This window comes from Camellia sinensis, chromosome 5 (genome assembly GCF_055761805.1).
Source record: "Camellia sinensis isolate YWXY chromosome 5, ASM5576180v1, whole genome shotgun sequence".
Classification (NCBI taxonomy): Eukaryota; Viridiplantae; Streptophyta; class Magnoliopsida; order Ericales; family Theaceae; genus Camellia; species Camellia sinensis.
The window spans coordinates 7,285,154-7,393,197 of NC_138965.1; the positions used below are offsets into that span (position 1 = coordinate 7,285,154).

At 38.8% G+C, this 108,044-nt stretch overlaps 1 protein-coding gene and 1 pseudogene across 1 annotated transcript; one reads left to right on the plus strand and one right to left on the minus strand.

Moving 5' to 3' along the window:
* The first annotated feature begins 29,192 nt into the window (after positions 1-29,192).
* LOC114267340 (ankyrin repeat domain-containing protein 2B) lies at positions 29,193-79,274 on the plus strand. Its single transcript, XM_082868138.1, has 9 exons — positions 29,193-29,436; positions 30,599-30,700; positions 49,964-50,109; positions 51,400-51,612; positions 51,747-51,895; positions 73,539-73,707; positions 76,380-76,472; positions 78,666-78,805; positions 78,883-79,274. Exons 2-9 carry the CDS (start codon positions 30,631-30,633, stop codon positions 78,980-78,982), a joined length of 1,080 nt encoding a protein of 359 aa, XP_082724264.1. The 5' UTR covers positions 29,193-29,436; positions 30,599-30,630; the 3' UTR covers positions 78,983-79,274.
* A 2,055-nt stretch (positions 79,275-81,329) lies between these two features.
* LOC114316150 (enolase 2 pseudogene) lies at positions 81,330-83,034 on the minus strand (annotated as a pseudogene).
* Positions 83,035-108,044: the final 25,010 nt, after the last annotated feature.

Sequence of the window (108,044 nt, forward strand, 5' to 3'; positions counted from 1 at the left end):
GTTAGTTCTCACAAGTCCTATTTCTCATGGCAAAGCTATCCGTGTGAGCCACACGGTCGTTCGGGGGCTGTTTCGAATGTTCGCCCCCGAAACGCCCTTTTTCAACTAAGTTTAGGGCGTATTCAGCTCTAACTCTCAACCTACGGGTCCAGATTACATTCCATCAGTTGTCACAAGTCCTATTTCTCATGGGGGAACTGTCTGTGTGAGCCACATGGTGGTTCGGGGGCAGTTTTGAATTTTCGCCCCCGAAACGGCCTTTTTCTACTAAGTTTAGGGCTTATTCAGCTCTAACATGCAACCTACGGGTCCAAATTGCGTTCCGTCAGTTCTCACAAGTCGTATTTTTCATGGGGAAGCTATCCGTTAGAGTCACACAGTCGTTTGGAGGTTGTTTTGAATTTTTGCACCCGAAAAGCTCTTTTTTGAGTAAATTTAAGGCGTATTCGGCTCTAACTCCCAACCTATGGGTCCGGATTACATTCTGTCAATTGTCACAAGTCCTATTTCTCACGAGGGAACTTTCCATGAGAGTCAAATAGTGGATCGGGCGCTGCTTTGACTTTTCGCCTTCGAAACGCCCTTTTCGACTTAGTTTAGGACGTATTCAGCTCTGACTCCCAACCTACGGGTCCGGATTACATTTCGTAAGTTGTCATAAGTCCTATTTGTCATGGGGGAACTGTCCGAGTGAGTCACACAGTGGTTCGGGGGCTGTTTTGAATTTTCACCCCCGAAATGCCCTTTTTCGACTAAGTTTAGGGCGTCTTTGGCTCTAACTCCCAACCTATGGGTCCGAATTACGTTCCGTTAGTTCTCACAAGTTCTATTTGTCATGGTGGAGCTATCCGTGTGAGCCACACGATCATTCGGGGGCTGTTTTGAATTTTTGCCCCCAAAACGCTCTTTTTCGAGTAAGTTTTAGGCGTATTCGGCTCTAACTCCCAACCTATGGGTCCGGATTACATTTCGTCAGTTCTCACAAGTCCTATTTCTCATGGAGGAACTTTTTGTGGGAGTCACGTGGTGGATCGGGGGGCTGCTTTGACTTTTTGCCTTCGAAACGCCCCTTTTCGACTAAGTTTAGAGCATATTCAGCTCTAACTCCCAACCTACAGATCTGGATTACATTCCGTCAGTTGTCACAAGTCGTATTTGTCATGGGGAAACTGTCCTTGTGAGTGACATGGTGGTTCAGGGGTTGTTTAGAATTTTCGACCCCAAACGCCATTTTTCAACTAAGTTTAGGGCATGTTCGGCTCTAACTCCCAACTTACGGGTCCCAATTACGTTCCGTCAGTTCTCACAAGTCCTATTTCTCATGGCAAAGCTATCCATGTGAGCCACACGGTCGTTCAGGGGCTGTTTTGAATTTTCGCCCCCTAAAACGTCTTTTTTCGACTAAGTTTAGGGCGTATTCGGCTCTAACTCCCAACCTACGGGTTCGGATTACATTCCGTCAGTTGTCACAAGTCCCATTTGTCATAGGGGAACTGTCTATGCGAGCCACATGGTGGTTCAGGGGCTATTTTGAATTTTCGCCCCCAAAACGCCCTTTTTCCAATAAGTTTAGGGCGTATTTGGCTCTAACTCCAAACCTACTGGTCTGAATTACGTTCCGTCAGTTCTCGCAAGTCCTATTTGTCATGGGGAAGCTATCTGTAAGAGTCACATGGTCGTTCGGAGGCTGTTTTGAATTTTTACCCCCGAAAGCTCTTTTTCGAGTAAGTTTAAGGCGTATTCGGCTCTAACTCCCAACCTACGGGTCCGGATTACATTCGGTCAATTGTCACAAGTCCTATTTCTCATGAGGGAACTTTCCGTGAGAGTTACACAGTGGATCGGGGGCTGCTTTGACTTTTCGACTTCAAAACGCCCTTTTCGACTAAGTTTAGGACGTATTCGGCTCTGACTCCTAACCTACGGGTCCGGATTACATTCCGTAAGTTATCACAAGTCCTATTTGTCATGGGGGAACTGTCCGAGTGAGTCACACAGTGGTTCGAGGGCTGTTTAGAATTTTCGCCCCCGAAACGTCCTTTTTCGACTAAGTTTAGGGCGTATTTGGCTCTAACTCCCAACTTACGGGTCTGAATTACGTTCTGTCAGTTCTCATAAGTCCTATTTCTCATGGCAAAGCTATCCGTGTGAGCCACACAATTGTTCGGGGGCTGTTTTGAATTTTCACCCTAGAAACGCCATTTTTCGACAAAGTTTAGGGTGTATTCGGCTTTAACTCCCAACCTACGAGTCCGGATTACATTCTGTCAGTTGTCACAAGTCCTATTTGTCATGACGGAACTATCCGTGTGAGACACAAGGTGGTTCGGGGGCTTTTTTTGAATTTTCGCCCCCGAAACGCCCTTTTTCTACTAAGTTTAGGGCGTATTCAGCTCTAACTCCCAACCTACGGATCCGAATTACATTCCATCAGTTCTCACAAGTCCTATTTGTCATGGGGAAGTTATCCGTAAAAGTCACACGGTCGTTCGGAGGCTTTTTTGAATTTTTGCCTCCGAAAAGCTCTTTTTTCGAGTAAGTTTAAGGCGTATTCGGCTCTAACTCACTCCCTACGGCTCCGAATTACGTTCCATCAGTTGTCACAAGTCTTATTTGTCATGGAGAAGCTATCCCTAAGAGTCACACAGTAGATCAGGGGCTGCTTTGACTTTTTGCCCTCGAAACGACCATTTTCGACTAAGTTTAGGGCGTATTCGGTTCTAACTCCCAACCTATGGGTCCGGATTACATTCCATCAGTTGTCAGAAGTCCTATTTGTCATGGGGGAACTATCCATGTAAGTCACACGGTGGTTCAGGGGCTGTTTTGAATTTTCGCCCCCGAAATGCCCTTTTTCGACTAAGTTTAGGGCGTATTCGGCTCTAACTCCCAACCTACGAGTCCGAATAATGTTCCGTCAGTTCTTGCAAGGTCTATTTGTCATGGTGGAGCTTTCCGTGTGAGCCACACGAGCATTCGGGGGCTGTTATCAATTTTCGCCCCCGAAACACTCTTTTTCGAGCAAGTTTAAAGCGTATTCGGCTCTAACTCCCAACCTACGGGTCCGGATTACATCCCGTCAGTTGTCACAAGTCCTATTTCTCATGGGGGAACTTTCTGTGAGAGTCACATGGTGGATCGGGATGCTGCTTTGACTTTTCACCTTCGAAACACCCATTTTTTACTAAGTTTAGGGTGTATTTAGCTCTACCTCCCAACCTACGGATCTGGATTAAATTCCTTCCATTGTCACAAGTCCTATTTGTCATGGGGAAACTATCTGTATGAGTGACATGGGGGTTCGGGGGTTGTTTAGAATTTTCAACCCCAAACGCCCTTTTTCAACTAAGTTTAGGGCGTATTCGGCTCTAACTCCCAACCTATGGGTCCGAATTACGTTCCGTGAGTTCTCATAAGTCCTATTTCTCATGGCAAAGCTATCCGTGTGAGCCACACGGTCGTACAGGGGCTGTTTTGAATTTTCGCCCCTGAAACATCCTTTTTCGACTAAGTTTAGAACGTATTCGGCTCTAACTCCCAACCTACGAGTCTGGATTACATTCCATCAGTTGTCACAAGTCCTATTTGTCATGGGGGAACTGTCTGTGCGAGCCACACGGTGGTTCGGGGGCTGTTTTGAATTTTCGCCCCCGAAACGTCTTTTTTCTACTAAGTTTAGGGCGTATTCAGCTCTAACTCCAAACCTACTGGTCCGAATTACATTCCGTCAGTTCTGACAAGTCCTATTTGTCATGGGAAAGCTATCCATGAGAGTCACACTATCGTTCGGAGGCTATTTTGAATTTTCACCCCTAAAAATCTCTTTTTCGAGTAAGTTTAAGGCGTATTCAGCTCTAACTCCCAACCTACGGGTCCGGATTACATTCCGTCAATTGTCACAAGTCCTATTTCTCATGAGGGAACTTTCCATGAGAGTCGCACAGTGGATCGGGGGCTACTTTGACTTTTCGCCTTCGAAACGCCCTTTTCGACTAAGTTTAGGACGTATTCGGCTCTACTCCCAACCTACGGGTCCGGATTACATTCCGTAAGTTATCACAAGTCCTATTTGTCATGGAGGAACTGTCCGAGTGAGTCACACAGTGGTTCGAGGGCTGTTTAGAATTTTTGCCCCCGAAACGCCCTTTTTCGACTAAGTTTAGGGCTTATTCGGTTCTAACTCCCAACCTACGGGTCCGGATTACATTCCATTAGTTGTCACAAGTCCTATTTGTCATGGGGGAACTATCCGTGTGAGCCACACGATGGTTCGGGGGCTGTTTTGAATTTTCGCCCCCCGAAGCGCCTTTTTCTACACATTTAGGGTGTATTCGGCTCTAACTCCCAACCTACGGGTGTGAATTACGTTCCGTCAGTTCTTACAAGTCCTATTTGTCATGGGGAAGCTATCCGTGAGAGTCACAAAGTCGTTCAGAGGCTGTTTTGAATTTTCGCCCTCGAAAAGTTCTTTTTTGAGTAAGTTTAAGGCGTATTCTGCTCAAACTCTCAATTTACGGGTCTGGATTACATTCCGTCAGTTGTCACAAGTCCTAATTGCCATAGGAGAACTATCTGTGTGAGCCACACGTGGTTCGGGGGCTATTTTGAATTTTCACCCCCGAAACGCCCTTTTCTACTAAGTTTTGGGCGTATTCGGCTCTAACTCCCAACCTACGGGTCTGAATTACGTTCCATCAATTCTCACAAGTCCTATTTGTCATGGGGAAGCTATCCGGTAGATTCAGACAGTCGTTCAGAGGCTGTTTTGAATTTTTGCCCCCAAAAAGCTCTTTTTCGAGTAAGTTTAAAGCGTATTCGGCTCTAACTCTCTCCCTACGGGTCTGAATTACGTTCTGTCAGTTGTCACAAGTCTTATTTGTCACGAAGAAGCTATCCATGAGTGTCACACCATGGATCGGGGGCTGCTTTGACTTTTCACCTTTGAAACGCCCATTTTCGACTAAGTTTAGGGCATATTCGGCTCTAACTCCCAACCTACGGGTCCAGATTACATTCCGTCAGTTGTCACAAGTCCTATTTGTCATGGAGGAACTGTCCGTGTGAGTCATATAGTGGTTTGGGGGCTGTTTAGAATTTTCGCCCCCGAAACACCCTTTTTCGACTAAGTTTAGGGTGTATTCGGCTCTAACTCCCAACCTACGGGTCCAAATTACGTTCCCTCAGTTCTCACAAGTCCTATTTCTCATAGCGAAGCTATCCGTGTGAGCCACACGGTCGTTCGGGGGCTGTTTTGAATTTTTACCTCTGAAACGCCCTTTTTCGACTAAGTTTAGGACGTATTCGGCTCTAACTCCCAACCTACGGTCCGGATTATATTCCGTCAGTTGTCACAAGTCCTATTTGTCATGGGGGAACTGTCTGTGTGAGCCACACCGTGGTTCGTGGGCTGTTTTGAATTTTCACCCCCCAAAAGCCCTTTTTCGACTAAGTTTAGGGCGTATTCGGTTCTTACTCCCAACCTATAGGTCCAAATTACATTCCACCAGTTGTCACAAGTCCTATTTGTCATGGGGAAACTGTCCGTGAGAGCCACACAGTAGTTTAGGGGCTGTTTTGAGTTTTCTCCCACGGAAAGCCCTTTTTCGACTAAGTTCAGGACGTATTCGGCTGTAACTATGGTAAAGCAATAAACATTCCTAGTGGGCTGATTGAGTGCCAAATGAGAAGTTAATGCATGTGGAATCTGATTCAGAAGTGACATTACACCACTTTTCATGAGTACAATCGTGATTACAAAAGTGAGATTACATTTGAGCTTCCATTGTGCAATACCGGACAGAAATTGGAGAGGCAAATAAGATTAAAAAATCATCCAAGTTTCAAAGAAAGTAAGGGAGTTTTCCAATTTTCATTTATAAATTAAATAATATTTGAAGGAAAAGATGAGAAGTATCAAAGAATATGATAGTTTCCCAATTTTCATTTGCCAGTCAAATGAGGGACAACTGCATGGGCAAATTTTGTATTATTAGTAGCAATGACAATGTTCTGCATGAATCCATTATCTTAAAACATATATTTACATAAGAGTATGGTAGATTGTAGAATAAATATATAGGATATGACTAGAGGACAAGAGAACATACTCAATGTATCTGTTAGACAGTTCACAACCACCAACAAGACCAGGTCCTCCAATTTTTGGGTGCTGAAATGAAATAAAAAATCAGACCGCATGGCATGAAATATCATAACTAAATCTAAAGAGTTTTTAACAAGTACCTCAATAATAACAATTCAGAGTAAAACAAAATATAGGTAGTGTAGTATTCACTATAACTAAAAGAGGAACATAAGTGCAAATAATAAGTATATATTTTACTGTTTATAAGCAATAAAATAATTGACCACATGATTGCACACTTTGTTACTTGCATATTTGGATTTAATTTTAGCATTAATTCACTTCTATACTATAAGATTCAATGAGTGAAATTAATTTAGATTTAATACGCTTTGAAATTTCTTAACATTTTAATGCATGGAACTTCTGTGGAAGCTATACTTATTCCCCCCAAAACTGTTTGGTGGTCAAGAAAGAGCAGAGATTTTTTTAAAAAAATTTCTTGATTGGCAACAAAACAAAATTATTGATAAATCAAAAAGTTAAACAGGGACACAAAGTCCGCCAAAAGCAACATGAACAACAACAAAATACATTACATATTACTAGACTTTGTAATCTCTAGAGATCAAAAATAAAGGAATCCTGAAAACCAAAGCCCACGAGAAAGCAAAGTATCAAAGTTTCTCCCCCAAATCACACAAAACACAATCACAAATGTGGTTATACATTTACAGGTGTTTATATTATACTCTTTTTTTTTTTTTTTTTTTTTACATTTTCTAAACTTTCACAAGATTACTTCAAGGTATTCCTAAATTTTGTTACAACTAGAACTATTCCACACTAAGTTCTTACTTATCTGATGACCTATACTTCTACATAGCAGTTACTTTTTGTTTTTCAATTTTTTTTTCCTTGGATAAGGTACGTGTTCAAGCATAAAGATAGAACAATAGCATTTATGTCTGAAATCTGAAGTAGATGAAACCTTTACAATAAATAACTTTTTTTTTTTTAAATGTAGTTAAATTGGGATGAATCAAACCATCTGGAAAATGAAACAGTATATGAAACTTAATACTTGTTGTCCAACCTGTACTGCCAATGAAAGAAACTTATAGGTATCCAAAGCATATCGGGCCAGTGCTTCATTCTCACCTGGGTTGATTGTACACGTGAAAATTTGAAGGATTCATGTGAACTGTACTCTTCCTTCCCAATGTCAGGTGGAAGGATAGATATAAAATAATAAGATAATCACTGAAATCATTATGGAATAAAATGAGACCACATAACTATAACAAAAACATATATAATTACTCAAAGGCGTGGAACCAAGTGCCAAGATCATGAACAAGAAGGGGGAGAGAGAACAAGAAAGTAAAAGGGTGGGAGAAAAACCACATTTAAATGTACTCTTCTGTATTGTATATTAATGTATAAGAAAACATGCATATAGCCCTGTAGGCGCGCCCTTGGGTTTCATGCTACAGTTCGGACTCAAATGTCACGGTTCTTAATCTGATCTCACAATGTGCAATGTGAGATTGATAAATCACCAAAGAGTCCAAATCCGGCAAATCGTTTTGAAAAACTGATTTTTGTAAAGAAGTGCCAAACATGGACTGCTTTGCCAAATACAGAGTCGCCACCTAAATATTTTATTTTGGGAGAATTTAGGAAACCCTGACTCGTGCCTAAGGCCACGTGTCCATCATCACCAAAGTTGCCTCGGCTCGGGAACTTGGGTACAATTAGGGAATGTCATTTAATGAGCACCCTCGCTCGCCCAATCAAAGATCGGCCTGTACTAAGCATGATATCTTGTTTTTGAAAACACATGTGCTCATATTCTGGTTAATTAGCTAATCTTACTACGTGATGTGCACAGCAAAACAAGTATAGACTAGATCGCCTAATTTAGAACCAAGCATCGCATATCCGTTTATTTGGAAAATGGTTTGAAGTTTGCTACTCATAAGTAGGCTAAAATGCAGATTTCAATGAATTGTCCCAATTCAAGTAATCCAACCTTCACCCACAAGCATTCAGGCAGTTAATCACGTAAGCAAATAACCTCATGGCAAGCATGCTTTCATGGCAACATTAACACACATGCAGTATGCTAAAGCGTAAACACTCACAGTGTACTCCGAGCCAAAACAAAGAACTAGTTAGAAATCAATGCATGGTCCTAATTCATGTTAAAATGGCTAATGCAACACATGCAAAAATGCAATTAAGTTAGGCTCGGCTATCCTAAGAATGTCATGTGAGATGCAACTTGGTACATGTATTCAAATTAGAATTGAAATATAATGCAGTTAGCATGATGCGCCGAGCCGGTGCATGCAATTCAGATGAATGGATGCAAACATGCAAGCATAAGGTATGCTAAATGAAATATGTCGTAAAACTAACCATCGTAAGCGGTTAAGTAAAAAAGAGAAAGAAATGGGGATTGGAAGACATGCATCACACACACACACGCATGCTTATTACAATGATACGCCCTCTTGAGGGAGAGACCGAAAAAGGAGCTAACTAGCTAATCTAAGCTAATTAAACTAATTATTACACAACAAATTAATTAACTAATTATTACAAAACGAATCGAATAGCTAACGCATTAACTAATTAAAGTACAAGCCAAGGCATAAACTAGCTATCTAAGCATGGCAGCTAAGGAAAGCAGTAAATCAAGAGGTTCTCAAAGGGAGAAGACTAGATGCATGCTCGATCATCTCGTTCGGAAATCCAATGCGATGCCCCGATTTGCCTCTGTTTTCATTTGTTTTCAGAAACTTGCACCAAGCTCCAGAAAGATGAAAATCCACCTTGGGCATCCAGTGGGAGGGTGGTCGACCACTTTTGGTCTCTCCAGACCCCTGCCGACCACTTTTTGTTGTTGAAAACCAAGAAAAGCGGTCGGCCAGCTACTTTTTCTGGCTGGCCGGCCAGTTGTTGCTGCTGAACTGCAATTTGCTACAATAGAGAGCAAGAAAGGGCGTAGCAATGTATTTGCAAGATATATGTGTGCACAACCACCCTCCCTATCATGTGATAAACTCAAGGGGGTATGGTTCTCGACTCTCGGGCCACCAATTGCGCATTTCCATGCGTGATGGCCGAGAGGCGAAGTTGCACGATTCAATATGAAATGAATGCACAAGTAAACACATAAAGCCTAAAACTCTATCATGTATGATCAAGAGCGTCGGCGACCGGGAATTAAGGCACGTTTCATCACTTGAAGTATGAAACATCCCTCTTTTCCCGTGTTTGGACTAACGCATATTCCAAACACAATGCAACACATAACATGGCATGCTCAATGCAAACAATAACTTAGCATACTCAATGCAATGTGACATGATCAACTTAACAAAGCTAATGACATGCGAATGATGCTAATGCATGCATGCACAATGCAATACAATAAGGGCAACTTATCAATTTTAGAAACATGCATACTCAATGCGAAGAACAACTTGGCATACACAATGCAAATAACCGCATGGCATGCACAATGCAATGTAAGATGACATACTCAATGCAATATACATGGCATGATCAATGGACTTAAACCAAAAAGGGGGTAGACTTCAGCCATGCCCAAATTAGTGGCCATTGGTGATGAAATGAAGGCACATAAAGCAGGGCATGCATGTACAATGCATTGGCCATCAAAGAGGCCAAAAAGCACAACTCTCAAGAGTGCTCAATGAGTGATAGGAGTGAAAGTGTAACAACACTAAGTGCACTGAAATGAAGCAAGAAATGATGCCAAATCATTCAAACAACATAAGTAAAGCATGCTAGGGTCCTAAGGCATGAAAGCTAGCAAAGAGCAACACAAAGAAGGCATGTAATACATGGCACAAATGCATGAACTAAGCATGGATAGAGCTCAAGTAGGTCACAACAAGGACCAAAACATGCTGAGACGAGGGCTCGAAGGCCTAGGCATGCAAGCATACAAGCTAAGCCATAATGCATAACCCTTAAAAGCATTTAAAGCATGAATGAAGTGGGAACATAAGCATTCTATAAGCGCTGAAATGTCATGTTAAGTGATGCCAAATCATGTACACAACACAAATGAAGCATGCAATGGTGCTCAAAGCTTGAGGCAAGCAAGAGCATTTGTACTACAAGTATACAAAACATGAAGCATGTGACCAAGGCAACCCAAAACAATCCTAGTACATGTTAGAATGAGTCTAAAACATGCATGGAAGTAAGCCAAAATATGCTAGCAAAAAGGGCATGATGCATGATATATACAAGGCAAATAAGGCGGATTATACTACATATATTAAGACCAAGCATGGAATGACTTAAGAAATAAAAATTAGAGTTATATCATGGCAAAATAATCCCAAATAAACACTGAAATGGTGGCTCGCAAGCAAAGACATGAAGGCATACGCAATGGTTCATGTTAAGACATAAAGGGGGAAACACTCCAACGCATTGAATGAGTGATAAATGCAAGTGCATGGCCATGAAACATGGACTGAAATCACATAACAAGTGATGCCAAATCATTCAAATAAGCCAAGTAAAGTATGCTAGTGGACTTGGTGTACAAAGCTAACAAGCTAGATTGAACTATAGCTATACAAAGCAAGTCATGCATGGCCAAAACAACCAAAATCAGAGCTAAAGCATGTTAAAACATGGACAAAAGCTTCATGAAGTTAAGCCAAAAGCATGCTAGAATGACATGTCACAACATGATGCATGTTAGGCTATTTCATGGAAATGCACTACAAGTGCATGGAGCATGCAAAGGCTAACCAAACCAAACCTAAACAGAGGTATGACATGGTAAAACAAGCCCAAGAACATGCTAAAATGGACACAACATAGGCTAGAAATACATGCTACTTCATGAAGCATACAAAGCTAGTGTGTGTGATTTACACTACAAGTGTATTAACCATGCATGGAGTGACCAAGACAAGTAAAAACAGTGGTATGCCTCAGCAAAATAACCACAAATACATGCTAAGACATGGTCAACATACACTTAACAAAGGTGCTCAAACATGAGACATATTAAGGCATGTAAAGAAGACACAAGGAGAGGGGATGACCCTCTCCTTTTTAGGACCTTAAAACACCATAAGTGGTGAGAAGGCCAATACAAGGTGGTCCCAAAACTCACAAAAAAAGCTCAAAAGCAAGGCCAAACAAGGCCTAAGAGGGGGTAAACAACCCCAAACACAAAAGTGATTTTAAACAAACTTTTTAAGCATGTAAAAACAGAACTTTTATTAGTTATGAGATAAGCTTAAAACAGCATGCAAGATAGGCTAAAAGCTTAAGCAAGAAAGGGAGATTTAAAGGTCAAAAGCTCACCCTTGAAGACCCTCTTTATAAATGCAACTCCAACAGGTTTTTCAAGCTCAAGGCAACCCAAGAACACCAAAATCAGCCCCTAAGCACTTCAGTAGCAAAAGGATGGTGTTTGAGTGTGTGTTTGTGTGTTAAAGTAAGACAAATCTACACTTTAAGGCACAAAAATGAAGCAAACAAAGCAATATAGATACAATACTATATCTATCCTCTTCCCTCAGATTTTTTGAACCTAGAGGAGGGAGAAGGAGCTTCCCTCTTATAGAAGAGGAAAGGCAAAGCTTCTAGGAGAAGCCAAGCACCAAAGCAATCCCTCCATACACGTGTATGGAGGATGAGTCTATCTCCAAAAAGGTGCCAAAAAGCAGCCAACCACTTGAAGTGGTCGGCCTGCTAGTTTAAGTGGTCGGCCAACCACTTTAGGTGGTCAAATAGAGCAAAAATTGCTCGGCCATAGGTGGGAGAGGTCAACACACTAAATGCAAGGTGGTGGTGTGGTGGTCGACCAGAAAAGATGGTCCAAAGACCAAGAAAGGCAGTTATCTGACGAGAAAACTAGCTGGAAAAAGGAAAAGTGGTCGGCCAGGAGAAATACTGGTCTCCCACCCTTGTACCACCTTCCAAATAAGGAAACAAGGTTTGTACCAAAAACAAACCAAAGCGGATGCAAGACGAGAAATCGAGAGGCAAAGCACGCGGTCGAAAGTCCCGAAAACTAGCTGACGAGCACCAAAAGTGGTATGCAACCACAAAAGTGGTCTCCCGAACCACAATGTTCCTCTAGGCAGAGGCAACAAGGTGTGGTTCAAAAACCACGCCAAATGGAGAATGTTAAGCGGTCCCGAGACAAGGCGCGCGGCCAAAGGCTCCAAAAATCGGAAACTAGTCTCCAAACGGAAAAAGTGGCCTACGACCACGAAAAGTAGTCTACGACCACTGAGAGATGGTCTACAAGACCACTCCCTCCCTCCAGGAAAGAGAAACAAAGTTCGGTCCACAAACTGAGCCGAAGCACAAAGAGTTCAGAGGTCCGGAGGCAAGGCTCTCAGCCAAAACTCTAAAACCTCAGAACGAGCACAACATGGACCATTACCGAGCACTCAATCGATGACGTCTGAGTCTTAAGGTCAGTCAAAAATGGGGTGTCTACAAGCCCACAGTCAAAGTGCAAGCAGGAAGCTTGTCTGAGGGAAACAAGGCACAACATGTTTATGGAAATAAATTGAAATGATTATAACCACCTACCAAATACTATTCATGTAATGTTGAGATGGTCATAAATACATTGTTTACATTGTTTTGTAGCTCAGAAAACCAAAAACTTCTTACCTAATGCATGATTCCTTGTTTGCTACACATCCTGCTTTGCAGTTCACAAGTCCAATGTCAAGCTTCCCAAAACAACATATAGAAGACAAAACTTAATTCACACTTGGAAAGATGATTTAGATTGAAGAAAATCAATTGAATCATCAAGCCTCAACCCTGGTCAACCAAGATTATCAACTAGCTTATGAGTTGGTCAACCAGACCTTAGAAAAAGAAGGTATAGTGAAGAAAAGAGGACATCATATTGATCAAAGAGTTTGTCAACCCAATGACAAATTCACCTTTGGCACTTAATATCAAGGAACACCCCTCCCCTCTCTTCTTCTCTTCATGCATTTTACCACTCCTAAACCAACAATCTAATCTCACCACCTTTAAAAATAGTCCCTTCTTTCTATTCAAATGCCTTACCTACCTTTCAAATATTCCTAACCTACAACCAAGATATTTACCCTACCTCTCATTGGAATAAGAGGTTGAATAGAAGGGTAACTGATGATTATCAAGTAAGATATTTGTATGACATATAATAAACTGGTAGAAGTATAATTTCAAATGTGTCCCAAGCATGTTGTGTCCAGATAGGGGAAACCAAAAAATTAAGGGCTAACCCATCACCTCATCTGAGCAATCAAGAAATAAAAAATAAATATGGATCTACCCTACCCTCCAACCAACTATACATAACTACAAGAAGACGATTTTGTAACCAAGAAACAGTATGAGACACCTCTAAGAAGGAATGACAAAAAAGGAGTTACAACTTGCAAATCAACATTTGAGAGAAATTAAAACATATATAAAATAACTACTATGCATTGAACAAGTCTTTGTGATGTCATAAAAATACACCAAAAAAACAGAAAGTGATACCCAACATCAACTTTTAAAATTGTCCAAACGCGAACTAAATGGATTATTCTCATCAAAATGAAACAACCAAACTCATCAAGTATAGTTTAGTTGCATTTGTTGCATCTTTTTTAAACTCATCAAGTATATTATAACTATTTTTGCAAAGACGTGATAGAAAGAACAATGTCAAATTGGAAAATACATAAAGCATACTTGGGACATTGTGAAGTTAAGTTTTCATTTTACTTGAGCCTTACTTAACATCTACATTATGCAATGCAGCCAAGATGATATGGGACTTGCAAGAAGTCAATGTTGATTAATATATTTTAATTTATTAATAATCATTAGGACCCACAGAAATACTATTGCTAAATTTTCATTTTATTAGGACTTTAAGAGGCTTACTTGAGAATTTTAGTGGTTATTACGTTCGATAGAGTTAGTTTTAATGTGTTTGGTAGACTTAATTTTAATGTGGTTTTTATGTGAGAAATAAGTATTATCATTTAACAAAGGTAAATCATAAACAGACCAGAACAATCCAGTTCCAATACCGAGTATGATAGTTCAAACAAAGAAACCAAAAGGCCAACTGAAATAGAATCCACAAAGTTGTTTCTTCATTATCAACAAAAACAACTACATCTCTATACAAGTAAAAAAAAAAATTATTTAACTAAAGCTCAAGATAAAGAAACATTTAATTGAAGCTCAAGATTATTTTTTCTTTCTACTTGTATTTACAAGAAGCACTTAATTTATTTGTAAGCAAGTCAATGCCCAAATCGGCTTCTGAAACTTCACTTTGTTAAAATCTTTAGCGTATGATTCCTCTAAAAAGCATGATCTGCGAAGCAAATAAATTTCCTTTCTATAATAAGTGGAAATGTTCACTTAACACATTCAGAATTCTACAATCCTCCTTCTACTCCTCCTTTATAACCCGCATTCCATACAATTAAAACATGAAAAGTAAAACATGTTGTTGGACTCCAAAGTCAACATTTTCATTAATAGAGAACAAGAACAGCATTTTTATTGCCATGTCTCACAATAAATTATCAAACTCTTGATATAGACTTAGTCCTACATCAAAATTAAATTTTCTCAAAAAGTCTTGAAAAAGAGCAAAAATGTCACTATCTGGTAGGTGGCTAATTGTTTATAAGCTATTCGATAGATCAATATGCTAAGATAAATTTTAGGAGACAAACCTGGGATCCCTATTTACTTCGTTTGCTGGTCATACAATTGTACTTGGTTGAAAAGGGCTATGTTGTACTCTTTCTTCCCCATATGTGAAGACGGGCCATGCAGTAATCAGACAATTATGTTCTGACATGAAAATAGATACAACTATGGATTAAGATACGATACTATCAACTGTTGCAATAGCGACGGGTAGTCGGTTCTTAAACTTTCAAACACATTATGGATCAGTCTATGGATAGAGGAGTGAGTTAGTAACGCTCTATATGTTTGGGCGAAAAACATTTTTTGAAAAATATTTTCCGTGTTTTTTGGTGTTTGGTACAATAAAAAAAAAATGAAAGTTAACATAAAATGTTTTTCGTGGTCAACAAAAAACAAGCTTATTTAGGCAAAAATTATTTTTCAATTTTGAAAGAAAGGAAAACATTTTTTTTGAACTAAAGTCTTACCAATGCCACCACACTACCACCACTACTACCTCCACCCCCACCAAGACACACCAACAACACCTCTGCCACACGATGGTTCTCTATAATATATTTTTTTAAATGTTTGGGTATTGAACCAACAAACCAGTCGTCAAAACCTCTCTATGACATTTTTACATACACTTGGTGAGCATAAATCAAAAAGATTAGTTTGATCACCAACACAAGAAAACAGACCAAACCTTTCTCACAAACATTGGCACATGAGGCATGAATGAATGACATATCTCTCTTGCAACCCACTGAAAGTTGCATATATATATATATATATATATATATATTCTTGATTTCATTAATTAATCCAGCCGAAAGGGGGTCATAGGGAGGGAAATAGGGGGTTTTGCAGAGGGGTTTGGGAAGAGGGTTTCACCTGGTGGTAAGAGAGTTGCAGAGAGGGGGAAAGGAAGGGGAAGAAGAGATAGATTGAGAAGGATATATCTATTACTTCAAAATAATTCACCACATCAATTTTTTTATAATTATTTCGGTAAAACTTTATTTTTAAACTACTAAAATACAACAAAGGTTAAAAATAAATTATTTAGGCCCTTCATTTTTTAAACAAAAATTTGGGTCTTCTATGAGACCGAGGTCGACAGACCAGAGAGAGAGAGAGAGACGGGCAGACCGAGAGTAAGAGAGCACCTGGGAGGATGCAGTGGTGGTTGTCGTGATTTGTGGCGGCGGCAACAGCGGTGGCGAATGGCAAGCTGCGAGCTGCAGTGGTCTGCGCTGAGGTGAGGTTGGGTGAGGTTTGGTGCTAACAAAATCTGTGTGTGAGAGAGAGCACCAAATGTGTAAAATTAAACAGGCGCCAACATTTATTCATTTCCCTCTATTTCATTCAACCTTTAGCGACAAAACTAATAATTTGTCGGCAAATAGTGGCAAATGTTATTAACAGCGACCAACCCATTAGTCGCCAAAAGTGAATATTGGCCGACTAACTTCCTAGTAGCCAAAGACTAACAGTAAATGTCTGTTTTGGGTTGGAAACAAAATACATAAATAATTACTAACAAATCGCGACTAAATATTTTAGTCGCTAATTATTTTTTAATCCCTCCAAAATTTGAAATCTCCCTCCAAATATTTTAGTTTTTGCGACTAAAATATTCTTTTGTCGCTAAAAATATACTTTTGGCGACCAAACTTTTGGTCGCCAAAGATAAAAAATAATATTTTTCTTTTCATTCGGTTACTAAACAATTTTAGTAGCAAAAACTAACTATACGGCTATTAAAATATTCTTTTGTCACTGAAAATATACTTTTGGCGACCAAACTTTATAAAAAATATATATATATTTTTTTTTCATTCAGCTACTAAACAATTTTAGTAGCCAAAACTATCTATACAGCTACTAAATTTTATTTACTCACCAATTGTGATATTTTTAGCGACGAAATTTTTTTTAGTCGCCCATAATCAATATTTCCCAACTAAAAAAAATTAGTATCTAAATATTTGACTTTTGCCGACTAATATTATTTTTAGTCGCGAATTCCACAACTTTTGGTGACTAAATTTTTTTAGTTGCCAAAAATTGTCGCCAAAAGTGAATTTTGTTGTAGTGTAAGGTCAATGAAAAGAATAAGTCAAAAACCCCCAAAAAGTAGAGCCCAAACCAGCCTAAAAATCTAAAAATTACACATAGATGTCGACCCTTCGGGCAGAGGTGTCGACACTTCAGGAAGAAAAGCAATGTGTGCAACGGGCAATGTGTCGACACCTCCTAGACTGATATCGACACTAAATTTCAGCAAGTAACCTCCAGATTCAACAACATACAAGGGTCGACCCTTTCCAAACTGGTGTCGACCCTTAAGGCCAACAACAAAAGGCAAGTGTCGACACCACCAAGATTAATGTCGACTCCAGAACAAGATTTCCATGTTCCAAACAACTTTTCAACGTAAACAAGCATGAAGGAACAATCCCAACGCGTTCAAATCAAATTGTACTCTTCCAAAACCAAAATATAATGACTCTAAAGACTCCCAAAATGAAAATAAGGGAATTAAATACACTCTCCAATGGATTAAAGGATGCAAGTGTTATATAAATAACCTTTTTGTTTGATTGTGATAGTAGTATTAACAATTGTTAACACCAGAAAAGTCTAAACATGATGATTTAAATAGTGGTGTCATTCCATTTAATTGGAAGTAGATTGAGGAAACTTTTTTTTGTTGGTTATTATTTTGTTAATAATCAATTGAAAGTTATTTTAAAGTAACTCTAAGTTTTGTGACATAAATTGTCATCAATCATTATTTTACTTGTGTAGTAGAATTTGTTTAACCATGAACCATAATATTAATGTGAGAGTTTATCTCTTAAATTAGAAGAGATAATTCAATTTACTTTTGTCACACATATTTTTGTGACAATGACACTTGTTCGTAAATGAGTCATGTTGTTTGTGCTAATTTATGTATTATCATAAATGTGGGGGGAGATAAGTAGAATTGTCGGCTAATCATGATTCATGAAAAGTTACTCATAGAAACTCGAATAAAAAATACTCAAAATTAAGAGTTTGAATATTAATTTGGACGTACAAGTATTTCTCTTTGTTTGCATTGTAAGAATTTATACAGTCAAATGAGATTTTTGAATTATTTGGTTCTGAGGCAAAATCTTTATGAAAATATGATTTTAACAAAGCATTAATTCTGACTTTTGTAGTCATAATTATTCTGGGTTTTCTATTTCATACACTTTGATTTAGAAATTTGTTATTCAAGCACACTATAGTCAATAAGTAATGAATGTTATATTCTAATTTACATCAGAATTATGAGGGTGTATTGATATTTTTGTATGGTAATGTCTTAATAAGAAAATTAATTTTTCTTAGAATACTTAAAATGTGGGGGTGCTTGGAGGATTTTACCAAAGTAATGGTTCCGATAGTAGGTCCATAAAGAATCTCAATTCTTTCTATAGGACTGTAGACGTCCCCGAACGCCCTGGGAGGATAAGTCTCGTTTTGTTCATATTGGGCTCACTACAGTTCAGGACTCTCAAATTGTCACGGTTCTTAATCTGAACCAAAGAGTCCAAATCCGGCAAATCGTTTTGAGAAAACAGATCTTTTTGAAAGAAGTGCCAAACATGGACTGCTTTGCCAGATACAGAGTCGCCACATAAATGTTTTATTTTGGGGAAATTTAGGAAACCCTGACTCGTTTGCCTAAGGCCACGTGTCCGTCATCACCAAAGTTGCCTCGGCTCGGAAACTTGGGTACGATCAGGGAAGGTCACTTCGTGAGCACCCCCGCTCGCCCGATCAAAGATCGGCCTCTACTAACCATGATATCTATTTTTGAAAACATTATATGTTCTTATTCCGGTTATTAGCCTAGATTACTATGTGATACGTACAGCATACAAGTATAGACTGGATCGCCTGAATTTGAACAAAACGTTTCATGTTTGTTTATTTGAAAATGGTTTGATGGTGCTACCCGCAAGTAGGCTAAGACGTGAATTTGCCACCCTCAGGTGGGCTTAGAAAACATGATTTTGCCACTATCTAGTGGGCTTAAAAAAAACTTACAGTCAACAAATTGTTCCAATCTAAGTAACCCAATCTTCACCCACAGGCATTCAGACAGATATATCACATAAGCAATTAGCCTCATGGTAAGCATGCTATCATGGCAGTCACTCACACGCATGCAAGGATGCTAAAGCATAAAACTTACCGAGTACTCCAAACCAAAACAGAAGCTAATTAGAAATCCATGCATGATCCTAATTATACAGAAATGCCTAATGCAACACATGCAAAAGTACAACTATAGCAGGCTCGGCTATTCTAGACATGGCATATGAAATGCTACAGCTAACATGTATTCAACTTGGAATTAAAAATACAATGCAGTTAGTATGATGCGCCGAGCCCGGTGCATGCAAAACAGATGAATGAATGCAAACATGCTATCATACTGTATGCTAATTGAAACATGCCCTAATCTAACCATCATAAGCGGGTAAATAAAAGGGAGAAAGACGTGGGGTTGGAAGACATACATCACACACACGCACACTTATTACAACATTGTCCTCGCTCGGAGGGTCCGAATAAATAATATACAGTCCCAAATAATTACAGTCCAAATATGTACAAAACCCTAATTAATTAACAAATTAAATTAGGAAAGCGATAAATTGGCATGCGAGCCAGGGACTGCCTCAAATCTGCTCCGGATGACGAATGATGCATGCTCGGGTTGCCTTGTGCAGAGAATCCCTTGCGATGCCCCGGTTTGCCTCTGTTTGCAATTATTCTTGGGATGCGTGACAAGCTCCGGAAGGCTGCTGATTTCTGATTTGCTGCAACAGAGAGCAACAAAGGAGCATGGCAAAGTATTTTCACATATGTATGCATGACTACTCTTCAGGGAGTGTAGTCCTCGATCCTCGTGCCACCAATCACGCATATCGATGCATGATGGCCGAGGAGTCGAATTGCATGACTCAATATGAAATGAATGCACATATAAACACAACAAGACCTAAACTCCATCATGGATAATCCGGAGTGTCGGTGACTGAGAATTGAGACGCGTTCCGTCACTCGAAGTACGAAACGTCCATCGTTTCCCGTGCTCAGGCTAACTCCTATCCCAAGCGCAATGCAATAAGCATGACATGCATGAATGCAACTAATATACAACCTAGCATGCACAATGCTATGGAATGGCATACACGATGCACGAGGTAACATGGCATACACAATGCGCTAACATGCAACCTAGCATACACAATGTTATAAAATGAAATAGCATACACAATGCACAATGGACTTACACCAACATGAGTGGACCTCAGCCACACTCACATCAGTATCCATGAGATGAAAAATGAGACACTCGAAATGCGTGCACACATGCACACAAACCGAGGACCGATCCTAAGGCACAAATGCCACTCTAACAAGGCATGGCAAGGCACGAAATATGGCATACAAACATGAAAGTTTTAGCACTGAAATGTGATGCAAAATGATCCCGAAACATGGAAACATGGCACCCGATGCATGGAATGGCCCCGAAACACAAAACTAGGCATACGCATTGGCCTATAGCTATACAAAGCATGCATTATTTTATTATGAAGCATGAAGACAGATGCAAGACAGTCCCAAAATATGCATATTTCCAGTTTTTAACAAGTCCCAAAAATGAACGCAAATAGGGCTAATCTATCATGCAAAAATGGCCCCAAAAAAGAGATTAAATACAAAGGGACAGAAGCTGGCCTCAAATGGCAAAGAGCCCTTCAACAAAGTTGAAGAGGGGCTCAAAAAATGGCACTTTAAATTTTACATCAAGCCACAAAAATAATCACAAATAAGACCAAACTATCATGCAAGAAAAGGGCCTAAAAGAGGGGTAAAGAGACAAGTGATTGCTTCTGGCCTCAAATAGAGGAGAGCCCTTCAACAATGTTGAATAGGGGCTCAAAAAAAGGTTTTTTACAGTTTATGTCAAGAACCAAAACAGCTCACAAATAGGCCTAAAATACTATGCAAAAATAAGGCCTAAAAGAGAGATAAAAAAGCAAGTGATAGCAGAAGGCCTCAAACAGAGGAGATCCCTTCAACAATGTTGAAGAGAGGCTCAAAACAAGACATTTTACAGTTTATGGAAAAGTCCAAAACAACTCAAAAATAGGCCTAAAATACTATGCAAAAATAAGGCCTAAAAGAGAGTTAAAGAGGCAAGTGATAACTGCTGGCCTCAAACAGAGAAAGACCCTTTATCAAACATGAAAAGGGGCTCAAAATATGACTATTTACAGCTTGGGTCGGAGCCCAAAAATGCTAGCAAGTATGGCTTAGATACAAAGCAAAATAAGGCGCAAAAGAGGGAAAATGGGACTCACCCTTGTAGACCAATGCTTCAACAACTTTTGGGCCAAGTTTGGGAGTTCTTCACCTCTGGAAAGCAACCTCAAGTTGCTGGAATAGAGGATGGAGGCCTTGTGCTATGAGGTGTAGGGTAAATGGTGTAGGACTAAGGGTGTTTTGAGGGTTAGGATAGAGAGAGAGAGGGATTGAATGCAAGAGCCTTAAACCAATTTTTGTAACCCTTAAAAATGCAGCTGACGGGTTGGTTATATAGGCAAAGGGATGGAGGAAAATGGGGGAAAAGGAAATTCAAATTTTCCCCCAAAAGGGCACCCCTCCGGATACAGGGTCTGGGGGGAAACAAAATACACAGCTGGAAGGAACCAGGTGAGAGGGTCACGGCCGGCCAGGTTCAGAAGGTTCAGGGGGCTGGCCAACCACCTCCCATGGCTGGCCGACCAAGGGTCAAAGGGGGCAAGCACAATTGCTGGTCAGCCACCTCATATTGGTGGCCTCCCATGTGTGTACAACACAACTATGGGGTTGAAACCCAGAAAAAGTGAACCAGGAGAGAGAAAAGACCATTTTTTAGAGGGGGTCAAAAGGGTCAGGCACAATTACTGGTCGGCCACCAAATATTGGTGGCCTCCCAGGTGTGTACAACACAAATATTGGGTTTAGGGTTCAAGAAAGTGGTCCCGGGGTGGTCAACATTGGCTTTCAAGTGAGGAAAACGGGCGTCGGAGAGCAATGAAGGAAAAAAAGCTGGATTTTGGAACAATTGCTGGCCTCCCACCCTCCTACAAGCTTCCTAACTATGAAAATAAGGTCTCCACCAAAAATGAACCAAAACGGATGCAAAACGGAGATTCGGGGACCGAAATGCTCGGCCTGGGGCCCCGAAAATGGGCTGTTAAGCACCAGAGGTGGCGTTCGACCACGAAGTTGGTCTCTCGGGCCACAGTGTCCCCCAAAAGGGAGTAAATAAGGTGTGTACCAAAAACCGGAGCAAATGGAGATGGTTAGGCAGTCCTGAACCGAGGCACATGGCCGTCGGCTCCGAAAAAACTGAAAACCGGGCTCCAAATGGGAAAAATGGCCTACGACCACAAAACGTAGCCTACGGCCACTGAGAGATGATCTACGAGACCTCTCCCTCCCTTCGAGAAGAGAAAACAGAGAAAACAGAGCCTGGTTCGCAAACCGAGGCAAGGCACGAAAGAGTCCAGAAGTCCGGAGACAAGGCTCGCAGCCGAGACTCTGAAACTTCTGAACGAGCACAATATGCAATATCACCGAGCGCTCAACTGGTGACGTCTGAGTCTTAAGGTCGGTCAAAAATGGGGTGTCTACAAGGACAAAGTTAGAGTAGAAGCAAAAATGATTTCATTAACTTCTAAGGAACACCTCTATGTTTATTATTTAAATTTGAAAATGGGAGTGACATAGAGTAACAGTATGTCTTGATGTAATCAAAGAGGTAATACCGTAGGACATTTGCTTTCAATTGTGAATATTGTCTAAGGATAATATAGTAGAGCCACGAACTACTCAATGATATATAACTGAGAAGGTCAAACGAAAAATAGCGACCGTTAAACAAAAGGTTTGACCAGAGAGCAAATGAGGGAAAGTTCATTGAGGGGAATATGATTAGAGCCTATTAATTTCGAGTCGCCATAATGGCAACCCAACCTAGTTGATTGGAGATCCCAAGATATAGGTTCAAAGGGACAATCGAATTATGAATGACTTACCAGAAATCACTAAGGCAGTCTATCTCCTATCCATTTCTATGATGAGAGTCATATCTGCAACATGTGTTATATGTAGGAGACTTAGGATAAGCTATGCATTTAATGATCATTTATATCTTGAAAAACCTAGAGGGGTATCTTTCAAGAGGAGTATTTAAGAGACTCGAAATAAGGATCACCTATATGAGTGTGAATGGTGTAGACACCCCATTTTTGACCGTATCAAGACTTGGACGTCATCGTTTGAACACTCGATGATCATCTATGCTCGTGTTCGTTTTGAGTTCCCGAAGGTCTCGGCTGCGCACCTTGCCTTAGGATCTCTCAAATTGTCTGTTTTGTGCTTGGTTGTGGACCAAGGACTTGTGGTTTTTCTTCTGAGGGAAGATGGTGGCTTGTTGGCCATCCCCTCAACCCATCGGCTAAGGCATTGTGCCATTGGCCTTGTTTTCTTGCCATCGGCTATAAATGTTGGCCGAACGGCACTTTTTTTGGTCAATCGATACTCTTTTTGGTCAATCGGCCATGTTTTTGAGCCGAGACCTTTCCATCTGCTTTTTGCAAATATTTTGTGCCAATTGTGACAACTGGTGAGCACAATTCTTATCCTTCACACACGTGTATGGAAGGATTTGTTTCAAGACTCAAGCTTGTTGAACAAGCTTGAGAATTGAAATTCTATAAGAATAGAGCCTCCCTTGCCTTTCCAGAGGTTCTAAAAATCTGAGATACAAGTTCTATATCTCTCTCTATATATTTTACCTCTTTCTCTCCATTTGCCTTTGTTTATGCTCAAAAGTGTAAATCCTTCACACTATTGCACACAAACACCTACTAGAACACCATCCTTTTATTGCTGAGGTACTGAGGAGTTGGTTTTAGTGTTCTTGGACTGGTTTTGGTCAAAAAAGAGTGTTGGAGTTGTGTTCTTCAAGGGTGAGATTCTAGCTTTTAATCCTCTATTTTGGCTTAAGCTTTTAGACCCACTTGCATATTGTTTTAAGCTTAACTCTAAACTATAAAAAGTTCTAATTTTTCATGCTTGTGAAGTTTGTTTAAGGTCAATTTTTGGTTGGGGGTGGTCTACCCCCTCTTAGGCCTTGTTTGGCCTAGTTTTGAGCCATCCCTTTTGGCTCTTGTGCTAACCTTTGCATGACCTTTCTACCACTGAAATTCAGAGGATTTTTAGTGGTGGAAAGGTGGTTTTGGAGTCTTGAATAGGAGAGGGGCACCCCCCTCTCCTTGTGTCTCATATGCTAGTATAAATGACTCATAATAGTGGCATGTTTGCTTAGCATGTTTTGGTTCCATTTCAGTAACTTTTTGGTGTTATTTTAGCATGCTATACCTCTATCTAAGGTTGTTTTGATAGCCTCTTACATGCATCATGCAATTGTAGTGTAATCCTCTCTATTGCCTTAACATGCATCTTGCATTTGGATCATCATTCTTGCATGTTTTGGCTCAACTCAAAGAAGCTTTTAGTTATATTTTACCATGCTTGAGCTCTATTTCATGTTGTTTTAGTCATGCATGCACTGTTTTGTATAGCCTTGGTTCAATCTAGCTTGTTAGCTTTGAGTGTCTAAGTCATTAACATGCATTGCTTGGACCATTTTCATGATTTGGCATCATTTCATATGAGATTTCAGTCCATATAGTGTGGCCATGCATTCACATTTGTCACATTTTTCATGCATTGGGAGGTTTGTGTTTTATACCTTAAGAGTGGGCCATTGTGCATGCCATCATATTTAGGCTTTTGGGATGCCATCTAAGTGGATTTTTGGGCTTATTTTGACATGCCATAACTCTGATTTTCATTGGTTAAGTCATGCCATGTTTGGTTTTGATAGGTGTAGTGCAATCCCCTTTGTTGGCCTTACTTGCATCATGCCTTATGCCTTTTATGTTGACTTGTTTTGGCTTTGGTCTATGCATGTTTTAGACTCACTTTGGTATGCTTTAGGACTGTTTTGGTTTGCTTAGGCCATTTGCTTCATGTTTTGCATAGCCTTAGTGCAAGTTCCTTTGCTAACCTTGAGCTTCGAGCCTCTTAACATGCCATACTTGCATTGTTTGGTTGATTTGACATCATTCCATGCTTAATTGCAGGGCCTATAGTATTGTCACTTGTCCACACTTTTCACTCTTTAAGTGCTCTCAAGAGTTGGTGTCTTCATGCCTTAATTCTTGGGCCAATTGGCATGCATGCTTGTCTTGCATTTCATGTCATCAATTCATCACTTTGGCCACTGCTTTGGATATGGCTGAGGTCTACTCATTTTGGTTTAAGTCCATCTTTGCATGTTGTTGCATGCTTGTCTCATTACATGTTGTTGCATGCTTGCTAGTTTGCATCTTGTTGCATGCTAGTCCATCTTTGCATGTTGTCATATGCTTGTTGTTGGCATTGTTGTTGCATGCTTATTACATTACATGTTTGCATTTTGCATGCTTGGTACATTGCATGTTTGCATGTCTAGGTTGCATTGCATTTTGCATACTTGTTACATTGCATTTGGCATGCTCATGTTGCATTGCATAGTATCTCCATGTTGCATGCATTGCATTGTTTTTGGTTTGGGTGTTAAACCAAACACGAGGAACGAAGAACGTTTCATACTTGAAGTGATGAAACGTGCCTCAATCCTCGGTCGCCGACACTCTTGATCCAACATGATAGAGCATGAGGCATTCTTTTTTTTTTTGTGTGTATTCATTCCATATTGATTTGTGCAATTCGGCTTCTTTGGCTATCATGCATCGAAATGCGTGATTGATGGCTCGAGAGTTAAACACTACACTTCTTTGAGTCTCAAACATAATAAGGGGTGTAGTTGCACAACATTTTCTTGCAAATGTATTGTCATGCCCTTGTTTGTCCTCTGCTGCAGCAAAAGGAGCAGTTTACAGGAAGAGATGGCCGATCGGCTGACAATTTTTGACCGATGGACTCATAAGTGGTCGATAACCCATTTCCCTTGGCCGATGGCCATACCATTTGGCCGATGGCCTCTCAGAGTGTCCACGGGGTGGTTCAGAGGCATCACAGAAGCTGGAATAGTTTTCAGAGGAGCATAAGTGTGCAAACAGAGGCAACATGGGGCATGGCAACAGATTTCCGGGTGGACGCGACCAAGCATGCATCTCTCTATCGCCTGCGAGGCCATTTCAATATTCATGATTAGTTCATGTCATTTAATCATTTATTTGATTTTGTAATATTCATTTAGCTTAGTGTAGCTTTTTGTTTCAATTTGGATTGTAATAATTAATTAGCTTGTTAGTTAATTAGTTTTGTTATTGAAATAATTAGTCTAATTAAATTATTAGATTAGTTGCTTAGCTTGGTGTAGCTAGCTTAGCGTATTCATTCGGACCCTCCGTCGAGAGGGCAAATTTTGTAATAAGCGCGCGTGTGTGTGATGCATGCCTTCCAACCCCCATTTCTTTCTCCATTTTACTTAACCGCTTACGATGGTTAGTTCTAGGTCATGTTTCAATTAGTATCCCTATGCTCGCATGTTTGCATCCATTTTTTCGTATTGCATGCACCAGGCTCGGCGCATCATACTAACCGCATAGTATTTCAATTTCTACTTGAATATATAATTATCAAGTTGCATCTCATATGCCATTTTAGAATAGCCGAGCCTATTTCTAGTCGCATTTTGCATGTGTTGCATTGGCCATGTTAACATAGGTAGGATCATGCATTGATTACTAACTAGCTATTGTTTTGGTTCGGAGTACTAGGTAAGCCCTTATGCTTTAGCATCTTGTATGCGTGTGAGTGATTGCCATGATAGCACGCTTGTTATGAGGCTAACTACTTATATGATATAACTGCCTGAATGCCTATGGGTGAAGGTTAGATTACTTGAATTGGAACAATTCATCGAAATGTAAGTTTTAAGCCCAATTGAGAGTAGCAAAATCATGTTTTCTAAGCCCACTTGAGGGTGGCAAATCCACGTCTTAGCCTACTTGCGAGTAGCATCTTCAAACCATTTTCAAACAAATATGAGATGTTTTGTTCCAAATTAGGCGATCTAGTCTATACTTGTGTGTTGTGCGCATCACATAGTAATTCTAACTAATAAACCAGAATAAGAACACTGTTTTCAAAAATAAGATATCATGTTAGTAAAGGCCAATCTTTGATCGGGCGAGTGGGGGTGCTCATTGCATGACCTTCCCCTCTTGTACCCAAGTTCCCGAGCCGAGGCAACTTTGGTGATGACGGACACGTGGCCTTAGGCACGAGTCAGGGTTTCCTAAATTTCCCAAAATAAAATATTTAAATGGCTACTCTGCATCTGGCAAAGCAGCCCATGTTTGGCACTTCTTTATAAAAATCTGTTTTCCAAAACGATTTGCCGGATTTGGACTCTTTGGTGATTTATCGGTCTTGCATTGCACTTTGCGAGATTAGATTCAGAACCGTGACATTGAGTCTGAACTGTAGTATGCTAATGAACAAAATGAATTTTCGCGCCATTTCGCCGCGGAGCGGGGACGTTCGGGCACGTCTACAAAGGGTTGCTTCTATGAGAATTGATAAGGCTAAACCCTAAAACCCTAAACTCTAAACCCTAAACTCTAAATCCTAAACCCCAAAGCTCTAAACCCTAAACCATATGCCCTAAACCCCAAATCGTAAATCATAAATCCTAAACCCTAAACCCTAATCCTAAACCCTAAACCCTAAACCCTAAACTTAAGGTTCACAGTTTACAATTAACATACAACTACTTTTAAAAAACTAAACTCTTACCAATGTGAACAATCACACTACAAAGTGAAAATATAAAACAAAAGTAAAAATCAACTATTTTGATTGTTCAATGATAACAAAAATAATTGTTCAACCACTAAACATAGCAACAAAAACAACAAACGTATAACTAACCTTCTAAAAAATAAAATTCATGTCAAAATACAATGTGAATGTTCATAACTTATAATTAACATACAACTAGCCTTAAAAAAAACTAAATGCATATCAATGTGAACATTCACACTGTAACTTGAAAACACAAAATAAAATTAAAAAAATAAAAATAAACTATTTCAATTATTTAATGGCGATAAAAATGATTGTTTAACCAACAAGTATAGTAACAAACAAACACACAATAAATCATCAAACAATATATAAAAAATTATCAAATAGTTCATATATATTGATGCACCTTTTTTTAAAAAAATCTGTATATAATCAACTCCGGTATAATACCGGCGAATAAACTACACAATATCGATGACTATATAAACCGATGAAGATACTACGGTTTATGTATAAAAATAGCAAAAAAATGATTGTTCATCGTCGGTTTACTATTATTTCTATTGCGAGTTCATCATCTCTATCATTGGTTTACGTGTACAACTAATATTTTCTGCCAAATGTTCTTCCATGACATGACCTTATTGTAAAATAATGGTGAATGAAGATCTTTAATCCAATGAATCCCTCACATTGAGGCAAAAAAAAAAAAAAAATACTAAAAATAATAATATTATATATTTATATACTGTATTTTATATATATCATAAATGATATATGTCGAATAATAATTTTCTCTCTCCTAAATATATTATAATAAAAGTTTATAAAGGTAAAATAGTCAACATAATACTTCTAATATAGAGAGAAAAAAAAAAGAAGACTAACTGGCATATAAGTGAAACATAAAAATACTTTGTCGATTTATTGAAGTTATAAGTCCTTTAAATGGAAGTGACGAGTAAATATCTTTTTTTGAATCCACTTAATCATGATATACTTAAAAAGAATAAAATTTGTACAAAAATTTTAAAAAAAAATTATTAAATACAACAAAATAAGAAAGTGTACTATTTTTTTATATTTTTTTATATTTTTTCGTATTTAATGAATTTTTTTAAAAAAAAATCACAAATATTATATTATACTTTTTAAATGTGTCCGGATTAGAAGTATTCAAAAAATTAAAAACAATGTGTAAAATATAAAAACAAAAATTCACTTAAAATAAAAAACACTAAAAAAAAAAAACTTGATTTAAAAAAATAGCAATAGTACGAACCCAAACTTAATTACTTAGAAATTATTTAGAATTATCAACTTGTTCAGATTTATTCTACCAACAAATTTTACACTGCACAAATTTAATTTTCACTACATAATCACATATCCAGACAAATCTGAAATAACAAAAACATTTTTTTTTTTTAATTTATTCTTCTTTTTTATTTTTTATTTCAGCTAGCTGAAGGCTTTAATTGGAGTGGAGGTAAGTCTTGAGACGTGGCTTGCCACGTCAATTTCGGTGATGGAATCGGTGATTGGCATCGCTGTTAGTAGCACTACTGAAATAGCAACTGAAGTGCAGAGAGGGTTAATACAGCACCACCACTCTCTTGATCGGATTCCCCCAAAAGGGAGAGGCAGTTCGAAAGCAAACCCTCGCGACCCTCTTCCTTCAATAGGTGCGGCTTCTCTTCAATTCGTCCTGACAACACATATATATCTGCATATCTGGACTATATACTATTATGTGTATTCTTTGCGTTTTCATGATTCTGATTCTCAATTGATTCGTATCCCTCACATTTTTGTATTTTCAGGGTTTATTTTTCGTATTCCGTTATGATTAGATCGTTATAGTGCCTTCGATGTTACTGGATTTGATCCATTTCATTTATTTATTATTATTATTTTTTTTTTTTGTGATTCAATACTGGATTTGATCGATGGATGTGAGGTTTTGGAGGATTTCCCCCTCCCCCCTTTTTGTTGTTGTTGTTGTTGCGTGGGTTTAGCTTTATCGCTCTTCTTTGATTCTTGATTTCTTGATTGGTTGCTAAGAAAGCGCATTCAAGGAGGGGGAAAAAAGTATATTGTGTGTGTGTGTGTGTGTGTGTGTGTGTTTTTTTTTTTTTTGTCATGGTTCCAATCGTGTTGGGACTTTTTATTAGTAATTAAAATAAGTTTACTTTCTATTTTGCCAAAATTTGTTCGGACTTTTTTCAGTCTCTGAACAGATTGCAATGACAACCTATTTAATTTAGAAGAGAAAAACGTAACCTGAAAACTGTTTTTGCTTCTGTTTTTGGTCCTTGTCCCAATCATGTTGGGTCTGTTTATTAGTGGTAATTAAAATAAGTTCATTTTTTATTTTTCCAAATTTGTTTCCCTTGACCTTTCTCTGTCACTTAACAAGATTGCAATGGTAGCCTAGAGGTGGTATTTTTATTGTTACCTCGCACCATCCTCTGCTATAGAGAGATGATTATGTGTTGCACATTAGAGGACATAATGATCAAAAAAATTATATTCTTTTCTTTTTAGGGGTGGTTTGTTGTATTTTTTTTAATAATAATTAAATAAATTAAAACAGAATGATCGGCACCCTCTCTCTATTTTATGGTTTTTACGAATCAAGATGATACAGACTATTTGTTGTTCAATTACCATCTTATTTTTATTAGTGAAATGGATACCCCCAATTTCACTCAATGTTATACATGCTTTTTTTTTTGGGGGGTCTGAAACTTGACTTTTCTTCTAATGGTCCTCCACGACAATTGGGAGCCTTTAATTTTCCCCTACAATTGTATTTGATTTTTTTATTATTTATTTTTTTGGCAGTGAGAGTCTTGTCCTTGTGAAAAGAGTTTGTCATGGCTTCAAAGAGGATTCATAAGGAGTTAAAGGACCTGCAGAAGGATCCTCCTGCATCTTGCAGTGCAGGTTTGTTCCATTGTTATTTCGCAACATTTAACTTCTATGTTGTATTGTTCGCACTTTAATTTCTTCTTTGCTAAGGGTGGAAGTAACCATTGATTTCCATTGCTAAAGGCTTGGGATTTGGGGTTTTAGGATTGGTGGTTAGGGTTGTTGGGTTAGGTTTAGGATTTTTAGGGGTTAAGGGTTTTTAAAGGTTCAGGATTTAGCATTTGTGTGCCGGTAACAAGTCCATCAACATATATCAGTTGTTGAAAAAGGATAGAAGCCGAGGCAACTTCATACACAATGGAAAGCAACATTCAGTCGTTAGTAAAACCATGAAAGAAAAGATTTTTTTCCCAACATTTAATGAATTCACTTCCCATTGTATGGCCCTCTGTAGTGCTAACTCACGAAAATGGACAAATTTCTACCTCGAGGGTGGTGAATAGGCCAAAATCTTAGTTAATTTATAGCCGATTATAAATCAAAATTCCAACCCAGGTAATCAAACTTTAGCAACTATTCAATCTCAAATCAATAACGCCATTGATTCACTCTCTTTACAAAATTCCGGTTAGGATTGCCTAGAAAATTGCGAAGTTAATGAGGGCTTTCTTTGAGAAGGATGCGAAGAGGGGTTTAGGATCCACTTAATTAAGTGGGAGGTTGTTGCTCTTCTTAGAAATAAAGGGGGCCTTGCCATTGAGAATACTGTTGCAAGGAACATTGCTCTCTTGAGCAAGTGGTTATGGAGATTTCTAATCGAAAGTGAATCACTATGGCATTCTATTATTAAGAGCAAGTATGGTGTTCAGGCCAATGGTAGAGACTCTATTGTGGTTAGCTGTCACAAGGCTAATTTTCAGTTTATAAAAATTTTCTTGCAATGGCACTAAGTCCTAACACTTTGTCTCAGCTAATGTATGCAACTCACACATATAGATTAAATTTCGTCAAGCATAGAAGATAAGCAACACAAAAATTAATGAAAAATCCAACATTTATTATTACACCAACAATTACAAAGGGAAGCCGAATGCCAAACTCTCTAACGCTTGATGAATTCGAGTTTGCATGGCCATGCCTATATATAGGCTACAATCAGAACATTTGAAATTCAAACAGGCTACAAAACATAAGGGACACATGCCACCTGGCATGGTAGTTGACACCCCCAACTGCCAAGGGGTTAACATAGATTTGAAACAAGCTTACATAAATAACTGTCACCATCTACTCCATTATTTCAGTCTACTTTGTTCCTTGCCAGCATGTCTGGTTTCATGCATAACCGCCCACAACTGCCCTTATATTTTAGGAAGCCTTTGTCTTGCTTTAGACAATTCGAATTTCTCAAGCCACTAGCCAGACAGAGCCCGGAGTGTCATATGTTGGCCTTGCTCAAGTCTAACTACCTTACTAACCAGCCAAGTTGTGCACCACGCCTTGCTGTCTAGCCCAGTCAAGTTGTATGATTTTGTTAAACCCCCAAGTATGCGGCAGCCTAGCATTAAGGTCATATTAATGCCTTGCACGTGCCATGCAGTCGATACTTTGGCCAAGGGTTGAGTTTGCCGCCGAACGACACAGCTGATTGCCCACCTTGTTTTGGCATGCCTCCCTCATGCTGTGGTCCAAACCTGACATAGGTGGAAGGTGTCACCAAGTGTCAGGCCGCCAGCTCCCAAATATCAAGGTGTTAACAGACCACCCCCACCAGAAGAAGCCAACGTCCTCGTTGGTAGAGTCTTAAAGTACTCTTCGACTTGTTTTTCAAGCTGCAATAATATTACATATTTTTCCCAACTGGCATCAGATTCTGGGAAACCCTTCCACTTCACTAAGTAATGAGTTCTTCGATTTTTTTTACTCTGCCCCTCGGTCTTGTGATCAAGAATTCGTTCTATCTCAGTCAAACTGCTTTCTGATCACTGGAGGTGCCCTCCGAGCCTACGTCCTTGTCAAGTTAGTCTGATCCCCATGAAAAGGTTTAGAAAACTGACATGGAAATTTAGGTGGATTTTCAACCGATCAAGCAACACCGGCCTGTATGCAACATTTCCCACATGTTTTAAGATTTTGAAGGGGCCATCATATTTCGAAATTAGACCATGGTGCATTGCCTTGCTGCATATCTTCTTCCAAATTTAAGGAGTAAGCTTCAATAGCACATTGTCTCACACTTTGAACTCTAAGGGTCTTCTCTCTTTGTCAGCATACTTTTTCATTCTTTTGCTTGCTTTAGCCAAACTGTCTTGTGCTTCCTCCAGCAACTGCTGTATAGCTTTTGCAAAGCGGTATGCTGCTGGACATCTACCACCAGAGCCTGTTTTAGCCACTTCATGAGGGGATAGGGGCTGTTGCCCCATGGCTAATTCAAACGGACTCATTTTGGTTGCAGATGATCTATGCAAATTGTAGCGAAATTGTGCACTATCCAACAATTTGACCCAATTCTTTTGACTTGCGGTCATGTAATGTCAGTGATACTCCTCAAGCAACCCATTCAGCCTCTTGGTCTGGCCATCTGTCTGAGGGTGATTTGCTGTGGAGAACTTTAATTCTGAACCCAACAAATTAAGGAGCAGTCTAAAACCTTCTCGTAAATCAGGTATTCCTATCACTAATTATGTCCTCAGGTAAGCTAAAGTATTTTACAACATGCTTGTAAAATAAATCAGCAGCAATATCAACGGGACAAGCATGAGAAGCAGGAATGAATATCGTATACTTAGAAAAATGGTCAACAACTACCATGATGGAACACATCCCATTGATATTAGGAAACCCGGAGATGAAGTCCATGGACACTGAAACCCAATGCTTCTCAGGGACCGGCAATGGTTGCAACAACCCAGCCACCTTCTTCCTTTCTATCTTGTCTAGTTGGCACACCATGCAAGTCTTGACATAGGCCTCCACATCATCTTCCATTTTCGGCTAAACATATGAACGAGACGAGTGCCATCATGCATTGTTGTCCCGGATGACCAGGCCACTGCGGATCATGCGTCTCTCTAAGAAGTTCCAATCTCAGTCCCTCAACACTAGGAACGTGTAGTCTGTCTCCTTTGCCATGAAGAAGACCATCTTCAAGCCAATACCGACGAACAATATCATCATTTACTTGTTGCACCAACCATTGATACTTTGAATCAATTGCAGCACTATCCTTGACCCTTTGCAGCAATTGTGTTTCAGGCCTCGTTTGTGAACAGGCTAATTTAGTAACTTTTTGGCTATTTGGCTAAAATATGAGCTACAAAAACTAGTATGTTTGGGATGACTTTTTGACTTTTTACGAAAAGATGTGCAAAAAGTAGAGAGAAAAGAGAATCTTTGACTTTTTGGTGTGGGTTGTTGGCTTTTTGGTTTTTTTAATAACTTTTTAACTTTTTGACTAAAAAAGTCACTTGCCAAACAAGGCCTCAGTATTGGAAATAGCATCCACATATTCAACTATCTATTTCCGGCTTAAGGCATCGGCGACTAGTTTGTGTTGTCCAGGCTTGTGTCGCCGCTTAAAGTCATATTCTTCAAGGAATTCCTGCCAATGAGCCTGCCTCGGCGATAACTATTTTTGAGTTTTGAAAAATGTATTGGCCACATTATTAGTAAGAACCAAAAATCTAGTTCCCAATAGATAAACCCTCTAAGTGAGATAGCAATGTACCACCGCTGTCATTTCCTTCTCATGGGCCTAATAATTCTTCTCAACAACATTCAATTTTCTGCTTTCAAAGGCCACAGGGTGTCCTTGCACTAATAGCCCTCCAAGCGCTTTGTCTGAGGCATCTGTTTGCACTTCAAAAGGCAACGCAAAATTTGGCAGTCGCAAGATCGATTTACTTGCTACCGCACCTTGCAATTTGTTAAAGGCCTCTTGACAACTAACGGACCAATGTCATTTGTGATCTTTCTTCAGCAAATCAATGAGGGGAGCAGCCTTCTTTGAATACCCCTTGATAAACTTTCTGTAGTAATTTGCCAAACCCAAGAGGGATCGCAACTCTGCAACATTGGTGGGTAGAGACCATTCCATAATAGCCTGCACCTTCTTTCCATCCATTTTGACGTGGCCTCGGCAAATAATATGCCCAAGAAACTTGATTTCTTTTTTAGCAAACTCACAATTCTTCTTTACATAGAGTTTATTTTCTCGCAGTCGAGAGAACACTTTTTAAAGATGGGTCAAATGGTCTTGTAATGTTTCACTATAGATTGCAATATTATCCAAGTAAGCAACTATAAACCGATCAACATAATCATTAAAGACATCATTCATTAAATTACAAAATGTCGCAGGAACATTGGTAAGGCCAAAAGGCATAACTAAAAATTCAAAAGAACCATAGCTAGTTATACAAGTGGTCTTTGCCTTGTCCCCTTCCGCAACCCAAACTTGCCAGTAACTCGAGCGAAGGTCCAACTTTGTGAAGACAGTGGCCTTGCTAAGACGGTCGAACAGATAAGCCACCAAAGGGAGAGAGTACTTATTTTTGATTGTCACTTTGTTTAGGGCCCGATAATCCACACACATCCGCAATGATCCATCTTGCTTCTTTTGGAACAGGATTGGGGCACCGTATGGGGCTTTGGAGGGCTGGACTAAACCAGTTTCCAACAATTCCGACAACTGCCTCCAGCAAGTTCCAACGGTGACATTCAGTAGGGTGCCTTTGCAGGAACCTTAGCACCAGGCACCAATTCGATTTTGTGATCAGTGGCACGCCGATGAGGGAGAGATTTAGGTGACTCTGGAGGCATTGCATCATTGATGCACTCCATGAAGATATTAGCCACTGCATCCAACACTTCAATAGTAAAGTCAGGCTTGATTTCAATCCATGCTGCAAGGAATGTCTCCTCACCCTTCCTTAGCCCATTAAGCACTTGCACGGCCAACAACATCTCATCCTTCTTCTTTGCCCCATTTTTCTTGTCTGGTCGAGTAGATCTCGACACAAAACATGGTTGATTCTCATCTGAAATCAACAACCCACCCAAATATGACATCAATGCCACTTTTGCAGCCACAAAAAAGTCATTCCGAAGAATAACATCAAAGTTATCTAGTGGGATTGCCATCAGGTTCAATTGTCCAGTCTATTCACCCACTGTTACCTTTACATCCCGAGCCATCTCATGCACCAGTTGGGCTGCAAAATTCATGGTCTTGATTCTGCTTGGATTCTAGACAATTTTCAACTTTAGGGACTACACTACCCTTTCAGACACAAAGTTATGGGTGGCACCAGTGTCAACCATTGCAAACACTTCAATACCATCCATCAACACCTTTATGTACATCAAACCAAATAAGGGGGTTCTCTCTGCACGAATTACATTCAGCAATTGCAAGGGGTTGACTCAAGTAGGGCCATCTGAGTCAAATCTCGCCTTATCATCTTCAGCAACTATGGCACTTAACTTCTTCCGTTTCGGACTGTCTTTAGCTCAGTGAGGTCTATCACAAATGAAGCAACCGGAGTTAGATTTTGTTCCATTACTTCGTGATTCCTCGCCTTTCTGTTTGGACTTATAGCCCTCTTTCCCTTTCTTGTAGCCCTTCTTCCACTTATTGTCTCCCTTTTTCTCCTTCCCTTTTTGTTTGGAAGATTTGGATTCAGAAGTGGATGCATGACTCAATTTGTAGTCAAGTAAACCATCTGCAGTAGTTACAGCAGAAGACAAATCTTTTACCCCCAACCTACAAAGTTCCAGTTGTGCCTAGTTCTGAAGGCCCAACATGAAGTTGAAAAACTTGTTTTCCGCAGACATGTTTTTGATGTCCAACATTAACGAACTGAATTGCTTCACATATTCTCTTACTGATCCACTGTCTTAATCGCTTCAAAGCGTCTCTTGCAACCCAAGACGAGTTGCAAGGAAGGAACTGCTCCTTTAATTCCTTCTTTAACAATTCCCACGTCTCGATCACTGGACGAGAATAATCCTCCATCCTTGTGCGCCACCAAAGTTTTGCATTCCCAGAGAGATACATGCTTGTGATCGTGACTTTCTACTCTTTAGGAACATGGGCAGCCTTGAAATATTTCTCCATATCCCACAAAAAGTTATCAAGTTCTTTGGCATTACGAGCACCGCCAAATGCCTTAGGGTTAGGGATTTTTACTTGCGAAGGGACATCACCACGACCAAAATGCCCATAGACAGCCTTCTTGAGGATAGACAATTCGTCTTCCACGTTCTGCAACTTGTCCTTCTAGGCATCAGTCATGGCAGCCATGTCTTCCAAAGCTCCCTTGAACCAATTTGCCGTTGAGGCCTCGAGGGCAAGGAACTTAGAAGCCACAACATCCAATCAATCCATCAAAGAGCGACTTTCATCATTTGGCGCCCCCACCAGATTTTCCAACCGAGTCACTCGTTCTTTCAAAGCATCCATACCAGACACCATTTATGAGCAACCATGCTCTGATACCTATTGTCACATGGCCAATTTTTAGTCTATAAAAATTTTCCTACAATGGCATTAAGTCCTAACACTTAGTCTCAGCCAATTTATGTAACTTACACACAGATTAAATTTTGCCAAGCATACAAGATAAGCAACACAATAGTTACGAGAAAATCCAACCTTTATTATTGCACCAACAATTACAAAGGAAAGTCAAATGCTAAACTCTCAAACACTTGATGAATTCGAGTTTGCATGGCCATGCCTATATATAGGCTACGATCAGAACATTTGAAATTCAAACAAGCTACAAAACATAAGGGACACATGTCATCTGGCATTTCAGTTGACACCCCCACTGCCAAGGGGTTAATACAGATTTGAAACAAGACTATAGAAATAACTATCACCAACTGCCCCATTATTTCAGCCTTCCTTGTTCTTTGCCAGCATGTTTGATTCTGTGCATAACCGCCCACAATTGCCCCTCTATGTTAGGAAGCCTTTGTCTTCCTTTATACAATTCGAATTTCTCAAGCCACCAGCCAAGCAAAACCCGGAGTGCCATATGTTGGCCTTGCTTAAGCCTAATTGCCTTGCTAACCAGCCAAGTTGTGCACCACGCCTTGTTGTTTAGCCAAGTCAAGCCGTTTGATTTTGTTAAACCCCCAAGTATGTTGCAGCCTAGCATTAAGGTCATATTAATGCCTTGCACGTGCCATGCTACCCATAATTTGGCTAAGGGTTGAGTGCCGCCACCGAACGACACATCTGATTGCCCACCTTCTTGTTTTGGCATGCCTCCTGCATGCCGTGGTCCAGGCCTAGCATAGATGCAAGGTGCCACCAAGTGTCAGGCCGCCAACTCCCAAATATCAAGGTGCTAACATTAGTAGAGGCAATTGTCGATCACCATGGAGGTCCATTTCTCGTTTACTCACACTTGTGTCTACATTTTTTTCTTTGAAAGTGGGTAATGGGAAAGTGTACGGTTTTAGGAGGATTAGTGGGTGGGGTAGAGCCTTTCTGCTTCTTTACAAATTGGTCCGATCTCGGAATGTTTCTAGAACATGCCGCCAATATCATGGAATTTCAATTTTCTTAGGAATCTAAGCGATAAGGAGTCTCTTTAGTTAGCTTCTTTGCTGCCATTGCATGATAGGGTTTCTTTGGTTCCTCTCAATAGCGACGAGAGGGTATGGAACATCATTTCTTCGGGGGCTTTCTCATGTAAATCTTTGTCTGATAGGATTATTGATGTACCCTCCATTCCTTTTTTTCTACTTAATAAAAAAATTTGGAAAGTGGTTGTTCTTCATAAAGTGAAGTTTTTCATGTGGTCTCATGGAAACATTATGACTAATGATCTTTTCCAAAGAAGGCCCAATTATTTTCTCAGTCCTGAATGGTGCATGATGTGTAGGCTAGGAAGCATGGGTGCGGATGTGGGTACAGATACGGGTACGGTACAATACGGGTACTTCGATACGACAAATTTTAAAAAAAAGTAGGGTACGGGTATGGTTGTGGTACACCAATTTTTTTATTTTAAATTTATAGCTACACATCCAACATAGAAATTAAAGTTCAATAACATAATTAAAAGGAGAAATTACCTAAAAAAAAAAAAAATCATTCTTCAACAATACCAATACTATAGTAAATCGACGAGCTATTTTAATGTCATTACATAGAAAAAATTAGAAAAGAGAGTTTCATGCCAAAAACAAGCTAAACAAAAATAAAAGATAACCCTAATGAAACTAGAAAACTTAGAACATCAACTTTCAATTCCATCAACTTCATCATTAAACAATATGGCTTCCATCTCCAGCTCATCAAATGAAAGATTTGCAATTCTTAATAAACCAGAGCCCTCCAATGAATCAAAAGCATCTCCACCAATATCGCATAACTTGTTCTCTCCTTCTGTGTATTGTTGACGACTCCTTGATAGAAGGCGAATATTAGAATGCACAAGCCAAATCCTCACAATGTTGTGGAGTCATTTTATTTCTTCGCATGGAGTGAATGAAAGAGTATGTGCTCCAATTCCTTTCACAACATGAAGAGGAACAAGGTTGGCCAAGTAATTTCACTGTTAATGATTGGAGCATAGGCAGTGGCGGAGCTAGAAATTTAATATAGGGGGTACCTATTAATTATAATCTCAAAATTTTCTTCCCTAACCAATAACAGTAACATAATAATAATTTTTTGAGCTAATATTAAACATTAAAAATTAATATTCTTTACAAGAAGTTTTTAATTTTAAACTTTTACAATTGACCTCGACGAGTTTTCATCTTTTGAAATCTTTCCATGATAGTATCATTGTCAATGCCATCACAAATATCTCTCTCAATGTAGACAACCAAGCTATCATTCATCCATTCATCACCCATTCGGTTCTGCAACCGATTCTTCACAATATTCATAGCTTAAAATACCCTCTCAACAGTAGCAGTTGCAACATGTAAGATTAATGCTAAAGTCAAGAGCAAATACACCAATGGATATACTTTGTCTCTTCCAGTCTCCACCATTTTCTTAGCAAGATTGGCAATTCCATTTAACATTGAGAATTCACTATTGGATAGCATGTCGATAATATATGTATCAAGTTGATCATTAAGTACCATGAGCTCCACTGAAGAAAATTCTTTGGGATAAAATTCAGCAAGATGAATTAACTTTTTCCTGTCCAAACTGGAGAAATAGTTAGATGGATTCAAACATGCCACACAAAGTAATAACGCAGTGTTCGACTCAGTGAAAAGAGCATTTAGTTCTTGAATTTGCATATCCAAAATAGTGTAGAATAACTCAGCGCGATAGTGATGTTAGTTTGTAATTTCTTGAGCATTGCGCCTTTTTCTCCCTCGAGCTACAAACATATCATCCATTTGGGGAACATCAATTTCATGCTTTTCACAAAAAGACAAAATATCATCAAGTGCAAAGGTCCACCCACTCTCCCTCATCTTTTGGAGCCGTACTTTAGAAATTTGAACTAAATTTATGGCATTAACAATATCTTGATCTTTCTTTTGTAGTGCTTGCGATAACTCACTTGTAATAGCCAATATCGTTTTCATCAAATAAACGTTTAATACAAACTCAAATGATTGAATTGAGTCCAACAATACATTTGCTTCTACTCGTTGTTCTAAATTTGAACCATTCTCCGAAATCATTTCAAGCAGATCAATCACTATTGAAAACATACTAGCGAAGCTGACTGAAGTACCATAGTGTGAACCCCAACGTGTATCACCAGCACGTTTAAGATTAGTTTCTTGATTTAAGCCTTGCCCACTAGATAGCTCTCCAGTATTAAGTGCTTCGGCAATTTTTGTAGTTTGCTTCTCCCTAACAATATCTCGACATTTACATGATGCTCCAACAACATTCGCCACATTAGAAACAAAAGTGAAAAGTAAAGCAATTGATTATGATTATTTGCCACGGCTACGAGTGTCAATTGCAATTGATGAGCAAAACAATGAACATAATACGCACAAGGATTCTCTTTTAGTATAAGTATTTTAAGACCATTGAACTCACCGTGTATATTACTAGCCCTATCATATCCTTGACCCAGCAATCTAGAAATACTCAATCCAAGTCAGGAGAATAAATTTTCCACAGCTTGCTTGAGTGAGAGAGCATTCGTATTAGCAACATGCTCAATACCCAAAAAGCGCTCAATCACTTGGCCTTTTTTGTCAACATATCGTATTACAACTGTCATTTGCTTCTTGATTGATATGTCACGGGCTTTATCAATCAAAGTAGAAAAAATGCATCACCAAGATCTCTAATAATCACATTGATAGTTTCAAATGCGGCCACATTTACAATGTCTTTGTGAATATTTGGAGATGTCAACTTGAGATTTTGTGGAGCATTGCTCAATGCAACCACTTTGACATCTTCCTTATGATCAGCAAGAAACTTGAGAAGTTTAACAAAATTTCCTTAGTTACTTGAATTTTCAGATTCATCATGCCCACGAAATGCAAGTCTTTGTCTTAGAAGAAATTTGACACAATCAACCGATGCATTCAAATGGGTTCAATACTCAATTCGAGCTTGATCAGATTGTCTGAAAAAAATCGTTTGAATATGTTGGTTTTAGTTTAACAAGTCTTGACATTTACTTGAAGCTTGATTATGAGCACTATTAGAACCTCCAACATAAGTCGGAATTTTTTTTTTGTTCTTCCAATTTGAGAAACCCTCACCAACAAAAGAATCACCACCAACTTGATCTCCAATATCGGGTTTGAAAAGATAACAACACAAACAAAATGCCGCATCTTTTGCTACGCTATACTCCAATCAATTAGTCAATTCACTAAACCAAGCTTGATTAAGTCGCCGAAGTTTTTGCCTAAATGATTTTTATGGAAAATTATGATCATGAGGTTAACAAGAACCTTTTTGTAGATATGCCCTACGAATTTGGTCTTGATCATTAGCATTATAGTCCATAATCCGAGGCCGTAGTCCCTGGATCTGTAGGAAGGTCCACTAAGTTGATACGATTTTGTTTTGCAGAAGAATAATTATCATCTTCTTCTTGAGGAAGAGATGATTCTAACTTTGATTTTCTTTTGAAATATTTCTCCATGATTGTTTAAAAAAACTGAAAATCAAAATAAAAATTCATAATTAAAATCACAAACCCCCACAAATCAAAATCTCCAATTTTAATACAAACCAAAAAATTTAAATTTAGCACAAATCACAACAAATCAAAAATTCTAATTTTAGCACAAATTATAACAAATCAAAATCCCCAATTTAAATATTAATCATTGCAAATTAATATTTTTAATTTTAGCACAAATAAAATCCCTAATTTTAATATAAATCACCACCAATTAAGATTTATAATTTTAGCGTATCAAAATCTCTTATTTTAACATAAATAATAACAAATAATTTTTTTTTACAAATCAAAACTTAACAAATAACTATAAATTAACACTCATAATTTTTATTTAAAAGTAAAAAATAAATAAATAAAGTTACCTGTAAACAATGAAGAGAAGATACCAAGATTGTAGTGTGGTCCCACATCTGTTGTGCGATCCTAATCTGGTGAATCGCCAGTCGGTAAATTACAAAGCAACAAAAGGAGATAAAGAAGACAAAGAAAATACGAATATACTTAACAAGTACTGTGAATAAAAAAAAAATAAAGAATTTTATACATTTTAGAATTTTAAGTTGTGTGTCAGTGTTTGGTTGGGATTGGGATTCAAAAAAATAAAAACGTGGGTGCGTGGTGTGTCAGTGTGTTTGGGGGCACTATGTGTAAGCAAGAGCAAGACCCAACCAACCAAAAAAAAAAATTGAAAATTTAGGTGGGCACGTGACCCCCCTCGCACCAACGTCCCTCTGCCACTTGAGCATAGGTGCAGAAGAGCCATGCGCCAACCACCAAACCATTGGTTTCATTTCTCTTCTATCACATATTGAGTTAGTGTCTCCAAAACTCTCCAAAAAACCTAAAAACTTGGCATACTCTGTATTCACAGCCCGTTCTTGTCTCTTCTTCATTTGGAAAGTATTTCTTAAAGCACTTGGTTCTTATACCAGAAATTTCTTCATGCTTGTGAGGAGGAACACAAATGGGATTTTCATGAAGTCACATTCCACTATAATACCTAGATTGCAAAATTAGGGGAAAAAATAAATAAAAAGTAAATTATGTTAAGATATCTAGCATAATTAAATTCTATCCTTTTCCCCTCTAAAAAAAATGAGTTTAAAGACGAGTTATACCTCGGATTCAAAGAATGTGTGAGACAATGAAGTGGTGTACTGCTTTTTGTCCATCTCTCCACTAGTATTTGGTGCACCACAAAATAGAAAGCCAACTCTTCATTTTCTAACTGTCCTTCACGCCTATAAATGGATGCCTTCACCCTCTCAATCATTGAATCCTACATTTCATAGACCAAATGTAAACATGGCTTATCGGCGTCACAAGATCCAAGCATCTCATATATTGGCAAACTAAAGGAGGGTTTGTAATCTATCTTGTCCCACCAAATATCATTCAACACTTTTTCCTTGATAAGAGCCGCTTTTCCGACATCATTTTCCTTGTAGGATGACCATTTCTCACTTTCACTATTGCTTGGAGGCCATGATATATAAGGTTATACCTTTTTAATAATTGCAGATGCAAAGCGTGTATCGCAATAGAAAGTAGCTTCAAAGGCACAAACTCATTGAAAATTGCCAATCTTATAGAATGATTCGTGATGAAATTTTTTATGAACATCACATCATCAATTACAATTGTAATCCAATGGCATTCATCATAAGCATAGGCAGCACCTCCAATTTCCTTTACAGCACAAATATTTTTAAGAGCAAGATTAAGTATGTGCACTACACAGGGTGTCCAAAATATCTTCGGATAATTACCTTGAATAATTGATCTAGCTACACTACAAACAAGAGGTAATTACTTGAATGACATTATGAGGGCCTGGTTCATCAATCACCTCACTAATTAATTTAGCAATATGATACTTGTCTTTGTACTCACCTTCACAATTAACAACTTTTACAAAAATATCTCCACCTTCCGATGCTGCCATGAGATTGATAAGAGGTCTCCTTTGTGCATTTGTCTATCCATCGGCTAATACACTCAACCCCTTTTGATTCCATGATTGCTTTGTTGGTTCCAACAACCTGTCAATGGCTTTGTTTGGGAAGTTGGCTATTTTAGTAGGCTAAAATATTTGTGTTTGAGAAGATGGTTGGATTTTTTTATAGTTGGATGTAATGTTTGTGAGAAAAAGTGAAATGATTAGTCCTCAATAAGTTGTAACCAGGAGGGACATACCCTATAATTTGATTCTTAGTAGCAAATTTGAAAGCACCTACAAAATATGGATTCCTAGCCAAATGAAAGGGCAACCCACCTGAATAGAACATGCAAGCAATTAAAGAATGCAAATGTTCTCTAGCACCTTGATTGAATGCTTTATCTAAGGCACTGTTCCCACTTGTCTTTCTGTTTTTTTTGGTTCATAACCATCCAATCTAAATGTTCCAACATCTCCTACCACCCCTACGCTAGAACTAATTCGGGAAGAGAGAGGTGGCAAAGGAACATCTTTAAGGTTTGCCATCTTTTTCCTATTCTCAGCTTCTTTATTTGGCTTTCGCATTTTAGCAAGAAGATCAGGCCTATTCTTCACAAATGCACACACTCTGATTCCATACCCAGAAAGTAGCAACAAATGTGCTTTGACTCTAGAGTATGAACCTTGAAACTCATTATTACAATAATTACACCAAAATTTGGTATTACCACTTCTGCCTTCACCCTTTTTAGCTATTTTCGTAATGTAACCCCAAAGAGGAGCATTTTCATCCCCAGTTTGATCAATATCAATGGAAGGGGAACCTGCAATTGAACCTATACTTCTTGATGAACTCATATTGCTATAATATAACCATTAACAAAATAATTTGTGAATTCTTTCACTTCATTCTAGTATATAATTTTTCAAATATTTAAATAACAATTTTTTGATTGTGTCTACTACAATCTACAACAGTAAGGTGAGGGCAAAATTAATAACAGAGTGGGTCATTTTACATTACCTTTTTTTTTTTTTTTTTTTTTAATGAAGATGATTAAGGAGAAGGCTCTAGACTTGCAAGTTGCATGAAATTCCAGTGGTTATGGGGGAAAAAATGTAAAAAATAATATATATATATATATCATGAAAAAAAATGAAGGAGAGTTCAAGGAAAAGGAAGAAGAAGAAGAAGAAGAAGAATCAAAGATAGAGAAAATCAGAGGAGAGAATTGAATCAAAAAAACAAAGGGGGAGGTGGAGGGAGGGGAGGGGAGTGGGGGGGGGGGAGGGAAAGAGGATTGATCAATTTGTTTCCTGTGAAGAAAGAAAAAAATTTGAAAAAAAAAATGAAAGAGGAAGAAGAATCGAAGAAAAATGGAGGAAAAAAAAAAAAGACCTCTTCGTTCTTCATTTGATGTGAAGAAAGAGAACAAAAATCTGGAAGGAAAAAAAAACGAAAGAAAGAGGGAGGAGAATTGAAGAAAAACGAAAGAAAGAGGAAGGAGAATCGAAGAAAAACAATGGGAAGAAAAACGGCCTCTTTGTTCTTTATTTGATGCGAAGAAAGAGAACAAAAATCTGGGAAAAAAAATGAAAGAAAGAGGATGGAGAATCAAAGAAAAACGATGGAAAAAAAGGCCTCTTCGTTCTTCGTTTGCTACGAAGAAAGAGAACAAAAATCTGGAGGAAAAAAAAAATGAAAGAAAGAGGAAGAAGAATCGAAGAAAAAAGATGGAAAAAAAGAGGCCTCTTTGTTCTTCGTTTGCTGCAAAGAAAGAGAACAAATATCTGGAAAAAACAAATGAAAGAAAGAGGAGGAAGAAAGAGGAAGAATAATTGAAGAAAAGGAGGAAGAATCGAAGATAAACTTGCCAGAATGCGTTCTTCGAAGGAGAGAATCAGCACCTTCGAAGGAGTTCTTCAATTGCCAAACATTTCTCTTATGGAGTCTCTGTATTTCTGCGAAGGAGATAATCGAATAGAACCAGCAACCCTAATTTCAATTTGTTTCATGTTTTTTTTATTATACAAAAGATCCCCAAATTTATTTAATTTTTTAAAATAGACCAAAAAAAATTGCTCCGGTACCCTTTAAATTGCAAAAAATCTCATTTTTTACCCTGGTGTACCCAAAAACGTACTAGGATTATGCAGATCGTATAAAACATATCCGGTGCATTTTTGGCATACCCTGTACGCGTACCCGCACCCGCACCCACACCCGATAAGTACTCGGTATTTATACGGCAACATTTTTGGAGTACCCGTGCTTCATAGTGTGTAGGAGAGATGCGGAATCGGTGGATCATTTATTTCTTCATTGCCCAGCATCTCTTTGGTCTGTGTGATGTTTAGTGGGTTGTTCCACGGATGTGCATGTACATGCTGTTAGTTTTTTATGGTGGGTTTGGAGGCAATAGGAAGGCCAAAACACTGCAGTCTTGCATTGTCTTTGCTATTTTTTGGACCATTTGGCTGGAGAGAAATGCAAGGATTTTTAATGATAAGGACTCAAAAGTGGAAGCTACGTTGGATAAGGCAAGGCATTTAGCTTTAGTTTGGGCTTGTGTGTCTTCCCCTTTCAAAGGAATTCCTCTGTTTTTAATTTCTAGGGATTGGGCGGCTGTTTTCCATTCTTAGTGGTAGAATGTTTGCTTTTTCATTTTTACTGTTTGGATTACTGCTTTGTTCTTTAGTCATTGTATGAGGACTTTGTCCTCCCCTCGTTTTCACCTTTTGTTATCAATAAAATTCTGTTGTTGCTGGTTCAAAAAGTAAAAAAGTCACTCTCAAGCTCAGCAATTATTCAACATGTCTTGTATGATAAGCATTGGGTAGGTCAACAGATAGCAGCACCAATGCTAGCAACATCACTACCATACATAGCTAAGGATGAAGCTTTAGATGATGCACCACCTTTGCCCCCACCATCATGGATTATGCATTTTCTATGAATGCCTTTATTTGAGCATGTGTGTATGAAATATGAATGTTAACTATGGTGTAGTGAATGTTATTTAGTTTAGGTGTTGATGAGGCCCTGTTTGGGGACTTTGGTTTTTAGCCAAAAAGCCACTACAAGTTGTCACATTACTCTCTCTATTTTTTTGCACATTTTTTCATAAAAAGCTAAAAAGCCAACTAAAATAGCCAATTCCCATGTCGTTTAGTTAACTATTCTTGATGTTAAGGTTTAACTTAGTTAATTTGGGATGTAAGGAATTATGTTACTTAAATTGATTAAAGTCTTTAACTCTGTTAACATGTGTGGATGTTACTTTAATCTAATAAGCACTATGTATGTAATTTGAAGTTATGTATGGCAGACACATAATTATTCTTCTAGTAATTTAAAAGTAGAGTAAATATAGCCCAAAATGTTCAATAAATTGTAATATGCAAATATAAAATATAAAAATCGTGCACAATGGGATTTGGTTAGTTTCTTGTAATTCTGTAAATTTCATTCATTGAGGGCATCATTACAACATAACAAACACCAACAATATTAATGAGAATTCCATTCAAGGTATCCTTTTTAGCAAAATAACCAGACATTATAATGTTATGATTATTACTGGCTCCTTCATTGCAGCTCGATTACGACCAAAAATCATTCATCTCAACCAACCAAACAAACATATATATACAGGCATGAAAATGACTTTTTAATCTAAATCAATCAGAGAATATTAGGTAAACATGCATACGCTTGTTTGCCCCAATATAGAATCCTTGCCCAAAAATCTAGGTCAACCATTTGGTTGGTATCACAACACGGGGAAGTCATCCTTGGAAATCCCAATCTCAAGATCATAACAGGTAAAACTCAAGTAAAACATAATATAGTGTCTTAATTCAATGAAATTAAATGAAACAAAAGGAATTCAAACGCGCGCTAACATGTATGTTTCGTCCAAGGGGTGACTCAACTTACCCGAACTACAAGAGGTCAGAACATCTTTTTGCGAATTTGAAGCCATGAGTAACTTGGCAGATTGTCACGTCCCGCCAAGTTACCTAGACGTAATTGCCTACCAGGAGGAGTGTTGAAGGAGAGGAGGCTAATGGAAGATTCCGGAAGCTCCTGGAAGACTTGAGGAATGTGGGGCTATTGTACATAATTCTATAATGTACATAGAAAGATCTAGATTAGGTTCTAGAGCATTTAAATGAAGATTGGAAGAATGGAAGCAATAGAAGATTCTAGAACCTCCTAGAGAAATAGAGATGGTAAAGGACTCTTGTACATACATCTAGAAAGATGTAGATATTTGTATAGATATTTCTAGAGAGCATTCTAAAACCCTCTTGTAAGGATGGGGAAAGCTTCTATGAAGCTTCTACACCATTCCTTTCTTGTATATTCTAGAATATTCTAGGAAGACCTAAGTTGCCTATAAATCGGAGAGGGGCTCATTTGTTCCAATCCATCTAAGATTTGTACATTCTCTCCAAGTGAACATAAGAGCACTCTTTCAAACTCTCTTTGTGTACTAAGTTTCTCTTATTGCCAACTTTTGGGATAGGCTGACTTAGCATCATCAAGCAAGGCTTGTGATTGTCTAAGTGCCGCATGGAGTGCTTGGAAATAATCAAGGCCGTGATAGGCTGTTGTCTTTGTGTGTGTGTGTGTGTGTGTGTGAGAGAGAGAGAGAGAGAGAGAGAGATTAAATAGGGTTAAACATGAAATGATGAATAAATAGACATTGAATAAATAATCTGGAAGCTATCTACTGTTAAAAGACATTGAATTAATAGGGTTTAAACATGAAATGATGTAATCAAATTGCATAGCAGATTGATTCCACAAGCCATATTGCAGCATGATGAAACCCGAACAATATATTAACTCTGAGAATAGAGAAGATGAAAGCCTAACAGTGACAACTTGAATAAAATTCTGACAGACTAACAAGATATAAGCCATTGAATAAATAGAATAGAATGTTAAAATAATTCGGAAGCTATCCACTGTTAAAAGCCATTGAATAAAAAGGGTTTAAACATAAAACGATCTAAGCAAATTGATTCCACAAGCTATATTGTAGCACAATGAAACCCAAACAATATATTAACTGTAAGAACAAAGAAGATCAAAACCTGACAGGGACAGCTTGGATAAACTTCCGAAAGATGGACAAATTGAATGAGGGTTCCCAATCCCACAGGCTCTCACTGAATTGAAGCTGAGGCTTTCTTAATTAGCCATCTTCTATACATTTTTAAAACCCTATTAACCACTGAATGGTGAGAAAGATACAAACACAGACTTCAATGGCTCAATTACTTGTTCGATGCAGTTTCAAGATAGTAACCAAATTGCGGATGACGGATTGGCTAATTTGTCATTTGCAATCAACCTGCTGCCATAAAAAATTAGTGAGTTGGTTAAAAAATATTTTAAATTATATAGTAAACTAAATATGATCCATACACTTCAATCAATTATATAACATAATTCCTCACATCCCAAGGTAATCTAGTTAAACCCTAACATTTAGAATAGTTAACTAAATGACATCAAGATGCATTAACACCCATCAACACCTAAACTAAATAATTTCCACTACACTACTGTTAATATTCATATAGTAATGTTCAAATATGGGCATTCATAAAAAAATGCATAATCCATGATGTTATTATGTGCGGGCAAAGGTGGTGCATTATCTCATGCTTCGTCCTTAGCTATGTATGGTAGTGATGTTGCTAGCACTACTACTTGTGCAACAGATTTTCTGGTGGGTGGTGGTGGTACTATTGGTTGCCCTACCCAATGCTTGCCATACAAGCCATGCTAAATAATTGCTAAATTTGAGAATTAATTACTGCCACTATAGATTTGAAATTGAATAGTTGCTGAATTTTAATTACCTGGGTTTGAATTTTGATGTATCAGCTATAAATTACCTGGGATTTTGGTCTATTCACACCCCCCAAACTTGTTCATCTCCATCAGTTAGCACTAGTAAGGACTTAAGAATGGGAAGTGAATTCATTAATTGTTAGGAAAGTAACCTTCGCTTGGAATAGTGCTTCGCCTTGTATATGAAGTTGCCTTAGCTTCTATCCCTATTCAACAACTAATTTCTTGTTGGACTTTTACTTGCACACGAATGCTAATCTATGAGTCTTTCCTTTTTCTTTTCCAAGGCTTATTTTGTTTCTATTGCTTATGACTTCATTAGGAATTATTTAATGATGACTTGTTTAAGCTCTTGTATATATTGCTTTTGTTAGATGAAAAGATTGGTACGGCAGAGAACAAAAGTCCAAAATCTGAATCATCCTCTATGGACACACAATCAGGACAAGGACCAACTCCTACAGGAGCTGGATTTTCTGCAAGTCCTTTCGATTTCTCAGCTATGACGGGCCTACTCAATGTAACTTATCTTCTTCATCTTCTCCTTGTTATTTAGATGAATTTAGCATTTATATTATTGCAAATTGAGGTTAACAAGGCCCATGTGGTAAAGTTTTTGTTCGATGTTGGTGCATATATAATCTTTGGCTGACACTATCTATTTTATGTTTTGGATCGTACATTTTAAATCGTAGTACACTTAATTTCCAAAACCGTGAATTTAGCAATGCAAATTGATCCCAATTTTTTTCTTATTTGTTTTCTTAAAGTTTTTGTTTACATACGAAAAGTGGCGTATTGAAAACTAACAATACATCTCTTGAGGTAACTGTTATTGATGCAGCTATTGCATCTGCTACCCTAGCTTCCTAGAGTGAGTATCTGACTTGTTTTCCTCAGTTTATGTTCCTTAGAGAAGAAAAGATAAATATAATGAACTAAAATCTAAGGAGAATGGACATTATGGTTTGCTTGGCCTGCTTATGGAGGAGAGTCTTGCCACACGTAAGGGGGTGTGCCGAGGATATAATTTAAATAATTAGTTATCCCTCTCTCTTTTGGATGAGTTGATGTTAGTAATTTGACAAGAAACATCAACTTTCGAATGTTAACCCAAAACTGGTAACATTTGAATACACCGCCACCCAAAAAAAATATGGTATTTAAATTCCTACTGCACACGCCCCTCCCCCAGCCTCTCCCCTTTAATAAAAACTCCCTTTGCATTTTCGCAAGTCATTATCAGTATTTTCCCAACTAACTCCAAACTTATGTATCTTTTCATCACTAAATAATTTCCCTAGCTCAAAGTTGTTGGCATGTTGGTCATAGAGTTTAAGTTGTATTTTGTTTGGGTTGACATATTGCCTTTCTTAGCTCCAGTTGGCGGGGAGCTACTCTTGTTCAGCAACTAATGAGATCTCATGGTGATGTTCAAAACACAAAAAATCTAGACTAACATGTTGTATGTTTGTACTGTGGTTCAAAGTCACAAATCTTCATGCAGAGATTGGAACAACTTTTGTAATTAAAGTTGATGTTTGTTACTAATTTGGTATTACATATAACGAAATGAATTGAAATATTCTACCAATGTCCTTTCACTCTTCAAGGTTTTTTAATCAATATATGCTACATTGTACTTCTCAAAAAAAAAAAATAATAATAATAATAAATAAATAAAAATCAGTCCATACTACATTGTTGCCTCAACAATCTGCTTTTTTTTTTTTTTTTTTTAAAAAAAAATTCAATGAATCTGTCTCATTTAATGCTTTGCTTCTAATTATTAAAGCTGTGAGAAATATAGGACCCAAGCATTAAGGAATTAGCCGAACAGATAGCACTAGACCCTTCATTTAACCAGATGGCAGAGCAGCTCCAAAAGACTTTTCATGGTGCGCCAGCTGAAGATGGCATCCCTCAATTTGATTCGCAACAGTACTACTCCACAATGCAACAGGTTATGCAAAACCCCCAATTTATGACAATGGCTGAGCGCCTTGGTAATGCGTTGATGCAGGTATATATGCGTTTTCACCTTGTTTAAACTTTGCTTATATTGCTGTTTAATGTATGAGGGGAAGGGGAAGGGGAAGGGGAAGGGGAAGGGGAAGTTTACATCTCGTGGTCTAAATTTGTTGTATCGTTTCCTAGGATCCGTCCATGTCCACCGTGCTTGAGAACCTGGCTAATCCTTCACACAAAGACCAGCTTGATGAACGAATGGCGCTCATCAAAGAAGATCCTGCTTTGAAGCCTATTTTAGAAGAGATAGAGACAGAAGGTCCAGCTGCAATGATGAGGTAGCAAATATTATTATGCTTGTAGTTTCATCATTATCTAGTTGTATTTGTCATTACATCACTCATGCAATGATATATGATATGGTTGTATGAGCTTGTAATCGTTTTGTGCGTTATTAATATTTTTTTTTTTTTTTTTTTAAAGATTCTAATTAATATTTTATGATGTATAAATGATAATATGCATTGCATCTTTGACCATACCATAGCTTACATTTTGTGATGTACATTTTATATGGAAAAAACATGTGTATGTACCGCATATACTGTCTTAAATTATACCATAAGATCTAAATAACTAAAGTCCAAGCTAGTTTTGGCTTTATTTTGCATCCAACGAAACAATTAAGCCTTCTATTTTCTAGTTCTAAATGTGTGTGTGTATATTTACCTTGTAGATTGTAGTGAAAGAAACATTGTCATATGTATAAATAAATGCGTTTCTCTTTCTTTCAAAGATTCAAGTGTGTGCATATTTATCAGTCTTTCTTTTTCAATTTATTATTTGAAAGAATAATGAGAATTTTTACCTTGTAGATTGTAGTGTGTATATTATCTAGTGTGTATATTTATTCAAGTGAAAGTAAATATCAGTCTTCAATTTATTATCTAAATGTGTGTGTATATTACCTTGTAGATTGTAGTGAAAGAAACATTGTCATATCTTTGTAAATGTGTGTATATTTACCTTTTATTTTGGATCCAATGTATTTACCTTGTCGATTGTAGTGAAAGAAACATTGTCATATCTTTGTATAAATAAATGAGTTTCTCTTTCTTTCAAGCATTCAACTGAAAGTAAATATCAGTCTTCCTTTTTCAATTTATTATTTAAAAGAATAAAGAGAATTTTTTTTTGTCTAAGGTAGATTTAATTTGTAGTTCCAGAAAGCAACCTTTTTGTTCTCCTTATTCAGCTAGTTATATTTTCCCTCTCCCTTTAGAGTTGAGGGCAAGTTTGGGAAGTTAATAAAATAACCAAAAATCCACCAAAAAAGCCAAAATACTATACAAAAAAACATTCTCTTTCCACACTACTTTTTTACACTTTTTTTTTGTAGAAAGACAAAAATCATCCCAAACATACTAGTTTTCGTACTTCATATTTTAGCTAAAAAGCCAAAAAGTTTGTAAAATAGCATATTCCCAAACCAACCTTGAATATTGAAAAAGTTCATAAAGGTTTTACCAAGTGCACAAGGCTCGTACATACAATATCTAGTTCATGTAGAGAGGTAATAGGTAGGCAAGCTTATGAAGCATGGGTACATCAACAAACATGTTATACCCGTATCGGGTACTTACTAGGGTATGGTACTTCGTATGGTACTTCTGCTACGTATTGGGTCCACGAAATACGTATTTAAATTTTTTCTTCTTAATTTTTGGCGTATCCAGACGTACTTAGTATATACCAAAGTTGTATCGTACCTTAGTCGAAGTAATATTTTTTTGTGCTACAAAAATAAAATTTCTTTCACTAGACTTCTTATTTTTTATTTTTAGTTTTAAAATTAGCATGATTTTAAAATTAAGTTATGATTTATACGTTATTTAATATGATGATATTTAATTTTGGTCTATACCTGTACTTTTGACATTAAATTTTAATTGGCGTACCTATATCGTATCAATACCAGTACTCATATTTGTACCCATGACCTTAGGAAAGTTTTTTACTTTCTAAAACTTTTATCTTATGTTATTATTAAAGAAAAAGAAAAGAGAATCATTTATAGACGATGTGACAGTTTGTTTTAGCTGAAGATTTTGTTTTCGTGTTATTTCTTTCTATTACAATAGCTTTAGCTTGGTTGGCTATTTCCATCGAACAAAATCTTTGGAGTATGTACGTTTGGGGCTTTGGTTGGTAGAATTTCTTCGACAAGCTATGTTACATGCTATGTTACACGGACTCTTCAAAATAAATCAAATGCTCGTGTCGGACATTCGACACTCGGACACGGGTATGAGATACGTGTCAGATACTTTTTAACTGATACTTCTTATATCATTTTATATTAAACTATTATTATATGTACATATTGTTGTATAATTGCTATAAATATCTTTTTGTCACTATTAAGTTACATATAGTACCATTTTATCTCACATACTTGATTAAAAATATTAAAATATGATATTTTTTTGCCGAGTCCGCGTACCCTTAAATTTATGGTTTGATGGGTCCGACATCTAAATACATACCAGCACCTGACACCTATACCCAAGTCCATGTAATATAGGTTACATGGACTCGGGTACGAGTATTGGGTGCATATAGTGTCCAAGAGTCAGACTTACATAAACTTTAATCTTAGGATTTGGGGATACATATCCAAGAGTTGGATATGGGTATGGGGATGCATTATAAACACATATATTGTATATTGTATAATATTCTTGAGAGGGAGATTTATGATCTGGAATTGGGCCGAGGTAATGGCCGAGCAAGTTGAGAGCCTAATGGTGCATGGGGCCGAGATGACCGGCGATCCGCCCGGAGATGGGCTGCCAGGACTTGGGCCGGGCAGGAGTTGGGCCAAGTATGTGCCGCCCCAGACCTTAAGGAAGCTGCTCGGCAGGGCAGTGCTCGCTTAGACCGAGCTGCTTGAGCAGGCGATGGTAGAGCCAGTCAAGCTGAACGACCGGCGCCCGGAAAGGCGTGGTCAGCCGAGGTAATCGTTTGATCGGCAAGAAGGCCAACCACAGGAGGTGCCCCGGCTAGGCTTTGCCGAGATGCTGCCTAGCCCGGTCTTCCTTGGGCTTAGCCAGTGAAGTGCTTGGGAATGAAGCACAGCACGGCCGTGGATAGAGAAGCTCGGCTGCCGAGCTCCAGCTGAGAAGGCAGGCAGTTGAGATTAGGTGATGTTCAGCAAGGTTTATGCTGACAGATGGGATAGCGGAGCTACGTGTCAGGAGATGACTGGGAGTGGATATGGGGCGCAGAAGGTATATAAGCATGTTTGCCCCCCCCATACGCGACAGACGAACATTCTGTAAGGAAATTCTTACACTCAAACACTCCTCTCTCTCTCTCTCTATCCTAAGGTGTGTGCTAACTTGATCGTCGGAGGGTTTTTCCGGCCACACACCGCCGGGCAGCTCACCGTTATTTGCTCGCAGGTGATTGGACATAAACGGAGCTCGAAAGAAAGGAGTACGGGCTTGCAGGAATATTTGCTCCCCGTACAATTGGCGCCGTCTGTGGGAAACTTGACAGACAAAACCTTGTCTTCCAGGTTCATCTGATCGCCGTCCATGGCGAACAACGACGAGTTTCTGTTGTCTGCCATAGACGGAGCCACCCCGGAGTTCACCCAAAGGAGAGAAGGCCCTCCCACCATCCATCCAATGGCGAACTTGGGGACGCCCACCGGAGGACAGTCATGGTCATTCACGGAGTCCAGACGGTCACCGGCGGAGGAGAGACTCACACGCCAGACGTCTGGAAAATAAGTTGAGGGACCAAGACGCTGTCATCCGGCGAATGGCGGCGGAGATGGAGGATCTGAAGCGGCATGTCAAAGGTAAAGGTGTAGCTGGAGTGGGTGACCACAGTGAGCGCACCCCATCCCGCCGTTCAGGCGGTCAGAGTTGGCGACGCACTCAGTCCATATCTATTACCAGAAGTTACCAGGTTGGTGATTCCGACGCGCATGCAGAAAAGTCTAGCACGCAAGACAGCACCTACAAACCCTCACGTCCGGAGACGACGTCGAGGTACTCTTACTCCGCTCATTCAGAGGATTTGCGGGCGGTCTTAAAGGAGCGGGCTCGCCGGCGCGAAGCTCAGAGAATACCGGCGTTCCAGCGGCTATCCTACGGGGTTCACGCCAGCGAGGAGGTTGGAATGCCTCCACCCCACCAGGCAGTGCCACTCTTTGAAGATACGGACTTGGCCAGGCTGAGTGCCACCCTTTTTTCCCTGGAAATAGAAACAACACCGCTTCCGGCAGGCTTCCACCAGCCTAAGTTCACATTCTACGACGGAAAAACTAATCCTTACATGCACGTAAGCCACTTCCGACAGGTTATGGCCGGACATAGGCGAAATGATGGACTTATGTGCCTGATCTTCCCGTTGAGTTTAGGCGAGCTGGGCTTGAAGTGGTTCGAGAGGTTGCCGGAAGGGAGCATACAACAGTGGAATCAGTTGGCCGAAGCCTTTGTGACGCACTTCAAAACCAACACAAAAACACCAAAGGAGGTCGATCATTTACTTAGTGTGAAGATGGAACCGAGCGACACACTGAAGGCATATAACTCCAGGTATTGGGAGACCTTCAACGAGATCTTGGATTGCCCGGTCAACCTTGCAATCACTCAATACAAGCGTGGTCTCCCGGTCGGACATAGACTGCGGGACTCGCTCACCATGCACCAACCGACGTCCATGGGCCATCTCATGCAACGCATCAATGAGCATATCAGGGTCGAGGGTGATGCGTCAGCATCTACCGTGAAGTCAACCCTGGTAGCAACAGACAAGAAGACGGCAGGCAAAGTGCACGCAGTTGGGCGAGAGTCCAGCCGCTCAAGTGACAGAGCAGAGGAATCAGACCGTGGCTCGAATCGTAAGAACCGTGGTAGAGGACGTCGGAACGACCGGGATGACTACGCCCGAGATGATGTTGCGGATGCCGACAGAAGATTGAAGGCAAGAACTAGCATCACCACGGTCTTCAAGATTCCAATTTATCGCATACTTCGTGAAATCCGAGACGAGGGGTATGTCCGGTTTCCTGCTAAGTTGGGCGATGGACAGAAGGGCTACAATCCGCGGTATCGTTGCACATTCCACCGGGAGAGAGGCCACCGGACTGAGGATTGTTTGCCTTTGAGGCAACACTTAGAAGAGCTGGTCGCGGCCGGGCACCTCGACCTTTACATTGATGGCGGCGTAAAGTCGAATCAGGCTCCGGTCGATCCCAGGGGACAGGATGACCGAGACGCACCACCACAGGGAGTTATTAATGTCATCCACGGCATCGTGGAACCGGAGCGTGTTTGCGAACTCCGGGGCATGATCAAAAAGGCAGAACATATGAGGGAAGTTTTGTCGGTACAGCCTGCCATCAAAAGGGGGAAGACTGAAGAAAAAGACGTGATTAGTTTCACCTCAAGGGATCTAGAGCTTATCCAGACGCCGCACAACGATGCCCTAGTAGTAACACTACGCGTCAACGGATCTTGATCGATCAGGGAAGCTCGGTCGAGATAATGTATTATGATGCGTTCAAGCAGCTCAAACTCCGGGAAACAGACTTGGCTCCAGCAACTTCGCCACTGGTTGGATTCAACTCACAACTGGAGTGGCCCTTGAGAAAGATTATCCTGCCGGTTAAAGCGGGATCCGTGGTCAAACAAGTGGAGTTTTGGGTGCTACAAGTGCCATCGACGTACAACCTTATCCTTGGAAGGGGATGGCTTCACGCTATGCAAGCTGTAGCGTCGACCTACCACCAGGTGATGAGATTCCCCTCGGCTATGGGGGCAATCGAGGAGATCTGGGGGGATCAAGTCATGTCCAAACAGTGCTTCGTGGCGGTGAACGGCAGCCGAGCTGCCAAAGGGTTCGTGCAAATGATAGAAGGACCGGAAGACCGAGGAGTTCTAGAGGATGTGGGCACTAAGGCAGAGGACAAAGCTGTGGAGGACCTGGTTGAGGTGCGACTCGATATAGAGCGGCCGGATAAGTTCTTCCTGCTCGGTTCCAGCCTTACTGCCCAAGAGAGGACCGAGATGGTTGAGTTTTTGATTGCTAACATCGAAGTCTTCGCATGGTCGCCTTATGACATGCCCGGCCTCGATCCAAGTTTTATCTGCCATCACCTCAATGTCTTCCCTGGAGCAAAGCCAGTCATCCAGCGAACAAGGAGATCGGCACTGTATCACGTCGAGATAGTTGCAGAGGAGGTGAAGAACCTGCTTGAGGCACGAGCAATTCAGGAAGTGCACTACCTGCGGTGGATTTCCAACACAGTAGTGGTGCCCAAGAAGAATGGAAAGTGGCGAGTTTGTGTCGACTATAAGACAGTTAACCGAGCTTGTCCCAAAGATAGCTTCCCTTTGTCGCGAATTGACCAGCTTGTGGACTTGACGGCTGGACATAATAGGCTCAGTTTCTTGGATGCCTACCGCGGCTACCATCAGATCGCCATGCATGGGCCTGACCAAGAGATCACCTCTTTCACGACTCCAAGGGGACTCTTTTGCTACCGAGTCATGCCTTTTGGTTTGAAGAATGCCGGGGCAACCTTTCAGAGGATGGTGACCAAAATGTTTGCTCCTTTGCTTGGCCGGACAATGGAGGCTTACATCGATGATATGGTGGTAAAGAGCCGACATAAGGCAAACCATTTGTCCGACTTAGCCGAGATGTTTGCCATTCTAAAGAAGCACAAGTTGTGCTTGAACGCGTCAAAGTGTGCCTTTGGCGTGGGATCCGGAAAATTTTTGGGGTTCCTAGTCACGAACCGAGGCATCGAAGCAGACCCTACTCAGATCAGAGCCGTGCAAGAGTTAAAGCAACCCAGCTCAGCTAAGGACGTGCAGCATCTGGCCGGGATGGCCGCCGCGCTTAATCGGTTTATAAGCTGGTCATCAGATCGCTGCCGCCCTTTCTTTCAGGCTTTGAAGTCAAAGTTCTCGTGGGACGAAGAGTGTGACCGAGCTTTGGTCGAGCTCAAGGAATATATCTGTCTTCTCCGCCACTGTTGGTTACACCAAAGCCGGGTGAGGAACTCTACCTTTAACTTGCCGTCTCCCAGCACGCAGTCAGTGCGGTGCTAGTCCGCGCTGAAGGAATCAAGCACCTTCCAATTTTCTATGTTAGTAAGACCTTGCTGCCGGCTGAGACGAGGTACTTGCCGCTGGAAAAACTTGCGTTGGCATTGATGATGGCTTCAAGGAAGTTGGCGCATTATTTTCACGCCCATACCATCATCGTATTGACTGAGTTTCCCCTTAAGGCCTTGTTTGAACGGGCGGACTTTTCAGGCCGAATTCTCAAGTGGGCGGCCGAATTGGGACAGTTTGATGTAAAGTTCCAACCGTGCACAGCCATAAAGGCCCAAACCTTGGCCGATTTCGTTGCTGAATTCTCGCTAGGAACTTATCTGGTATGCCCGGTCGATATTGTCGCGGCCGAAGAAGAAGGGATTGCAAGCCTGACCAAGATACCACAACTGGGTGGAGTGGCCGACGCGGAATTTGTGTGCCCCACCGTAGTACCCACAACTTGTACAATTCAGCCAACCGGTGACGCGATGACGGAGTCGGGTATTGTTGTCCCACCCACTCTGTCCGGTACCGCATCGTCAGAGGGTGAAGTGATGGAACTACTCAGCACAGAGCCTGCGGTCGACATAATACTGCAACCTGGTGATTCGCCTACGGACTTAAGCATTGTGGACCGACTTGCTGAGTCCGGTGCCGAATCACCAAGGGGGGCTGGAGTGGAACCAATCAACACGGAACTTGAAACCAGACAGCCAAGGAACCGTGATCCCATTGCCCTTCGCAACTCTCAAGACCCATCAGACTGTTGGAAGCTTTTTGTGGGGGAAATGTGGAAGCTTTTTACCGTCATGGTGCCGGCTTAGGTATCGTTCTTATCTCCCCGGATGGCCTAACTATTGAACATTTTATCACGCTTGGCTTCCTAGCATCTAACAACGAGGCTGAGTACGAGGCCCTTCTCGCCGGGCTCAAGAGCGCTATTCAAATGAAGGCTGCCGAGCTATTAGTGTACAGTGATTCCCAGCTTGTGGTTAACCAAGTCTCTGGGATTTACGAAGCAAAGGATGACAGAATGGCGAAGTACCAAGCTCTGGTCAAGGCGCACATCAAGCAGTTTCAGGCAATCAGAGTCCAACAGATTGTCCGTGAAGAAAACAGCCGAGCTGATGAGTTGGCCGGCCTCGCTTCGATGGTAGATAGTACGTTTCCAAACCCCCTGTTAATTGACTTTCTTCCACGGCCAAGCATTGAAGACGCCGGGCAGACGGATGTACTCTGCGCCGCGCTAGGTCCTTCCTGGATGGACCCCTTAATCTTGTTCCTCAGAGACCGGACTCTACCAACTGACAAGAAGGAAGCACACAAAGTCCAGGTGAAGTCAGAGCGGTTTTGGCTCTCTCCATCTGGTGCGTTGTACAAAAAGTCCTTCACTGGTCCTTATCTAAAGTGCGTGCACCCGAGTAGTGTGGAGGCTTTCTTGTACGAAATTCACGAAGGCATTTGTGGCAGCCACATTGGGGGCAGGTCCTTGGCCTACCGAGCTATTTCGCAGGGATACTGGTGACCGTGCATGCAGGCCGACGCACAAAAGTACGTCCGCAAGTGCGAAAAATGCCAGAGATTCGCCCATTAGATCCATCAGCCTGCTAGGGAACTTCTTCCCCTCACCAGTCCTTGGCCCTTCGCCATGTAGGGGCTAGATATAGTGGGGCCACTGCCAACAGCACCGGGCAATCGGAAATTCTTCATTGCGGCCACAGATTACTTCACGAAATGGGTTGAAGCTGAGCCCTTGGCAACAATCAAGGAGAAAGACGTGAAGCGGTTTGTTTGGCAAAACGTGGTCACGCGGTTTGGCGTCCCCAAGATCTTGATCTCTGACAACGGCACCCAGTTTGACGGTCGCCTGTTCCGAGGATTTTGTGAAGATTTGAAGATTGAATTCTACAACTCCACTCCGGCTTACCCGCAGTCCAATGGTCAAGCCAAGGCATCGAACAAGACTATTCTGGATGGGTTGAAGAAACGGCTGGAGAAGGCAAGGGGAAAATGGGCTGAGGAGTTACCCAGCGTCCTTTGGGCATACCGAACAACCCCGCGGCGATCTACCGGGGAAACTCCATTTGCTTTGGCTTATGGCATGGAGGCGGTCATACCTTTGGAAGTTGGCATGCCCACCCTAAGAAGCGAGAGTTTTGAGCCCGAACTGAACGCCGAGGCTATTGCCTTAGAGCTGGACCTAGTGGAAGAGCGTCGGGAGAAGGCCCTCTTCCATGTGGCCGCCTACCAACGAGAGCTCTCAAAGAAATACAACAAGACGGTGCACCCCAGACCGTTCAAAGTTGGTGATTGGGTTTTGAGGAAGGTTATGGGCAACACCCTGGTGCCAGGTGAAGGCAAACTAGGAGCAAATTGGGAAGGACCCTACAAGATCACCGGTCTGGCGGGCAAAGGGGCTTACCACTTGGAGGATCTAGAGGGAAGAGCAATACCCCGGCCATGGAATGCGGCCAACCTGAAACTGTATTATTTCTAAGATTTTGCTTTCTTTTCTTGTCTTGTGTAAAGGAATTTTTTGGCTTGCACTGCAGAATGTAATTCTTTTTGTCAATATATAGAAGTAATTTTGCTTTAGCACTTGGACTGTTGTTTTAATGTAAAAAATCGAGATGATTTACTCCGGTTGGAAGAGTTGGTGTTTTGTCCAACTTCGGAATCCCAACCGAGATGATTTACTCCGGTCGGAAGAGTTGGTGTTTTGTCCAACTTCGGAATCCCAACCGAGATGATTTACTCCGGTTGGAAGAGTTGGTGTTTTGTCCAACTTAGGATTCCCAACCGAGATGATTTACTCCGGTTGGAAGAGTTGGTAATTTGTTCAACTTTGTTATTACCAACCAGGATGGTTATTTCGGTTTATGAATTTGCTGTTTTGTTCTGCTTAAGTACTTCAATCGAGTTATGAATTCCAGTTGACGAGGTGTTTTGTTCAATCTATGATTTTTACCGAGATGTTTTGCTGAAGATGGAATTGATGACAACCGTGCAAACACTTGGTAAAATTTGAGTTTTTCATTGATAAGAAAGTCAATACAAAAGGTGGGGACAGAGCCCGGTTACATCAGAAGCACTGAAAGCAAAAATACAAAAAGAGAAGAAAACTAAACTAAGGGGGAGAGATTGGTAAACTCGTCCTCGGCGGCATCAAGGTTGATGGTTGGACTTTTGTCTTGGGCACCGGGCTCGTCATGGCCGGGCTGCTCCTGCACCTCGGCATCCTCTGCCTCTGTATCTGTATCGGCGTCTCCCTCTGCAAGCCCTTCCTCGGCCTCAGCTTGCAAAGCGCTGAAGACGTCGTTTGCGTAAGGCACGAGGTAGACCGGTAGCAAAGCAGGAGGAGGGTTGGCAAATACGTCAGTGTCAGAGCCCTGGCCGAGATGCTCGCAGGCGGACTTCCAGCCAGCTTTGAAGTAAATGTCTTGTGTTGCAAAGACTTGTTTCTTATAGCTCTCCTCGGCTTCGTTGAAGCCGGCGTTGTTAGCAGCCCGGCAGTCTTTCTTTCGTGACTTTTTGAGCGCGTTTAGCTCGGTCTGGAGCTCATCCTGTTTTTTCGTGGCCGCATCCAGCTAACCGAGCAGTCGGTTGTTGTCTGCATTAGCCATCTCAAGTGAAGACTTTGCCCGGCCGAGCTCGGCTTGGAGGCTCTGGACTTGGCTGGCTGTGTCATTGGCCTTTTGCCGAAGTCTATGGATGCGCTCCATTACTAGGTGTTGTTTCTGAATGGCCTGCAAGAAGCAAAGATGATTAGAGAAGGAACCGGGCAAACACTTGTGAAAATTTCAGAGGCACATTAACTTACCCTAGCCATAGACTTCACTGATGATTTTACCAACCGAGTGTCAGGGACGTGGTCGCTGCCGACCACGTCGCTCGGTAGAAGAAGAGCTTTGGAAAGATCGAAGGCGAGCAAATGCTCTTTATCGCCCTTGATCGAAGCCGTGGCCGGGATGTCTTGACCCCGGTGCTTCAGCTGTGGACGCCAGGCCGGCACTGGGACAGGATTGTCAGATGGCTGCTCGGTACTCAGCTCGGCGACAAGCTCGGCAGATGGGTCTGCGCGAGCTCTTTTACCAGCACGGCGAGGAGCAGGTTCTCGGCTGGACTGCCCGGTCGCTTGAGAGGCAAGAGCGACCACGGCGCCGCTGGATTGACCGGCGGCTGGCGAGCGGGTGACAACGCTCGGCATCTCGGCAGATGTGGCGGTGAGCAGGTTCTTGATTCTGCTTCGTTTGGCCATCTCTTGCTCCTCTGTCAAGCGAATGAGTGGAACGTCTGGCAGAGTTGGATCTGGTGGAGGTGTTGGAGCGCGGAGGAAGTCTGTAACTTTACTCCGACGGGAAGCGGAGTATTTGTATGTGGGACTGTAGCCGAGCAATTGGTTGCAATCTCGGTCGCGGCAGCGGGGCGCGGTCCTGATTGCCTCTACGTTGGGGAAATGATAGTTGGCTTGCAAGGCTTGGATTGCTGCAAAAGAAACAAGAAAGAAAATGACTAAGTACAGAAACATGAAGACAGTATATTAACCGAGCTAATTTGTGCGGCTTACATGTGCTGCCAAAGTTTTTGCTTATCATCCAGCCCGGTACCTCGGCTGTCTCGTAATTGTCTGACACCCAGAAAAAATCATCGTCGTGAAGATCCTTGTCTGGTGTGCCGGTCACAATTTTCTCTCTGCCCGGTCTAATCTTAAGATAATAGGCGAGGCCGTCGCCGGTGTGGCCTAGGGTGTATTGGCGCAGGATCTCGGCTAAACCTAGGCTTATGCCTAACCAGTTGTTTAGCTCGTGCACGCCGTTTATTATCCGGTAAGTGTTGGTGGACACTTGGGTGGGTGTTAGCCCGGTTCGGCGCAGGAACTCGGTAATCAATGGGTTGAGTGGGAAACGAAGGCCCCCTTCGACGATGGATAGCACGGTGAAGGGGCATTCCTCCCTGCCCCAAGGCGTCGTCTCAATTTCTGCAAGTTCAAGGTGGACATCGGCCGGAATGCCGTACTCCTCCCTGAATGCAGCCAGTGCAGCCGAAGTGTCTACGAGAAATCGAAATTTCCCCATTTGTGGCCGGCCTAGGTTAGCTCGGCTGAGGGGTTTGGCACTGTGGTAATTGGTTGTTGCTCGGCCTTGAGAGCCTCAGGAATGGACAGTGGTCCCCTTGGACTCTGCAGGAAAATGATGGCAAGTGTGAGCGCGGTCGGGCGAAAGGAGCTGGACTTTAGCTCGGTCATTAAGAGTGCCAAACCACCTCGGTCGTCTAAGCTAACTAAGGAGCTCGGTCGTCCAAGCAGACCAGATGTTAGCCCGGTTAAGCGACCAATTCCTTTTGTTATCTCGGTTTTTGCTGGGGTTGAGACAAACATGTTATTTGCTCGGTTAGATTGATTTTTTGGATCAAATGAAGACCAGGAGCCCGGTCCGCCCCAGTTCTTCAGTGTTCTTCAGGAAAAATAAAGAACACCAAGAACAGTGGGAGGTTTGGGACGGTCTTTATGGCCTAAGCCCTAAGAACTAAGTTTTAGTGCCCTAATGTGTGAAATATTGAAGAAGATAGCAACAAAAGAGGGATGGAAGGTCTTACCAGTGAGGGGTAATTACTTTTTCTTCGAGCACAAGCGCAAAGAATGGCAAGCGGGGCTTGGAGGAAGATGCTAGAGCTCTGGCGAGTCGGATAGCAGAATGACAGTAGGAGGAAATTGAGTGAGAAGGGTCTTGTATGTATAGACAAGAGAGACCGCCCAAATTCAAATTCTGGCAAAAACGGCGGGTTGGTTGCTCGAGAACCAATGGCAGCCCGCCACGTGTCACAATTTATGGCGACGTCAGAACTGAAGAGACAGGTTGAAGAGTCGAAGAGCCAACCGAGCTACTTTCAAAGAAGAGGACGTCAGCCGAGGAATATAACCGGGCAAGTTTGCAGACAGTAATGTTAACTAGCCCGGTCGCCCTTTGGCATTTTGAAGACCGAAGAAATGTTACCCCGGTCGAAGTATAGGTAATCCCAGTCACGCTCGCGCGGATGGAATTAAGGGGCAATTGAGAGGGAGATTTATGATCTGGAATTGGGCCGAGGTAACGGCCGAGCAAGTTGAGAGCCTAATGGTGCATGGGGCCGAGATGACCGGCGATCCGCCCGGAGATGGGCTGCCAGGACTTGGGCCGGGCAGGAGTTAGGCCAAGTATGTGCCGCCCCAGACCTTAAGGAAGCTGCTCGGCAGGGCAGTGCTCGGTTGGACCGAGCTGCTTGAGCAGGCGATGGTGGAGCCAGTCAAGCTGAGCGACTGGCGCCCGGAAAGGCGTGGTCAGCTGAGGTAATCGTTTGATCAGCAGGAAGGCCGACCACAGGAGGTGCCCCGGGCTAGGCTTTGCCGAGATGCCGCCTAGCCCGGTCTTCCTTGGGCTTAGCCAGTGAAGTGCTTGGGAATGAAGCACAGCACGGCCGTGGATAGAGAAGCTCGGCTGCCGAGCTCCAGCTGAGAAGGCAGGCAGTTGAGATTAGGTGATGTTCAGCAAGGTTTATGCTGACAGATGGGATAGCGGAGCCACGTGTCAGGAGATGACTGGGAGTGGATATGGGGCGCAGAAGGTATATAAGCATGTCTGCGCCCCCCATACGCGACAGACGAACATTCTGTAAGGAAATTCTTACACTCAAACACTCCTCTCTCTCTCCCTATCCTAAGGTGTGTGGTAACTTGATCGTCGGAGGGTTTTTCCGGCCACACACCGCCGGGCAGCTCACCGTTATTTGCTCGCAGGTGATCGGACATAAACGGAGCTCGGAAGAAAGGAGTACGGGCTTGCCGGAATATTTGTTCCCCGTACAATTCTCAAATAAGATGTTATAAATTATATAGAAATATACTAGAAATTAAATAGGATTTACGAAAAATATCAAATTTCTATCTCTAATTCATGTGAGGCTAAAAATATTGCTTGTAAATTACACTTAGTACCCCTGCACTTTCATTAAAATCTCACTTTGGTCCCTTCACTTTCAATTATAACAACCTACCCCTGACACTTTATTTCATCCGTCTACCATTAACAAAGTTGACAAAATTTGTCATTTGAAGCATGTTACATTTTTGTTGTGTCATTAGCACCCTTGTACTTCTATTAAAATCTTACTTTACTCTTTACACTTCTACCAAAATCTCACTTTAGTCCCTCAACTTTCAATTTCCATCAGCTTTATTAGCGGGAGACGGATCAAAGGGTGAGATTGCAACTTGACTTAAAGTGTAAAGGGTTTTGTTACAATTGAAAGTGAAGGGATTAATTTTGGAAAAGGTGTAGGGGTTCTAAGTGTAGTTAGCCCAAATATTGCTTTGATAGCAAAAGTGAGTTTTCTCCTCTTCAAACATTGTAACAATATTGAGTATGGGTGTTGGACACACATATCCCATACTATTACCCTTGTCATACCCCATGGACATGGGTAATTTGGTGGGAAATAGAAGAGTCCATATAACAGAATCGACAAAAGATCTAGTCTTCAGTTCTGTTGCCAGTAGGCCTATCTGGACCCTAGCACATGACTGCTTGGCATGTCTCTTGCATTCAAGAACTAGCCTATTTTAGGATTTTGATTGATAATTTGTATTTCGTAATTCATTTCATACATTTTCAAAGTTGCTTGACCGCTCACTTAGCGCACTAGTGCTAGAAGGCTGCTTTGGAACGAATGTCAAGCTTTGAGCTTGTGGCGAACTCAATTGTAGGTAAACATGGGTAAGAAGTTGTAAAACCTTCAATTATGTCTTTGTAATCATTGATTTGATAGTGGATTGATTCCATGTATTTGGATCGTGTTTTGTCCTTGTAGAAGAGGGCTTTTAAAGGGTTTTCACGTTAAATATGTTGTCTCATGCTGGTTGGATATATCTTGATGAGATTGATAGATTCAATAGCTTAATTATCTAACTGATGGATTGATAATTGGTAGGTTAATTAATTGGTTTGTTAAATTGGCTTCAGAGCAATTAATCACTTATATTCATAATTGGTATTGTTTGCTCATAATTGGCAGGCACAATTCCATAGGTCTTTACTAATTTCATTTGATATCAGAACATTTGATTACACTTTTTTTTTTAAACACAATTTGATTACTCCTTGTTGCTTAATTGCTAAAGTAGATCTCTTATTTTGAGTTCATAAAGATGGACTCGATAAGAGAAAGGGGTAACGTGTTAGACCATCGTTGTTTGATAGTACTAATTATCTTTATTGTTAGGCAAAAATGATGCTCTTTTCGAGTATTGGGCCGGTCGAAGAGGGCCAAGGTGCTTTGGTTTTGTGCTATCTTTGTGATTTTCTGGTTCATTTGGTTGGAGAGAAATGGGCACGTCTTTGAAGAAGTATCTCGGGATATTGATTTTTTATGGAATAAAGTATGACATTTAGCTTCGTTTTGGGTGTTGGGGAATCCTTTGTTCAAAGGAATTCCTCTCTTTTTGATTCAGCAGATTGGGTGTCAGTATGTGATATGTAGTGTTTTCTTTGTTTTGAGTTTTGTCTCTTTTGTTGTTTTGTCATTTTTCACTTGTACTCTTTTATAGAGGATGCTGTACCCTCCCTTCTTTTGGCTTTGTGTGTTAATAAAGTCTTTGTTTGTTGCTAATCAAAAAAGAAAAAGAAAATGATGCTCTTTTGAAAATCCCTAGTAGTGATTGTGTCTGGATGTCCATTGAGTACGGATTTGAGACCCCTTGCATGATTGACTTGAAAACTTAGGCATGAAGGTAAAAACCCATACTCAATGAACATAGCCAGCATAGACAACATGGATTATAACTCTTAAGGCACTCTATGCTATTTTTAGTGCGGTAACTCTTAGTGAGTTTTGTTGCATTTCCAACTGAACTGTTGCCAAAGGTACTTGGTACATCTTGAAGGTAAGCCGCGAGGGTACCCAAATTGTGAAGGAGTCTAAACTCGAAGCCTTGACCAAGAGGCTCAAGGAATGTAAGATGGAGTTTGAAACCTTTGGCCAATTCTATGCTAGGTTTAGTGACATAGTGAATGCCACTTTCAGTCTAGGTGAATCAATCAGTGAAGTAAAAATTTGTGAGAGAAATCCCCGGGGCACTTTCAAAGCTCTTTAGGGCCAAGGTTACAACCATAGAAGAGAGCAAAAACCTTGGTATTATGAAGATTGAAGAATTGGTAGGTTCTCTCCAAACCTATGAGATCAACACCTGTCCACCTCAAAAAGAGTGTTGCATTTAAATCTGTCAAGGAAGAGAGTGTTGTCTCAGATGAGGAAAAGGAATTAGATGAGGAAGACATAGCATTTTTTGCTAAAGATTCAAGAAAAAATGCTTGTTCATCTCAACCTAGGAAACTAAGTGGTCTATACAAGCCAAGTCAATCAAGTGGTCAACACAAGTGAGTGAACTTAGAGGTGATCCTGAGAAAGGTAAAGGAAAAATTAGAAAGCCAGAAGGAATTCAATGTCATGAACATCATGGATTTGGGCATGTGTAAGCTGATTGTGGTAACCATAGAAAAGCTGGGAACAGCTTTGTTATGACGTGGGATGATAGTGATTCGGATGACAATCCTATGACTTAGGGTTTGTGATTCAAAGCTTTATGTCCAATCCAAACATATGTTGGTTTGACTTCTTTGTCTTGGGACTCGTAGCTTTACTTAGAAACTGGTGATGATTCTAACTCTTAAGGCTAACTGATTTTGCCACACATTGATTTGTGTCATTCACACGTCGAGTTTTGCAAAGAGCCAATAAAACAAAATGACAAAATAGGCTAAAACAGCCAATAAAACAAAATGCCACATCAAACCCATAATCATTTCACTTTTTTTCTCACAAACATCACATCCAACTACAAGAAAATCCAACTCTCTTCCCAAACACAAATATTGTAGCCTACTAAAATAGCCAACTTCCCAAACAAGGTCTTCATATCTTTAAGATGGCATTTTGAGTTGCTTGCTTTCATTTTTGATTTTGTGTTTTTGTTGATCTTGCATGCATGATGTTCCATGTTAGTGCATTGGAGAGTGCCATTGGTTTAGGGGGAGTGTTTTTCTTGAGGGGAGTTTCTGTTTTTAGCTTCATACTCTGCTTTGGCCCCAGTTTCTTCACTTTTTGTTTTGACTCTCGCTAAGCACTCGCTTAGTGCTCAACCTTCAGTAGCACTCACAGTGCTTGCTACCCATTCAAGCGCACTGCGTATATAAGTAGTGTAGCGGTTTCTGTAACACCATTTTCAGTTATACATCCCAGAGCTCGAGTGTCAATCCTTCTCTTCCTCTGGTTCTTCCTCTTCCTCACCCTAGTAAGTACCTTGTCTAGTGTTTTTTTAAATTTTGTACCATGTTCATAATGTTCTTTGTGGTTTTGACTCTCTTTATGGCTGGGGCAATTCCACATGTGGTTCTAGACTCCCACACACACATTCATGTTCTCCCTCTTCTCATGGCTCGAGGCCACATGCCTTTGATGCTACTTGTTTAACTAGTCAACTCTATGAGTGAGGTGTGAGGTTGAGTGATCTTGTGGGCTATAGTATTCAAGAGTTGTTTTTGAACCAACAATGGTGTGAGATTTGTGCTGGCCATGTAATCCCTTCATGGAGTTTCTTCAAGAATTTCACTCCAATGTTCATGAGTCTGATGAGTCTTATTTTATTTTTTGTTGTCTTTCTATGTGATATGACCTTTGAGGTCTCAACAACTATATTGTAGCCTTTTATAACCTTCCTCGAGCCCAGGTCCCCTCTTATCATTTTAATCCTGCTTCTACACCGTCTCGTTAGATCATTTCAGCCATTTTGACTGTTGATGCTTACACCTTTGAGTTCTCCCTATGGTGCCCTGTCTCTTTTTTATAGGATTCTTAATAGGGTTGTGGTCGATGTCAAGAGACTAAGGGCCATGCCTCTGATATCCAGCCTCCTTGGGCTGATCCTCTGCAAGCCACTGGCGCAGGTCGCTCCATTGACCTTCCCCCATTCATTTGGCACATTTTGTTGACTATAGTTTGAAAAACCAAACAGCATTGATGGCTCGTCACTCGTCGTTCCACTACTCACAAAGTTCTGATAGGCGCTTCTAAAGAGCGTGTCAGTTGCTCATCTTATCTTTAAGAGGACCATTAGTCAAACTTACGATCATGCAGCTGGCTGACCAACTACTGATGTTGCCAATGAGGATGCTTCAGTTCTTCTTGCTCATGTTGTTGTTCCACCTCCTCCTGCAGCCCAACCAACTTGTTTGGGTGTGGTTCTTCAATACGTGTAGCTCTTTAATCTCCACATGCAGAGTTTTGATTCTCGCCTCACTCATCTCTAAATTGATGTTACCTACCTATCTCGACGAGCAGTGGAGCACCAATGTGAATCATATGCTCGATTGAGATGGTGACATTGCAACTAATGAGGTTAATGATTATGCTCCATTGCTGCTTTAGAGATTCTTTCTTTTCTTTTTATATGTCCTTCTGTACCCCTTTTGGCATGTTGTGACAAAAGGGGGGAGCTTAGTTGCACGAAGCGAGAGCGGGAGCGGGAGCCGATGGAAGTTTCTTAGGTTAGGAGCACCTCGGGAGCAGTAATATATATATATATATATATTAATAGTTATTTTTAAAATGTGTTTATTATATAAAGGTGAGTTAAATAGTTATTTTTAAATATATTTATTATTTTTACTGATAATATTTTTAATTTATTTATATAATTATTTTTATTTTTAATTGATGTATATTATAAATAAAAAATATAACAAATAAAGAATAATAAAATATGTTAAAGTAAATAAAAGTTAAAAATTGGATATTTATTTTATAGATTTGATTTGATATTTTTTATTATATTTGATTTAATTAGATTTGTTCTTATATAACAAATTATATTATTTATTATATGTTAAAAATGGGAGGGGGGAGAGAGAACAGAACAGAACATAAATCGACGAGAGAGCGAGAGAGAGAAGAAGAAGAAGAAGAAGAAGAAACAGATCGAAGAAGGCGATGGCGATGGCGATGTCGAGAAGATCGAAGGCGAGAGCGATCACGAGCAGATCGCGAGGCGAGAGTAGATCGAAGGTCCAGGCGATGTCGAAGGAGAAGGCGACAGCGAGTTCAGGTCTCTCTCTCTCTCTCTCTCCCCCTTACGATCCCATCTTGGATTGGATCGCGCTTCTCTCTCCACAGAAACGCGATTCTTACACATTTCTTTCTAGGAAGCGCAGAATCGCGATTCTTACTCAGAACCGCCACCTGATTGCACGATTCCTGCAACTAAGGGGGGGAGATATGTATTTGCTATGAAGCATGGGTACTTCGACAGACATGCCACTGATCCTTCGTATGGTTCTTTTGCATACATACCGGGTACACGAAATATGTACCAGATTTTTTGTTCTTAATTTTTGCCGTACCTCAAATATACCTAGTGTATACCCAAGTCATATGTACCTCAGTCAAAATAGTATTTTCTTCTTATGCAGAGTTAAAATTAGTTTCTTTGGACTTTTTTTGTTTTATTTTATTTTATGCTGGTATGATCTTAAAATTACATTATGATTTGTAAGTTATTTAATATAATGACGTTTAATTTTGGTTTATACCTTTACTTTTGGCATTAAATGTGAATTTTAAGTTAGATATTAACAAATTAAACCATTTAACCAATTTGGCATTATTCCAAATTAAAAATAAATATTTTTTTACAAGCGTACCATAAATACCTGTACCCTATTATTTTAAAAGATTTTCCCGTATTGACGCACCCCTATCGTACCAGTACCTATATACCCATACACATCCTTCATAGTATATTTGAGAAGGAGAGTTTTTCTAGTTATGTATTGATGTTTACATTATTATGGATGGAGACATTTATGTTTTTGGATATTGTTATGTTTATATTTTTCGTGTTAGCCTTGCTTAATCCAGTTTGTTTCTTTTGATTAACATGATTATGTAGTTTTCTTGTGATGTCTTATTCTTTTTCTTTTACATCCATAACATTTTGCTTCATATTGACTATGTTCCCTATTGTCCTGATTATTACACATTGCACCTTGCGCTTTGTGGTATTCTTTCAATGTCCCTTTCAATGAAAAAAAATATGCTTTTTAATTACTTAAAAACTGGAAATAGACAAAAACTCAAAAAGTACTTGGGCCATATTTTTGCTTGCCACCCTATAAAGAAAAAAGGTGTTTTCTTGGTGAGCATTTTGTCATAGGTGTACAGGTTTGGTTGGGCTTATGAAATTCAAGCCAAAGACACAGCGTAGTTCAAGTTTATGGGTGTCTTGGGCTGGTTGGTACTCTTTTTCTTTGTTTTGAGATTCATGTACTATTTTGGGTGTCTTGTAACAGAAATGCCAGAGAGGCAGATTTAGGATCATAGTTGTCAAATTGGGATTCAAATCGTGAATCGCGGATCGTAAAGATTCGGTCACTTTTTCTAAATTGCTTAGAAAATATATTTTCATACTTGGATGCTAAATATATCTTATGAATATTAAATATTTTGACTTAAATCAATAAAAATATTGTTTGAATGATGAACACGTAGTTTAATATGTAATAAGTTAACAAAGGTTCATATGTGAGATCACCATCTTACCTTTTTCTTTTTTTTTAGATATTTCTTATCAACCATTCTTAATAAAAGATATGAAATAAAGACAAACTCTCAATTTCCAAAGTAATAATAATTTGACAAAGGTATTGATATTTGGACAATAAGAATGAATTATTTAGGATATTTTATTTTAAAGCATAAAACATTTTAAAAGGTATAACTAACCTCACCTATGTAATATTCAATTATATTTAATTTAATAAAATAACAATAGATAATTCATGACGTAAGTTACTTTAATCTTAAAAGAAAACAAATGAGAAGAAAGGTTAAAAACATGTTGAGTCTGACTAAATCTAATTGGATTCTATTAAAAACTTCATGATCACTAAAATAACAACAAATCATGTATATATATTGGTTATTTTGGCATCCAACACTATTAGTTGTATTATGTCATTTTTACTAAAAAGATGGAGAAAAAAAGAATTGAAAATATGTTGGACACGATAGTTTCAAGAATTGCATGAATCGTAAAAAGTGAATCGAATCGTGAATCGATTGTGAATTGTGCGATTCACTAGAATTCACTTTCAAAATAGATTCACCTATAGATTCGTATCGATTTTGCAAAAATTGCGAATCGAATCGCGAATCGAATCGCAAATCGTAAGATTCTGATAGCAGAGGTTAGGATAGCTTTAGTTAGGTTGACAATTTCCATTGAACAAAATCTTTAGAGTGACTCTGATTTGGTAGTATTTTTTTTAATTAAAATACTCGGATTGAGTTTACCACATGAAAGATTCTTCGGCAAGTGATGTAGGCCTCAGTTCCATTGCTAGCGCATGATTTGAATCAATTGAATGCACCTAGATTGTGTAATAACTCGCAAAAACCTTCACAATTCACTCCCTATCCCTATAACATCATGGACGTTTGAGCAACGGAGCCGTTGAAGATGGAAATTGGAGCAAGGACCTTCGTGGTGGCTTTAAAATCTTCGGAGCTTGAGGTGTTGGGATCATGGTTTTCTCCCTATAGAAGTGGGTTCCTATTGGGCTTCCATGTTTAAATATATTATCTTGTGGTTGATTGTATATATCTTGATGAGATTGATATATTTACTAGCTTAATTGTCTAATTTATGGATTGATTTATTGATAGGTTAATTAATTGGTTGTTGAATTGTCTTGAGATCAATTAATCACTTGATGATTTTCATAATTGGTTTTGTTTGCTCATAAGTGGCTTATTCCTTCCAATTTGTGTTGTCTAGGTACTGGAATGATAAAGATGTTCTACAGAAGCTAGGTGAAGCAATGGGTCTTGCTGTTGCAGGGGAACCTGCTACCTCTGCTGAAAATGCTGGGCCAGATGAAATAGAAGAGCCAGGAATTGAGGATGAATCCATTGTTCATCACACTGCTAGTGTTGGTGATGTGGAGGTACTCAATTGTTTGTTATGCCTTTCCTCTATTACTGTCCTGTCCTTGATGAACTATTATTATTGGACTCCTGTATGTCCTTAATTTTTCAAGAGCAGGTTTAATATGTAGCATCAGGGATACTGAGTAGGCTAAATGTGTTTGACCTGGCTGATTGCTTTTATGCTTGCTCAGATTCAGTTTCATGAATAAGGGTTGGGTACACCAGAAGAAACGAAGCAAGGTTTTAGAATTTAATTGATATTTCTTGAAGCTGAAGGCTACATTTGTGCATGTTTGTTGTCAATCTGCGCATTTTGGCACATACAAATTCTTGAAATTTAGTTATACCAATTTGAAATTACAAAATATTAATTTTATTGGCATTTTTAGTTTAAGATGCAGGTTGGTAAATTTACTAATGAGTTTATGGTTTACAATTGGTGAATAAGCACATCATCAGTGCCAAATTGATTTAACCTAGGAAATCCTATAATAAAACAATTTGATGTCTAATTATTTCACTGAAATACCTATATATTTGGATACATTTAGAGAGGAGAAACCCTTGAGTCCACTTGGGGCCTCGAATCCACAACGAGAATAGAGGGGAGAAAGAAATAAGGGAAAACCCTTCGAGTCCAGCAGGGGGCTTGAATCCACAAGCAGATGAATAGAGAATTTGGAAGGGGGAAGGATACGTGGAGCCACTGCTCTAACAAACCGAGGGGTTTCTCACATCTTAACCTCCTTTCAATGAACATAACTGAGTCCTAGTCACCATGTTTGGTTCCAAAAATTGAGGTTTTTGTTTTCAACGTTTTTTTGTTTTTAGTGAATTTTTTTGATATTTTATACAATTTTTTTTTATTTTTTAGATTCACTTAATCTAAATACACTCAAAAAGTATAATATTTGTGAAATTTTTTTTTTTAAAATTCATCAAATACCAAAAAAAAAAATAAAAAATAAAAAATTGAAATTTCAATACATTTTCGTATTGTGTTGTATTCAATGAATTTTTTAAAGATTTTTGTACAAATTTTTTACTTTTTAAGTATATTAAGATTAAGTGAATCTAAAAATTAAAATAAATTGATTAGAGTAATTAAAAAATCATTAAAAATATAAAAATATGAATTGAAAACTCTGAAAACTGTTTCTGAAAACTGAAAATCAAATAGGGTGATTTATACTCTATAGACTCTTGAAAACCGGAAAAAGAAAAATACAAAATTAACTCTCCTATAAAAATTAGAAAAATAACCCTGTTTTATTTTAATAACATATTAGCTCAACAATTTAATTCTCAATCTTTTCATATGGGAACATCTCACTTCAAGAATGCATAGAATTCTTTTTCTTGGTGGCTAGGTATGAAGCACAGACACTTCAAAATCGGCACCTTAGCGGTGTCAGACATGGTAACACGCCTAGGACAGATACGTGTCCCTTTAATTTTATTAGTTTTTTTTTTTTGGTAGGGGACATGGTAGAGACATACCGGGGACACATGTGTCCAAATCTGGACACATTAGGGGACACAACGGGGGTATTTTTTTTAATTTTTGTAAATGTCTTTTGGGGTCAGAGTGTAAAATTAAGAAAGTAAAAAAAGAACATTGTTGAATGTTGAATGTTTTTCCCTCATCACCTTAGCTCTTATCGTTTATTATGTTTTTTTTTTTTTTGTGGATGGATGATCTATTAATTTGTTTAAATGTAGTGGTTTATATATTTTGAATTAATGTTAGTTTTTATTAATTTTGACTTCGTATTAATTTACATAGAAAATATATATAATAATAAATAAATAAAATTTGCCATTTCTGTGTCCCCATTCTTTTGAAATCACCATGTCTTGTGTCCCGTGTCCCGTGCCCGTTCTTCATAGGTGGCTAGTGAATTGTGCTGCTGCAGTTGGTTAACAAAAGAGCATTATATATATGCCGTAGATGTTTCCTGCAAATTTTGAATAATCTTGCTGAGTAGTAGCTCCTTGGTAATAATGGACAAGTGACCTTCGTAGAAGGCCTTCAGTTGAAACTTGGAGGTTATCACTGCACACCATTTGCTATACAGGGGTTGTATGTAATCACTACAAATGACATTCTCTAGTGAAGTTAATTCTCAAAGATAGCCTATGTTTGGGAAATATTTCCTTGGGGATAACTTTGAAAAAATTGTGGATAAAGTAATTAAATTTCATATGTAAGTTTGAAAGTGGGATAAGCAACCGGTGCTTGGGAAAATGGATGTTATATGTTTTCAATTGGGGATTGTATGGAATTATTAGAATATTTGAAGTTTGCAATAATTTGTGGCTTGTAGTTGACAAAGTTGGTTTTTGTATGCATTATACAAATAATTTTCTAATTTTGGGGAAATATTTTTCAGAATAGTTGGAAGATTATTGTAGAAAAAATGTATGCCAACATTCCAAATTTGCACCTGCTCAGTTATTATACCGAATAATTTTAACCTGGGAATAGATTTATCAACAACAACAAAAAAGATATAACCTGGAGTGGTATTTCTGCCAATTCAAATTACTGAAAGACGGCTTGCTGGCTGTCGTCGTTTTCTATAATCTGCTTTATTCTGATGAAGTGAATTCACTTCATAAGCATTGCATTCATTTTTAGTTAATAAACAAGATAACTATTGCTAGTTTCACTGTATGTGATCATTAGGGCTTGAAGAATGCACTGGCCTCTGGTGCTGATAAAGATGAAGAAGATTCAGAGGGAAGGACAGCATTGCATTTTGCTTGTGGATATGGCGAGGTATTATAGTCTCTTGAAGTGAAACTCTTTTTTTCATATTTTTTCGGGCATAATACTCTGTTTCTCTGTGCTTTTTATGTTCTTTGGTGGTGGATTCTTCTCAACTAGTTGGACGTGCATTCTAACTTGGGCTGATTAAGTTTAGTACTGTATTTTTTAAATCATCAGAAAACCAATATAGTTCATACATTATGCAGACTGCCAATGGTCTCACTCTTACCCCTAAAGTATCACACATGTCTCCTTATTAAAATCGCCACAATCAATAGTGTGATGATGCATGCATCATTCATACACTTGCGTTGGAACATGTGAGCTAATTGGTCCTACATTTTACAATATATATAACCAAACTAAACCAAGTATTAAGTCCCATCAAATGGGGTCAGGTACATGAATCCTTCTTCTCCATTCGACTATCAAAGGCCATTTGGTTAGTCAAATTAAGAAGATTCATATCTCTATTTATTACACTAGCTCACATCAATTTAGGTTTGCTCCTTCCCCTAACACTTCTCTCTACTGTCATTGTATTGCATCTCTTCACTACTGCCTCTGTTAGTCTCCATTGTATATGACCAAACCATCTCAATGTATTCGACCAAACCATCTCAATGTATTCTCTTTCAATTTATCTTCTCTTTCAATTTCTCTTTCATACATGGCCCTAACCACATCACATTTTACAATATATGTATATATATATTTGGTAGAAAGAACTGCATTAGTTCCTGCATTATGTATCACATATTAGTTCATACAAATTTTTTTATTTGGTAGAAAGAAAGAACTGCACTAATAACAACCATAAATGGTGAAAATATCCATGGTTTTAGCCACTCAGGCTAATGCCCATTTCAATAATGAGGGTATTTTAAAAGACAAACTGGCAACCATATATAGAAGAAACTAGGTGCAAGATGTTATGTTATACAAGGCACTGGCATAGGAATTGAAAGGAATCGTTACCACAATGGAATTTAATTTTTATTTTGATTCTCAATTCGCATAATCGTGTTTCTGATATATACAAAACTCATATTCAACCATGCATAGAGATAGTTGGGGTAAATACCTAAAATGCAAATCCAACTCTCTGCTTGATCCTTTGAGTTCGCTTGAATCCTCAAGCATTCAATTGTCTTGTCTCAAAGTATTCACTTGAAGAAAATCTGGAACATGAAAATACCTGCAAACTTCATAAGTTTTCTAGAGAATGTTGGAGAGCGAAAATCTCAATTAGACTAGCTTATCTGAAGACTATTATTTATAGAATTAGGTAATCTTATTTGACAAGGATTAGTTTATCTTGCCCTACAAAAAATAGACTTTGTGACAATTAACTCTTACCCTTTATGAAATATTTATTACGTAAGTTCCTAATTAAACCCTTAATTATGATGAACTCCCTTAATTCCTTTATATTATACATTGCCCCTGTTTTTTGAAACCTCTTAGGTTCACACTAATCTAGGTAGTAAAATTAATTAGACCTCCTAATTTAACCCTAGAATTATTCCAGTAGGTTCTATGGATCATGAGTGACACCTAGCAGCATATCATGACCACCCTAGATAGTATCCATATAAACAGTGACCCTTCAATTAACATTTAATAGTTGTCATACAATTCAATCATTCAATCGTACTATGTTCCAATTAAGCCATTAAGGTTTGGAAAACTATCAAACCCCTAACTCAATAATTTGTATTCAATCTAACTGCATAATTCATATTGGTGTAATTAGAAACTCTTTTCTAATTATCACCCTTCCCTGGCTAAATTCTTCTTTCCTCGAGTCATATCATCCGGACGTTGTGGTTACCATGTTTTTAATCATGTTTTTTCTTTTTTTGTACAAAAAATGATAATCAAAACACTATGAAGGTCTTTTTTGTAATTTTTCTGGCCTTCCACCACTTCAATTTCTCTGCACACACACCTTGTGATTTGTACCCTCACAAGGTGGGTGTGGAAATAAATTTAAAGGGTGTAAATAGAATCACCCTCCTCAAAGGAATTATGATTTTTGTCCAAACTAACAGGGTAACCAATTATTATTTTGGACTTTACAAGTGATACTCAGTAGCCCATTGTGGCTGCAGAACAACATTGCATTTTTTGCAGCATGAGCTTCGAAGTCCTTTAGCTTTTCTACAAGGAGCTAAACTGACCCTCTTGATTCAATTCCAGGTGAAGTGTGCTCAAATCCTTCTTGAGGCTGGAGCAATGGTGGATGCGTTGGATAAGAATAAAAACACTGCCCTGCACTATGCAGCTGGTTATGGCAGGAAGGAGTGTGTAGCACTTCTACTGGAAAATGGTGCCGCTGTGTAAGTCAGCATCTGGTCAACATTTGTTTGCTGTCATAAACTTCATTTTTACTTATTCAGTATTTCTCTTGCTGCAGCACTCTTCAGAATATGGATGGAAAAACTCCCATTGATGTTGCCAAGCTTAACAACCAGCATGAGGTACTGAAGCTGTTAGAGAAGGATGCTTTCCTGTAAGTCAAAGAGCTTGTTTGCATGTGTACCTTTGGGTTCTTTTTCCATTTGATTATTGTGTTAGAGAAAAGTTGTTTGATGAGCACAAGGATGATGTCATCTAACTCGGGTGTTTGTTAATCTTTTGTTTCTTGCTGTTTGATTGCTATATCTCAGGATTTTTATAGTTAAGTTGCATAAACACTCTTCCCTTGGACACCATGTATGTGGGATGGATTATAACACACCATTTACCCAATAACAAACTCCAATAATTTCTCCATTTTAATAAATTGATGGGTTGAGGGTGGCTGAATAACTACTACTTCAGGTATTTTCAGTGCAGCATCAGGATTATTATAGGTTCTATTGCTGGTGATTGATGTGTGTGGCTATGGCATTTTTCAAGTAAATTTGACCGTGACGTGTCCTTGGACTACTCTCTGTGGATTGCAATAATTTGTCTATGATACGACCACCTGTAATTAATAGATTTCTTTTTTATTTTCATTTTATATTCATATTTCATATATATATATATCAGAAAGTACTATGCTTAATACATTACATATCTGACAATAAATTGTCTAATAAAGTACATTGGAGTACAAAGCAGATCTTGAATGGGATAATGGGAGGTTGCACGTAGGAAGACAAATCTCCGTGCAGGGAGGAGAAAGCCTCCTTAGCAATGTTGGAAATTGATCAAGAGTTAGATCTGAACCTAAAATTGAAAGCTTTCTCTATGACAAATCAACGATGGAGTCGGGAGGAGTGAGGAGTGATAGCCGTTAGCATGGTGATACACAAGAAAGAAAAAAATAGATCTAGAGAGGAAAAGAGGGGGGGGGTTACGTGGAAATTGAAGAAACTCCTGGAGAAAAGACTGGGGGGAAAGGAAGACTGGGGGGGTAAGGAAGACTAGAAAGTGTTGCCCAACAGATTTCTGAGAGTATGCACGCTTGTTTTTTTTTCTTTTTCTTTTTTTGTGACTAGAAGAGACGTGACTTTTGGATTTAAATTAAATAGTGTAACCATTAAATTTAAACAAAAATGTCTCTTTTGGATTTAAATCATTGGGTATAACTATTGGATTTAAATTAAAAGACAGGACTCTTAGATTTAAATAGTGTTAATTTTGAATTTAAAGGATATCACCTTTGGTCTAAGGGCATGTCTGGTACGATGGAATAGGTTGAGATAGAATACCCATTCTAGCTTTGCATTCCCCTTCCTTTATTTGGTATGCTTTAAGTGGGAATAGTCTTTCTATTAGAATGGTTATTCTAACAAAATGTGAGGATGCTTATTCTTTCCTCCAACGTCTAGGGATGGCAATTTGAACCCGGCCCGACGGGGACCCGACCCCCCGACCCCGATCAGAATGGTTTTTTCCCGAAAAATACCCCCGTGGGGACGGGGATGGTATTGAAAATTAAATCCCCGAAGCATTTCGGGCCGGGGACGGGGATAACATTCACTGCCCCGGACCCGGCCCGTCCCCGTCCCCGTACCTCGCCCCGGTTGCCCCCCGACATGAAATTAGTAATTTGCCCCTGTATACATATATCATATATGTGTATCTGTTAGGATTTGTCCAAACTGTTTCGCCTCTCTCTCTCTCTCTCTCTCTCTCTCTCTCTCTACAGGTGCTCCTCACAGTCACGGCGTCGGCAGTGGCGGCAGCAGCTCCTCCGCTGTCCTCTTCCTCCTCCCACTCGCCGATCTCCGATCTCACCGATAGTGGTGGCAACGGCTTCTCTGACGTCTCCTACGTCTTCTTCCTCCTCCCATCTCGCCGATCTCACCGATGGTGGTGGCAGGGGCTTCTCCGACGTCTCCGACGTCTTCTCCCTCCTCCCATCACGGCGATCTCCGATCTCACCGACTATTGCGTCGCCGATCTCCCTGCTCAAGAATATCACACCGATCTCACCGCCTTTCCCATCTTTCTGATTTTCCTTTTTTTATCTATTATGTATAATGATTTTGTTGATCTGTTTGTTTGTTGTGTAAGTATACACTGTTGTTGATGCATGATGTTGTTGTTGTTGATCATCCGCCATTTTTGTTCCTTCTTTTTTTTTTTTTTTTTTTTTTTTTGGACCGGGGAGTTTTTAGGGTCGGGGAACCTGATCCCCGTTAGGGGACGGGGGCGGGGGTGGTGATAGCTCCCCCGTCGGGGATCGGGGCCGGGGTCGGGGAAATTGTCGCTGTCGGGGATCGGGGACGGGGAGGGTGATCCCCGGCCCCGCCCCGCCCCGTTGCCATTCCTACCAACGTCATTCCATTCTCTCATGGAATTATCCTAAAATTTTATTATTATTTTTTGTTGGCATTTAAAAAAAAAATTATTATTCAACTATTACCACTATTTTGGTCTCCTACCACTATTGCCATTGCAACTGCCACCGCCACTGTCACCCGATTGCCACCATACTACCACCACCATACTACTGATGTTGCCACTACTATCACCACCACCACCACCACCACCCCCATTGCAACCACAGTACCACCTTACCACAAACACTAATGCCACAACAATCAACTACCACCATCATGTATCATTGCTATCACTACCGCCGCTACCACCACCACCACTAACACCATCACATTCACAATTATTAATATTATCATGATTTATATAAAATTTTAATTTGTTTGTTACTAGCTTGTTAAAAAAAATAATAATAAAAAAAATTTATCTCATTCCATGAGTTTAATAGATATAACCAAACATGAGAATGAAAATTATCATTTTATTCTTATATCATTATGTGTTGGCAACCAAATAATGGAATGAGAATGGACATTCCATTCCATTCAATTTTATCTTTTATTCTTACTCTCATTCTATTCCCACTTCATTTCATTTTATTTCATTGTACCAAACATACTCTAAAGGACAAACTCAGCTTATATAAAGGCAGAATGGGTTGACAATTGGATATATATTTTCATGGAATTTCTCTCAATGATATATATTGTTATTTTCCTCTTTACTTGGTGAATTAAAAAATCCAAAGGTATTCGGGATCTAATTTCATTGGTGCATAACGCAGTTAGACATCAATTTTTAGATTAGGTTTCATTGTATCCTGGAGGCGGATTTGTGGGTAACTTGATACACACTATATTCAACAAAATTGGTGGGAGTGAATATCATCTTAAGGAAAGCAACGTTGTAACGTGCATTGAAGCAATAATAATTATTTTTTATTTTATCCTTTTCATTGTATTTATCAAATCCGTACCAACAATCTTAAGACAATATTTCAAAGAGATGGAAGCCTATTAATGTTTATCCATTCAACAAACAAGGCTGCATAACTGTTAAATGTGATTAAATTTTATTCTCTATAATAGTAGAATGTTAGAATTTCCCATCTTTACCTTCACCTACTTCACCACACACTCCACTTCACCTAACCCACTATCACCTCCACTACACCTACTACCACATTTTCTTCTATATATAGATTGTATAGGAATTGTAATTAATCAATCTTGTAACACATCTATACATCAATCATAATACATACAATTTCTCTCTATATCAATTTTTCTTACATGGTATCAGAGCAAGGTTAAGAACCTAGTAATTTCGTTTCACCGGCGGGCGGCAATCTCGCCTTGGCCGCCCGCCGGACAAACCCAAATTTCCTCGATTTCTTCTTTCATGGCAGATTCTTCAACAACACTTCATAGCTCCTGCTTTACATACAGCAAGTGAAACTGCCAATATAGCATTTGCACCAGCCCCATTCATTAACTGTCCCATCGAGTTCTTGCACCATGAAGTTGTCGATTTTGGTCTGTTCTGTTGGTTCCTTGCCAATCAATGCAGGTCCGATGATTGAATTCACATTATTCACAGCCTTGAGGACACCTTTTCCGAGATAATCTGAACCCCCATCTCTCAATTCCAAAGCTTCGTAAACACCTGTGGAAGCACCACTAGGAACAGCAGCCCTAGCAAAAGGTCCATCATTACAAATGACATCAACTTCGACGGTTGGATTTCCACGGCTGTCGAAGATCTGGCGAGCTTTGACGGCTTTGATCGTCACCATTGTTACAACATCCGTTGCTTCAGCTGCCTCTGTCTTCACCTCTAGAGCCTGTTCTGCTGGGGCAGGATCAGCCGGTGCATCTGTAGCTTCAGTAGTTTCATCTTTCACCTCCTCAACAACAGGCTTTGCCTTCACCTCTGGTTTTGGTTTGATGGTCCATTATTTTAGTATATATATATATAAAAGAAAAGTGTGAAATAAGGTGGGTGGAACTGCTGTGTTGTTTTTGAGAAGAGTCAGAAAACTTGCATCGAAATTCCTCTCTCTCCCTTTACTTTTTCAAACCCACAGCTCCTTTTTCTTTCACCACATGATCCCCTTTCTTTTCTTTTCTTTATTTTTCATTTTCAAACACACAATCCTTTTTTTTTTTAGTCAACCCACTCAACTTTCTTTTATTTTAATATATATCTATATATATTTATGTTTATTATAATATATTGCACCGACTCTGTCTACTTTTGCACAAACCCATTTTCTTTTCTTCTTTTCTTTCTTTATTTATTTCTTTCTTTTCATTCATTTATTACATCTATACCCATATCCATCATCACACTCTTTCTTTATTTATTTCTTTTAATCACCTTTTGCACCTCCCTCACCGACTTCCTCACCACAACATAGAATTTTTATTTATTTATCTTATTTTTTTTGTGTCCCCTTTTTCACAATCAAAAAAAAAAATATATATATATATATAGCTTTGCACACCAAACCATATTTTATTCATTTCAGGGATCAAACCCGATCCCCATTTTACACCAAAAAAAAAAAAAAAAAAAAAAAAGCCAAACAAACAAACAAACAAACCAAACCAACCAAAACCACCCACAGGTGGGATTTTTCTTTTCCCTTCTCTACTCTACAGCAGGTCTCTTCTTCTTACTTTTATCTTGGGTGTCCTGTGCCAGTCCGGCCTCCGTGTTTCCCACTCCACTGGGCACGATCACTACTCCCTGCTCCTCCACTGCAGCATATGGCAGCCCTCCAAATCGGAACATCACGGTGGCCTTCCGCTTCAGCTCCTTGTTTTCTGACCTTAGCACGCTTATCTCTGCTCGCGCATCCTTATACATGCGTTGGAGCAGAGCCAGCTGGGAATTTAAATGCTGCACCTCATTTGTCCTACTCTGCAGCCGGTTCGACAAATTTGTGACCGCCGTCATGGTTTCCACGCATGACTTCAGAGTATACTGATTAGCCTCAATATCAGTTTGCACCGCCATTTTTTGCTCCACCGACCGCATCGGAAAGTTCAATGGAGCAATACCAGAGGTGTTTGGTTGAGGTTCACTGGCCACCGCACCAGTTATTTCTCTTGTGGGCTCGTTCAGTTCTGGAAAGAGCGTGAGCAGGTTCTGGGTAGCTGGACGGGAAGAAGAGGCCATGTTTTTGGGTTGCTAAGTGTTTCGGAAGGGTTGGTGACAGAATGACAACAAAGTGTTCCACAGTTTCTCTCTCCGCAGAGGCAGAGTTTTTTTCAGCAAAGGGTTGGTTTCAGAGGTTTCAGAATGGTATGCCTCAGCCTCTGCCTTCGTCTTGGTTATATAGCCAAGGCGGCCACGCGCATCGCGCGCCTCTTGACGCACGACAAACTGGCACGCCTTTTCATGGCACATCTTTTGATAAAATGGACACGCCTTTTGATGGCACGTCTTTTGATGGCACGCCTTTTGATGACACGCCTTTTTATGAATTGGACACACCTTTTGAGGGTGCGACTTTTTAAGGGTCCGACAAGACTCTGTAAACTGTCCCGACATTGATTCCGGTTAGCTCCTTTATGGGTCCGACAAGACTCTGTAAACTGTCCCGACATAGATTCCGGTTAGTTTCTACAAGGGTCCGACAAGACTCTGTAAACTGTCCCGACATTGATTCCGGTTAGCTCCTTTATGGGTCCGACAAGACTCTGTAAACTGTCTTCTACAACGGTCCGACATGACCCCATAAACTGTCTTCTACAACGGTCCGACATGACCCCATAAACTGTCTTCTACATCGGTCTGACACCGCCATCCAGTGTCCTCTACACCATTATGACACCACCATACAGTGTCCTCTACAACGTTATGACACCACCATCCAGTGTCTTCACCAATGGTCTGACACGACCATACAGTGTCTCTTATCCTTTTTTATTTTTATGTATTTTCTTGTTTTGTTACTCTCTCCAAACTCAAGTTGGTTAGTTTCTCTCCTCCTTGAGTTTGCGGGGGGCTGTTAGAATTTCCCATCTTTACCTTCACCTACTTCACCACACACTCCACTTCACCTAACCCACTATCACCTCCACTACACCTACTACCACATTTTCTTCTATATATAGATTGTATAGGAATTGTAATTAATCAATCTTGTAACACATCTATACATCAATCATAATACATACAATTTCTCTCTATATCAATTTTTCTTACATAGAAAAAGGAATGTCATAACCTCTCTGTTATATAGTTAATATTCTTGTGATGCTCGACATAAAATATATTTTATTGTTGTTATGAAAGTGATATTTGTTGAAGATTATATTATGATTGTTAAATCGGGATTCGTATTGTGAATTAAAATAGTCTCATATCAAATCACAAATCGAATCGAATCGAATTATGAATTGTAAAGATTCGGTTTTTTTTTTTTTTAAATTACTTAAAAGCATACATTTATATATTTAGATATTAAATATATCTTATGAATATGAAATATTTGGACTTAAATCAATGAAAATATTATTTTGAATGATAATCATATAATTTAATAGGTAAGAAGTTAACAAAGATTTCTATGTAAGATCACTATCATATTTTTTTTCTTTTTAGATATTTAATATCAACCATTCTTAATAAAAATAATAATCAAATAGACAAACTATCAATTTCTAAAGTAATAATAATTAATAACGATATTGATATTTAAACAATAAGCATACATACTTTTTTAAGTTACAGTAAGCAAATAATACGAAAGAATTATTTAGAATATTTTATTTTAAAACCTGAAACATTTTAAAAGGTATAACTGACCCTATACATATAATATTCAATTTAATAAAATAGCAATAGATAATTCATAGTGTAACTTTAACCTTAAATATCTTTAGAAGATATATTATGATTTTTTAAAGAGAAATAAAATAACAATAGATAATTCATAGTGTAGCTTTAACCTTAAATATCTTTAGAAGATATATTATGATTTTTTTAAAGGGAAAAAAATGAGAAGAAATGTTAAAAATATGTTAGGTCTGACTGAATCTGATTATATCCTATTAAAAACTCCATGATCACTAAAATAATAACAAATCATGTATATATATATATATATATATATATATTAGTTATTTTAGTATTAAACGTTATTAGAAGTTGTATTATGTTATTTTCACTAAAAAGATGGAGAGAGAAAAAAGAGTTGAAAATATATCGAACACAATAATTTTAAAAATTGCATGAATCGTAAAAAGTGAATCGATTGTGAATCGTGCGATTCACTAGAGATTCACTTCTAAAATAGATTCACTCATAAATTCGTATTGATTTTGTAAAAATTAAAAAATAAATCGCGAATCGTAAAATCCTAATAACAAAGGTTGATACCAATTTATGAGAATTATAAAAACGGCCATAAGAACTTGTTTTGCATGTCTAATAGTATGCAATATTAACAATGTTGATGATATTTTTAAAAGTGAAATAACTTACATAGTAAAGGTGTTTTACTCCAAATATGCGTAAAATCGGTGAGTTTGGTACTTTGAATAGTATATTCAAGTCTGTGTAGGCTTTTTTTCACCTGTTTTGAAGTAGTTTTGGGTTAGTGTTATGATTCTTTCTATAACTTGTTTTGCTTATAGACATTTTAACAAGCATGCTTCATACATTTGCTAGGATTATTAGTTTGTTTTAATGGACTAAACATGTCATTTTTAGCTCTGATTCGTCACATTCCGACATATACAGTCTTTTTCCGGCCTAGTTTTCCATGTGTTCAGGACACATGAAAATGTTTCCATGTGAATGTCTTGTTAGCTCTAGCCCACATGGAGGAGTCATTAAAGGGTGGCTCTCCAAGTCAAGAAGTAGGAGGGAAGATGGCAGGTGGCAAACCCAATTACTCCTTTCTCTTGTCTTTGTTTCCTTCTTCTCGTGTATATATATAAATGTTGAGAGGAAGAGAAAATAAGACAACACAGAGTGAAAAAGCTGTGTAAGAGGGTGAATTCTATAGAGGGTTGTGAGGTGTGAATTGTAATCTTCCTCCGGGAAAATTCTATAGTCAGAAATATCTCTCTGTGGACGTAGGCTATTGCCTAACTACGTAAAACTCTTGTGTCTCCTTTTTGTGTGATTGATTTCTGAGTGTCCCTAAGCCTAACAAGTGGTATCAGAGCCCCGCTTGTTGAAAAACAATGTGATTTTCAAAATTTGTCAAATTTTGAAGTTGCTCGAAATCAAATTTTGAGCACACCAGGAGGTGCGTCTCTTCGAGACGATTCCGACGATAAAAAATTCGTCAAAATTAGAGCTAAAACGAGTGCCGTAAAGCTTGCCGAAGATTCGCTAGAATTTTGTTGAAAATTTCAGTTCGGTAAAGGAATTTGAAGAAGAAGGCTGATGTCACTGTGACGTCATCATTACATCAGTAGAGTTTCTGAAATTACAATTTAGCCCCTAAAGTTGTGATAAATTACATTTTAGCCTCTGAAGTTTTTAAAATTATAATTTAGCCCCTGAAGTTATGGTAAATTACATTTTAGCCCTTAAAGTTTTTAAAATTACAATTTGGCCCCTAAAGTTGTGGTAAATTGCATTCCAGCCCCTACAATTTTTGAAATTGCAATTTGGCCTAGCTTGGAGAAATTTCATTAAGGTCCCTAAAAAAAGTGCTTTTCTAGCTAATTTGACCATTCTGGACTCAATAGTGTGGTCCATTTGTCCAAATTCAGATTTTTTGTACAAGTAAGAAGACGATGGAGGAATCTACATCAACTTCAAGATCGATAATAAAGTTGAATGCTTCCAATTATGGAATCTAGAAGCTGCAGATGGAAGATGTCCTATACTATAAAGACCTATTTGACCCTATTGCTCTAAAAAGGGTTAAACTGGAAGCAGAGAATGATGAAGACTGGATAAAGATGAACTGAAAGACCGTCGGTCAGATCAGACAATGGATGGACCACAATGTGTTCCACCATGTCGCCTAAAAGACAGATGCATATGTCTTATGGACAATGTTAGAAGGAATGTATCAGTCAAAGACTGCCCGGAACAAAGCCTTGGTGATGAAAAGGCTTATAAATCTGAAGTTGAAAAATGATGTGTCTCTCGTCGAGCACACCAGTGAATTCAAGAATCTGGTGAATTAGCTTGTAATCGTCAAGATGCCCTTGGACGATGAAATACAAGTTGTACTACTGCTCAGTTCTTTACCGGACAGTTGGGAGACGTTGGTGGTTTCTCTCAGCAACTCTGCACTAGAGGGGAAGCTGACTATGAGCATGGTCACAGATGTCTTGTACAATGAAGAGACAAGGAGGAAAGACATGGAAGGTAATCAGTCTCATGCTCTTGCCACAGAAGATAGAGGCAGAAACAGAGGCAGAAGAAGAAGTAAGAGTAGAGGCAGATGGAACAATAGGAGTAAATCCAGAGACAATAAAAGTCAAGGTAACTCTAGCTTCACTTGCTTTCATTGTGGCCAGGAGGGTCACATAAAGAGGAACTGCCCAAGCCAGAAAGATAAAGGCCAAAACAATAAGTCAAAGGGAGATAAGAACACGACAGGCACAACAACTGATAAAATACTTCTTGCAATTGGTAAAGAGGAGGACTACCTTCACGTGGCTAACCACAGCTACACAGAAAATGTGATAGACACAGCTGCATCCTATCACGCCACTTCCCACAGAAAACTCTTCTGCTCGTACAACGTTGGAGATTTTGGCACTGTTCGAATGGAAAATTTTAGCTATTCGAAGATTGTGGGCATTGGAGACATTATTATTCAGACTAATGTCGGACACAAGCTAGTTCTAAAAGATGTGAGGTATGTTCTAGATTTGCACCTCAATCTTATCTCCAGAAGCGCTCTAGACCGACAGGGCTATACAAGTACATTCAAAAATGGTCGTTGAAAGCTGACAGGAGGAGCTTTGACAATCGCCAGATAAGAGATGTCTTCAACACTGTATAAGACTCAAACAAAGATCTGTCTGGGAAATCTTAATGCAGCAAAAGATAAAAGAGTCACTGGACTTATGGCACAGAAGACTAACTCACATGAGTGAGAAGAGATTGCATCTGTTGGCAAAGCAATCTAGGATACCCTTATCCAAAGGGAGTGCCCTGAAGCCGTGTGATCATTGCCTTTATGGCAAGCAACATCGAGTATCATTCAATTTAACAAGAAAGAGAAAAACAGAAGTGCTAAGTATGGTATACTCATATGTTTATGGCCCAATAGAAATGGAGTCACTTGGCAGTCACAAGTATTTTCTGACTTTCATTGATGATACATCAAGGAAGTTGTGGGTATATTTCCTAAAGACAAAGGATGAGGTATTCCAGCATTTTTAGGAGTTTCATGCAATTGTGGAAAGAGAGACAGGGAAGAAGCTAAAGTGTCTTCACACAGATAATGGAGGTGAGTACACTTCCAATGCTTTTGAAGCATATTATGCCAGTAGAGGTATCTGGCACGAGACAATAGTTCTTGGTACCCTACAACACAATGGTGTAGCAGAGAGGATTAACCACACTATTGTTGAAAAAGTCAGATGCATGCTCAGAATGGCAAAGTTACCAAAGTCATTCCAGACTGAATCCGCCCGTACAACCCGTTATCTCATTAACAGGTCGCCCTCAATCCCGTTGAATTTTGTGATATCTGAGGAAGTCTGGTCTAGAAGAAAGGTATCATATTCTCACTTGACAGTCTTTGGGTGTAAGGCGTTCACACACATCTCCAAGGAAAACAGACAAAAGCTTGATGACAAGTCCACTCCATGCATATTTGTGGGCTATTCAGATGCAGCATTTGGGTACAAGTTGTAAAACCCAGTGAACAAGAAGATGTTCAAGAGCAGAGATGTTGTGTTTCAGGAAGACCAAACAGTAGGAGATTTTGAGAAGTCTGCAAAGTCTAGAGATGTCATTACTCCAAACTTGATACCATCTCCCAAGTCATCACAAAATTTTAGATGTGATGATGTACAACAAGAAGTGCCAGAGTTACAAGATCCTATGCCAGAAATTGAGGATCAGGAGGAAAGAGATGAAGACTCGGATGAAGAATGTGTTAAGTAGGGGGAGCTACCCCCTCAACCAGAGACAACTCGGCCTCAGTTACGGAGATCTAGAAGAGCTGTTGTGCCATCAACCAAATATCCCGCTTCTTAGTATGTTCTAATTACTGATGAGGGGGAACCCGAGAGTTTTTCAGAAGCAAAGAGTCATGAAAGAAGAGATGAGTTCTTTGCAGAAGAACCACACTTATGAGCTTGTTCCACTTCTAAGAGATAGGAGAGCCTTGAAGAACAAATGCGTGTATAAGTTGAAGAAAGATGGCAACGGTAAACTATTGCAGCATAGAGCTCGCTTGGTGGTCAAAGGTTTTGGGCAGAAGAAGGGAATTGATTTTGAAGAGATCTTTTCCCCAGTTGTGAAGATGACTTCCATTCAAGTAGCTCTAGGATTAGCAACTCGCTTGAATCTGGAGGTAAAACAGATGGATGTCAAGATTGCCTTTCTCCTTGGTGATTTGGAGGAAGAGATCTATATGGAGCAACCAGAAGGATTTAAAGTCCAAGGAAAGCATAATCTGGTCTGCAAACTGAAAAAGAGCCTCTACAGCTTGAAACAGGCACCGAGACAATGGTACAAAAAGTTTGATTCATTCATGGTGGATCACGAGTACACAAGAACGGTAGCAAACCAGTGTGTATATTTCTAAAAGTTTTCAGATGAAAACTTCATTATCTTACTATTGTATGTCGATGATATGCTGATTATCGGACAGGATACTACTATGATTAACAAGTTGAAAAAGGACTTGTCGCAGTATTTTGACATGAACAATTTAGGCCCAGCACAGCAAATTTTGGACAAAAAGATTGCTCGTGATAGGAAAGCCAAGAAGATATGGCTGTCACAGGAGAAATATGTTGAATGAGTGATTGAAAGGTTCAACAAGAAAGATACCAAGCCAGTCAGCACACCATTGGCCAACCATTTCAATGTGACAAAGCGTTCGTGTCCCATGACCAGCTTTGAAAGGAAAGAAATTGAGGTAATCCCCTATTCCTCTGCAGTAGGAAGTTTGATGTATGCTATGGTGTGTACCCAGCCAGATATAGCTCACGCATTTGGCATTGTGAGCAGATTCCTCGCCAATCCAGGAAATGAGCATTGGGAGGTTGTCAAATGGATTATTCGGTACTTAAAAGGAACTTCAAAGATATGTTTATGTTTCGGGGGAGCTGAACCAATTTTGGAGGGTTTTACAGATGTCGATATGGCAGGTGATCTTGATAGTAGAAATTCTACATCAGGATTTCTGTTCACCTTTGTAGGGAGAGCTATTTTATGGTAGTCCAAACTACAAAAGTGTATTGTTTTATCTACAATAGAGGCAGAGTACATTGTTGCTGGAAAGGAAATGTTGTGGTTAAAGCGGTTTCTCCAAGAATTGGGTCTACAGCAGGAAGAATACAAGAAACATTATGATAGTCAGAGTGCAATTGATCTGAGCAAGAATTCCATGTACCATTTATGTACAAAGCACATTGATGTCTGGTATCATTGGATACGAAAAGTGATGGAAAAGTAGCTGATGAAGCTAGTGAAGATTCACGCGAACAAGAATCCTTCTGACATGATGACCTAGGTTGTCACCAGAGATAAACTGAAAGTTTACAAGAATCTGATTGGGATAGACTTCAAGTGAGAAGTTAGTTATCCATATGGGCGTGGGGGGGGGGGGGGGAATTGTTAGCTCCAGCCCATATGGAGGAGTCATTAAAGGGTGGCTCTCCAAGTCAAGGGAAGATGGCATGTGAAAAAATGTCACGACCCAAACCCGCCCCTATAGGTTTAGCACCGTAGCTGGCCAGTAATCTGTGAATTACCAAAAGTCTCTGAACAGATTATCAAGTAATAAGGGGCTGCGGAAGCAATAATACAAAATAGACAAGGTCCAATGAGCTGTGACAACGTACATGGGACTGAACATTTTAAAACTTATTTATATATAAATAAACATGCCAGTCAAGGACACCAATATTTACAAAATAATTACAGAAGTGAACTTCCCAAGATCTAGCTATACAGTGCAAACACTAAGACTAGCATGAAATACAAAAACAGCCATGGCATTAGGCTTCGATCGGAACCTCCTCGAAGGCACAACGGTTGGCTGACAAAAACAGTACAAAAGTCCATCAACTCTGGCCCTGGACATGTGCTGGCTCACCTATATACATAATATAAACTATGAGCGAAAGCCCAGTGAATAATAACAGAGTAAAGGGTTTAATGAATGATGTCCATCATAGGGTTAGAAATCAAATTCTTATAAAAAACAGAGTCTTACGCATATTCAGATTCCAAATCAGAAACAGATTCATATACATATTCATAATCATTTCCATATTCAGATTTCGCATATAATCATACGCGGTACATCCATTAGCGTTAACAAATTCGATGACCCATAAAGGGACGGCCTTAAAGGCATTCCGATGACTCATGTGCACAGAGACGTTTCTGATGACCCATGAAGGGACCTGATAACCCATAAAGGGACCTGATGACCTATAAAGGGACCTGATGACCCATGAAGGGACGCATATCATATGATGCTAAGGATGCCACGAATAACTTTCACAATTTTGGACAACCATTCATTCATTTCAAACATAGCATAGCATTTCAGAGAACTAATTACTTCGTATTATAATATTCAGAAAATACTTAACATTAAACATAACTTTACAAAGTTATTACTCACAGTGGGGCTTGGAGACAGACAAACAGACAGAGCAGATCGATCAAGCAGGACGTGGCATATGACCTACACGACACATAACAGATACACACTTGAAACACACGTTCTAATTGTACAAAACTTATTTCATTGGCTCTTAGTGTGTTTCTAATCTCTTACCCTCACTATAGAGTCTTAAACATGGCCTAGGAATGTCTAGGATGGAATAAGGATGCAAAGATGCGCTTTAAAACACTTTTCAGAATTTTCAGAAAATAGGGGTCTCGCTCGAGCGTGGCTTTCTACGTTCGAGCGGACATGCAGACAAAGGATCTCTGCTCGAGTGTGACTTCCTTCACTCGAGCGGACTGTAAACTACAGTAAAAGTACTGGATGCACATAAATCATGCTCGATGGGCGCTCGATCCACACTCGAGCGTAAGACACAAGTCCTCGCTCGAGCGGACTGTAAAACACACAAACTTTTGGGTATACGCATTTCACGCTCGAGCGTGACTCTCGTCGCTCGAGCGGAAGTGCATGTACTCAGGCTTCACGCTCGAGCGTGGGTCAAATTTCTGGAAAATCCAAATTGACCTCCAAACATGAAACTCGACCTCCAACCATCCAAAACTCATTTTTCTGGGCCAAATCTTTGGAAAACACTTAGTAACCCATAAAACAACATGTTTAAAGCTTCAATTCAAGAAATCATGGCCCAAGAGCAACCCAATTTGTGCCAAATCAACATGAACTCCATGAATATGCTATGAATCCAACATGCAAGGACCCCCTTGAAATCAAACCTCCCAAAACATAACCAAACTTAATAATTTGATGGAAAACAAGTTGAATGACCACAATGTGAGTGAAATTAACACATGCATGGAAGAAATCTTAGAATTCAAACTCAAAACATGGAAATGTATGCATGCATGCATGAATTACTACTCAATTCAACCTTTAGAACCAAAACTTGACTTTAGACACTAATTAACCATGAACCATGAAAGAATTTATCTGAAATTCACAATTGAAAAGGACATCTCCTACCTTAAGTCTTGAATTCCAAGTCTAGGAGCTCAAATTTGCCAAGCCTCTTCAATTCTCCTTTGTTCCAAGCCCAATCTCTAGATGAATTCAAGTTTCTCTCACTCTCCCTCTAACCCACGGTTTGGACAAGAAAAATGGCTAAGGAAGGATGTTTCTAAGTGTAATGAAGTTGGTCTCAAATAAGTCACTAAGTGGCATTTGTGTAATAACTCAAACAAGTATAAATTAACATGATTTAATCTAATTTAATCGCTCCAAACCGAATTTTAATTAAACCTACCATAAAATCACATAAAATCTAACTAACATAAAACATTAATCAATTTCGGAATCGGACGCCGATAAGGCTTTCAATTCACAGTTAAAGTCAAAGACATGAACAGATCATTTTATGGCAAACAGATAGAAACACATAAATAATGCAATACACATGCAAATAAATCCCAAATCCCTCCTAAATTACTGTTAAGCATAATTAATAATGAATTAGCATTAATCGGAGGTCGGGGTCATTACAGTCTCCCCACCTTAAAAAGTTTGGTCCTCCAAACTCAAGTTATCTTAAAGGAAACGATGTTCAACAAAAATATAATTTTCAACTCTTTACAAGACAGAACGTAACCATGTACAAAGACTAAGGTTCCTATCAAAATAGAGTCTTATACACACTCGGGTTTTAGTCCAAAACAGTTCAGACACATGTTCATTTCCATATTCTTGTCCAGATCATACACAGATGTCACAATTCTGGCTTAAACATACGTGGTGCATTTATTAGCACAACAGAGAAGATATAGAACAGATGCAGACATAGCAGATACAGAACAGATACAGACACGTAATGGTTATAAATAACCAGTTCCATAAAGGAACCTCCGAATCGGGGTAACAGAACAGAACAGAAGCTGAGCCCTCATGACAGGACCTCCGGTACGGGTAACAGAGTGCAGACAAAAATAAGTTCCATAAAGGAACCTCCGATACCAGGTAACAGCTAACAGATATCACATAATACCAAGAGTCACACGAATACATATCAGAGATTAGACAATTATTCATTGCACAACACATAATATTCCTGAAAACAGATCCCCTTTAGACATACAGAAAACAAATATAGTTGAACACAACTTTACTACGTTATTAATCACATTACTTATATCAAGTACTTATCGGGGTCATAAATTCACACTGTTTCCATTTTCATAGGTAATTTCCCCCGTTAAGTTACAGAGATTTGATTATTCATTTCCGAGTCACTCATCCGGTCTTTGTTCAACTTGGTTTTCAATTCGGTAATCCATTACAGTTAGTCCAGGTCACCCAAAGTATAGTAGAAATACAAGGCAATTTCGTATATTAACCCCACAGCAGTAAACGACATTCCGAAGTAATCATTCATATACTACTCACCAGCCTCAGTTTCCACATATTCAATCGTATTATGTGTCAACACAGAAGCAGTCATACTGATCACATATACCCCCAGGTAGTCAGAGTTTATAATCAACCAGTCTGTTGCCACAAATCCCATCAGTTTTGAAGTATAGTAACACCAAAACAATCATGCTCTAGTCAACCAAGTTCATGGTCAAAACGGTAATATCGGAATAATTAGCCACGTGTCATGTATACGGTATTCCCATATTCCCCAAGCACAAGTTACCAAATTTCATAATCTTATTCACATGTTTTCTCCAATCGGTTACAGGCATATAGTAAGAAGCTATTCGTAATCACATAATCTACTGTTGACAGTTCACATTCTTCCTAAGGGTTCAAGATTGATTCTAATTCTCATTCAGTTAGTTCCCTTAGTAACACGGCCCTGTTATTCGATCATAAGCAATTCACAATCCCCCATAATGTAATCAAATCAGATAGTAGCTCTCAATAAGGGTACACAATAGCAGATCGTTATACAGAAGTTTCAAAACGGTCGTACAGTCGCTAAAGTATAGGCTCACTAGTCCAGTCAAACAGTCTTATCAAGTTGCAACAATCGTGGTTCACAATTTAGAGTTTATCACTCGGGGTCTTTACATAATCACACAATCCCAGAGTCATAATCCCAACGGTCAAGTTATCAAAACAAATAACATATTGATCATTCTGAGCAAAAGGACAGTCATATAGGTGCATGTTCGGAATCTAATAACATTCCCAATACGAATTCATGAGTTCAATGTACAGATGAACACAAAATAGTTTCTCCAAATACGATAGTTAAGGCAAGTCCACTCAGTCTAGGTACAAAGAGCGTTTCAAGTTTGAATCAATCAACATCCCAAGCAAAGGTATAAACATACATAAGTCCAAACATTCTCCATAGTATAGGTAGTTGTTACGCAAAAGAGTCTAAAGCATTACACATATAGTTCACATCAGACAGTAGGTCTCAAAGTGTACAAGCAAGGTCATATGTGTACGGATACGAGTCTAGAATCAATTATCATTTAGGCATTCGTCCACAATTCACAAACAAAAGTTCGTTCTTCCAAACTGATATAGGTTCTCAATTATAGTCAATCATAACGTATTCCCATGTTCGATAGTTCTAGCATAGTTCAAAAGGTCGTACCTAACAGTTCACATTGAATTGTTGCACTACGGTGCAAGATCTAACCCAGCACATTCTCGTCATTCACCAGTCCCAACAATTCTCATAGCGCAGGCGATTCGTTAAGTTCATAAGGTTCCGAGCATCTCACATAAAATTTACTTCAAGATAGTCAATAACTAGGGTTTATAATTTTTTTTTTTTTAATGATTCAATTGGTCCAATCAATATGTCTACAATCTATATCAGGTTAAGGAATGTACACTTTCCACACAAATTCCCATTTAAACAATTGCACATAGTTAAGGTAATACTTGCGTCAGTCATTTTAATATTCCGAGCATTTTCTAGAACTAGGATGTAAACCCTTCCTTGCTTCTAGATGTTGTTCAGATGAGCTCGTGAGCAAGATTTAGCTAAGTGTCCTTTCTGTCCACATCTAAAACAAGCTCCTGATAGGCGGCGACAAATGCCCCAATGTTGTTTCCCATATTCTCTACAGATAGGTATATTGTTGATCACATTGCTTCCCCGACTCTCTTTGTTCACAGTTATTGCCCTAGATTTTTCATTCGCAGAGGTCATCGAATTACTAGTCATTTTGACTTTCTGTTTCTTCTATTTCGTTCTTTCGGATTCGGTTGATGATGTTGATTTTGATATTTTCAAGGCTGCTATGTTTGCCTCAGACATTAAGGCCCTATCAAGAACATCCACATATTTTGGCAACTTTAAGACGCCAACCCGATCAAACACATCTAAGTCAAGCCCACCTTCAAATTTCCTAGCCTTTTTGTAATCAGTGTCTATCATGTGGGGTGCATAACGGGCTAACTCAGTAAATTTTGTTTCATATTCAGCCACAGTCATTTTGCCTTGTTTAAGTTGCTAAAACTCAGATACTTTTCCATCTCGGATGCATTGGGGAAAGTATTTTTCGAAGAAAATTTCTTTAAACCTATCCCATGTCACACCTTCATTATCATTTCGTACTAACATCCACCATCTCCTAGCTTCTTCTTTAAGCGTGAATGTTGCCAACAAAACTTTTTGTGCCTCAATACACGAAAATACTTCAAATATTTTCTCAGTTTCTAAAACCCAAGCCTCGGCTTTCAACGGTTCAATACCCCCCTGAAATTCTTGTGGTTTCATCTTATTGTATTTCTGTGTTAGTGTTATCAGATCATAATTAGCTGGTTTAGGTACATGTATTTGCCCTTGTTGTTGTTTCAGATTTTCGGTTAAGGCCTCAACCATTCTTTCTAACCGGCTAATTCTAGTGTCAGAAGATTCAGATTCGTCTATATTCCTTGTCCTTTCCATTGGCTACACACAAACAGGGTGCTTATTAATATAAGGAAAGTTTTCACTGTTCTCACATTTTATTTCATATCAGACGCGTATATACTTTTATCTCAATTCAGATACAGTCACATGATCCTTACTTTCATACGTTCACGTTCACAAGATTCCACATTCGATATTGAAATTAGCATTACATGTTATTCCACTTAACTTCTTCGATCATGCACAAAGTTTCATTTTCAATAGGGATGTGTTCATAATAGTTCATACACTTAAACATGGTAATGCAATGTCCCTATTTCATTTCTAAGACATCCTATAGCTCATATGGACACGTGTGTGCGGTATAACTCGTGCTTTGGTACCACTCTGTCACGACCCAAACCCACCCCTATAGGTTTAGCACCGTAACCGGCCAGTAATCCGTGAATTACCAAAGGTCTCTGAACAGATTATCAAGTAATAAAGGGCTGCGGAAGCAATAATACAAAATAGACAAGGTCCAATGAGCTGTGACAACGTATATGGGACTGAACATTTTAAAACTTATTTATATATACATAAACATGCCAGTCAAGGACACCAATATTTACAAAATAATTACAGAAGTGAACTTCCCAAGATCTGACTATACAGTGCAAACACTAAGACTAGCATGAAATACAAAAACAACCATGGCATTAGGCTTCGATCGGAACCTCCTCGGAGGCACAACGGTTGGCTGACAAAAACAGTACAAAAGGCCATCAACTTTGGCCCTGGTCATGTGCTGGCTCACCTACATAAATAATATAAACTGTGAGCGAAAGCACAGTGAATAATAACAGAGTAAAAGGTTTAATGAATGATGTCCATCACAGGGTTAGAAATCAAATTCTTATAAAAAACAGAGTCTTACGCATATTCAGATTCCAAATCAGAAACAGATTCATATACATATTCATAATCATTTTCATATTCAGATTTCGCATATAATCATACGTGGTACATCCATTAGCGTTAAAAAATCCGATGACCCATAAAGAGACGGCCTTAAAGGCATTCCGATGAATCATGTGCACAGAGACGTTTCTGATGACCCATAAAGGGACCTGATAACCCATAAGACCTGATGACCTTGACCTGATGACCCATGAAGGGATGCATATCATATGATGCTAAGGATGCCACAAATAACTTTCACAATTTTGGACAACCATTCATTCATTTCAAACATAGCATAGCATTTCAGAGAACTAATTACTTCGTATTATAATATTCAGAAAATACTTAACATTGAACATAACTTTACAAAGTTATTACTCACAGTGGGCTTGGAGACAGACAGACAGAGCAGATCGATCAAACAAGACGTGGCACGTGACCTACACGACACATAACAGATACACACTTGAAACACACGTTCTAATTGTACAAAACTTATTTCATTGGCTCTTAGTGTGTTTCTAATCTCTTGCCCTCACTATAGAGTCTTAAACATGGCCTAGGAATGCCTATGATGGAATAAGGATGCAAAGATGTGCTTTAAAACACTTTTCAGAATTTTCAGAAGATAGGTGTCTTGCTCAAACGTGGCTTTCTACGCTCGAGCGTGACTTCCTTCGCTCGAGCGGACTGTAAACTACAGTAAAAGTACTGGGTGCACAAAAATCACGCTCGATGGGCGCTCGATCCACGCTCGAGCGTAAGACACAAGTCCTCGCTCGAGTGTGCATTCCCTCGCTCGAGCGGACTGCAAAACACACAAACTTTTGGGTATACGCATTTCACGCTCGAGCATGACTCTCGCCGCTCGAGCGAAAGTGCATGTACTCAGGCTTCACGCTCGAACGTGAAAGTCCTCGCTCGAGCGTGGGTCAAATTTCTGGAAAATCCAGATTGACCTCCAAACATGAAACTCGACCTCCAACCATCCAAAACTCATTTTTCTGGGCCAAATCTTTGGAAAACACTTAGTAACCCATAAAACAACATGTTTAAAGCTTCAATTCAAGAAATCATGGCCCAAGAGCAACCCAATTTGTGCCAAATCAACATGAACTCCATGAATATGCTATGAATCCAACATGCAAGGACCCCCTTGAAATCAAACCTCCCAAAACATAACCAAACTTAATAATTTGATGGAAAACAAGTTGAATGACTACAATGTGAGTGAAATTAACACATGCATGGAAGAAATCTTAGAATTCAAACTCAAAACATGGAAATGTATGCATGAATGCATGAATTACTACTCAATTCAACCTTTAAAACCAAAACTTGACTTTAGACACTAATTCACAATTGAAAGGGACATCTCCTACCTTAAGTCTTGAATTCCAAGTCTAGAAGCTCAAATTTCTCACTCTCTCTCTCCCTCTAACCCACGGTTTGGACAAGAAAAATGGCTAAGGAAGGATGTTTCTAAGTGTAATGAAGTTGGTCTCAAATAAGTCACTAAGTGGCATTTGTGTAATAACTCAAACAAGTATAAATTAACATGATTTAATCTAATTTAATCGCTCCGAACCGAATTTTAGTTAAACCTACCATAAAATCACATAAAATCTAACTAACATAAAACATTAATCAATTTCGGAATCGGGCGCCGACAAGGCTTTCAATTCGCAGTTTAAAGTCAAAGACATGAACAGATCATTTTATGGCAAACAGATAGAAACACATAAATAATGCAATACACATGCAAATAAATCCCAAATCCTTCCTAAATTACTGTTAAGCATAATTAATCATGAATTAGCATTAATCGGAGGTCGGGGTCATTACAAAAACCCAATTACTCCTTTCTCTTGACTTCGTTTCTTTCTCCCCGTGTATATATATAGATGCTGAGAGGAAGAGAAAATAAGGCAACACAAAGTGAAAAAGCTATGTGTAAGAGAGTGAATTCTATAGAGGGTTGTGAGGTGTGAGTTGTAATCTCCCTCCGGGATAATTCTATAGTGAGAAATATCTCTCTGTGGATATAGGCTATTGCCAAACCACGTCAATCTCTTGTGTCTACTTTCTATGTGTGATTGATTTCTGAGTGTCCCTAATCCTAACATGTCTGTCATGTTTGGTATACTATTACTTTTTACGTTTTGTGGTTTTGCAAAGTTTTGTGGTACAGAAACTATGCTGATTTCTTTGCAAATTGAATTTCGTCAGCATTTTTCGACTTCACCGATAGATTCAAAACGGAGATTAAAGTAAGAAGATGTCTTGGGTACAAAATAGTGCCGGAAAATACCTTCGCGAATCGTCACTTTGGTTCACGAAACAAACATAGGTTTTCATGAAGATAGGTTTGGACTAGGCTGGAAATTAATTTTTTTATTTAATTAATAAGGAATTCCTTTACTATGGTCTAGTTGTGGACAAGCCTTGTCAGTCAACTATACATTTTAGTCAAAAAATTAAAATATCACTATAAGTTGTCACACCACTCTCCTTACTTTTCTACATTTATTTTCATAAAAAGCTAAAAAGTTACTAAAATAACTTGTTCCCAAACATAGCCTTAGTCCAAAATAATCTTTTGGATGGGTTGGATCTGCTAGGTGCATCTACTTAATTCATTATATGAATTTAAAAAAAAAAAAAAAACCCCACTTGCCAAACAAGAGCAAAATATTCGAAATATATTTTAAGAAAATTTTCAAGAATATATTTTTAAAATCAAATTATTATAAAAATAAGGTATGATTTTTGATTTGTGAATTCTTGAAACTTGAGAAAATATAGAGTATATATTATATACTTGGTAAATTTTCTTGAGAAAATATAGAGTATATGTTATATACGTGGTAAATTTTCTGAATAAATAAATTAGAATTTCTAATTTATGTAATTTGTATTTGTTAGACAATCTTCACTGTAATTAATTAATTAAGTTTGTGTACTTAACAACAAACAAAATATAAAAGAAGTAAAAGAAATGAAAGAATTTGTTTGATTACAAAAATCAAACTCGAAATAAAAATAAATAAATAAAAACAGATTTTATTTTGTTACAAAAACAAAATTAAAATCTGATTTAAATAAATAATAATAACATTGAAAATAAATTAAATAACTTACTTGATTTAATTTCTTCGAATTATAATTTGATCAAGTCCAGTGTTTGACACTGTGTCCTTAAGACAGATTCGTCATCTCCATGGTGCGACGTCTATCTCCCAGGATAAAATGATCTACTACAAACAATAGCAGCACTACAAATTGTTTGCCTAACGAACACACTAAGTGTTTATACTCTCTCTGACAAGAAAATAATGCAGCAAAATGAAGAGGATGTTTGCAGAATTATGAAGGACGAAAATTAGAGTTACGAAATCTAAATGAGGGTTGTCCTATTTATAGATGTAATGTTGGCTGTAGGTTTTGAATTGAATAGGTATGAAACCTGTTGGTTTTGAATTCAAACAGATTTGAATCTGTTGGATTACAATTTAAACAGATAACAAAAATGGGAAGGGCCCTGTTTGGGAGTACAGTAAATCCGGGCCAGTTTAATTTCGATTTAAAATCGGGAAGGGCCCTGTTTGGATGTACAGTAAAACCAAACCAGTTTAATTTTGAATTTTGGATTTTATTTTACTAAAAATAAAATTAAATTCAAATGTTTTTGGCGCAAAAAGATTAATATTGGGCCAAACAAGCCCAACCCAACCACACACCACGCACCCGCGCCCAAGCCCAGCCCGCTCGGACAGACGGCGACGGCGGGGTGCGTGCGCGTGTGTGATTTTTGGGTCCAATGGGTCTAGCCTATTTTGCCCAGAACCTCTCCTTCTAAAACACTTGGGTACCCCTTGGGGCACACCCTAAGTACCAAACCCAAGCCTTATAAACCCATTCAAAACTTCCCACCAAATCAATGTGGGACAAGCCATTTTACAACCTTAAGGAATTTCCACCAAAACTCCATTTCTATGGAGCACACTTTGACTTCAATTTCCCATTCACTTAGTAATGGTTTTGAGCAACCAAATATACCACGTGAATCACAACGCGGCATAGAACGCGTTACCACTTTGACCCGTGAAAATCGACACATGGGGTCCACCTAAAAAATAGACCGAACTTAGGATAAAATTCTGGTTTTACCCAGAATTTATAACCATTTCCAACAATCCCCCACATGAATGGAATTTGATGACAACGGAAATGCAACAATATGCAGATTTATCGAAAGAGTATAAGTCGAAAATATCTTGCATCAGGATAGGTAGTTTTCGGCCTTAAACCTTCCCTAATGATAACCTATCAGACTTACTGGCTAACCAATGGACGCGATGCCTTGAATTGTTCAGCCGTTTGTGTAAGCCAAGACAATAGATTTCACATAAAATATCTTCTAACACATCGTGGTTCTCACTGTTGTGTTCATTTTGGCCTTGAACGGGCCTAGTTTTCATAAGTGTTTCTAGAGAATTTAGCCTCTTTATTCTCATAGAACCGGCCCCAGTTCAACACTCATATAGGTGATTCTTATTGTGAGTATCTCCTTATACTCGTCTTGATTTATGCATCAATCAAGATATAAGTAATCATTAAAAGCAAAGCTTATCCTTATACCCCTGCAGACAACACATGTTGCAGATATCACTCTTACCATAGGAATGGGTAGGAACTTAATCCTTTGGTGATTTCTGGCGAGCCATACATAACTTAGTTGTCCCTTTGAACTTAGTTCTTGGGATCTCCAGTCATATAAGTAGGGTTACATTATGACGACTCTTATGTAATAGGCTTTAATCACATCCCCTTTGATGAACTATACACTAGCTCTTTTGTCAAACCTTTTGTTAACGAATCCGCAATATTCTCTTTAGATTTTATATAATCTATTGAGATTATTCCATTTGACAACAATTTCCTTACGGTATTATGTCGATGGCAAATATGTTGTGACTTACCATTATACATATGATTCTGTGTCCTGCCTATTGCAGATTGACTATCACAATGAATGCAAATAGCTGGCACAGGTTTTGGCCACATTGGAATGTCTTCTAAGAAGTGACGAAGCCATTTTGCTTCTTCTCCTGCTTTGTCCAAAGCAATGAACTCGGATTCCATTGTGGATCGTGCGATGCATGTTTGTTCCGTGGATTTCCAAGAAACAGCTGCGCCTCCTAGAGTAAAGACATATCCACTTGTGGATTTTGAATCTTTAGTATCCGATATCCAATTTGCATCACAATAACCTTCAAGTACTGCTGGATATCGAGTAAAGTTCAAACCATGATCATGGGAGAATCTTAGATATCTAAGAACCCGAATGATCGCTTTCCAATGGTCTTCTCCGGGGTTACTAGTGTACCTACTCAATTTACTGATAGCATAAGTTATATCAAGACGAGTACAATTCATTAGGTACATTAGGCTTCCAATAATTTTGGAGTATTTTAACTGAGACACTGCATCACCTTTATTTTTCAATAAATAAAGATTGACGTCTACAGGTGTTCTAGCTAAATTTATATCATCCTTGATAAATTTACCAAGAATTTTCTCAATATAATGTGATTGAGATAATGCATATCCGTCAAATATTTTAGTAACTTTCATTCCTAATATAACATCTGCGACCCCCATATCTTTCATATCAAATCTTTTGTTAAGCATTTGCTTAGTTGATTTGATCATGTTTTGACTGCTTCCAATGATAAGCATGTCATCCACATAAAGACAAACTATGACATATCCTTGGTCAGTGTTTTTAACATAGACGCATTTGTCACATTCGTTTATCTTAAACCCATTAGTAAGCATTGCATGATCAAATTTTTCATGCTATTGCTTAGGTGCTTGTTTTAATCCATAAAGAGACTTCACAAGCCGACAAACTTTCTTTTATTGCCCCGACACTGCAAACCCTTCGGGTTGCTCCATATAGATCTCTTCATTTAGATCACCGTTTTTAAGAAAGCTATATTAACATCCATTTGATGTATTTCTAAATTAAACAACGCTGCTATAGAAATAAGCATGCGAATGGAAGTTATTCTTGTCACAGGGGTATATGTGTCAAAATAGTTCAGACTTTCCTTTTGTCTGTAACCTTTAACTACAAGTCTTGCTTTATACTTGTCAATTGAACCATCTGCTTTCATTTTTCTCTTGAATATCCATTTATATCCAAAAGAGGTTTAGAACCTGGTGGAAGGTCCACCAATTCCCAAGTATGATTTTGCATAATGGATTATTAACAGCCTCTTTCCACAAAGGTGCTTCAGGACCTATCATTGCTGCCTTAAAGCTTTGAGGTTCATTTTCTAACAGGTATGTCAGAAAATCGGGACCAAAGGATTTTGATGTTCTCGCTCTCTTACTTCGTCTTGGTTCATCATCAGTTAAATCCTGTTGGTCGAGACTATTACTAGTCTCTTGTGTTTGATTGTCATTAATCTCTTGACTTTGTGTACAATCATAAGTTCTTTTCTTTGAACTTAATTCCTGTCCTTTCTTGTAAGGAAAGACATGTTCAAAAAACACAGCATTCCTTGACTCTATAATAGTGTTCACATTTATATCAGGTATTTCTGATTTATAAGTCAGAAACCGATATGCACTATTATTCTGAGCATAACCAATAAACACACAATCTACTGTTTTTGGTCCAATCTTAGTCTTTTTAGGAATAGGAACTTCAACTTTAGCCAAACATCCCCACACTTTTAAGTATTTGTAGGAAGGTGGTCGACCTTTTCACAATTCATAAGGAATGCTTTTGGTTTTCTTGTGGGGTATTCTATTAAGAACATAATTAACAGACAATATTGCTTCCCCCCACAAGTTCTGTGGCAAGCCTGAACTTAGTAACATGGCATTCATCATTTCTTTTAGGGTTCTATTCTTTTTTTCAGCAATTCCATTTTGCTGTGGAGAATAAGGGGCTGTAGTTTGGTGAATAAAGCCATGTTATGCACAAAACTCATTTAATGGTGCATCATATTCACCACCCATATTACTTCTGATATAAATCAATGAATTTCAAAACAAATTCAAGAAAAAAAACCAAAATAATTATGACTACTCAAGTCAGAATTAATGTTTTGACAAAATCATATCCTCATAAAAAATTTTGCCTAAGAATCAAACAATTCAAAAACCTATTTGATTGTATACATTCTTACAACTCAATAACAAATAAATGTCACTGTCATAAAAATATTTGTGACAGAAGAAAATTAAATTATCTCAACTAATGTAAAAGATACACCCCCATATTAATAAAATGATTCATGGTTTAACAAATTCTACTACGCAAAGTAAAATAATTATTAATGACATCTCATGTCACATAATTCAAAATAAACTAAAAATCAACATAAAAGATTTCTTAAATTTACTTTCCAATTAAATGGAACAATATAACTACACACATTTTCATGTTTAAATTTCTCTGGTGTTTAAACACCCATTCAAAATTGATTGGAAAAACTCAAATTAATCAACATATCAATTTAACATTCCAAATCACATGAAATTTTTGTTAAGAAATAACTTGAGTTGACGTCATACATGCATATCAAACGCATCAACTAAAAATAATGAATTAACAAAATAAATTAATCATGCATGATCCCAAAATTTGCATTATGAAATAAAAAGATTCTTAACTCATAAATAAAATTCAATGCGTTTTGAATTTTAAACTCCAAAATGACAAAACATACCTTCATTTAATAAGTTTGATTTGTACATAAATAAACTAATTAAATATGCATGCAAAAGTCCTTCTGAATATATATATATATATATATATATTATTCCGACTCATATGCAGACACTATTCACAACTACAGATCCACACACAGAAATGTAAAAAAGATTCAAAAAACCAATAAAGAAACTAAACTTGCCACAAAGGTTTCTTTGTAATAAAAATGAAATTTGTTTGTAAATTAATATTTTACTCCAGAAACAAATTCTCCCATGTACTATGATAAAGTCAAAAGAACTATGATAAATTAACAAAATTAATTTTCTAGTTACTAAAACTAGAAAATAAATTATAACATAAAATAATTTTATTTTCCTTGCTGTTTAAACTAGTAAAATAAAATACCGAAATAATATCTGAGTACAAAAAATCAGAAAACCAAACCACAAATTAATTTTCTAATTACTAAAACCATAAAATAAATTATAACACAAAATCATTTTATTTTTCTTGTTACTAAAACTAGAAAATACTGTAATTTTATTTTCCTTGTTACTGAAACTAGAAAATAAAATACCACAAAACTATCTAATTACAAAAATCAAAAAAAACACAAAATAATTTTCTAGGTACCAAAACCAGAAAATAAATTAAAATACAAAATAATTTTATTTTCTTTGTTACTAAAACTAGAAAATAATATAATTTTATTTTCCTTGTTACTAAAACTAGAAAAATAAAATACCAAAATAATTTTTTGTAAAACCAAATAATATTCTGCAATTGTTAATGACACCAGTATATTACTACTAGTTGTCAAAGAAAAGAGATAGTATATTATTACTATCTGTCAAATAGCATAAATCACTATTTGTTTTTCCAACCAGAATATTACTTTGAAAACACAGAAAATTAAATACAATGAAGATACCAAAAACAAAATACGGATCTGTCTTAAGATTGTTGGACAATCTTCACTGTAATTAATTAATTAAGTTTGTGTACTTAATAACAAACAAAATATAAAAGAAATAAAGGAAATGAGAGAATTTGTTTGATTACAAAAATCAAACTCGAAATAAAAATAAATAAATAAAAATAGATTTTATTTTGTTACAAAAACAAAATAAAATCTGATTTAAATAAATAATAATAACACTGAAAATAAATTAAATAACTTACTTGATTTAATTTCTTCGAATTATAATTTAATCAAGTCCAGTGTTTGACACTGTGTCCTTAAGACAGATTCGTCCTCTCCATGGTGCTTTCAGAATTTGGACGTCTATCTCCCAGGATAAAATGATCTACTACAAACAATAGTAGCACTACAAATTGTTTGCCTAACGAACACACTAAGTGTTTATACTCTCTCTGACAAGAAAATAATGCAGCAAAATGAAGAGGATGTTTGCAGAATTATGAAGGACGAAAATTAGAGTTACA

Coding starts and splice junctions, on each gene's coding strand:
- LOC114267340 (XM_082868138.1), top strand. CDS start 30,631: ATGGCTTCAAAGAGGATTCATAAGGAGTTAAAGGACCTGCAGAAGGAT. Junction 51,896..73,538: donor GGTCCAGCTGCAATGATGAG/GTAGCAAATATT, acceptor TGTGTTGTCTAG/GTACTGGAATGATAAAGATG. Junction 78,806..78,882: donor CTGGAAAATGGTGCCGCTGT/GTAAGTCAGCAT, acceptor CTCTTGCTGCAG/CACTCTTCAGAATATGGATG.